This window comes from Aethalodelphis obliquidens, unplaced genomic scaffold, assembly GCF_003676395.1.
Source record: "Aethalodelphis obliquidens isolate GAN/ISIS:26980383/991018 unplaced genomic scaffold, ASM367639v1 scaffold56, whole genome shotgun sequence".
In the NCBI taxonomy this organism is placed as follows: domain Eukaryota; kingdom Metazoa; phylum Chordata; class Mammalia; order Artiodactyla; family Delphinidae; genus Aethalodelphis; species Aethalodelphis obliquidens.
Genome location: NW_020838000.1, coordinates 1,193,573 through 1,337,751, shown reverse-complemented (window position 1 = coordinate 1,337,751; position 144,179 = coordinate 1,193,573). Strand labels below are relative to the sequence as shown.

The window sequence follows — 144,179 nt, the reverse complement described above, 5'->3', positions numbered from 1 at the left end:
TTAGTTCCATTCTCCAAGGTCCATCTTTTTCTTTTTTTTTTTTAACATCTTTATTGGGGTATAATTGCTTTACAATGGTGTGTTAGTTTCTGCTTTACAACAAAGTGAATCAGCCATACATATACACATGTTCCCATATCTCCTCCCTCTTGCGTCTCCCTCCCTCCCACCCTCCCCATCCCACCCCTCCAGGCGGTCACAAAGCACCGAGCTGATATCCCTGTGCTATGCGGCTGGCTGCTTCCCACTAGCTATCTGTTTTACGTTTGGTAGTGTATATATGTCCATGCCTCTCTCTCGCTTTGTCACAGCTCACCCTTCCCCCTCCCCATATCCTCAAGTCCGTTCTCCAGTAGCTCTGTGTCTTTATTCCTGTCTTACCCCTAGGTTCTTCATGACATTTTTTTTCTTAAATTCCATATATATGTGTTAGCATACGGTATTTGTCTTTCTCTTTCTGACTTACTTTACTCTGTATGACAGACTCTAGGTCCATCCACCTCATTACAAATAGCTCAATTTCGTTTCTTTTTATGGCTGAGTAATATTCCATTGTATATATGTGCCACATCTTCTTTATCCATTCATCCGATGATGGGCACTTAGGTTGTTTCCATCTCCGGGCTATTGTAAATAGAGCTGCAATGAACATTTTGGTACATGACTCTTTTTGAATTATGGTTTTCTCAGTGTATATGCCCAGTAGTGGGATTGCTGGGTCATATGGTAGTTCTATTTGTAGTTTTTTAAGGAACCTCCATACTGTTCTCCATAGTGGCTGTACCAATTCACATTCCCACCAGCAGTGCAAGAGTGTTCCCTTTTCTCCACATCCTCTCCAGCATTTATTGTTTCTAGATCCAAGGTCCTTCTTTTTGTATATCTGTGCGCGCACACACGCACACACACACACAAGCACACACACTGGCAGGAGACTGTCAAGCCCCGTTCATATCCTTCACCCTCCTCTCTGCACAAACCAGAGGCTGCTTACGTTGAGTACCTGCAGTTCTCTGCCTGCAGGCATGTTTCCTGGCCAGAGAGCATTCTCAGGTCTCAGGCCGTGCAAGCTGGAAGTGTCAGAAAACTAAACACCCCTCAACAAGGGCCAGTGGGAAGTTGGTGGTGGTTTCCCTCCAGCCTTCTTGCTCTTTGGGGAGGATAACTAACTCTCAAGTGTGTTCTACACTCCCCCCCCAAGACCCCCAGCAAGACAGAACTTCAGCTGCCCACATCGGCTTCTCAGTGACACAGCCTTTAACTGTCTGTCCCTTCACCATCTCACTTCCCCACCTGAGGCCGCTGCTTCCTGAGATGCCCCATATACACTACATGCACTCAAAACCTTCTCTCAGTATGTTTTCGTGGGAACCCAACCTGAGACGCAAACATAACGCGTGTCATCTTTCATCAACTGCGCAGGTCACGCTCCCTCACTCACTTCGTGATTCCTCAGTAACACCTGAACTAATGGGTGTGAAGCAGTCGGTGCTCACTCCAGACACCTGTCAGGAAGTTATGACTCCTGCAGTGTCTCCAGTGCTACCAGAAGTTCTTTTCCATGAAAGAATGGTTAGGGGATGATTTGCCTGGCCCCAGGCAGCAAGCAAAGCAAATGCCACCACGGCGTATAAAACATAACAACAACGGCAACGACTATGCTGTTAAATGCTCGAGAATGCGAGCCCCGATGCAGCAGGTCCTTTGTGACTCTGTCTGACCCTCTGACCACCGTGGCCTAAGCCCACCGCCATGAGCTCTCTGTCCCTCGTTCCTCAACACCGGAAGAAAATGTATAGCTCATGAATTTCTTCTACTGACACACCAGAAGAATTCTTTCACCTTTATTTTCTGGTTGTTTTCCCAAGAGACTGTACAACTGACTTTGCTTTTGTCATTAAGCATCTGCTCGGAAGCTGCTTTCCCCCCGTCAGATCACGCACCATATGCCATCATCTGCTGGAATTGCACATTTTCTTGGTTGACAGTCACCATAAACTTTTGCGTGTCTGGAACACATTCATCATAAACTCGAGACTTTATTCAAAATTGTGTGAACTCTGCAGTGCCATGGAGTACAAGGGTCTTCTCTGAACAGCGTGACTATTCGGGATTCACAGGGAATGCGAAGTCCCAGAGTAACACTGGGCATTGGAATCTCCAGATGTGGGGCTGTGCTTGAAATTTCAAGATCTGAAAGCACTAAAGAAGGACGCAGAGGGAAAACTGTACAAAATGTAGCTTTCATCATTACAAAGGACTCTGGTGGTATCCCCTCTAATATCAATAATATGCAAAATTTAAAGTAGCCAGGAGAACCTGGGGTCCATCCAAGCCAGCTGAACAATCCCCTGACGTCTGCTCTCCAGAAATTTCACTGTTAATATCCCCATGGGTATAGCAGGTACTTTATTTAATGCCCTTTTTTTTTTTTTTACAATCGGGCGTTATTTTCAAATCCCAGGAATTCTTCAGTGTTCTTTATTGGGGAGTTGCAGAAACAATGAACATATGGCTAATTTTGGGACTTCCCTGGCAGTCCAGTGGTTAGGTCTTGGTGCTTTCACTGCGGAGGCCCAGGTTCAAGCCCTGGTCAGGGAAACAAGATCCCGCAAGCCGCGCAGCGTGGTCAGAAAAAAGAAGAAAAAAGAAGAAGGAAAATATGGCTAATTTTGGTCCTGGACAAATTCAAAATCAGACACACGTGTATTGACATCAGACAGTTTCCCACTGGATATTTATTTATTTATTTATGGCTGCGTTGGGTCTTCATTGCTGTGTGTGGGCTTTCTCTAGTTGCGACGAGCAGGAGCTACTCTTTGTTGCAGTGTGCGGGCTTCTCATTGCGGTGGCTTCTCTTGTTGCGGAGCATGGGCTCTAGGTGCGCGGGCTTCAGTAGTTGTGGCGTGTGAGCTTAGTTGCTCCGCGGCACATGGGATCTTCCCGGACCAGGGCTCGAACCCGTGTCCCCTGCATTGGCAGGCGGATTCTTAACTACTCTGCCACCAGGGAAGTCCCTCCCATTGGATCTTGATCCCTTTTTCATGTTTGAGCATCATTTACACCAATCCAGTTCTTAATTTCATCCTTTCTCTTAGTTGATAATTCATCCACCATTCATTCGTCTTGTACTCTGGCCAGACACACCGCGTGGATCCCCCAGTCCTGAAAATGGTAACAGAAGAGCTGAGCGTGAGTTACCCTATCACTCAAGCACTCACAAGAAGCTAACATTCCACCAAGTAGGGCGAGCCTCCTGTCCGTGGATTTCCACTGGCTGGCTGACCAAATGGTCCTTTCCCAGGTGCTGCCCTGAAACAGTTTTTCACGAGTCTGTCTCTAGAGTTTTCTCTAAAACCAGGGGCAGAATAAACACGAGAAACATATTGCAGCGTCCTCTAGTCCTCATGAACAAGGCAGTTCTTTTTATCCTGGAATTTTAACTAAGGTCAGCTGACTACATAGAGAACTCTTTCATTCATGCCTGTCCGCATTCCCTTTGAATCTGAGCCTTGTAGTATCTATGTTACTCGTACAAAGTTGTGACTTTTTTCATCTATTTAGTCTTCGCTTAATTTACTTTATGATCCCTGAACCCTGGTAGACAAAACCTAGAAAAAAATGGGGTGGTGTCTAAGCAGAAAATTGATGACCTGGGGTCTTCAGGTCCCCTTACTTGTGTAAGTTACAGGAGTTCATATTTGGTATCTCTACCCAACACTCAGTCCAGTGATGTCATGTTAGATGATTCTTGAACTTGGCCACGATCAGAGTATTCACATGGTGGAAATCAGCAAATACTGTGAATCAGGGCTTCTCCCCCCCCAGAGAGCACTTACCAGCACACCACTGGGCAAAGGTCAGCTTATGTTTGGCATAAGAAAACAAGATCTTACAAAAGCATTTGGAAAATTTTCAGAGGAATTGGAGCTGTTTCTGTAAATCAGTGGATCCCAGCCCTTTGAAACTCTGTATCTCCATTATATACTAAATATTTTAGAAAACATCCTATTCCATTCTGAAATGAATTTCATAGATGATATAATCTACCTGCACAAAACCTTTAAAAAAAAGTCAGCATAATATCCCAATGATAATATAAAGGAAAAATGAAATGAAAGTTACTTATAATAGATGAATATATATTTTAATATATAAATGTTTGGTCATGTCTCCACTAGAAGACAAGATAAGGTAGCCTAATGTTCATACCTTTATTTAGAACCACAGAGAAAGCAGCAGCTACAGTGCAGATGGATAGAGGTGAGGTTTCAGTGAATTAGTGTAATGTTCTGAAGTGATGAACAATTCTTAGTAAAGTTCTGCACAATGTAAAATACACTTTTCCCTCAACCCACAAGGTAATTGCATCTTGAAAGGTCCAGTGCATATTTAAAACCATGCAAAAAAATAGTTTGTGTGTTTGTATAAGAAGGAATTTGTTTCTAGGTTCAGGTTATGTACCTGCGTGGATTGCCTGCCTTCTAAAGTCACATGAGACATGGGCAGTGCTTCCTTGTACAGAACCACTGACATCTCTAGCACCATACACTAAATGCCAGGAGTGCCCTCAGTCAAAGAGGCAACCAAATATCTCCTAAAGACTCACAAAGCAACCTAGGAATAGTACTGCCCTAGATAAGAACCAGTACTCTACATCGAGGCCAAGGAATGTCCTTCAGAGCCTGGCCTGTCTTTGTCTTGATGAGCTACCCCTTTGTCTTGATGAGCTACTATCAAAAAGGAGAATTGATCGGCTGAAAGGACAGTGATACCTGGGCATCCAGAGAGGAGATGCCAAGCGACCCGAACTCTAAGCAAATCCAAAAGATGCAGGGACAGCTGGAGAGACAGCAGGGGACTCTGAGGAAGAGGGATAGTACAGGAAAGACTCCTTGCCAGCAGGGGCAGTGCAGCGGGAGGTTAGGAACTGGGTGAGGACAGTGTGGAAGCAGCTGACTTTGGGGAAATGGCCAACTGTGAATGGAATCACCATCCGGCTTCAACAGTTGTCTGTCATCCAGGAATTGTGGGAGGCATGAGGGACAGTCCTCACGGGACATCACAGAGCTGGGCCCTCCTGGAAATGAGTCTGTAAGTTATCTAATCACTCTTGGCTTCTACTATTACATTGTGGTCAAGGTGCTTCTTGGTGGGAAATTGATAGCAAACTATTATCTAGAGGAAAATGGATATTTTATTTTTCTTTTGTCCTCTGTCCCTCATTCCCTTCTTTCTCCTGTGTTTAATCTCTTAGGTGTTTATTTAAAAGATAAAAATTACATGCAGATAGGAAGGTATTTCTTTCCTTCAACGCTGTGATCCAACCTGTGACAAATCTGTACTATACACTATGTAAATGGCTAACAAGTCAATTGCAACCCAACTGAAGGTACAAACCTTAGTGTTGGTGCTGAAATCTCTTCAGAGTCATCATCATGATCTCAAAGTTTGTTTCAAAATTTGAAAGCATCAAGTGTCAGTCAAAACTGAAGATGAAACACTAATGAATATTGAATTCTCATGCTTTAGGTATACTTCCTTTTTAGACTTTTTGGTTCTCCACTATTCTTACCGTACTGTTTCATTCAAATTTCCTTCACGCTAACTTTGTGTGATTGAAATAAAATAGCAGTATATACATATAAAAAATTATATCCTGATATATTAAGGCTTCGGTGTTTCTTCATTAGATGTTGGTATGAAATAAGAGACCTGATTATGTAGATGCTGACATGAGGTTTCATCAAGATGCTCTTCATACTTAGAGGTAAATATTCAAGGCTGGTTCTGTAGTGACTCCCCGGCTCCCCGCCTCCCTTTCCCTCCAAGTGCTTGACATGATTGTGGTGAGAGCACCTCACCTTCTCAAGGTTGTTTACCGGAGTAGTTGTTCTCAAACTTTTTCAATCCAAGGACCAATTGAGAAGAGTTAAAAAAAAAATCTGTCAGTCATCTGTCCCATCCACACTTTATTTTTAAGTAAACGCTTTATTGAAATACACATAGAAGTAAAGTGGGAAAATCGTAAGGATACAGTTTGGAATTCTTTTCCAACTGACCAGCACGCAGATCAAGAAACAGAACACCAAATCGCCTTTCTACCTTCTTCTGGTCTCTGATCCTGACCCAAGGGTGACAGGCATCCTAAGTCGTAACAGCATAGATTAATTAGGTCTGTTTTTGAACTTTATAAAAATAGAATCATGGAATTGTACTTTTTTGCGTGTTTCTGGCTTCTTTCACTCAATACTGTGATTGTGGCATTCATCCACGCCATTGCCTGTAGTTAAAGTTCATTCTCTCACATTGCCTAATAGTATGTAATGGTTGAATATGGCATATTTTATTTATTCCTTCTACTACTGATGGATGTTTGGTTAGTTTTCCGTTTGGGGCTGTTATGATTAGTGCTGCTATGGCCATGTTTTACATGTCTTTTATATGAACATATGTATGCATCTCTGTTGGGTACATCCCCATCTCTATTGGGTATATCCCCATCTCTACTGGGTACATATGTAGGAATGCAATCCCCATGTACTAGAGGTTGAAGTATATCAGATTTCAGTCGATATTGGCAAATGGTTTTCCAAGATAGTTGTACAAATTTTGATTTCCATTGGCAATGTATGAAAAGTCAGATTTCTCCGCATCTTTGCACACCCTTTGTATCATTCCTTGTTTGATTGTTTTAATTTTAGCCATGTTGGTAGGTATGCAGTGCTATTAGTTACATTGTGGTCTTAAATTTCATTCCCGGAAACCAGTTGAGCACCTTTGCAACCCAGGCTGGTTGGTATTCAGCTGTCACATACTGACATGGCCAGCATTTCTCCTCAAGGGTCAGTGCCTGTACTATACTGAGTGCTAAATATTTTATTAAATACTGTTTTCTAGGACAGCTCTATTGAGGTGTGATTGACATGCATTAAATTGCACATATTTAAAGTGTAAAATTGGATACGTTTTGACATACGTATACACCTGTGAAATCATCACCACAATCAAAATAATATACATAGCAAAGGAAACCATTAACAAATTGAAAAGGCAACCTATGGAGTGGGAGAAGATATTTGCAAGTCACAAATCTGATAAGGGGTTAATATCCAAAATATGTACAGAAGACATATAACCCAACAGCAAAAAAAAAAAAAAAATCTGATTGATAAATGGGTGGAGGATCTGAATAAACATTTTTCCGAAGACGACATACAGACAGACGGCCAACAGGTACGCGAAAAGGTGCTCAACATCACTAATCGTCAGAGAAATACAAATCAAAACCACGATGAGATATCATCCCACACCTGTTAGAATAGCTGTCATCAAAAAGATAAGAAATAAGAAGTGTTGGTGAGTGTGAGGAGAAAAGGGAATCCTTATGTACTGTTGGTGGGAATGCAAACTGGTGCATCCGCTATGAAAAACAGTATAGAGGTTCCTCAGAACATTAAAAAGAGAACTACCACGTGATCCAGAAATCCCACTTCTTAGTAATTATTCAAAGAAAATGAAAACACTGACCTGAAAAGATATCTGCATCCCCGTGTTCAATGCAGAATTATTCACAATAGCTAAGAAATGAAAACAATCTAAGTGTCCATCAATGGATGAATTGGTTTTTTAAATGTGATATATATTTTTTATTTAGCCATAAACAAGAAGGAAATCCTGCCATTTGTGACAACATGGATGGACGTTGAGGGCATCATGCTAGGTGACACAAGTCAGACAGAAAAAAAACAAACACCATACGATCTCACTTATATGTGGAATCTAAAAAACAAAAATGAAAAAACTGAACTCATAGATACAGAGGACAGATTGGTGGTTTCCAGAGGCGGGGGTGGGGGGTGGCACTGAGGGGGTGAGGTGCCGGCAAAATGAGTGAAGGTCCTCAAAAGGTACAACCTTCCAGTTATAAAATAAATAAGTCCTGGGGATGTAATGTACAGCTTGGTGACAATAGCTGATAATACTGCATGGCACATCTGAGTTTCTAAGAGAGCAAAATTTAGAAGTTCTCACCACAAGAAAACACGAATCTGTAACTATGTATGATGATGAATATTAACTAGACTTACTATAGTGATCGTTTTGCAATATATACGAATATTGAAGCATCATTATGTTGTATCCCTGAAACTGATATGAAGTTGTATGTCAATTATATCTCAATAATAATAATAGTGAACATGCCTACCAGCACCCCCAGAAGTATTTCTCCATGTGCTTTTCTACTCTTGTCCTCTTGCCCCTCCCTATTCCTCCAGACCTTGTCTTAGGGCAACCAGGGATCTGCTTCCTCTACCGTATATCAGTTTGCGTTTCCTAGAATATCCTTACATAAATGGAACCATATATTAAATATCAGTTTGCGTCTGTCTTCTTTCACTCAGCATACTTATTGTGATGTTCATTTACGTCATGTCATGTATCGGTAGTTCATTCCTTTTTTTTTTTTTTTTTTTGCGGTACGCGGGCCTCTCACTGTTGTGGCCTCTCCCGTTGCGGAGCACAGGCTCCAGACGCGCAGGCTCAGTGGCCATGGCTCACGGGCCCAGCCGCTCCGCAGCATGTGGGATCCTCCCAGACCAGGGCACGAACCCGCGTCCCCTGCATCGGCAGGCGGACTCTCAACCACTGCGCCACCAGGGAATCCCAGTTCATTCCTTTTCATTGCCAAGAGCTTTCCACTGTATGGATACACCAGAGTTCATCAATTCACCTGTTGGTGAAGAGTTGGATTATTTTCAATTTTGGGCTATTACAAATAAAGCTGCTATGAACATTCATGTTATTGAGTAAAAATACACTTTAACGTATCTTAAATTAAATGAGTAAATACCTAGGAGTAGAGTGGCTAGATGATTTGAAAGGTACATGTTTAAGTTTTCAAGAAATTTCCAAACTCTTTTCAAAGTGGTTGTATGGTCTTGCACTTCTAGCAGTAGCGTATGAGAGTTCCAGTTTCTCCACGGCCACAGCAACATTTGGTTTGGCGGTTTGGTGTTTGTTTTTTTTTAATTTTAGAGGTTTTTGTAGGTGTGTCATGCTAGCTCATTGTGGTTTTAATTTGCACTTCTCTAATAACTAGTGATGTTGTGCATCTTTTCATGTGTTTGTTTGCCAAGATATTTTGCCTTTGGTGACATTTCTGTTCAAATAATTTACCCACTAGGGGTGAGGATGGGGTGCTTGCTTTGTTATTGTTGAATTTTGAAATTTCTTTATGTATTTTGGATACATATTCATTTTCTTTTAGCCGAGTCTTTCAAAGGAAAGAAGTTTTTAATTGTGATGAAATCTAAATTATAAGTTCATATTTTTATGTGTCATACTTTGGTGTCACATCTAAAAAAAAACCCATGCACAACCCAAGGTCGCAAGATCTCCTATTTTATTCGTCTAAAAGCTTACGGCATTACGTTTTACATTTAGGCCCATGGCCCATGTTGAGTTGAGTTTTATGTATGCTGAGAACTATGGATCATTGGTTTTTGTTGGTTTGCTTTTTTCAGTGGATATCTAATTGTTAGAGTGCTGTATTTCGGAGAGACTGTCCTTTCTCCTGGTCTGCATATAAGTTCAACATTTTATCAGTAAATTAAAAGCACAAGGCTAATGCCATAGATTTCACTTTTAAAATGATGTTTTTAGGGCTTCCCTGGTGACGTAGTGGTTGGGAGTCCGCCTGCCGATGCAGGGGACGCGGGTTCGTGCCCGGTCCGGGAGGATCCCACATGCCGCGGAGCGGCTGCGCCCGTGAGGCATGGCCGCTGAACCTGCGCGTCAGGAGCGTGTGCTCCGCGACGGGAGAGGCCACAACAGTGAGAGGCCCACGTACCGCAAAAACAAACAAACAAACAATAAAATGATGTTTTTATTTTATTATTTTTTTTATTTTACATTGGAGCACAGTTGAATAACAATGTTGTGTTAGTTTCATGTGTACAGCAAAGTGATTAAGTTGTACATACACATGTATCTATTCTTTTCAAATTATTTTCTCATTTAGGTTATTATAGAATACTGAGCAGAGTTCCCTGTACTATACAGTAGTTCCTTGTTGGTTATCTATTTTATTTTTAACATCTTTATTGGAGTATAATTGCTTTACAATGGTGCATTAGTTTCTGCTGTATAACAACGTGAATCAGCTGTACGTATACATATATCCCCATATACCCTCACTCTTGCGGCTTCCTCCCACCCGCCCTATCCCACCCCTCTAGGTGGTCACAAGGCACCGAACTGATCTCCCTGTGCTATGCAGCTGCTTCCCACTAGCTATCTGTTTTACATTTGGTAGTGTATATATGTCAGTGCCACTCTCTCACTTACCCTTCCCCCAGCTTACCCTTCCCCCACCCCGCGTCCTCAAGTCCGTTCTCTACGTCTGCGTCTTGTCCTGCCCCTAGGTTCTTCAGAACCTTTTTTTTTTATTATTATTCCATATACATGTGTTAGCATACGGTATTTGTTTTTCTCTTTCTGACTTACTTCACTCTGTATGACAGTCTCTAGATCCATCCATGTCACTACAAATAACTCAATTTCGTTTCTTTGTATGGCTGAGTAATATTCCATAGTATATATGTGCCACATCTTCTTTATCCATTCATCTGTCGATGGACACTTAGGTTGCTTCCATGTCCTGGCTATTGTAAATAGAGAGGCAATGAACACTGTGGTACATGACTCTTTTTGAATTATAGTTTTCTCAGGGTATATACCCAGTAGTGGGATTGCTGGATCATATGGTAGTTCTATTTTTAGTTTTTTAAGGAACCTCCATACTGTTCTCCATAGTGGCTGTATCAATTTACATTCCCACCAACAGTGCAGGAGGGTTCCCTTTTCTTCACACCCTCTCCAGCATTTATTGTTTACAGATTTTTTGATGATGGTCATTCTGACTAGTGTGAGGTGATACCTCAATGTAGTTTTGATTTGCATTTCTCTAGTGATTAGTGATGTTGAGCATTCTTTCATGTGTTTGTTGGCAATCGGTATATCTTCTTTGGAGAAATGTCTGTTTAGGTCTTTTGCCCATTTTTGGATTGGGTTGTTTGTTTTTTTGGTATTGAGCTGCATGAGCTGCTTGTATATTTTGAAGATTAATTCTTTGTCAGTTGCTTCGTTTGCAAACATTTTCTCCCATTCTGAGGGTTGTCTTTTGGTCTTTTTTATGGTTTCCTTTGCTGTGCAAAAGCTTTTATTTTTGTTTTTATTTCCATTTAACTAGGAGGTGGGTCAAAAAGTATCTTGCTGTGATTTATGTCATCGAGTGTTCTGCCTATGTTTTCCTCTAAGTGTTTTATAGTGTCTGGCCTTACATTTAGGTCTTTAATCCATTTTGAGTTTATTTTTGTGTATGGTGTTAGGGAGTGTTCTAATTTCATTCTTTTCCATGTAGCTGTCCAGTTTTCCCAGCACCACTTATTGAAGAGGCTGTCTTTTCTCCACTGTATATTCTTGCCTCCTTTATCAAAAATAAGGTGACCATATGTGCGTGGGTTTATCTCTGGGCTTTCTACCCTGTTCCATTGATCTATATTTTTGTTTTTGTGCCAGTACCATACTGTGTTGATTACTGTAGCTTTGTAGTATAGTCTGAAGTCCGGGAGCCTGATTCCTCCAGCTCTGTTTTTCTTTCTCAACATTGCTTTGGCTATTCGGGGTCTTTTGTGTTTCCATACAAATGGGTAGTATAGTCATTTTCCCAATGTTGATTCTTCCAATCCAAGAACATGGTATACCTCTCCCTCTGTTTGTATCACCTTTAATTTCTTTCATCAGTGTCTTATAGTTTTCTACGTACAGGTCTTTTGTTTCCTTAGGTAGGTTTATTTCTAGGTATTTTATTCTTTTTGTTGCAATGGTAAATGGGACTGTTTCCTTAATTTCTCTTTCAGAGTTTTCATCATTAGTGTATAGGAATGCAAGAGATTTCTGTGCATTAATTTTGTATCCTGCTACTCTACCAAATTCATTTATTAGCTCTAGTAGTTTTCTGGTAGCATCTTTAGGATTCTCTAAGTATGATATCATGTCATCTGCCAACAGTGACAGTTTTACTTATTCTTTTCTGATTTGGATTCCTTTTATTTCTTTTTCTTCTCTGATTGCTGTCGCTAAAACTTCTAAAACTATGTTGACTAGTAGTGGTGAGAGTGGGCACCCTTTCTTGTTCCTGATCTTAGAGGAAATGGTTTCAGTTTTCACCATTGAAAACAATGTTGGCTGTGGGTTTGTCATATATGCCCTTTATTGTGTTGAGGTACGTTCCCTCTATGCCTACTTTCTGGAGAGTTTTTATCATAAATGGGTGTTGAATTTTGTTGACAGTTTCTTCTGCATCTATTGATATTATCATATGCTTTTTATCGTTCATTTTGTTAATATGGTGTATCACATTGATTGATTTTCATTTATTGAAGAATCCTTGCATTCCTGGGATAACCTCCACTTGATCATGGTGTATGATCCTTTTAATGTGCTGTTGGATTCTGTTTGCTGGTATTTTGTTGAGGATTTTTGCATCTATGTTCATCAGTGATGTTGGCCTGTAGTTTTCTTTTTTTGTGACATCTTTGTCTGGTTTTGGTATCAGGATGATAGTGGCCTTGTAGAATGAGTTTGGGAGTGTTCCTCCCTCTGCGATATTTTGGAAGAGTTTGAGAAGGATAGGTGTTAGCTCTTTTCTAAATGTTTGATAGAATTCGCCTGTGAAGCATGTGGTCCTGGACTTTTGTTTGTTGGAAGATTTTTAATCACAGTTTCAATTTCAGTGCTTGTGATTGGTCTGTTTATATTTTCTGTTTCTTCCTGATTCAGTCTTTGAAGGTTGTGCTTTTCTAAGCATTTGTCCCTTTCTTCCAGGTTGTCCATTTTATTAGCATGTAGTTGCTTGTAGTAATCACTCATGATCCTTTGTATTTCTGCAGTGTCAGTTGTTACTTCTCTTTTTTCATTTATGATTTGTTGAATCTGAGTCTTCTCCCTTTTTGTCTTGATGAGTCTGGCTAATGGTTTATCAATTTTGTTTACCTTCTCAAAGAACCAGCTTTTAGTTTTATTGATCTTTGCAAATGTTTCCTTCATTTCTGTTTCATTTATTTCTGATCTCATCTTTATGGTTTCATTCCTTCTGCTAACTTTGGGGTTTTTTTGTTCCTCTTTCCCTTTAAGTGTAAGCTTAGGTTGTTTATTTGAGATTTTTCTGAGGTAGGCTTGTATTGCTATAAACTTCCCTCTTAGAACTGCTTTTGCTGCCTCCCACATGTTTTGGGTTGTCGTGTTTTCATTGTCATTTGTTTCTACGTATTTTTTTACTTCCTCTTTGATTTCTTCAGTGATCTCTTGGTTATTTAGTAGCATATTGTTTAGCGTTGTGGTCTGAAAAGATACTTGGTACAATTTCAATTTTCTTAAATTTACCAAGGCTTGATTGGTAACCCAAGATATGATCTATCCTGGGGTGGTGGAGAAGGCAAGAGTCCGGGGCGGTGGAGAAGGCAAGATGGCAGTGCCCATGGAGTTGGCCGTGTGTATGATGAACTCAGCGGCCCAGCTGTGGAGCTGCGTCATGTGAGCACTTGAGAAGAAAGTGTATTCTTCCATGTCTTGGCTATTGTAAACAGTGCTGCAGTGAACAGTGGGGTGCATGTATCCTTTCAAACCATATTTTTCTCCAGATATATTCCCAGGAGTGGGATTGCTGGTTCATATGGTAGTTCTATTTTTAGTTTTTTAAGGAACCTCCCTACTGTACTCCATATCATATTGTACCCTGTATCAATTTACATTCCCACCATCAGTGTAGGAGGGTTCCCTTTTCTCCACACCCTCTCCAGCCTTTATTGTTTGTAGATTTTTTGATGATGGCCATTCTGACTGGTGTGAAGTGATATCTCGTTGTAGTTTTGATTCTTTTAATAATTAATCCTAATTTTATTTTACTTACAGTGAGGCCATTCAGATTGCCTTGAGACAGTTGATCACAGTTTCTGCCTCTTTTAAATTTCTACCAAGTTGTACACGGCAGTATCTTCCAAGTACTTTTTTTCATTCAACAAATATTTATTGAAGCATTACTATGTGTCAGGTACCGTTCTTATTACTGGGGTCATTACAGTGAACTGGATAGAGTGGCTGCCCTCAAGGAGATTACTTTCTATTATAGTAGACATACAATAAAGAATAAATGTATGCCAGGTAGTAATAACGTCCGTAAATTTTAAAATGTAGTGTCACGGAACAGACAGTGATGGACATGACCTAGAGCCCTATTTTAAATAGGATCATTAGTGCCTCAATTAAGGCAATATATTCATCAACACCTGAAGAAAGGGATGGAATAAGTTTTGTTGATATCCAAGCAAAGAGTATCCAGGCAGAGCAAAAATAAACTCAAAGATGCTGAAGTAGTGTATTTGGCATGCTTAAAAAATAGCTGCGGAGGGTCCTGGGGGTATTTGAATTGAGAATTTTAGATCTTGAAGAAACCCTCGATATTACCCAGTTCCAGGATTGCTGGTAGATTTCATCTTCAAAGTCAATTCAAATGAATTGGTGGTGAACGCCTACAGCAGAAGTCAGTAAGTCTTTTCTATCAAGGTCCAGATCATAAATACTTTCAGCTTTGTGGGACATACTGTTTCTGTTGCAGTCACTCAGCTCCGTCATTGGCTGAAAGCAGCCACAGTAATACGTAAACGAATGTGAGTGTGCTGTGCTCCAGTACAACTGTATTTTACTGGTGGGCTGGATTTGGCCCTTGGAGTCTGCCAGCATCTGGGCTAGTATGGTGTTGGGCAGTCTTACCTGTATCTCTCAGAGGGACTCATTAGTCATTCTGTCGTGGGCTCACATGGGGCACCTCAGCCGTGTATTTGCCACTGTGAGTCAAACAGCCTCCTTGTGTTACCCATTAGACCAGACAAGTTCTCACAAGCTGTTAGTGGAAAGTTAGCTCTCTGGTCTCCTAATTCAGTTTTGTTACACTAGCCTGACCTCACCCCTCCAGATTTGCCATCAATTACTTTACCTACATGAAAGGTATAGGGCTTTGAGGGATGTGGGTGCAGCCCCCATGGCTAGAGCCCACCTAAGCCTGAATGGAAGACTTTCCTAGGAAGTGGCCGGTGGTTTTCAAAGTTAGAAGTAAGGGTTTCTGCAGAGCTTTGTCATATTGTGTCTTTGCCACACAGAAAAACAAGTGAAAGACTGAAGCTGCAACATGGTTGGGAGTGGACGTCCGCTGTGTCCCCTGCCACTGGCCTGTCCTTAGCAAGAAAGGAGAACAGACCCTGGTCCAAGTAGGAAAGAAAAGCAGATCTTTAACGTAAGGGAGACCTCACAGGAGGGATACCAAGATAATCATTTTTCTAATTTATAGTTTTAAACATGTCAAAGGAGATTTGAGTAATTAGAATATAGACCAAACTTGATTTCAAAAGAGACCCGAACTATGATGGCATAAATAAGATAGAAGTTAATCTCCGTCGTGTGATTGTCTAGAGATAAGTGGTCCAGGCTGGCTGGGTAGCTGTGCTCCATGTGGACATCCAAGGATTCAGGGTCCCTCCATCGCAAGGCTTTGCCATCCCTGGGTGGCTGCCCTCTTCCCTGCAGTCTGGGCTGGGTCCCACAGCATTTTAGCTGGCAGGAAAGGGAGAAGATAGACAGTGGAAGGTGGGAGAGTACTTTTTCAGGAAGTGACATGGAACTTGCACACAGCACATTTTGCTGATGAGAACATGATCACATAGCCACACCTGGCTGCACAGGAGTCTGGGAAACACCCTCTCTATCCGGGGAGCCATGTGCTCAGCTAAAAATCTATTAATGTGGATTTTTAAAGGGAACTGTGAATTAAGAGGGAGGCTGGAGTTAGCAGTTCGCCACAGAATTTATACAAGGAGGTGAAAAAATTTTCTATTTTTACCTAATATAGAAATAGTAATGCCTAACATTACATAATACTTTAGAGATTTAGAAAAATCTTTCTCATACATTATTTCATTTCTTTCTTCAGCATTATCTTCCCTTGAAGTAAACACTATAATTGGAAGTAGATATTATCTTCATTTATGTGAAGACTTACTTCATTTATGTGAAGTAAGTCTCAGAAGGAGTGTGATGGACATAGAGAATAGACTTGTGGTTGCCAAGGGGGAGGGGGCTGGGGGAGGGGATGGAGTGGGAGGTTGGGATTAGCAGATGCAAACTGTTATATATAGAATGGGTAAATAACAAGGTCCTACTGTATAGCACAGGGAACTATATTCAATATCCTGTAATAAACCATATGGAAAAGAATATTTAAAGAATGTATGTATATGTATAACTGAATAATTTTACTGTACAGCAGAAGTTAACACAACGTTGTAGGTACTTCGCTGGTGGTCCAGTGGTTAAGACTCCGAGCTCCCAATGCAGGGGGCTCAGGTTCGTTCCCTGATCAGGGAACTAGATCCCGCATGTCACAACTAAGAGCCTGCATGCCGCAACTAAAAGATTCCACGTGCTGCAGCGAAGATCTCGCACACGGCAACGAAGATCCCGCATGCTGCAACTAAGACTGCAGCTGTTATTTAGCGCGACGAAATAAATAAATAAATAAACACACACACACACACACACACACACACACACACACACACACACAAATACAACATTGTAAAGTAACTATACTTGAATTAAAATTTTTTCTAATTAAAAAATTTTAAAAGGGCTTCCCTGGTGGTGCAGTGGTTGAGAGTCCGCCTGCCGATGCAGGGGACACGGGTTCGTGCCCTGATCCAGGAGGATCCCATATGCTGCAGAGCGGCTGGGCCCGTGAGCCATGGCCGCTGAGCCTGCGCGTCCGGAGCCTGTGCTCTGCAACGGGATAGGCCACCACAGTGAGAGGCCCGCGTACCGCCAAAAAAAAAAAAAAAAATTAAAAAAAAGGAGTGTGAGATTACCAAAGCCATACAGCCAAAACATACAGAGCCCAAACCTCACTCCAGGCTCAGAGCTTTACCATTTGCACTCCTAGAAACTTAACACCTAATCCTCTAAAGGCCTGTGACTTGGTGTTTACCAAATAGAATGTCCCATCCGATCAGAGGATCTGACACTTTAGTGTGCAAAGTCCCTGATTACCCCAATCCTAGAAATTTTCATTATGTAGCCTCCAGCGTGAAGCCCTGGAATTGCCGCGCTTTGGGAATCACCACAGTGATCTTACATTTTATGATTGTATTTTGCTTAAACAGAGAGGGGAGATATTTCATATTATTTCTGTCTATTCTTTCCCTTTTTGCATTCCCATGCTTATCTGTTAAATTTTGGAACTCTTGCCTTCTGAAAAATCCAAGCTAATTTCTTTTGAAGCATTTCTAACTCAAAACAAAAATCACACAATGATAAAATGTCAAAAACTAATTCTGGACGCCACCATGTAGCCTCTCTCACAGAAGTTTTCAGAGCCCTTGGTTGAGCGGGTGCTTTATACCCTATAGTTTGAAAGGAGAGAAAAAATGGTATTTTCATCAAAAATATTTGTTTTTTCATATTGTGTGTGTGTGTAATGTACATATATCCTTACTGTTTCTCCAGCAGAAATCTCTCGGAGATTTCTAGGTGGCTGTATCTTACCCTCGATTCCCACCCAATCGCATTGAGCTTTTTATTTGCCTTTTTCTCCGTCAGACACCAGGATGAATTTAAACTCCAGTCCCTTGCCAATGGCCTCTCTGATGCATTTGCTCTGTTTTACATTCCCTTTCCCTGTAGAATCAGATGGAAATTCCTTTGGGGCCTTTGAGTCAGAAACTATTGTGTTGCTAATCGAACTTGGCTTCATTAGCATTTCAAATCCTGCGATGTTCTCAGAGATCAGTGTCAGGTCTGAGGGCTCCCCACCCATGACCTGATTTGCCAGACCTGTTTAACGGAAATGAGCAGTGGCCAGTGCCTTTGACCTTATTTCTCCCAGCACACGTCACCGAGAAATCCTTTTCAAGGATTCGAGAGAAAGACGCATGTGCAGTCTGAGAAGCTTTACTCGTATCCCTCTCCCTACTCTAGATATTGCTGCCCAAAAGCCACACTCCCTCCATCACCTCCGGTAGTTGGATCCTGGGTGGATGATGGGTAGACGGGTAAGCAGATGGGCAGATGGACCACGTGGTGGGTGTATAACTAGAAGGGTAGATGGCTTGGTAGATGGGTAATGGACAGGTGGGTGGATGGGTGAAGTAGAAGAGTGAGTAGGTGGATAGGATGGATAGACGGATGCATAGATGAATGGATGGGAAGAGAAGACAGATAAATAATGCCAACTTTCCATTTTGTGCGATATCCTTGCCGTTTAATTATCCATACTTGGCCTTATGTTCCTGAGGCTAAATACCACTTTGCAGAAATCAGCATGCCATGTGAGCTACCTTCTGCCTTCCACGAGGAGCGTCAGGGGTGGGACTTGTCAAATATTTCATTGCCATTCTTACTCAGTGTCTGCTTTGTAAAATAAAAGACACCATCCTTTTTAAAAATATAATATATGTAATAGTGCTTCAGCGCTGTGGAACTCAAACCAGGCACCTATAGCAAAACCTCCTGGGGAACTTGCCCTAATTGCATATGCCTGGACCTCACAGCCTGAACTGTGCCTCCTGGTTGAAAATTACTGCCCTGACAGAAGTGTCTCTGTACCTGGTACCAGAGGTAGTTGAGCAGTGTTGGAGCTCTGTGTTCCTGACGTCACTTCCTCCTTACAGACATTCCACTAACATTTTTTAAAGTACGTGTTATATCCCAGGTAATGCTCTAAGTGCTTTTTACTTGTATTACCTCGTTCGATCTTTACCACAATCCTTTAAGGTAGGAACCATTAATATCTGCATTTTACAGGTGAGGGAATTGAGGCGGGTAGAGGTTAAGTAACACAGGACCAGGGTCACACAGCTGGTAAGAGGTGAAGCTGGAGTTGAAACTCAGTCCATGTCCCGACTCCACGGCCCCACCCAGTAGGCTACACCACCTCTCCGATCACTCAGCTCACCTTTTAAGAACCCTGGTCCAATAGAACTTTCAGCAATGACGAACATGTTCTGTATCTGTGCTGTCCTGTTGACATGATAGCCACTAGCTGCATGAGGCTTTCGAGCACTTGAAATGTGGCCAGTATGACTGAGCAACTAAGTTTTTTAATTGTATGGAATTTTAACTAATTTAAACAGCACGGTTTAAGAGCCACCTAATAGCCTCTGGTCACACAGATGATCTAAAAAAATTAAGTGCTGAACTAGGCTTCAGGAAGACATCTCAGCTATAGACATTATCCTTTATTAATACTATTAACATGAAATAATTACAGAGCACTCTTAGAACCCTTTGTGCTTCTTTCCAGCCCTAAAAGAGTATCACGATTCTTCTAAGCGCTCTGCCAGCTGGGTGGCACATCTACCCTTAGCTCATTGGAAGATGTACTGAGATGAGACAGAGCAAATAATTCAGGCAGAATAATACAGACGGGTTGTAGCATGGTGGTGCCATTGGCGTTTATTCTCAGGAGTCATTGTGACATTTTCCATCTCCCAAATACTTGCCATCCTATGTTAGCGGAAGTGGGAGTTGATGGAAATGACTGACTTTAAAGCAGGGTTCGGGGACTTCCCTGGCGGTCCAGTGGTTACGACTCTGCGTTTCCACTGCAGGGGGCACGGGTCCCATCCCTGGTCAGGGAACCAGGATCCCGCATGCCACCCGGCGTTCAGTGGTGCAAAAAATGAAAAAAACAGAAGTACGGGGGCATCTGTGCTCATTTCAAGGAGACATGCCATCCCACACTCCTTACAGAAGGAAGTGAAGAAAATGAGTAGGAAAGTGGGAAATGATAAACCAAGAGAGAAATAAAGGTGGCTCTGGATGAAGTAATGTAAGAAAAGAGCCGTATTATTTTTTGTGTGGTTATACAAGTTGAAATTGGGTGAAGCTTTTAAACGGGAAGGAAAATTAAAGTGTTAAGAAAACCCCAATGTATATGGCTAGGTTTTATAGCATAGAGACAAGGCAATGTAGAATTTGGTGAAATCATTATATATTGGTTTAGAACAGTGCTGGACAAACTGCAGCCCATGGGTTAACCCAGTCCACTGCTGGTTTTTGTAAATAAAATTTTATTAAGTACACACCTGTCCATTCATTTACATGTGGTCTACGGCTCCTTTATATTACAGCAGCAGAGCTGAGCAGTATGCAACAGGAACTGTATAGCCTGCAAAACCTAGAACAGTTCCTATGGCCCCACACAGAAAAATGCTTATTGACATCCATTTTAGAACAAAAGGGGAATATATATTAGCATAACTATTTTGGAGTACTATTTTGTGTGGCCATCAAATTTTAAAATGCACATCATCTTTGACCTGGCTACACTGGTACACATACCCACAGCATTTCTTGAAACCCTGGAAAACTGAAAACAACCTAAATGTCCACTAGCTGAGCACTGTTAAATGAATTACACTGCATTCGTGTAAAGGAATACTGTTCAGTTGTTGATGTTGCTTAATTGAAGTGTAGTTGATTTACAATATTATATTAGTTTCAGGTTTACAGCATAGTGATTCAGCATTTTTATAGATTATACTCCATTAAAAGTTATTACAAAATAATGGCTATAATTCCCTGTGCTGTATGATATACCCTTGTTGCTCATCTATTTTATACATAGTAGTTTGTATCTCTTAATCTCCTACCCCTTGCTTGCCCCTTGCCCCTTCCCTCTCCCCTCTGGTAACCACTAGTTTGTTCTCTATATTTGTGAATCTGTTTCTGTTTTTCTGTTTTTGTTATATTGATTCATTTGTTTTATTTTTTTAGATAGCACATATAAGTGATAACATAGACTATTTGTCTTTCTGTCTGACTTATTTCACTAAGCATAATACTCTCTAGGGCCACCCAAGTTGTTGCAAATGGCAGAATTAAATTCTTTTTTTATGGCTGAGTAATATTCCATTGCATATATGTACCACATCTTCTTTATCCATTTATCTGGTGATAGACACTTGGGTTGCTTCCATGTCCTGGCTATTGCAAATAATGCTGCTATGAACATTGGGGTGCATGTATCTTTTCAAATCAGTGTTTTCGTTTTTTCTGGGTATACACTCTGGAGTGAAATTGCTGGATCATTCAGACTTCTCCTTTTTGTTTTTTGAGGAAACACCATACTGTTTTCCATAGTGGCTGTACCAGTTTACATTCCCACCAACAGTGTACGGAGGTCCCCTTCTCTCCACATCCTTGCCAACATTTGTTATTTGTTGTCTTTTTGATGATAGCCATTCTGAGAGGTGTGAGGTGATACTGTGATTTTGCTTTGCATGTCTGTAATAATTGAGGACCTTTACATGTGCCCGTTTGCCATCTGTATGCCTTCTTTGGAAAAATATGTCTATTGAGGTCTTCCGCCCATTGCTTAATGGGTTGTGGGGTTTTTGTTTTTTTTTTTAATTGAGCTATTTATTGTTGTTTTGTAATGAGATAGTTCTGTATGTACTATTTATTACTAAATAGAAAAATGTCGCAGAACAGTATGCATTATTTGATTACATTTGTATAAAAGCAACAAAGAATCCCCCCAGAAGATACAGGGATACATGCCTGGCACAGGGATACAGGGATATATATATGCCCAGCACCTGGCACAGGGCTCGGCATTTGAGGAGTGAACACATGGAGAGTTTACACATTACTTTTTCACTTTTAATCTCCTGGACTCTGAGTGTTTATGAACATCCACTACTTTTTTAAAAATCTAAATTAAAACGGGGAAAAATAAACAAGAGGAAATAGCCACAGGTAAGCCTCCCGGCTCCCGCATACGAGCCGGTGCCAGCAGAGGAGGCCGGGGGTCTGAGGACCCACTGGAGCCCATTGCTAGCACTGCGGGGATCGGGGGGCGGGGGGCGAGGGGGCAGGAGTTTGGTCTCCAGGTGGGACCGGCGGGAACCCGGGGGCAGGAGCCACGCACAGCAAACGCGGGGAAGTGCCCAGGAGGCCACTCGGGTCTGGAAAGGGAGTGGGGCAGTGGCCCTGTCCTGGGGACATTGTCCGCAAGTAACGGGTGGGAAGACTTCGTCCAGGAAACTGGGAAAAGCAGGAAGCTACAGAAGAAGGAGCCAAGGGAAGGAAGGACGCGGCGGCCAGCCCTGGAGGTGGAGAGACGTTTCTGAGGAAGAACACGTTTCCTGGGCTCTGAGAAGACCCGGTGTCTGCGGGGACGCGGGCTCACGTCTGGGGTGCAGCCTGCTGTCTGTGGGCCTGAGAATCACGGACACCACCAGTCCCGGCCTCGGAGCCGGTGTTCACACGGACGGCCCAGGGCACTTTCTGCTGTTGATCAGTGTTAGGACTTCCCCTGCGCCCAACGCGGGAGGCGGCTGAGCCAGGGGGTACAGAAGCCCCCGGAACAGCTCAGCATTTGCCCTGTGCCGGCTACACACCCCTGCCCGGGCTGCCCTACTGAAACCCACGCTCCCCTCAGTGCTGCCATTTACTTTTTCCACAGAAGTGTGGCAAGAGGGGTTTACATGAGACTAAGTGTAAAACAACGAAAAAAAAAAGTAAAAGTAAATAAATAAAAACAAAACCATGTAAGAGACAGGTGTGTCTTCTTAAAATACGATCCGTGTCCGCCGCTCGCCACCCCACCTCCATGTGGCCAGCACTTTGCATGACTTGTGCCTGGGGTGGATGTCAGCGCCTGTGAGAATCTTTTTATTTAGACATCACGAGGCATGTGACCAGTTTTGAACACAGCCGGCTGCAATGCTGGTGCACAGAGACGCCTGCTCTTTCTTCAGCAAACTCTCCAGTTCAAACATGTCTGCAGAGCATGATTCATGGTGTTTCTTTCTGGATTGTCCAGTGGGTAATTGCTGTACAGAAACCAGAGAAACAGATGTAGACCCTGAACCCTGGCTATAAATTTTTGTTTTATGATTATGGGTTTCAAATGTGCTGTGTCACACTGACAAATACACAGTTACTCTGAAACAAAATGAATTTGGGGCTCAAACTTTTGCTTGTTTGTTTGTTTGTTTGTGGTTGGAAATACTTTTATTAGAGTTCCTTTTATCATTGATCGAGCATAAAGAAAACAGGGGCAGTGACACATATCAGAATGTTATTTTATGCCTTACCAAGAGGATATTTGGGAAACGGTTCTTCCAGAATGTTTAATTAATGTTTAAAATAGGTGTCGATAGTTTCAACTTCATTATCCACAAATTAACTAGGCCATTTTTCACCTTCTACCTGTTCATTAATCTTTATGGTGCACGGATATGTATTAAGGAACTGGGGCTTATTTGTGTATTTTTCCCTTATCTTTTTTTAAGATGAAGAAGGTAGAAGAAGAATCAAGTTTTCAAGAAGTATAAGAATTAGATTTACTGACAAAGAAATAAGAAACGTGTGGCTAAATTTGGGGGCTGCTTTCTAAGTTAACGCTTGGATTAAATAATAACCGTAATAGTTGCTATCCACGTAATCGATCCATGATGAGAAATGATGAACTGACTAGTGAATACTGTCGCACCGTAAAACACCCATAATGTTCCACTCACAAGGATTTAAGCCCTGATCCTTCATTTCAAGGCTCAAGTTTATTTCTCTACAGTTAAGAGAACTGTGTTCCTAGGTGAATAGAAATGTAAAATTTTCTTGTGCAAAGAAAGAAAACACCGATCTCTGAACCCCTACCACACAAAGACACACACACACACACACACACACACACCTGTTATTGTTTTTGTGCCGTGACAGAGTATTGAGGAAGGAAATTTGGGAGCCGTTGTCTCCCTTAAGAACTGAGAGTAAACAGAATTTGTGGGACCCCATCCGCATGTTCACTTCCTTGTGACCAGTGCACCCTACCCTTTGGAAAGATGCTGAGTGAGCAGGTAAGTGCCACGGTAACCCGTACACACACACTTGGCCACGGTGCCATGTTTCTCATCTCTTAGTTCCTCCGGCTGTACTTTAAATATAGCTCCCTCCTCTCCCTCCTCAAAGAACTTTTCACCCACCTCCATGATCCTGTACAAAACGAGCCCAGTTTCCAAGGCACTCTGAGGACCTCAAATAAGCATTTGGAGCTGTAAGTCCCATGGACCATGCAGCAATTGGCAATGTGGTGCTTTATGTATCTTTACAACTATCTTAATGACAGAGTGTTAAATGTTTTGTAAATTCCTCCGCGCTCCTTGTTTAAAATGTGTGTTTTCTTTGTAGTTAAAGGATTTCTTATAATAAAGCTCTGTTGCAAAATGATGACCGTATAAAAGAGAGAGAAAGCGAGAATAACAAACACATAGTTTCAGCAAAAGCTTACCCCTTTATCACCCTGGACTTTGCAATCGCAAGAACTGAGCTTGCTGGGCTGAAAATTGTTTGCCTACACCTTCCTGAAAGAGTCTTTGACTTGGTAAGTGTGTGCCATGCATACTTTTCATGTTACACATGAGTGCCACTCAGCAGCTCTGCTAGCCCAGCAGCACGGGGCGAGTGCCCGACAGGCTTTTAGAAGGCTTGGATGCCAGGGCACATACCAGCCCATTCACAGAAAGGAGACTGCAGCGCGCCCTTCCCTGTGAGGGGCAAGGAAGCCGTCCACCCCTGCCCGCCCACTCGCCCTCCCTGCTTTGTGGGAGAATTATTAGTCAACGGTGGAGGGGCAGTGGAAGACTTAACGTGTTTTAATCCCTCCCCCGGAGCTTCCTTTCTTTGATGTACCTTGCATCCTTTAAGCAAGTGGTGCAAAATGGCTGCAGGGTGGATTGGCTCTCCCGTTCACAGCTTTCTGCCTGGGTTGATTTGTAAACTCTGCATCTGTCCTTCTCAGGGATGGCTGAAAAGCTTCAGTGTGAGAGGTACCAAAAAATTAGTCCCTTTTCCTTAAAATTACTGTCTTCTAATAAATAGCCAAGTTTGAGCAGGGGCTAGTACGGGTGAAAAGTGGCCCTTGGAAATACAGAACTTTCACACTTTAACCAGTTCTCAAATCTGTGTTTAGTTATGTGGGGGTGGGGTGGGGTGGCGATGTGATGACAGGGCTCAGCCGCGCTCGTCCGCAACAGAAAAGTTATTTCCACGTTGGGCTGGGATTCCAGGGAGCTGGGTTCTAGCCATGATTCTGAGCTGTGGGACCTCAAGCAGCTCTCAGCCTCCCTGGGCTTCTGTTTCCCCAGTTAAAAAGAAGAGGATGAGTCACAGCTAACTGGTCTAGGGTGTGTGCTGAGTGCCATGCAAGCACTGTTTCTTTTTGTCCTCACAGCAATCCGTTGAGGTGGCCAGTAGCATGCTCCCATTTTTCAGATGAGGAAACTGAGGCTTAGGGAGGTTAGGTACTTGTCCCAGATCCCATAGCTGCTCAGTGGGTTGGAATCTAGTTCAGTTTTGACTTCCACATCCACACTGTTGACCATTGTATTATATTATGAGGTCCTGCATATCTGTGTGATTGTGTGTGTGTGTCTGGGGCAGGAGGAACTAGCGATAATTCTCGACTCCTTCGTAGGCTGTGTGTAGACTTCGGAGAATTTTAAGAAGTAAATGAATCCAGAAAGCTGGATTTTTTTTTTTTTTCCTACTCCCGAGCCAACGCAAGTCCCTTCGGCCTGCAAGAGGGACAGACAGAAAAAGACTATCAAATGGGAAGTTTCTGGACCCCAGGCTTCCCCAGGGGCGGCTCTTCTCCGTGCTCCGGTTTAGGGCTTGCTGTGCTTTTGCAGGAGTGGAAAAACACACGTTACAAGGCATTTAACAGACAGACAGGCGCACGGAGGAATGTAAAGGCTGGGCCGGGGGCGGGCGACGGGGGCGCGCGGCCGAGCGAAGCCCCGCGAACTGGGGCGCAAAGGGCGGGAGCTGGCGAGCAGCGTCCCGGCCCCGCGCGCTCCTCCCGGCGGCTCCGGACCGCGCGCACTCCTCCTCCCTGTGGCTCCGGGCGCCCCGGGCCCCGCGCGCTCGGAGCGGAGACGCGGGGCGGGAGGTGCGCGCGCCCGGGCCGCGGGCCGCCCGCGCGGCGGGGCTGCTGGGAGTGCTCGGCTCTGTGAGAATCCTGGGAGCTGGTGATGTCAGACTCGCTGGGTCATTTGAAGGTTAGCAGCCCGGGAAGGGTTCACCGAAAGTTCACTCGCATATATTAGGCAATTCAATCTTTCATTCTGTGTGACAGAAGTAGTAGGAAGTGAGCTGTTCAGAGGCAGGAGGGTCTATTCTTTGCCAAAGGGGGGACCAGAGTCCCCGCGCGAGCCGCCTGAGGACGGGGATGCCGAGGACGCGCGCGAGCCGGGCAGGGCTGGTCTGGGCACCGTCCGGGTAGGATCCGCACCGCATTCCGAAGGCTTTTTGCAGGCGTCTGCCTAGAAGGAGAACTTGGGCTCTTTCTGGGAACCCCCCGCCCCGGCTGGATTGGCCGAGCAAGCCTGGAAAATGGTAAATGATCATTTGGATCAATTACAGGCTTTTAGCTGGCTTGTCTGTCATAATTCATGATTCGAGGCTGGGAAAAAGACCAACAGCCTACGTGCCAAAAAGGGGGCAGAGTTTGATGGAGTTGGGTGGACTTTTCTATGCCATTTGCCTCCACACCTAGAGGATAAGCACTTTTGCAGACATTCGGTGCAGGGGAGATCATGTTTGACTGTATGGATGTCCTGTCAGTGAGTCCTGGGCAAATCCTGGATTTCTACACTGCGAGCCCGTCTTCCTGCATGCTCCAGGAGAAAGCTCTCAAAGCATGCTTCAGTGGATTGACCCAAACCGAATGGCAGCATCGGCACACTGCGCAATGTAGGTTTATTTTTTCCCTTCTTCTACCAAGAAAAAAATATGAATTGTCTCGCTTGCATGCAATGAAGACATTGGAAACAAATTGCACTGGTAGCCAGACAAAGGATTTAATGATTTAATGCTGAAAGGGTGTGCTATGCTGGTGTGCATATTGATTCCCTCTGCTGAAAATTTCCTGTTAGATGTTTTCTTCCCAAACAACCCCTGCCGACCCCTGCTTCTCTCCCCTACGACCCTACAGTCCCTTGAAAACAGTTTTAGAAAATGTGCGTGGAGGGGGGAAAAAGTAGAGTGACCACAGGACTTTGAAACATTCTTCAAGTGAGGCAATTTGACAACGTTGGTACAGTTTTTACTAAGATATATGCAGAGGGGAATTTAACTTTGCTGTTCTTTGGATTAGCTACTAGTTACATGTATATCCCCCCTCCTTGTGTGTTTCAACAGTCCAAAGTAATTAAAATATGACATCTTCCTTGCAAGGAATTTAGCCTAATTAAGGTTGCTGCTGCTCCTGAAGTTCATAAATGACCAGTTAAAGCTGCTGCCGCCAATGTTTTCCTTGCCGAGGAAAGGCAATATTTCTTAGCATTGACCCTGCTGCCACCTTTCCGAGTCACTTTGTTGCTCTAAGAAGTTGCTGTTTTGCTAGAAAACTACTGGCAATGAACACCCCTTGGGCTGAGCCATCCATTATTTCCATATCTTGCAGTTCAGCCGGGAACCTGGACCTCGGTTAAAGGAAAGGAAACATAAGTGGGGTAGCTCAGTTTTTTAAAAAAATATTGACTATTTGGTTATCTGATTCTGAGAGGGTGCCGAGGCACGCACTGGTCAACAGTAGCCTGGCTGCAGGCTTGAGAAATGGCCAGCAGTCCCAGAAAATCCCACCTTCGGGTGGCTGTAGTGGGAGCCTGCTGGACGCATCGCTGCCCTGACAGTGATTTAGATAAATGGCTCAGCTATCTATCAAAATGTTTTTAGTACTTTATTTGACAATTCATTGGAGCATTAGCCTGAAAATGACATTTTAAATCTTTGTTTTCAAAGAGGTCAAAGTTTAACTGGAAGAAATTGAGTTTTCCTAATAACGTGATGGCTTATCTAAAGAGAGGGAAGAAAAAGGAGAGGGGACAATGACAAGATTTAAATCGTCCTCTTCTGAAACTTTTTCTTAAGAATAAAGACTTGCTTCAGGGGTCCAGGAAATCAACAGGCTTGTAGCTGAAAAGTCAATAACCATCTGATGCCAACAGTCTAGCTGTCTGACTTAGTATTTCGTAGAGCTATAACCAGGGTAAAAAGAATATCATTTTCAGACTAAGTATTTCGTAGAGCCATAACCACGGTAAAAAGAATATCATTTTCAGAAGGCGTCCTCATTTTCAGCTGCTCCTCAAATGCTTTCTTTCCTGCTGCCTATTTTCTTTCTGGAGAGCTCAAAGAAACTGTTAGAAAATAATTTTCCAACCCACTAACAGATCTTTTAGACCCTACCCTCCTCCTCTCTGTAGCAATTAAAACAGTATGAACAGTTTCATTTGGAATCTCAGGGAACTAGGGCTCCCTCAAACTTTTTCTTGTGAGAGAAAGTTTTAATGAAACGTTTTTTAACAAAGGAAAAAAGAATGCTCAGGACCCTGGCGTCAAGCTATTAGACCTAGTAGAGGTTTTACAAGTAGACATTCTTCCTTTTGTAATTAACTCTCCAAAAGTGCCTATTAAGTTGCAGGAGTTTGGGGGGGAACTTTGTTTGTTCTTGAACAAGTTAAACAAGGGATTTGCCTTATCTGGGGAGAGGCTAGTGGTGAATGTGTCATTCACCTAGGGCCAGCTGATAAGCAAGAAGTGTTGATAACAGCAAAGTTCAGCTAATCAAAGAAGCTTGCATTAGACAAAGTAAATAAAGGCAAATGACAAAGGGATTTCAGAAATTTCAGTGTCTTATTTTTGTAAGCAGGGCAATTAGTGCTCACTGTGGTCAATTTCACAAGGGTTTGGATTCCCACCCCCGGACTCCAGGTTAAATGAATAGAGTGTAAATATGGCTCAGGCGCCTGCAGAGTCGCGCAAACCGCTTTAGGACAGGTCAGTTTAGTTGTTCAAGTGGTTTAAGTTTTTAAGCATAAATAAAAGTTCTGACACAGCTCTGCCACGCGGTGTTTGGCTCAGGGTGGCACAGCCAGTTAGAGCTTTTGAAGTTAAAGCATATTAGGGCCCTGTTTGTATAAGTACAAACATAAAAACCACAACCTTTTCCATTTTACTCAATGACTGTTTTGACAAGAAGCAGATCTGTTTGTGCTCTTAACACAGAGGAAACAGTGGGCCAGAAGGGAAAAAATAGTACTAAATTCTAACCAAAACTATTTTCTGCTTCGAGATCCTACTTATTTTTTTGTGGTGTGTGTGTGTCTCTGTGTGTGTGTAGGAATCGGAGTAAACCCTTTGAATGTACAACACACCAGAAGCATTCTTTGAAGGGTGTTAGAATATTCTCTTTATTTTCCCTTTTAATTTTAAGACAGAAAAATGATATGCCAACCAGCTGTCGGTTGAAGTAGGGCCTGTGAATTGCCTCTAAAAATTCGAAGGCAGGAGTAGCGAGTTACTAAGGGAACATGGTGTAAATAATATGATTTAAGACGGCCCCTGGAGGTGTCAGAGTCACTAAGTCTCTGTTCAGGTGCCTCGTGGATTACCTTGGGTTTAGGCTGCTCCAGATGTTTTCAGCATTAATTGCTCAGTGAGCATAAGATAAAGCCTAATATTTGTGGTCTAAATATAGTAGTTGCTTTCGGTGAAATCATGAGTGTGACAACTTCTTGGCCCTTTTCCCTGTCTTCACCCTGCTCCTAACACATCAAAAGAAAAAAGGAAAAACAGATTTTCTTTTCTAACGAGAAATAATCTGTTTTTAAAAACAAACAGTATCGGTGTTATGATTTAGGAAGGAAAGACGTCTCCTTTCCAAAGCACTGGGACCTGAATTTTAAGTATTAAACAGTATCTAAATCCTCTCCTAGTGAGATATAAATTGGGGTCAAAGTGGCAAAATCAAAGATACCCTCTGAAAGAGAGACTAAATAAAGGCTGACAGCCACCGTATGAACTGAATGGGGTTTTGAATAAATATTTCAGTGAAAAGGCTCAATTGTTTTTCTAAAGTAGGCCATAATTTTCTGCTTCTCGGCCACATGACAGTGGTAACTAACACCATCAGAAAGAAGAAAAGAAAAGGGAATTCTACTTAAATCTCAGGGAGTGCAGGACAGGGCCGTTTGAAAACAAGTGGAAGATTCACAAAGTTTTCCTTCCCCATAGGAAAAAATAATGACTAAAATTTTTTCTGTATCCAGGTAACTCGGCCCTTTGGGTAGGGAAGCACTGATGTGCAACTTACAAGAAAAAATGCAGAAGTTTAAATTTTATCACCAGAAAAGGACAGACTGCCCCCAAAATAGATCAGAATGCTAGGAGTGGTAGTCATGTGTCCCTTAAGCTTAGGCTGTGGAATGGATGTGGAAACTCTTGGTAGCATTTGATTTCCCAGCCCAAATGCAAAGCCCTCGCATCGGAACTAGGCCTTTCTTCTCTTAGTAGATAAATGACCAGCAGCGCAATTTCTGATAGGTTCGCTGACCTGAACCAGAAGTTTTCTTCTCATTTTTGGAAGCCTGGCTCTGACCATATATAACCAGTCGGTATTGTCACGGACTTTGCTTTAAAGCACACAAGAAAGTTCTTCTGGATATCAGGTGCTTATAATTTCCCTTCAACATGTTAAGCCCCAGAGATGGCTAAAAAATGAAAGAAAACCTTACCGTTTTCTCCTTTCTACATTCTTGTGAAATGTAATGCATAGATAATCTCAGAAGGGAAATACGTGATAAATGATGAAGATTATAAATCCTGCTGTCAAGGAATTTAGAATCTTTAAAATCGAAAAAAAATTTTTTAAAGGCTGGGAATTTTTTAACTAGAAAGTTACTGTCTGCGAGGTAGATGAAGATGTAAAACCAAGTTGCAAAATAGAAAACTCTTCGAGTCGAACAGGACTTATGAAACAGTGAATGCACTGTTCCATTTTAGAACATCTTAAAAAGAATCTTCTATAGAGTTTGAGTTACATGTAAGTGCCAATAAATTTCTCCCTAAATGACATTTTTATACTTTAAATGTTCTAATATAAATTCAGTTAACTATCAATTAACTAGATTATTTCGGAAATGGGAGTTTTTTGATGAAGGTTAATCAGAAAAATCTGGGCTAAAAACCTTTCCAAAAGATACTAATGTAGAATCTTGCCTTTCAAATTACAGGGTAGTTATGGCAATCATACATCTCAGATTTTCTAGAATAACCCACTTTCAACTATACTGCCACAACTCCCACATAAGCCATTGAAATATGCCAGATATTTCAATATTATGACATCTCCTAGGGTTGCCCCTTGCACCCAGGAGTGGCACAGAAAGCCTTTGTTTGGACTTGCTGGTCAGTCTAACTGGAGCACTCACAGCTTAGTTTTTCTGTTATGACTGAAGATCACCTTGTGCTTCTTGGTCATTCTTCTGAACACGAATTCCTTTTGTGGCAAAATGTAGATCTGTAAATAGGAGGCGTCCCTTGCAATATGGATTTAAGTATTATGACCGCGGCTCTGATGCCAGCGTGTGTGTGTGTGTATGTGTGTGTGTGTGTGTGCGTGTGTGTGTGTGTATATTGGGAGTGGGGGAGGGGTGGAATTATACGTTGAATCACTGTGAACAAATCTGTATCAGTTCTTGGCCAGCTTCTTCATAAAAAGTTGGAGTTGGAGGTGATGGAGAGAGGAGAGTTAACTCCAGTTTCAGATTTATCAGTATCCGGTCTGTAAGTGGCTTGGCCCAAGCACCTCTTGTTAAATAGGAGATGAGATAACCTGCCCATCTGTACGATCTAATAACACAATCTAATCACTCAATATGTCGCCCTGAATGCTCCTCTTTTCCTTCCCGCCTCCTTGCTTCATCACTAAGAGGCATGATTCCCGTCCCATCCCAGCCCCTAAACCCCTTCCGATGAATAAAAAATAAAGTTGCAAAAGTTCTCTCCACCTAGGCAGCGTAGGGGGTGAGCCTGCAAGTGTTCTATTATTTATCTGGAGCTTTCAGAGCTTCTTAGTTGGGAATTCAGACAGGCAGTGGAACCGCTGACTTGCTTTTTCTCTGGCCTTGCAGGATGGGGAGCTGAAAGGGGGGCCATTCCGTAAGATAAGACTCCTGGTCCCCAGCACGATAAGGCAGGATAACAGGAACTGACGTCAGGAGGTGACCCAGCCTTGCTGAGCGTTTCCTCTCTCAGAGCACAGGCTCCCCGGCAGCTGATGAAGCGAGCTGCGACGGGGCGGGGGAGCTGATTTTAACAAGGCTGATCGTGGGTGACGATGTCCCTCATTCCCAAAAGGAAATTTCTCTAAACGGAACAAAGACTGACCTGGGTGTGGTTTTAATAAAAGCAGATTCTGAGATTATAATTGCAATTTTAGGTTGTCATGTACTAGATCCTTGTTTCGCAGCTGTCAACGGTTTCCCTCTGATGTCTCGGAAGACAGTCTATCCGGCAGTCAAATATCATCCCCCGTGAACCCTGCTGACTCTCCACACAGAACCAGATGGGCGGAATTCACATTGTCAGAGTTAATCCCTGGGACTCCTGTTTACTTTTCTAAACACCGCGTTCCCATCCCATTGGCATCATCTGACAGCAGGTGAAAGCCACTGCATTTGCCACCAGCCCTGAAACCGCCTGGCAGTTTTTCCTTTCCTCTTTCCTTCTTCCTTTTCTCTTAAACTCAGATTAAAAAAATTTTTTTTTTACTATTTTTTCTTGCCTTTACGAGTGTCACCAATTTGAGGTCTGGAGAAGGAGAAATCCTAATGAAAGGGTCCTATTTTATTTTTTCAAGTTCATGGCTTCACAGTGTACTCTTAAAGATTGCTCTTTGTTTTGTTTTTTTTTTAAGTTTGAGTATTGAATAAGGAGTTATTCTCCTGATTCTACTCAGATATAGTGAAATGTTTTTGTTGTTGATATTAATCAATTACTCTTCGCCACTGATTAAATGTTATCAAATCAGGGGGAAAAAAATAGCTAAATTTAAAATACTGTGGTAGAAATGATGCAGATAAGACCAGATAAGATGAGTGTATCAGCTAACCTGAAAACGAAGCTTTGGATCACATTTATCCTAATACTTCCCTAATTTTCAGAGCAAACGAAGGCCTCAGTAATAAATACCTCTTCTCAAAAATATGAAAGCTTTGGGGGCTACGGTACCTTTGTCTTATCATCAGAGTTCATGATTATAAAAAGGCTGATGATCTGAAGGCTGTTTCAGCTTCAAAAGATGTTTTAGGGTCTGGCCTATTGGAACCCTTGGGGGTGTAATTAACTAAAATGGAGATGGAGGCAAGCGAAATTTAGTTCCTGATGTTTTAATTTAGCTCAGTACTGCCATGTGTTGTTGAAGAGAATTCTTAAAGGCAAACATAATTATTTCATTATGGTCCTCAGAATGCTTTCATTGGCTTTAATGACAAGAAGCTGTGTAAAAAGGCATCCATTTTAATTAGTCCTTATATTTACATCAGATAAATAACAAATAATTGATCAAAAACAAGTCTTTGGGATGGATGATTTCACATAGTGCGATGGTTACAGTTTAATGATGAAACATTTCTCTGTTGCTTTGCATTTTAATTATCCAGACATTACAGTAGTGGTGCTGTGGAGCTAAAATACCGTTGTTGCCATTTTATTACAAAAAAATCACGATTATTGCCTGTGAATCGGAAGCGAGAAAAGGTAGCTAGAAGCGTATCTCAGAGGAAGTAAATTCCCAGTCCCATTAATTTTACTGTTTGTTAGCATTCATTTTGATCACTTTTATCTTTTACCCTTCATCTTTTTGGATTAAGACAGTCAGGGGTTTCACGTGCGTTTTTATGATCACATCTCCTAAATACCGTTCTTTCTGTCTTGCTGGCTGTGTTGAAGACTCGCCTGAAAGTACCTTGCCAAGTGTGTCCTGGAAACTCAGAGAGCCTTCTCCCACATGGTGGGCACACTTTACCTTTGATCTTATATGAAAACCCACTTCACATGATTCATCTGTTTTGGTGTACGGAACACTAATTGTTATTATTGATTTTAAATTCCGTGACCATTACAAGTAACCCGGATGACTGGCAGATAAAGGGTAATAATCCATGGAGTTCTGGAACTGTTTCATGTTTGTCTGGAGTACTTTATGTGATCAATATTAACTGCCCCATTGAAACTAACTGCTGTATCAAATAACAGTCAATCAAATGAATGTGCTTAGAGATTATTTATTGAAAGCTTTAATTGTTCACTGGGGCCCTGCTTATCAGAGGAAACAATAGGAACTAGAGACAGGATGAACGGGTTTGGATTCGCTGCGAAAGCCAGAGGATGCAGATGAAGGCCGTCCTTCTGCTTCCTGGGCCAGAGTTTCCAGAGACCCGTGTTGGGTTTCTAGCAGCACAAGTCCTAAATGGCCTTACAGAGGTTATCCTGCCACCTGTGCAAGGAGAGCGCTCTAGAGAGGTAGGGGTAGTAAGTTCCTTGCCCTCAGCCCAGAGGCTGTGGAGTTGTCACTCTGAGAGTTTTACGGCGGCCTCTCTGCCCGCTCACGCACATGCATTACCCTGCGAGCATCTCTCCATCTGTGGTCCTCGCGCTGCCCATGGGCTGAGAAATAGCCTGTCTTGACACGGGATCGATGTCTACAGCCATGGCATGGGACATTGCAGGATTTGTAATATAATAGCTAATGTAAATGAGGATTCTACTCTGCCCTGAAAACACACAGAGGTCCCCGAGTAGAGCTGCTCTGGTTTCAGCGTGACACTGCGGCTTGCATGCCTTCACTAACAGAGACCATGTTTGTCGAGTTGGCATCTCTTTCCTCTGTGAAATGGTTCCTCTGACTGTGGCTCATCACCCCGGGGACCATCCTTCCTATTTGTCACAGTGGGACAGCACTGTGGTCCTGATGCAGTGGCATCCATTTGGAACAAATAATTGGCTTTTACACCTGAGCGTTGTCACCTTCCAGGTGGTCACGGTACACTTTGCCCAGAGATGCTGTCAGGGGCCAGTACATTTCGATTACTCACTGATGGATTCCATCTTGCAGAGTGCTGTTCAACACATGGCCCTTGGAGGGTTTCCCTGGTGGCGCACTGGTTGAGAGTCCGCCTGCCGATGCAGGGAACACGGGTTCGTGCCCCGGTCCGGGAGGATCCCACATGCCGCGGAGTGGCTGGGCCCGTGAGCCATGGCCGCTGAGCCTGTGCGTCTGGAGCCTGTACTCCGCAACAGGAGAGGCCACAGCGGGGAGAGGCCCACGTACCGAAACAAACAAACAAACAACAAATGGCTCTTGGATGTCTGCTGTGTGCCAGGCTCCCTGATGTGTTCAGGGATTGGCAGGAGCAGGGGGATGGGACAGACACACCAAGATGAAGCCCATGTGGTCCCTGCTCTCTGGACTCACAGTGTACGGGAGACGCTTGTATACACATGTCACTGTGACACAGCCCCTTGTAACACAAACACAGTCTCCTTAGGACTTTGAACCTGAGTTTGATTCCAGAAAAAACTAAAACCCACTGAGAACCAGAGCTGGTGCATAAGTGGAGGATTACGTAGGTTCCGCATTTTTGTCATACGGAGCAGGAAAGAAGTTTTTCTGGGGGTAGCTGCAGAGGTCCATTCTAAGTGCGGTTTACGATGCGGTGTTTTAAACTGTGCAGTGGAATAAGTGCATACCTTCTGAACTTGCTTCTTGAAGACTCATATGGATGTTTCGAGTGTCTGTTAAATAATGTTCTTGGGGGTTAGGTCTATTAGATTATATTTTTTAAAAAATCAGTTTAAGATTTTATTGGCGTATAGTTGATTTACAGTGTTGTGTTAGTTTCAGGTGTACAGCAAAGTGGTTCAGTTATACATATACACATATCCATTCTTTTTCAAATTCTTTTCCCATATAGGTTGTTACAGACTATTGAATAGAGTTCCGTGTGCTATACAGTAGGTCCTTGCTGGTTACATATTTTATACAGTAGTGTGCCTATGTTAGTCCCAAGCTCCTAATTTATCCCTCCCCACCACGTTTTCCCTTTGGTAACCATAAGTTTGTTTTTGAAATCTGTGAGTCTGTTTCTGATTTGTAAATAAGTTCATTTATGTCATTTTTTAAAACTCAGATTCCACATACAAGTGATATCATATGGTATTTGTCTTTCTCTTTCTGACTTAACTTCACTTAGTATGATAATCTCTAGGTCCATCCATGTTGCTGCATTATTTCTTTTTTATGGCTGAGTAATATTCCATTGTGTATATATGTACCACATCTTCTTTATCCATTTGTTTGTTGATGGACATTTAGGTTGCTTCCATGTCTTGCCTGTTGTATCACTTCTTTCTTTATGATTGTTTTTGTGACATCTTGCTGTGTAACAAGCTGCCCCCAAACTTGGTGGCCTAACAATTTATTATCTCATTATTCTGTGGGTGGACTGGGCTCAGCTGGGCAGATCTTCTGTTCCACATGATGTCAGGTGAGGCTACAGCTCCCAGGGCTAAAATGGGCTGGAAGTCTGTCACTGCTGGCGCCCAGGGCTGGCAGTGGATGTTGGTTGGTAGCAGAGAGCGCAGCCGGGCTGTCACCTGAGGTAGCTGCGTGTGCTGGCGTGTGGTCACTGTCACCATCTGCTGTTGGGGGAGCGGCATGGGCCAGCTCGCCTTCAATACGGCTACCTGTCCATGGGGAGGGACCAAAAACACGCAGCAGTCATCACAACCGTTCCCTAGAACACGAAATAAATGATTGTCTTCTGTAGAGACCAACTTAAAGAGCTGTGGTGGGGTGTTTAGCTTGCTTTCTGGGCTGGTTAAATTTTTAACAAGATTCTACTCTAATGACTGTACCTACATCATTATCACAAGCAATCCTGTGAGGCAGGTACGATTTGCCTCTTTTTACGGAAAGGGACCTTGAGGCTCAGAGAAGGTGAGTTTGACAGCAGTTTGACCCTGTCCCCTGACAGCCGAGTGAAGACTTCCTGGAAGATATTTATGCCCCAGTAATACCAAGAAGGGACCATGGAGTGCTTTGGTTTTGGGAAAAGGTGGAAAAGAGAGAGAGGGGTGAAGAACTGTCCCACAGAATTTCCTCTGATGACATTATTTCTCTCATAGAAGCCACAGCCTTTTAAATTGTGGAAGAAACCAGGAGGCTATTTACTCTTGTTTTCCATCCTGTTTGTTGTTAGTGTCTGCGCTGGCCTGGTCCCTCTTGTGTTTGCCGAGGAATTGCAGGGAGGTGAGAGATGGGAAAGAAGGTTTTCTTGTTCTTCTGGTTCACTCAGAACTCTCGTCTGGAGATGGGCACAAGTGGTGGTACCTCCTAGTCAGCCAGCACTATTGCGTCTTCCATTAGTGGAAAAACAGGAAGAAGAAAAATAAAAAAAAGAAAAGTTTCCAGGAGACACTGAAACATTGATATTTTGGTACTTGCCACGTAGTTTGTTTAGAGGGTCCCAAACCTATGAAAACTGACTATTTCAGCCTCTCACATAATGCTCTTAGTCCAGTGGTTCCAAACACAGTTTGCTCTTCATATCCACAGGTTCCACATCTGCGGATTTGACCAATCTCAGATGGAAAATACACAGAAAAAAAATTCCAGAAAGTTCCAAAAAGCAAAACTTGAATTTGCTGCAGAGCTGGCAACTATTTACACAGTATTTACATTGTATCTGCAACTATTTACATAGCGCCTACATTGTATTAGGCATTGTAAGTCAGCTAGAGATGATTTAACCTATATGGTGGATGTGTAGGTTGCATGCAAATAGTACGCCATTTTATATAAGGGACTTGAGCATCCAGAGATTTTGTTGTCCGTGGGGGTCCTGAAACCAGTGCCCCAAAGATATGAAGGGGTGACTGCTATTTTAAGTGCAATATATTGTTCTGTACTTGGGATTTTTACATACCGTGTTCTACCTGTTTCTTTTGTTTGAAATCTAGTTGTTGAATTATAGATTTTGAGGAGACAGGTGGGTTAACTGAAGTGACTGTCTACGGGTCATGTAGTGGGCTCTAGGTGGGTGCTCCATGCATTCCTGTGTGTACAGCGTGGTACAGTGGAGCTGGCACTCTTCGTGCGCTGCCTTTGCTGTTACCTCAGTGGTTTTCATCTGTACCATTGGTCCATAATACTTACCTTGCAAGCTTACCATAGACTTAAATAAGAGAGTTTCTTTAACGTACCTGAGACTTAATACTCAGTAAATAATCTTCTCCCAGTACTTTACTATGAAAAAGTTGAAAGAACTTTACAGGGAACCCTTGATACTTACTACCATATTGACCATTAAAGTTACCAGGTTTGTTTTCTGTGTTTCTTCTCATTTCTCCTTTTTAGTGTGTGTTGTTTCATTTTGTTTTATTGGTTGGGTTCCCTTACTAACCTGGGAAGTCTTTTGAGGTCAGATACGGTGTCCTTTACCTCTGTCTTCCCAATATGGTCGTATGGTATTAGTACAGCTAGTAAATACCTGGTCAGGACTCAGTTAATCATGGTTGAGTCAATGGATATAGGTGTTCAAGCACACCACCCCTTAAGGCCCCAGATACCGGCACTCTACAGTAGAACTTCCTGCAAGGACGGGAACCATCTGTAATTCTGTGTTGTCCAGTACGGTGATGGCTGGTCATGTGGACCTATTGAGCACCTGAAATGTGGCCAGTATGTCTGAGGAACTGAATTTTTTATTCTATTTAATTCTAGCTCATTTAACTTTCACTAGACTACTGCATTGAACAACACAGCTCTGTATACTCAGCTATTAATATTTTTTCAATATTTGTGCATTCTCTTTATTTCCCTTTTCCTTTAGCCTCTATTATTCTCTCCTACTGCTGTTCAGGAGCTCTAATTATCTCTTTATGTAGACGGTAAATAGACTGCAGGAGAATGTAAACAGAATACTGGAGGGTAGTGATTTCAGTCATTGTTTAACTTGTTTTCCTTCTGGGTGGAACCCTTTTTCCTGGGGCTTGCCAAATACTTAGCACTTATTTTGCCAACACTTATTTTGCAGAGCTCAACCAGGATTTTCCCAGAATCCCAGTGGGCTGGACTTGAGGTCTGTTTCTTGCAGCAGTCCTATCGTGGGAGAATACAAATTCTAGTCCTGTGCGCCACACCTGCATGGTTTTCAAATCGATATAGAGTATCTTCCAACCTTTTCCAGCGACTTTCAACTCTACTTAAACATTTTAAACTGCAGGGAGGCAGAGAGGAACGGACCACACTCTGTGGAAGCCTCAGTGTGTGTTCTAGAAAATGCCACGCTTTCTCTCCCCCGAGCACCTTCTGCTCGTATATGTGTGCTCTGCTTAGTAACCCAGTGCCGGGCGCACAGTAGGGGCTCAGGAGATATCTGAGTATAGTCCAGTGAACATGAACTTGAAATTCAGAACATCTCAAGTGGTCTCTGCTTTTGCTTATTTGTATATTTGGGGGTCACTCAAAACACCTGAAGTAAACTGGAGGGAGTGGTTAGAACTTGGGAGGCCCACGTTGGCCGTGATGGCAAGCCCTTACAAACGTGTCAGCTGAAAAATTGGCCTGAAAGTATGAGAACGTGGTATTTCCTCGGGCTTCTGGCACTCGCTTTGATATCCTTGGAATAGAATCTCTGATGGTACTTCCCGTTCACATTGCCACTCCTCCCTTCCTTCTTTTTTTTGTCTATCCCTAGAAATGGGGTGAAGAAATTAAATAGAAATAGGACCAAATTAACAATCAAGAGAAACTTTTTAAAAAAATTTATTTTATTGGAATATAGTTGATTTACAATGTTGTGTTAGTTTCTGGTATACAGCAGAGTGACTCAGTTATACATATATATATTCTTTTTCATTTTCTTTTCCATTATGGTTTATCACAGGATACTGAATATAGTTCCCTGTGCTGTGCAGTAGGACCTTGTTGTTTATCCATTCTATATATAACAGTTGGCATCTGCTAACCCCAAACTCCCGATCCTTCCCTCCCCCACCCCTCCTGCCCCTTGGCAACCACAGTCAAAAGAAAGTTTTGAACCAAGGTTTTTTTCCCTCCTGAATAGTTTCAAGTTGTGACTGGTTTTTATTAAAACGAAACAACCGCCATCATCATAATTAATATTTATTAAGTGCATATTATCTGCATATTGTACCAAGTGCATTAAATGAGTTCTGTCACCTCATTGTCGCAGCAGCCTGAAGAGAAAGGCACTGTTATTGCTCCATTTTACAGATGAGAATCCCCAGACACAGAGCAGTTCAGGCGCCCAGATCCGTGGAGTAGGAGAGAGCGGGTCGAAGTCCCCCTCTCAGCTTTGTGTGACGTGGGTTTCCTTCCTTCTCCCAACTCTTCAAAGTAAACTCCCATGCTCTTTGCAGGGAGGGGGAATGAGGAAGGTTGGAAGCCCCAGAACCCGCAGTATAATAAAAGGGTTTCCAAGTGAAAGCTGGAAACAATACGTTTTTAACAAAATGGGCACTTACTCTAATTGCTGTGCCCCTACTGTTCAATTCCTTTTTATGTCCTAATTCATTAAATTATGTGCACACACAGGCTTATTATTTACAGATGTATGCACTTTAAACGGGCTCATGTGAAACAGATGTTTCCTGAAAGGTAACTGAGAGCTAGTGATCTAAACCCTCCTTTAGTGGGTATCAAGTGAGTACTCTGGCCCAGTACTTGCAGGGTTGTTGCTATTATTTTGAATTGCAGTGTCCAGTAAGGGGAGGAGAATTCAATCCATCCTCTGGAGGAACAAATAAAAACACAACGACCCAATAAGCAGACATCTGCATCTCAAAATAAAGAGGGCGTGTGCAGGTGACAGGCAGGTGGGCTCAGGGGGATGTGAATGAGTTTTATAAGCAATTTGAAGATAAAAGACCCATTGCGTTATAGGAGACTTTTTAATTTTTTAAGAGCCTTATTCTGTTATATCTTAATCATCACAGTCTTTGAATTCATAGCTGAGCAACTATCATGCTCCTTTTTATCCAGAATTTCTTAGTTAATTTTTTTTTTTTTTATGGCCATGCCGCAGGGCTTGCGGGATCTTAGTTCCCCGACCAGGGAACCCAGGGCCCCAGCAGTAGAGGGCCAAGTCCTAACCACTGGACTGCCAGGGAATTCCCTAGTTACTTATTTTTAGATGGAATTACTCCATTGCTCTTGTAACTGGCAGGAATGCATGCAGAGCTTGGACCGTGAGTGTGATGTCAAATTACTGTCTCCCAGGTTCTAAAAGAGTCAGGGTGGACTCTTTCCACAGGTTCTTCATGGCTCCAGATAAATCATCTTCACTTAATGATAGCTATAGAATTAATTTCAGTTATGTATTGCTATGGAACAGAGCAACCCAAAACTTAGTGGCTTAAAACACAATTTATTATCCACTTTCAAGTTTCTGTCTCGCTTGGGATCTTTCATGTGGCTGCAGTCAGATGGTTCCAGGGCTGAACTCCTCTTAGGGCCAGATGAGGCCGATGTTCACCATGGCTCCTGCATTCCATGTCCAGTTCCTCGGCTGAGGTTTCTGGAGCAGTTAGAGGCTGCGTGGACCTCTCTCTCTGCACGGCCTCCTCTTGTGACATGGGCTTCCTTACAGGATGGTGGTCCCTGAGCTCTTCACATGGCTTCCCCCAGAATGAGCATTCCAAGAAACCCAGATGGAAGCTGCAGGGCCTCTTAGGATCTAGTCCTGTGTGTAACAGTGTTATTTTTGCTACGTCCTTTTGATCAAAAAGCAATCCCAGTAGCAGCCCAGGTTGAAGGGGAAGGGCCTACACAATGGTGTGGCTCCCTGGAGGTGTGGGTCAGTGGGCAAGCCATCTTTGGAAACCAGCTACATGCTAACTAGAAATACATGCACACCTCTTTTTCGATACAAGGTTAACATGGCCTAATCAATTCACAGTGCCATAAACTGGGTGGCATGTGTCAGCAAACGCATTTCAAGACTTACTCAGAATGTCAGGGAGCAATAATCATCACCCCTCAGAGTCCACAGGGAGATTTCTTGTCTGTGAATTGTCAGGAGTTCTCTAAACAACAACAACAAAAAACTGGAGCCAAAAGATGGCTGAAATGATGTCATTTTCACGTTGAGAGCTGGAAACCGTCACAAGTGAAAAATAAAATGGGACGTGAAATATTAAGTGGCATATCAGGTTTATTGCACATATGACCATGAGAGTGCTTTTTATTTTGTCTTATGGAGCTCTAAAAAAAAACTCATGTAATGGCTTAAAGGCATTAAAACTCCCATATTCTCCCTGGCTCTAGGCCAGGGAACAGGGCATGATAAATAGTCCCAATAGATGGAATATGTAGGAAGGAATTTTAAAATGTATTTACTATAGACATATTGACCTCCCTAACTAATAAAAATGTGTACATGAGGTTAGTTTTGAGGGAAATGTGCAGACCTTACACGTTTATAGTGTATATAAATACTGTATACACTGTAGTGCTTAGCATCCTTAAACTATTTCCCTCATCTCTGTAACATATGGCGATCATATTCTGTCTTTACCCTAGAAGCAAAGAAAAGCATGGATTTTATAGTACATGTGCAGTTACTCTAAGACGGAATAGTTTTAATTTCCTTTATCTTAAAGCAGGGGTCAGGAAACTGAGCCGTATCTGGTCTGCAGCCTGTTTTTTGTAAATAAAGTTTTATTGGAACATGCCACGCCCATTCATTTATGTCTTGTCTGTAGCTGCTCCCCCTACCGCAGCAGAGTTGAGTGGCTGTGACAGAGACCATATGGCTCACGAAGCCTAAAATATTTACTGTCTAGTTCTTTACAGAAAGAGTTTACTGATCTTGTCTTAAAACGTTAAAAAATCAGTAGGACAGCTTCAAATAGAAATGAGTGCTTTGTTTTTCGGTTATAGTAATGTAGGTGGATTCAGGAGGCCAGTTCTGGATCAAGCTGTTTCTGAACTCTGTGACCTTGGCCAAGTCCTTTAACTTCTCTAAGCTTCAGTTTCCTCCTATAAATAACGGAGAGTAAAAATTGGATAATGATAATAATCCCTGCTCTCCTTCACACTTTTGCCCTGAGGGAGCAAGTGAGGGAATGTGACGAAAACACACCTGGAATCCTCCACCACCAGGTAATGTGTGCTGTTGGCAGATCTGCTGAATTGGCTGAAACGGTCATCATGTATTTGATGATGCCTAGGATAACTATGCAAGGATTTGTATGCAGATTTAATTCTTTCACTCATTTTTCAACCAACATTTATTAAGCACCTGTTGTGTACTTTTACGCACTGAGTATTTAAAGGCAAGTCAGCCGAAGCCTTTGTGTGCTCGTGACATGCTTGGTCGTGGCAGCCTTGGGCACCATCGGATCCCAGCCTCCAGCTGGGACCATCTTTACTGTCTGGTATTTTTAGTTGTCAGTTTGTGTGGGCGAAGAATGGTGTCTTCTAACTTCTTTTTAACCCAGCATTTAACACGGTGTCTGGCCTTGCCAGGTGCTCAATAAATACATGTCAGCAGTTGGACGTTGCTGGCTGATAATCCCGGCCCCGTCCACCCGGCCCCACGTTGGTCCATGCAAAGGTTTGCGACTTTGGGTTTCAGCAGCTGTGGAAGGCTCCCAAAGGGGAGATCGCCATGGGAAGGAGGAGTTTCAGGAAGCTGTTTCTGAGGGGTCTGTGCACATGGATTGGGGATGGGCCACGAGGAGAGGGCTGTGGTGGTCCTTTGGGTGATGCACAGAGGCTGGGAGGGACGCGACAGCTGAGTGGGAGCGTGCGGGAGCAGAGCTGACGCAAAGTGCTCTGCTCACGTTCGCTTGTGGGGGAATCTTATCAGGCGGGACAAGTGTTTTGAGAGGGAAAATGGAAGCAAAGGTCAGCAAATCAAGACTTGAGACTGCTGCTTAGGAGGTGAATGGGAGGTGAATCGTGTCGAGGTTCGTCAGCACAGGCATGACCCCTGATCCTGTGATGATGGTAACTCTGCTTGTGCCGCCTTTGCGACAGGCATTGGGCCCAGTGCTTTACAGTGATTCATCATTTAATGCTCACGATGATCCAATGCCAGATAGGCTGTCATTTCGTACAAGGAGAAATGGACACTCAGAGACACTAAGTAACTTGCCCAGAGCCACACAGCTAGTAGGCAGGAGAGTTAGGATTTGAACCCAGGCAGGCCCCAGAGTTCACACTTCCAACCACATGCTTCAGCTTGTCTTTAAAGATGGGAAGTTGCCTAAAGGAAGGAATATCCAGAAAGACCTGAGCCTTGGGGCTTGCTCACAAGTGGTAAAAATGCCTTTGAATTATTTTTTCAAGTTTTCCTTAGCAATTTCTTTTTTTAAATTTTTTATCTTTAAATAGCTTTATTGAGATTTAATTTATATATCATTTAGTTCACCCTTATGAAGTGTACAATTTAGTGGATTTTAGTATATTCGCAGAGTTGTGGGACCACTACCACTATCTAATTTCAGAACACTTTCATCCCCCCAAAAAGAAACTTGTAATGGTGAATTTTATGTATCAACTTGCCTGGGCCAAGGGGTGCCCAGACATTTGGTCAAACATTATCCTGACTGTTTCTGTGAGGGTGTTTTATTTTGTTTTGTTTGTTTGTTTTTTATTTTATTGGAGTGGAGTTGATTTACAATGTTGTGTTCGTTTCAGGTGTACAGCAAAGTGAATCAGTTATACATATACCCACTCTTTCTTAGCTTTTTTTCCCATTTAGGTTATTACAGAGTATTGAATAGAGTTCTCTGTGCTATACAATAGGCCCTTGTTGGTTATCTATTTTATATATAGTCATGTGGGTGTGTTCATCCCAAGCTCCTGATTTATCCCTCCCACCAGCATTTCACCCTTTGGTAAACCATCAGTTTGTTTAGCAATTTCCTTTTTAAGAACTAAAATGAAAGCACTTTGACACCGTCATCCTTCTCACATCAGGAAATAGTGAGAAATCACTGTTATGAAGGAAGAAAAAGATTAACTGTGTTAGAGCGTTTCTGTCTATAATCTGAACAATTCCATGTAGAAAATTCAGAATCTTTTAAACTCAAATATCCCCAGTGGGTCCTTTTGAGCTGGTGTGTGATGCTTATCTCCAGCACTAACACAGTCGTCATGTTAGTCCACTAGAAGGTTCGGTGGGGACGCTTCTGGTTGCCCCCATACCCTGGTCCTCTTGGGAGGGAGTGACCCGGGTCGTCCTGAGGCATCCCAACCCTGCAGACCCGGACAGAAGAGCAAGCGCACGACTTCGGGTTGCGTTCTTGTGCCAGATACGTTCTGGCTGAGGGAGTGTAAGTGGCCCACTGGTGAAAGCTGGAGAAGCAGCCCGGGGAGGGGGACCCGAGCCCTCCTCTCGCCGCCCAGCAAAGCCCCGAAGCTGGCAGGGGGGCGGGCCACATGTGGCCGCAGTTATTACCCGCGCCCGACAGCGTGGAGTTACACGCCCTTGGACCGCCGCCAGAGGCCCTTGGAACCTGGTCTGAGCTGCCGCCACCCGGCCCGCTGGGGCTGCTTTCTCGGCAGGGAAGGTGCGGGAGGGCTTCGTGGGCCGGGGATGTGTGCCTCCTCATTCCTGTGTTTGCCTCTGGGGACTTTCCTACTTTATTGCTTTGACTGGAAAGAAGAAAGGGCATTCTTTCTGTCCCTTTAGCTTCTTTCCTTTTTAGTTTTCCAGTTTTACTTTTGCTCCTTATGCCAGGATGACTGCATGGGTCTGCTTGAGGTGGTCTGTATTTTCTCAGACTTGCTGCCAGGGACTCTACCAGCGTCTTGCCAAAGAAGTTGTGCAGGATCACAAGACAGGATGTCATCCCCGGGGTCACACCCATTCTCTTGAGCCCAAGACCACTTGCGTGCCAATTCCTGCTTATCTGCTCCCCTCTGGATGGCCTCGAGCCAGTTCCCTCACCAGTCTGTGCCTCCAGTTTCTTGCCTGGAAGTATTTTTTAGCGATACTAAGATGAGGTCTCTCATAGGGCTGTCATGGGGGGCAAATGAATTAATATATGTCAAATGCTTAGAACAGAATAGGGGTGGCAGGTAGCCCGCGGTAGATGCCCCGTGATTGTCGCTGTTAATACTTGTTGTATTCTTCTTTTTTAAAAAATTTATTTATTTTTGGCTGTGTTGGGTCTTTGTTGCTGCACGTGGGCTTTCTCTAGTTGCGGCGGGCGGGGCCTGCTCTTTGTTGCGGTGCGCGGGCTTCTCATTGCGATGGCTTCTCTTGTTGCGGAGCACGGGCTCTAGGCACGCGGGCTTCAGTAGTTGTGGCGCGTGGGCTCTAGAGCACAGGCTCGGTAGTTGTGGCTCACGGGCTTAGTTGCTCCACGGCATGTGGGATCTTCCCTGACCAGAGCTCGAACCCATGTCCCCTGCATGGGCAGGCGGATTCTTAACCACTGTGCCGCCAGGGAAGTCCCTGTCGTATTGTTTTCGTTTGACTTGACTCTATAGAATTTCCCATCATCTTCTAAGGCATCAGTCACATCAGGATATGCCTCGCCCACCTGTTCCCAAATAACAAACAAGTCGTCGAATATAGAGTTGTGTCGTTTATAATGTATAAACCCTGCAGCGTGGTACACACACTTGTCATCTCCATTTCTCAGGTTAGGAAACTGAGGCTCAGGAAGGTGAAGTGACCGTAGTAAGAGGCAGCGTCAGGCACTGAGCTCCCGCCTCTGTCTCCTGTGCTCCAAGAAGTTGTATTTTTGTCCTAAAGTCTTCCCACAAGTAGTCTCCTTACCCTAGAGCAGGGTTTTTCAACCTCAGCACTGTTTCTAATTTGGGCCAGACAGTTCTTCGTTGTTGTCTGGGGAGGAGGAGGGAGCTGTCCTGTGCACTGTGGGATGTTTTTTGTTTGTTTTTGCTTAATTTTTATTGGCGTATAGGTGATTTACAGTGTCGTTAGTTTCAGGTGTACAGCAAAGTGAATCAGTTTTACATACACATATGTCTGTTCTTTACCATATTCTTTTCCATTATGGTTTATTACGGGATATTGAATATGGTTCCCTGTGCTATACAGGACAACCTTGTTGTTTATTTTATATTGTTTTATTTTTTGCTTTTTATTGGCGTATAGTTGATTTACAATGTTATGGTAGTTTCAGGTGTACAGCAAAATGAATCAGTTATACATATACATGTAACCATTCTTTTTTTTTTTCCATTTTTAAAGTCTTTATTGAATTTGTTACAATATTGCTTCTGTTTTATGTTTTGGTTTTTTGGCCACGAGGCATGTGGGATCTTAGCTCCCCAACCAGGGATCAAACCCACACCCCCCGCATGGGAAGGCGAAGTCTTAACCACTGGACCGCCAGGGAAGTCCCCATATATCCATTCTTTTTTAGATTCTTTTCCCATATAGGTCATTATAGAGTATTGAGTGGAGTTCCCTGTGCTATTCAGTAGGTCCTTATTAATTATCTGTTTTATATATAGTAGTGTGTATGTGTCAATCCCAATCTCCCAGTTTATCCCTCCGGCCCTTTCCCCCTCGGTAACCATAAGTTTGTTTTCTACATCTGCGAGTCTCTCTCTGTTTTGTAAATAGGTTCATTTGTACCAGTTTTTTAGATTTCACATGTACATCATACAAAATTTCTCTGTCTCTATCTTACTTCACTCTGTATGACAGTCTCTAGATGCATCCACGTCTCTACAAATGACCCAAGTTTGTTCCTTTTTATGGCTGAGTAGTATTCCATTGTATATATGTACCACATCTTCTTTATCCAATCATCTATTGATGGACATTTAGGTTGCTTCCATGTCCTGGATACTGTGAATAGTGCTTGCAATGAACATTGGGGTACACTGTGGGATGTTTAGTAGCATCGTTGGCCTCTACCCACTAAATGTCAGTAATTGCCCCCAGTTATGACAGCTAGAATCTCTCCAGACATTGCCAAATGTCTCTTGGGGGGCAAAATCAGTGTTGGTTAAGAGCCACTGTCCAAGAGTAAGGAAGGTGGAAGGGAAATGTGGGAGGATGGGGGTTCTGGGTTGACCATCACTTATGAAACATCGTGTGCCAGGCAAGTTGCAAACAATGTCTCTCGTTCACCAACAGGAATTCTAGGATCATCTGCATTGTCCTACGGGACACTAGGACTCAGAGAAGAAACAAGAACTCTATGGTCACTAACATAGCAAGTGTCAGAAGAGGGATTCAAATCCAGGTCCATCTGGAGCAAAGCCCATGCCATCCCATCACTTCCTCACACAGTTTTTTGCAGGTTCAGGGCATTTTAGTTCTTTTTAGGAACAAAGGAAACTCACACGATGAGGATTAAATTGGTTTCAGAGCTTTTTGAGGCCACTAGTGTGAGTGTCTACCTGTAAAGTATCAAGCAAATAAAACAAAAAACACTTCTTTGCAGCAAAGTATAACTGAGTAAGTAGAACGTTACTTTGTTGCGAAAGAGGTTACATTCTGGAGTCTTTACCCTTGAACTTTCTCAGATCTCAGAAGAATGGCAAAAATTCCCATGTGACAAAGAGTAATTTCATCATCATCTTTGAAAAATATTCCACCACAGTATCCCCGCTGTTTTCTGTAAGGACTGGTACCAATGTGATTTTCAAATATATTTGCAGTATATAAGCAAAGAATTGTGTATCTGAGATGATAAACATTTTAGTGGTCCTGTTTGAATCCACTATGGGTGCAGGAAATTTGAACAGATAATAGAATGTCATTTGTTAGTGCAATAATTTCTTTTTAAGAATTTTGGAAATCCTGATTGGAAGTGGAATATGGGACTGAATCATTTGGTGTGGAGATAAGCTCTTCAGGGACCTTGGTATTGTGATGTAATTAGCTTCATCTACACGCGACTCCTGAGGCAGGTTACAGCATTTGTTCACTTAACGCCTTCCATTTCGGATGCCTCTCAGTTCACATCATTAATAAGCAGTTAGATGTGTCGGCCCGTTAAGTGATTTTAAGGGAGAATTTATTTGAACCTGTCATAAGCTATCTTAGTATGTCCTAGAAAATCGTGATCTAAAGCATCGTCTGTTACAAACGTCACCTAAAACAACCTATGACATAATTTTCGACCATGTTCCTTGGAGCAAGAAAGCATATTATAAAAATGAAATGTAGGTGTTGAACGTGTCATAGTCCCTTAGGAAAATATGACAGCACTTCCTACGGTAAAAGTCGGTCTCCGGAATAACTTCTCCTGCTGGCCGAGAGCCCAGACAGGTGTAGCTGCAATACAGAGTGATTAGTGGGTTCTCAGCCTCCCGGTCTCTCTTTTTAAGGCCCAAACTATCTTGTCAAATTTAACCATGTCTTGAATCAAATCAGTGTTTGGAAAATTATAACCGTGAATTAAAAGAAAGGGAGGTAACAATCCTGCAGTTCTCAAATATGAGTAAATAGGCCCGACCGGACCACACCCAGTGATTTACTTCCTAAGGAGGTGGAAGGTGAGAAGTTAAAAAGCTGTGGGTTTGAGTGAAGTAAGAGTAATATCTATTCAGCCATTTAAATCTCTTTTGTAATAAAATAGACCACTAATCCGAACCTGCTGTATAGCACAGGGAACTCCACTTCGCTGGAACAGTGGAAACTAACACAACATTGTAAAACAACGCCACCCCAGTTAAAAAATAAATCTCTTTCGCAAAGGCTGCGAGTAGTGTGTTGTTTAAATTTACCAGTTCTAAGGTGCGGGGTTCCCCGGCCTTGCTGTCCCCTTCGGTTCTGGGGAAGAGTCAGTGAGTTCACGGTGTCAATACTAAGCCTTTGGCGCAGTCCTGGGCAGTTAGTAAGTGCTCAGTAAATGGTAGCCGCGGTTACTTCAGCTCTTCCGGTGCAACTCTGACCCCTTCTGCCAACTAAAATCCACTGCCGAAATTCCATGGGAGCGGACGCAGGCTTCTGGGGAGCATAAACACCGCGCCGCCTGGAGCTCTTAATGTATTAAGTGCTCGACAAGGAGCGCATTTAGTGAGGACCTGAGCAAAGGGCGAGGCCGACAGAGTCAACGGTGCCAAACTGACTCAGCAGATTGGGGTTCCGGGGAGGTTAGGAGAGCAACAAGACATTTTTATGTTTTATGTCAAGGTGTCTCGAATGTTGCTAGTATGCATGGGAATTATCTGGGGATTTTGTTAAGATGCCTGTTGAGATTCGGCGGGCATTTCTGGGGTGGGGGGGGGTGGAGGGGAGTGGGAGCCTGCGTTTGACCCGGTTCCCAGGTGGTGCTGATGGTGAGCCCGGGACCGCACTTAGGAAAGCAAGGCTTTCTTGAAGGACTTAAAAAGCAAAGCCTTCCCGGCCCTTCTTTTGTCCCCTGCCTGTCCTCAGCACCTGTTGCACGTGTGGTCAGAATAGCAGGGATTCTCATAACCCGGCCCCAGCCCTCGGCCAGGATCCCGGGTGACCCGGGCAAACACACACTCCTTCAGGGTCACGGGCAGGTTACTGAGTCAAGACTGCCAGAGCCCGCCGCGCCGTTTTCCTCCCCTCCCCTCCCCCAGACCCGGGACTAATCTTGGAGCTTCTCAGTAATAACAAAGCCAGCAGCAGAGTGAGTCAAGACCATTTCAAAGCAGAGTTTTTCTTGTTTGGCAATTACCTAATTTCAAAATGCGATTCACAGATTTGCAAAATCCCCTGTGTGTGGAAACAAACCGCTTCTCCTGAAAGATGATTAAAAGCAAGAATCCCCCCACCCCCACCCCAAACATACACACACACTGGAGGCGACTGGAAAATTAAATGAGCGGCAGTACGGAGGTCCCCAGTCCCACGCTCACGGTTGGAGGCATGTAAATGACATTTCAATAAAGGTCCACGTGCGCGCGCGCGCGCATGCGCAAACGCCCGCAGCGGAGAATCTGGTTCTAATTACTTGTACTTTGGTTGAACTTTGGCGTTTCCTTTGACTTTCTCCCTAATGTATGAGAGCTGTGGGCCTTGCGATCCTGCAGTGAATCCACAGAAAAAGGAGGGAAAAAAATCCAGACCGGCTCTCCTACGTGCCAACAAAAATGAAACCCAACTAATGTTGTGACCAAATGCAACACTTTGCTAGTCTCCGTTAATTAGCTGAAATTACTCCCTCCCACAGGGTCCCGGAGCTCAGGGCTCAAAATTCCCCCGGGGCCGTGCAGGAAATGCCTTTTGCTTTACAACTCCTTTTTCTTTTAAGGCTCTGCTACCCAGAGAGTGCATTAAAATGCTGTCTTAATCATCGAAAGTTCTAGCAAAAAGGCAGGGCTTTCATTATGCAGGATGCCTGCCTGATCGCCTCTAAAATCCTGAAGTCTGTCAGCATGGCTTAGCCCGCCATAAATTAGTTCTCACAAAGAAAAACATAGTATACTGGGCCTTCTCTTAAAAATGTTATCTGCTACTTAATCTAACCTTTAGAAAAATGCCAAGCATGTTAGGAATTGTGAAGGGCGCTATTGTTAGAGGCTTTACGTGTGTTTAAGTGACACTCAGGTGTGTTGTAACAACAAGGACATTTATACTGTGTTTTCTCAGGTGAGTTAATTTGCAAGTGCCAAGTCTTCTTAACAGGCAACAGCATTATTATTATTATTTTGCTTTTATTTTGGGAGTGAATTAAACCCCCAGAGTTGTGGCAGTGTTTAAGAAGGCCGTGTCACTTGGGAGTGCCGGTATTCTGCTTTTGTACGGTGTCTCGGTTGGTGGAGAGTTCCTTTGGTTTGCTTTTGTTTTGTCTGCAAACAGCCTCTGAGTTTATAGAGTCCTTCAGAGCAGTGCTTCTCAAAGTGCCAGCCCCGGCCCGGGCCAGTTGCTCTGCAGCCCACTGCCAGTACTCGGGGAGACGGGGCATCCGTGAGAGCAAATGCTTAGAAACTTGTACAGAAATTTGGCAGAGGAATTTTACGTCTAAAAGATCCTTTTTTTCCCTCCTTAAGTTGTAGCTTGTGTTTTGAGCATCTTTTTCTGAATTCCTTTTTTCTGGAGATTCATTTTGTGTGTCTTTTTTTCCCTTAGGGATTTGTTTTTAATTGATTTTATCAATCTGTGAGAAAAAAAGAAAAAGGGCCTTTACCATAGATAGTCTGAAAAGCACTAATTTAAAGCAAATGGCTTCCTCCCTACCCCCGGAATTCTGCTGCTGGTTGCTGGTGTGGACCACACTTTGAGGAGCATTAGTTTAAAGGCAAACAAGACCTGTAATGAATTTTTCGGCAAGGAAGGTGATTCTAGCTTTGGGTGCCCTAGTGACAGCCACCTTTGAGTTGCAGGGTTGGAGAGGTTTAAAATATGGGCTGGAAGCTTCTGTCAGTGCAGGTTTTGGATCGCTGTCTCCTTTGGCCAGTGGGCAGCCCAGAGAAGCCCCCTCAGCACTTCTGGTGCTGGCGCTCCTCTGGGCAGGGACCCATGGAGCCAAACATCCATCTCGCCCTAGCGACAGAAGCTCCTGTCTTGGCCATTCCCTAACAAACGGGGCAGCGCATCTGGTTAGCAGTTTGGATGCCACCTCGGAGGTTGCTGCTTGTTGGGGACGCGGTCACTAAACAAAACTCAGTAAGACAACAAGTAAGCAAGGAAATAAATAAAAGCAGGAGGCAAAGAGCAGATCGGAATTAGTCCTCAAAGACTGCTTTTCCCTGAACTGAAATCACGGCAGGATGGCTGGAGTGCGGTTGTTTTCTTAAATGACACAAGCCTCTTTTCCCCCCGGGAAGTCTAAAAACTGCTTTCTTGGCCTGCCTGAGATCGCTGAATGAGCTAATACAGGACATGTTGTCTGCTGGGCCTGCAGGGTTTTTGAGCAAAAAATTCATCATTCCATAGACTGATTGTGCTTGCCTGGAATAAGGCACAAAATGTTTGACGTCTCTCAGGGGCATTTGATGAATCTAACTCTCATTTAAAGGGACTAATAGATTATTGATTTAAGCAGGACGACAGCGAACAGATCAACGGCAGGCACTCTGTAGCTGCCTTTAATGCCAGAACTGAGTCGTGAAGGGGGCCCTGGGCTATCCCCCTGCCTTGTTTCCCACTGTCTTTGGGGCGGCAGTGATGGGGGCACCAAAGGGCAAGAGGAGCACTAATAAACTTGGCCAAAGTATGTTTTTGCTACATTACCAAAAAGGCCAGAGGTTGCATTGAAGTTCAAATCTGCTTTTCTCCTGATGCCATATCCTGGTTGTAATCCTAGAGCTTGCGTTGGCATGTTTGCTTAAAGCTAGCTTTGGCAATCTGACGGTACCACGGAGATTTTTCTTGTTTGCTTTGCATTGTTCTCAGCGTCACGGGCCACACGGAGGAAATGAAGGACCAACGTTGATCTATTTTGAGGGGATATTTGAATATATATAGTCAAATAGTTAATGCTTTACCACCAATGGGAAAATTTTTCCAAAGATGATTATTTCTTGTCATATATAAGTCTTTTCTATATATGTTTGTCTGGGATGCACATGTGGCATTTGTAGGATTCACGTTACAAACCACAATAGACGGAATCAATTCATCCTTCAAAACACAGCCTGGTCACCTCCTCTGGGAAGCCTCCCTTGATTTCTCTGAGCTGAATAAGGCTTATAGCCCTCTCTGTCATATCATATCATATCCGTGTTTCCCAAACTGCTGCAATTTGGATTCACCTGGGAATACTTTTTTAAAAACACTGATGCCTGGCTTCCACTCCCAGGCATTCTACCATAATAGGTCTAAGATACAATCTAAGCATTAGGATGTTTAAAAGCTCCCCAGGGGGCTACCCTGGTGGCGCAGTGGTTGAGAGTTTGCCTGCCAATGCGCGGGACACAGGTTCATGCCCCAGTCCAGGAAGATCCCACATGCCGCGGAGCGGCTGCACCTGTGAGCCATGGCCGCTGAGCCTGCGCGTCCGGAGCCTGTGCTCCGCAACGGGAAAGGCCGCGGCGGTGAGAGGCTCGCGCACTGCAAAAAAAAAAAAAAAAAAGCTCCCCAGGTAGTTCTAACACACAGCCAAGTTTGAGAACCAGTGTATTATATTCTAATTGTTGGTTTACTCTCTATTAGACCAAACTTGACAAGGCTGAGGGATCATACCATGTACTGTCCATAGCGTGTAACACACACTTGGTATGTTATAGTCAGGGAATTAAATGTTTGAACACACCGGGCTTCCCTGGGCGCAGTGGTTAAGAATCCGCCTGCCGATGCAGGGGACACGGGTTTGAGCCCTGGTCCGGGAAGATCCCACATGCCGTGGAGCAACTAAGCCCGTGCGCCACGACTACTGAGCCTGCGCTCTAGAGCCCCCACTCCACAACTACTGAGCCCGCGTGCCACAACTACTGAAGCCCATGCACCTAGAGCCAGTGCTCCACAACAAGAGAAGCCACCGCAATGAGAAGCCCGCGCACCGCAATGAAGAGTAGCCCCCGCTCGCCGCAACTAGAGAAAGCCCGCACGCAGCAATGAAGACCCAACGCAGCCTAAATAAATAAATAAGTTTATGGGAAAAAAAAAAAGATTGAACACACCAACATCCATTGTACAAATATGGGAAAACACTACTAGTGAAATAACCACAGCCTTAATAAAAGTCCAGAGCCCTCACTATTGATTGCTTCCAAATAGAACATTTTCATCCGTACACTTGTTGAGGGAAAGTTTTCTGAGTCACTCCTTGGTTATAAGTGACTCTCATCTATAGAAAAAGGCTTTCGATTCTGAGGTCTCCCCACTTGCATGTGCTTTGCCTGAGTTTCTCGGGGATTAGATTGCCTGCAGTTCAGTTTCCTCTCTTTGGGAGGGGGAGATGCTGGACCCCTTCAGTACATGGATTTGAAGCTGCATATTTATGGAAATTACCACCCACGTTTGAAATTCAGGGCATAACTCTGACAGCTGAATCCAGACCTAACAGAATTCTATTTACAACCTTCCTAGACAAGCCAGATTAGCTGTTCTACACGAGCCAGTAGAACATGAAAATACACTCTCCCCACATTGCACACAATGTGGGATTGCTCCTTGTGGTGACAACACAGCTCGGTCCCTAGGGCGGAAGTAGAGACACACAAATAAAACCAATCAGAAAGTTCTGGGAGGCGTTTAGGGGAGGACTCACTTGTGCTGATATTAGGAGCGTAAATTAACACAGCCTTTCTAGGACTCACAACGTATTCTTAAATAGCCATAACTTTTGAACTGATAATTCCACTTCTGAGAACTTAGCCTAAGGAAATAGAGATGTGCTGAGATTAGCTACAAAGATATTCATCATAACGGAACGTTTGCAGGAAAAATATTTATTGACAAGGAAACAAACTCATGACACAGTAAGTTAAACAAAGTCCCAAACAGAATCTACAGTATAATTCCACTTTTTAAAGTAAACAAACCAACCAAAAACATTTATACGCATAGTAAAATGTTTTGAAGGGTAGATGCCAAGATAACAGTAATTTTCTCTGAATGAAAGGATTGTGAGTAATTCTGCGTGTGTTTTCTTAGGTTTTTTTTTTTTTTTTCAGGGCTCCAGAAGCATTTAATTTTTTAACATCTCTGAAATCAGGCTGTGTCTCACAAGCATTGATGGGTCATAATTTAATTGGCAGTACTTTTTTGTCTTTCTTAATGATACATAGAATAACATGCAATTTTATAATCTGTGGTGACTCAGGATCAGTGACACCCAGTAATAACAATAGTAACAACAGCAGTAGCGGCATCTTAGATTCTTTTTATTGCAATATAGTTGATGTACAATATTATAGAAGTTACAGGCGACAATATAGTGCTTTACAATTTTTAAAGGTTATACTCCATTTATAGTTATTATAAAATATTGGCTCTATTCCCCGTGTTGTATCCTTGTAGCTTATTTCATATTGTTTTCTTAGATTTTTAACAAAGAGCGACGTATTATTTTGTACTGCTTTCTTGTTGATGCCATTATGACTCATTTACTTTCAGTGAAGCTGATTGGTTTAGGGGGAGGCATGCTGTTGCTTTTGTAGCTTGATAGCTGATCTGATGAGCTCTCGTGACATCTTCGATGCCCACCTTCCTGTACAGCCCTTGCCACAATTGTGCTGAGCTACCCAGTAAAGACAGCACTAGATTTATCTACTAGACCTGCCCAACTCTTAATGAATTCATTCCAAGATTCTTCTGAATTATGACAATACTATAATTATAGTTGATTCTATTCCAAAGGGATAATTAATTAATTTTAAAGGAAGCCAATGAGTATGTGAAAGCTACTTGGTTTCTAATTTTACCATTTAACAAGGCCTTAAAGGGCACTTAGAAGGGCACTTAGGGCTTGGAATGAAGACAAATAAGGAAAAGGGGAAAAGCTCGTGTATTAATTCAACAAATATTTATTGATTCTCCACCTACTATGTGCCAGTGTCTCTTCTAGGCCTGGAACAGAGTTGTAAACAATTCATCTGAGTTCCTTGGTTTCACAGGACCCATACTTGGGGAGGAGTAGCACAGGTAGAATATAAAAAGTCAGTACAGAAACCGACTTTCTACATTTAGACACTAGTTAAGGTATTATAGAAAACGAAATAAAATGAGATATAGTGACCAGAAGTGGGAAGGGGCCTTTTATTTAGAAAAGTCACCCGTGAGGAGGTGACATTTGCTCTAAGATCTAAGAGAGAAAAGGGACTAGACGTGTGAAGGTCTGAGAATTTCCAGGTAGGGAGAATGGTCAACGCAATACCCGTAAGTTGGTAGGAGAGCTTGGCCTGTTCAAGAGATGGAACAGAAACCAAGCATTTAGAAGTCAATAAATGAGAGTCACTGAATTCAATGATGTTACCGAAGGCCCATATCCTGAAGAGCCTTGCGGGGCCCAGCAAGGAGACTGACTTTGCTCTCATCGGTGGCTGCTGGAGCGTGTGAGGGCTCTCGGCAGGTAAGGGGGACAGAGTGATTTTAACGTTGGAGCAGTTATCTGGCTGTGCGTGTGCAGAGGGGACCCTAGGCTGGGAGGGTGGGCACCGGGAGACCAGTGCAGAAGCTTCTGCAGTAACTGGGGTGAGAGGTGCTGCTGGGTCACTGGGCTGGCCTGGCAGCAAGATCTCAGACAAGGATGGATTAACGGTACGTGTAGGGGCAGAGCTGACTTGCTGAAAATTTGGCTATCGGACAATCCAGTGGGTAGAGTAGCTAATCTGGGAGATGGTGAACAGTGGAACAACTGGAAATTTTATACTCTGGGAAATATGCTGTGTATTGTAAAGTGATTGGAGGTTGGAAGATTCTGGAACATTATTTGACCACTTTCAGCCCCTCCCTTCCCCACTTCCTCATCCTTTATGAGCAGTTTTGCCTGTTATAGGAATAGGGCCAGGTCTTGCTTTGACATTGAGCATAAATCTGGAGGGTAGGGATGGGAGAATACCTAGGTCTCAAGTTCTATAAATTCCTATTCCTCATGGATTTTGGGTGGTTAAATAATGAGATGGGGGATCGCGTATTTGTAAGTCTAGACTGAAAAGCAACGTCAGGCTATGCCATCATTGATGTAATGCAGTGCTTTTCAAACATTAAGTGTACATTCCGTCACCTGGAGGTTTGGTTAAGAGGCAGATCTGACTCCTCGGACTTGAGCTGGGGCCTGATAGCGCATTTTCTAATAAGCTCTGACGTGGTGCTGGCGCTCCTGGCCCAAGGAGGGCTCTGAGTAGCAAAGGTCTCGCCGCCACTGCTGTTAGTGAATCTCGGCTCTGGCCGCGTGCTGACGGCCCTTTCCGTGTCCTTGTTGAATGGCTGCTTTGGGCATTTTCTTCCTTTGTCCTAAGGAAGGTTCCTTTTGGTTAAGTGAGAGACAGGGTCAAGCGGGTCATTTCAGAGACTCTAATTGAACTGGAAGCTAGGGGGAACGAGAGTCGAAAGAGCCCTGGGTGTGCAGTGAACATCTGACTTTGTGTCTTGGCTTTACCACTGCCCAGTGGGTCTTGGACAAGTCACTGCACTCCTTGAGTTTCTGTTTCTCTTGGAGGTGAAATGGTGATAAAATCATCTCCCTCACGGTGCCACGGTGCTCTGCAAATGAGAGAGGCGTAGGGGATTGCTTTGTAAACTGTCAATACCACGTTAGAGTCAGGATCGCCCTGCAGTGCCTACACTGGCAGCTCTTTTTGTGGGCCTATCCTTGCTATGTTATTGCTGAATTGGGGGCAGAGGCCTATGAACTCACTGGTGAAAAAGCAATGAACTGAAATACGCTTTCTCTTTTTCCTCCCCCTTCCCATCTCCACCATAGCGATTGAAACACAGAGCACCAGCTCCGAGGAACTGGTCCCGAGCCCTCCGTCTCCACTTCCTCCCCCTCGGGTGTACAAGCCCTGCTTCGTCTGCCAGGACAAGTCATCGGGGTACCACTACGGGGTCAGCGCCTGCGAGGGGTGTAAGGTGAGTGCCCAGCTCCAGGACTGGGCTGCTTTGATATCTTGTCGCGTCATCTCCAATCGGTGTGGTGCTCTGGGTTGTGTGTGATGGTTTCATGTCTTCCTTAGAGCTCATTAGTTAATTCAGAAACTTCTGCAAATGTCTGATGGGAGCCAAATGTTCCAGGGCCCTTAAAATAACCCGTAACAGTTCTTTTCAGGTCGCAAGAGCCTTTTGAAGGCGTCCTGAAAAGCATCCCCTATTTCTCTTTAGAACATGCCGTCTGGTGTCTTTGTAGTTTTATTTCATTTTTAAATATGACTGACAATCCCCTGAATCAACTTGCAGAGAATCCAAGGTTGAAATGGGGATTTATCTTCTGGCTGTTTCCTCAGCCCTGTGGCCTTTGAATTACAGTTTGATTTTCAGCCTGTGGGGACTTGCTACTGTGTGTGCGTGCGTCATAAATTCAGGGGAGCTGGATTTAAAATTCCAGCCTACAGAGTCATGGAGGCTGAACATGTGTCAGAGAGTCTATGTGGCTGCTTTGAATCAAACTAGACAATCGTAATCGAGTCCAACAGGCTTAATTAAGTGAAAGAGCTTCTTATTTTTTTTAAAGAGAGAAGAGAAACAAAGAATGACTTCACAGGCAAATCCAACTCATCCACAGATAGTCTTTCAAAGGATCTGTGGCTGTCTTGAGCCAGCCCTTCCCTAGATAACACGGCTTCTCTCTGTTCCCGCCGATGGCAGTTCAGGTGTGCTGTTGGTTTTTTTTTTTTCCAGGTGTGCTGTTTATGCATCAAAACTGCGTGATGCATTGATCAGTGCAGACACGTTGGAGCATTACAGCCTCCTTCCCTGCCCCCAGCTGCTCCAAGGCATTTTGTATTTAGCTGAGCAGAGTTAGCACTTACTGCGTGCATGGGTCAGGAGCCAGTCCTCAAAAGGAATGGCTTGAGCCCACAGCCTTTTTATTTATTTATTTTTAATTTTTTATTTTATATCGGAGTACAGTTGATTCACAACGTCGTGTTCGTTTCAGGTGTACAGCAAAGTGGTTCAGTTATACGTATACACACATCTATTCTTTCTCAGATTCTTTTCCTATTTAGGTGGTTACGTCATATTGAGCAGAGTTCCCTGTGCTGTACAGGAGGTCCTTGTTGTTGAAACCACAACTGTTAATTTGGCTTACAACTCACGGGCCGGTGCTCTCGGCCAGGTTCCTCTGGGGGTTTCGTGTGGTCCTAGCCGTGCTCCACACGGACCAGGTCCACCGCAGGTTAGCTGGTGGGCTCTGCTTCTGAGGGTGCTGCCGGTTGGTGGGGGACCTTTCATCCCGTCGGGCTGGCCCCAGTTGTTTGCAGGCAGGGTTCCAAAAGAGAGAGTCGGGCTACACGAGTCCTCCAGAGGCTCGGAAGGGACACAGTCATGCTTCTGACACATTCCAAAGCAGGTCAGAAGGCCAGTCTGTACTCAACAGGTAAGAACATAAACTCAACTTCTTAGCAGGAGGAGCTTCCAAGTCACAAGATAAGAGGCGGGAATACAGGGGGAGGACAGCTGGGGCCGTTTTTGCATTCGGTCTCCCGCCCAGCACGTCTGATGGCCTGGGAACAGAGTGGACCGGGACCTGGGACCCGGGACCCCAGCTGCACCTCACACACAGCCTGACACATCCTGGGTGCTGAAAGATACAGCTCGAAGAACCGCCTGAGTGTCAGCCCCTCAAAGAAATTATGCGAGGTTTCCTTCCTTTTCGAATCATTTGAATAAACATGAATTTGTTTACAGGGTGAGGCCGGTTTGGAGAAGTTCATTACAGCCTTAGGAATATCTCTTCTTTTGGGGTTGTGTTGGTTTGAAAGGAATGCCCCCTCTTCCAGTAGCCTCAGATATGGTGGTCAAGGAATAGAACACCGCAACCAGTTGGCAGCTGGATAAAAAGCAAAGCATCTGTGCATCTAATTAGTGCTTTATTATTGGTAACCCCTCGCTGAACCTACTTAAATTTATCCTGAGATCTGGGAAGGTTTCAGCAGAATCCCAGTTCACTCCGTCCATTTGTTGTGCAGTCTATAAATAAATCATTGTCTAGTGCTCATTTGGAAGTTAAATGAAAAGACACTCCTTTATTTCAAAAAACTTTGTCATCTCATGACCAGAAGCCTTAATGAGGGACGTTACAACTCAGTTTACCTGCTCCTTTTATGTCCTGGGAAAAGAAATTATCCAGCGTGTCTTCTCGTGCCAGATCCCAAGCCCTACCTACATATTAAGCAGTTTCACACTCTGTAAAGTACAGACTGTTTTAATCACCGCTTAGTCAGCTAATTCCCTGACCTCTTGTTTTAATTTGGGATTCTGTCTCTTTTTAGGAAAAACCCCAACAAAAACAAAACCCGTAGCAGCACAAGCAAGTTTGATGAACTTGGTAAAGCTGTTCAGAGTCCTGTTGGGGTGTACCTTTTTAATAAAGAACTATAAGCCCAAAACAGTCAGATGAGCTTGCCAACCAGTTGTCCGACTAAAGGGTTTTTGAACTATGGGTGGGTCTCTGAAAATGTGGACTGCCTTTCCCCCTGGTTGTTGAGAAAGACTGGTCTGCATTTTGGCTTGCTGGGAAAACATGACAAAATTCATAGAACTGAAAAACATGAGAAAGCAAAAGTACAATGTGACAGCCAAAGGAAAAAATATATAACTTAAAAAAAATTAAATATAACTTTTGTTATCATTTTAAAAATTACCAACACAATGCAGAATTTATTGTATAAAAAAAATAGAACATTAAAATAACCATAGTTCTAGCCTGGGAGAAAAACCCCTGTTAAACCTGTTTTTCTGTTAGTATGTGCATCTTGTTATTTTTGGTGTTTTTTTTTACAAGGATAGAATTTTATGTTGTATACTGGTTTTAACTTTCTTTTAAAATTTAATAATGTTTCATGACCAAAATTTAAACAACTGCATAGTTTTTATGGCTATGCCATTAATGTGGTTTATGGTTATATCGTAATATATTTCATGAATCCCCTGTTGTACAATTGAGGTGTTCTCAGTGTTTCTCTACTAAAAATAATGCTTTAATAAATAGCCTTCATGTTTATCTCTGACAATTTACTTAGGATAAGTTAGTAGAAGTGGAATTTCTAAGTCAATCGCTCTGTACATTTTTAAGGCTTCAACGAATTGCCAGGATGCTCTCTAAAAGAGGTATATCAATGTGAGCTCCGTTAGTCTATAAAGAGTTAGTATTATTGAAGACTATCTGTTAGAACTCTCTCCCTGTGATTATGAGGTAACAAATCAAGAAACAACTTCTCTTCGGGAATTCTGCCTCTCTTTAGTTTGGTTGTTTATAATGGGCCCCGGGCATGATACCATTTTGGGCTACAGCACATACACCGTGGGCCCCCAGTTGACCTATAAGGGCTGGCCCATCCTTTGGCTGGAGATCAAAGATCACTTCTCTGGGCTGGGATCCCCTGCTGTAAAGTAGGATTCCCAAACAGAACCCAATTTACATCTTTAAAAAGGAGTATCCACAGTAGCTTCCGCCTGTCATGACCAGAATGACCGTATTGACTATTGTTTGGGGAAGAGCACGTTCTGTCTCCCTAGGGACCAAGCGGCAGTATTAGCCTCAGAATTTAATGAATGGGTTGTGGGCTACCTCTGGGAATGGCCAGTGGCTGCTGTGTTGACACAGCATCACCATGGCATCATAACCACTAGCTGTACCATAGTGATGTCCTGTTAGGGGATTTCCAGCTAAACAGGACAAATGGCAAATTTTTATAGGGGACAAAGGGTACATAAAATGAACATGTGGTATAGTTAGCCAAGAAGGTTTCATGATATAAAGTAATAAAGCTGATTTTCAGGTGTCTTTAAGAGACAATCTCATTGCTCATAGCTAGAATTTATGCACAGTTTTGGCCTTATCCTATTTACATTTCCATTTTTGTAGCTTTCAAAGAGTATGGAATCTAGAGTGAGACCACCAGGATTTGAATCCTAGCTAGGCTACTTGCTAGTTTTGTGACCTTGGGCAAGCATCTTTCATTTTCTGTGTTGCTCTCTTTTCTCAATTGGAAAAATGGAGATAATAATACCACCTACCATCTAATATTGTTGTGAGGATAGAATGCGTGACTATAGAGCATATACGTGGCACATAGTAAGTGGTATATCTGCTTAGTTATTGTTTGTACTGTCATGAAATTATTATAATTACTTTTGCACACAGTCATGTAACATTGGTTATAATCTCAGTATTCCTTCTTGTAATGTTCTTTCAGCAATTCCCTATTCCTTTGTGCCCAAATCACCACTGCCTCTTTCCTTCAAGACTCAGGTTAAGACCCAGCCATTGCGTGGAACCTCCCCTGATTACCTAGTACAGGAGTTGTTACAAATTGATTCTGTAAAGAGCCAGACAGTAAGTAGTTTAGGCTTCAAAGGCCATATGGTTTCTGTTACAGCTACTCAACTCTGCCATTGCTGCATGAAAGGAGCCATAGACAATATGTAAATGAATACGCATGGCTCTGTTCCAATAAAACTTTATTTATAAAAACAAGCAGTGGACCATGTTTGGCCCTTGGGCCTAGGTTCCTGACCTCTGCAAAAGTACATGGTGATATGTCCTGTTTTTAGTTTCTAAAACTCAGAAGCTGATGGCCCAAAGCATTCATGCCAAAGGCGGCAGCAGCTGTTTCTGGTGGACTGTGGGCCTAGGACGGCTACTCGCCATCCCTGCCTGCCCGGGCACCATGGCAACAGCTTCAGGACCACTCTCCCTCTCAGTTGTTCCTCCACCTCTCATTCCTGCTCAGCTCGCACCTCCTTGTCAATCCAAAGCCAGAAATTAGCAATTTCCTTATAAGTGAGCTACTTCCAGAAACACCTGGCACCTTACTTTGGAGCGGTTTGTGGGATGTATTTTATGATCTTCCGTATCAGTTAGCTTTTCCTGCCTAACAAAAAGCTCTAATGCTTGTTGGCTTAAAACAAATGGCACTTATTATCTGTCACAATTCTGCGCAGAGCTTCTTGTCTGGGCTGGCTTGGCTTGGGCCAGGTGGGCCTAGGATGGCCTCACACACATGACCAGGGCCTTGACAGGATGACTGGACCCTCTCCCCATGTTGGGGCTCTTCACCTGTGAACCTAGCCAGCGTTTGTTTATGTGGTGGTGGGCAGGTTCCCATCAGTAAGACAGGACAAGCACCAGTGTGCAAACCTCTGGTTGCATCACATTCGCTAGTGTCCCATTGGCCCAGCGTGGTTAAGCCTGGATTCAGTGGGTAGAGAAGTGAACACCACCTCTTATGGGGAAAAGTGGCACAGTCACCCTGCAAAAGGGTGAGGATGCCAGAGCCGACATTTGCTGACATACCTTCTTGTATTATGCCCTGGTTTTGTGCAGAATTCTCTTCCAAAAACTGTATTCCAGGGCCACAGTGCTGGGCGCCAGAGATGCAGCAGTGGATGTGACAGACAGGTTCCTTCTGGAACAAGGGCAGAAGACAGGCAAACAATTTAGAGTTGGAAGAAAATGAATAGGATGGTCTGGTAAAGAATAACGGAGGGGGACCTGATTTGATAGGGAGGCAGGAGAGAGCTCATGGCTGCGAAGGAGCCGGCTGTGTAATGGGGTATTTTAGGTCAGAAACTGAACTTGGATTCTAGGGCCGTTTCTTCCCTTCTTTGTTGTGTCCATTAACTTCTCTGGGCTTCAACAAATCTGTGAAACTAAAACAAATCCACAAGTTTGAACTCCGTCCTACGCCAAATGCAAACACTACAACAGTGAACCCAGTAAGTGCACTGATTTCTTGTTAGGAATAGCTTGTGTGGCGTGGGAGTCCCTGGTGTTTACAAGTCTGGGGTGAGTAGCGGGGGGCGGGGGAGGGGGGGGAACTGCTCTTGTTGGATACCTTCTCTGTACCAGGCGTGGGGACATTTTATACTCATATTTCATTTAATTCTCACAATAGCCCTCCAGGGGGTTAGGCTTTATGACCACCATTTTAAACATGAGAAAACTGAGGTTCAGAGAGGTTAAGGAACTTGGCCAAGGTCACACAGCTGGATTTCAATCCTAGTCTGGAAAATTCCTCACTGCTTCAGCCACACTGAAACAGTGGGTAGGAAGCAGCGGTGTGTTGTATTCCAGTTTGGGGGTTTCATGGGGCAACAGATGAAAAACAAAAACAGGTGGGAGCGTACTTCAAAAGGGAAACAACCCTATGGTCTTGATCATTTCATAAAAGAAATGACATTTTACATGAATAAGTAAAAGAAGGAAGAGCTTGCAAGGCAGTCTTTCCCAAGGAGGGACAGTTAACACACGGGCTCCACCCATGGGCACACTCCCAAATGGTGCTGAGTCCTTGTTTTCTCCGCTTTGCCCTTGGTGGGTGGAAACTTCCCATCTCTGAGCCAGCGCCCAGCCCACGTGGGGAGCCCATGAGGCACAGAGGGATGCTTGATCGTGGTCACGCTGGTAGCCTGCTATTTAAAGCAGCCTTGAAGAGTGTAAACTCCACCAGCCCCCTCAGTCCCTCAGGGCTCATTTCATCCATTTTCTTATCTGCCTTTGTTTTCCTTGCCTCTGAAGAAGGAGGCTCTCATCTCCAGGACAGCATTCGGCCACTGGGCTGGTTTGGGGTTTTTTTCCTGGCAGACGGCAAGTAGTATGCTCAGTACAAAGAGTTTTGCAATCAGGAAGATGGATGTCTGCACTTAATTTTAGAACTCTATTAAGTACTATAAACGTGCTTGGTGATTTTATTTGACCGAGGCCATTTAAGATGACATTGTTTTTTTGTTTTTAATCAGCATCCATAAACATGAACATTATGCTCTGTTTGGAGACCATTCCGGTCTCTGCCCGCCCTTCACAGTTGCTTCTGCTTAGGGCTTTGCTGCAAGATCCAGTCCCAAGAACAGTATAACACACTAAAGACAGTAACAAAAACAGGACAGTGTCTGCATGCTGTAGTAGCTAACGCTGAATTATGAAGCCTGCCATCAAGTTCATTATTTCAGTCCTTGAACCAAAAAGAGTAGGTCCCCTCATAGGCCCAAAGAGCTGTCCTCCTTTATAAAACTGGCCAACAAGGGAGAACTTATTTATTCTCTCATTGATCAGACATTTACTAAATACCTTCAATGAGACAGGCTCTAGGTACAGAAATTTAAAGTTTTTATGTATTTTGTTCCCAGTGTTGTGTCCCAATGTTTAGAAAGTACATAGAACAGTGCCTGTTAAATAATAGGTACATAGTAGATATTTACTGAGTGAGAGGATGAGTGTGTGTACGGGCAAGGAGAAAATTAGTGCCCGTGCCGTGTGCTGTGACACTTGAAGTTGCAGGGCTTGACGGGTGCAGAGAAGGAGACTCGCATCCCTCTGACACTTCCAGGGAAGGCTTTACAGAAGAGGTGGTTTTATGGACGTGTGAGCATTTTCCAGGTGAGGCAGGGGAGAGGAGCGTTCCAGGAAAAAATTAAAGACTAATCCGAAAACAAGGGAACTTGGGATAGTCCGTGAAGAACTGCATGGAAATGTGGAAACTTATCCCTTCTCTTAAGGTTGGTTTTGCACAGCCCTGTGTAGGCATCTGGGGATCAGCGGGCATGAAAGATACTCATAAGGGCTCACTGCTGTGTGTCCTCAGAGCAGCCTTCTTTGGCACCCTCATTAGGTCCTTCTCTTTCACGTGTTCTGTTGTTCGCCTTTGTAGCACTTAACCCAGCTGTAGTTAACTTATTTTTTAATTAATTTTTGTTGGAGTAGAGTTGATTTACAATGTTGTGTTAGTTTCTGCTGTGCAGCAAAGTGAATCAGTTATACATAGACACACATCTGCTCTTTTTTAGATTCTTTCCCCATAGAGGCCATTACAGAGCACTGAGTAGGGTTCCCTGTGCTCTACAGTAGGTCCTTGTTAGTTATCTATTTTATACGTAGTAGTGTGTATATGTCAGTCCCAGTCTCCCAATTTACCCCTCCCCTCCCTTGCTCCTTGGTGACCGTACGTTTGTTTTCTACATCTCTGACTCTGTTTGTTTTGTTGTTTTGGTTTTTTTAAAAATTTATTTATTTATTTTTGGCTGTGTTGGGTCTTCGTTTCTGTGCGAGGGCTTTCTCCAGTTGTGGCAAGCGGGGGCCACTCTTCATCGTGGTGCGCGGGCCTCTCACTGTTGCGGCCTCCCCGGTTGCGGAGCACAGGCTCCAGACGCGCAGGCTCAGTAGTTGTGGCTCGCGGGCTCTAGACCGCAGGCTCAGTAGTTGTGGCTCACGGGCCTAGTTGCTCCACAGCATGTGGGATCTTCCCGGACCAGGGCTCGAACCCGTGTCCCCTGCATTGGCAGGCGGATTCTCAACAACTGCGCCACCAGGGAAGCCCCTCTGTTTCTGTTTTGTAAATAAGTTCACTTGTATCATTTTTTTTAGGTTCCACATATAATCGATATCATAGGATATCTGTCTTTGTCTGGCTTACTTCACTCAGTATGACAATCTCTAGTTGCATCCACGTCGCTGCAAATGGCATGATTTCGTTCTTTTTTATGGCTGAGTCATGTGATTAACTTATTATTATGCAGCTGTTTGTTTGCTCCCAGCCTCTGTCACACTGTAAACTGCAGGAAGACTGGGGCTGGTCTCTTGTCCGAGCTTTATTACCAATGCCAACCGTAGTGCTCTGTGCATAGTAGGGCCTGAATAAGTGTTTTTAATCATAAATTAGATCTAATTCTATAGTAATTAATATAGTAATAAATGACATGTAATAAATAAGATTTAATTCTATGGTAATCACATAGTGGTATAATTTTATATCTTCTATCTAATTAATGAATTGCATCTAAATACATAGGGTTTGTGATTATATATTCATGAACATTTTTATGAAATTTGTGAACAGGACAAGGCCTTGGGTGGCCAAAATCCAGCTCATTTCCTTAGTAATTTCTGCTTTTCACCTCAAGGTTAGCCCTTCACTGCAAATGATATGTTCTTTTTGATACCGTCTTTAAGCGAACTCTTAAGGATTAGCAACTAGATCGATATACTCAAAAATACTGTGGGCTCTAGTGCTTTAAAAAAAATAACAATCTCAACATCTAGAATCTACCTTCATATCTAGAAACATCAAGACAGCTGAAATGACAGTCTGGCTATTTCTAGTTTTAGTTCCTACAGAAGGAGAAAACACTTCTGCTGCTGGACAAATGTTGTTCTAACTTGCGAAATCATTTTGGATTGAAAAAGCAGGAAAAATCTGTCTTTTTTTTCCTTCTGATATAGGAATAAACAGGAAGTGGAGGGTGAATTCTGAATTCTCCTGCAGCCCTATATTTGTTTTCCCATGTTGGCTGAGTGAGAATAGTTTATTTAATTTGGTGGCTTTACGTGGCTTTATAAATCTTTTAACAGTTACAAGTTCATGAATGCTTGTTTAAATTACTTTGCCTGCTTGTTGTTTAAAAATATCTAGAACACTCTCATTTGCTGTTTTTTTTAAACAAGCCTCAAGTCTGTAATTTTGGGGAAAGCTTTCTCCCTTTGTCATACAGTAGAGAAACAAGCTCCGATATTCATAATTAACCTGTTGACTTGAAAATGGCTTACTCCCAATGATGTCCCAAGTGTATGTTTCAAGGAGTTTTGGTCAATGAAAAAATTAGCAAAAAATCAACAATGTTTCTGACTTAAAGCAAGTGTGGAGCCACCAGGGTTTGGGGGGGTGCGAAATAAGTTACTTTTACAAAATTCCTGGAGACCATCATCTAAAAATGAATTGTGACAATGTATTATAATTTCACCAAACAAAAACAAGAATGTATTTTTGTCACAGAAATAAAAGTATATGGTTTGGGGTTTCCTGAGAGTGATAGAAATTATGACAGAAAATCATTTCTGTTTAAATAGATTTTACACCATCATAAGTTATGATTGAGTTACTTTGGGGAGATGAGTGTTTCCGCCGTCTCCCTAAACCTTTTACTGGAGCGGTTAAATAGGGAGCTTTAAATTCTATATTTTCTTCTCCTGGCTGAAGTCTTGGAAAGAAGTCATGAGGAGTGGAATCACCTGGCAAGGGCACTCTTGTTCGGTTTTTTAATTTAATTTTTATTTAATATTGGGGTATAGTTGATTTACAATGTTGTGTTAGTTTCAGGTGTACAGCAAAGTCATTCAGTTATACATATACAAGTATCTATTCTTTTTCAGATTCTTTTCCCATATAAATTATTACAGAATACTGAGCAGAGTTCCCTGTGCTCTATAGGTTATCTTGCTGGTTATCTGTATATCGTAGTGTGTGTATGTTAATCCCCAGCTCCTGTTTTATCCCCTCTCCACCTTTCCCCTTTGGTAACAAGGGCGCTCCTGTTTTGCCAGCCCCTGTATTGCTCTTCCCGAGGGCAAGGCTGTGCGTCCCTTGTCTGCCCTCTCTGTATGGTTGCCTCTCTCCTCACCTGCAGACCTGTATAAAATTACAGAAACAGGAAAAATACCTCACACTTATACTGCCTCTAAGTGTTTCTGAAGCACTTTCACTTTATGGAATTCAGTTCAGCTGAGCTTTGCTGCAGTTAGGAAAAAGCCCTCCAAAGTGTGCCACGTTTGGTACAGAATTTCTTCGTCAGGTAACCTTTCAAGGCCTGTGTCCCCGGCTGGTCCCTCCTCTCTTGCACACAGTGAGTAGGAAGGCAGGCTGCTCGCTGTGCTACAGCTCAGCATCCACTAGGCCCTTAGCTGCATCTGATTCCTGCTGGCAGACTGGGAAGGAGAGCACAGGGGAGGGGAAAGCCAGTCCTGGGGGCGCACAGAGCACTGTCAGGACCCGGGTCGCAGCACCAAGCCAGCTGCAGGAGATGGAGTCTAGCCATGAGCTTGGGGACAGGCCAACGGTTAGCGATGGGAACGCAATAGTGAATTTAGTGGAGAGCTGAGCGTTCCTGCCTTAGCTGTTTTATTTGATCCTCATAAAAATTAGAGAAGTAGGTGGAAGAGGGTTTTTTTACTTCCATTTCACAGGTGAGAAAAACGCACCAATCTACCATTCACGTCCTTGATTTGGAATCTGTTGCAGATCCTGACACGGTTACTGTGGAAACCAGCAAGGGTTCATTATACAATTGTTCCCGTAGTTTTCCCTGAATCTCATCAAACTATCTTTTCAAGTCTATGATCCTAAACATCTTCATTCCCTAGTATGTTCGGTTTTGACGTTTTGAGAGACCGGGAAGGCCTTCCCCAGTAGAGGGAGGCCTTTATCAGGGGTTCGACTGCAGTGTCAGCCCACAAGGCAGAAATCACGTGCAGCCAGAATGACCCCAGAAAACCCCTTCGGCAAGCAGACGGCTGGAGATGGACACACGGCTCCCACGAAGGCAGCAAAGCCACTTCTTCCTCCAGCTTTGGAGGATTGCTAGCCCTTCTGTGGAGCACCGTGTGAGATAGTTGTTTTCTGTTTTCGTGTTGTACCAAAAATGTGCGTCCTTAATTAAGCACAAGAGTTATACGAGCACAACACAACGCTCACAGCACGGAAATCACACATCTCTCTAGCCATTTCCTTCTTTCTGGGCTTCTTTCGTCATAATAGTTTCCTTGGGATTGGAATTTCTCTTGTGCCTTTTATGAGCTGTGTCTTTTTGGTTTTTTTTTTTTGGTTCAGTATTTTTCCGCTTCAGAAAGGTGGCTAGATATGTCCAATGGATAGGCAACGCCAGAATGGGGGAAAGTTGTGTTCCCTGGACCCTAGAACTCATCCCTGAAAAATATCTAGAAAGGTGGATAAAAATCTGCGTGCATCTCCTGCCCGCACAATGCTCGCATTGTCTGGGGTGCAGGGGAAAGGCTGGGTTCTGGCAGCCCTGCCCCATTAGAGCCTTGTTCCTTGTTCCATATTGAAAAGATGACATTCCTTTGCTAGCAACGTCCTGCCCGGATTTCTGGCACCAGTTCTGTGGCCGGCACTGTCGCCTGGGGCATTTTTGTTTGGGTTGGTTTTGTTTTATTTCCAAAGCAGCAAAGTGCAGGCTGCATAAGTGTACAAGGTGGAACTGTTTTTATAGAGCTTGTCGTCAGACTTCTCAGTACAGTCAAGGTGGCCTGTCTGCCAGGGTGTCTGCTTCCTATTCACTAGTGTCAAAATGTGAGAAGGCACATACAGTAAATTTAACTTATTAGCTTGTTCTCAGGTGTTGCTGAGACAGCCCTTGGGTTTTAATGTGGGCCCCCTCCTCCCTCTCAGGATTTCATGTAATGCTCCATTTATAACAGAGATCAGTGGATTTGTAGAGTAAATATTCCAATAAGGAAAAGCAAAATCTTCAGTGACCCTCTCAGTTCTGCTTCCATGGAGGCTTTTTCTGTGCCTGGAAAACAAAAGAAGAAAAATCCTTTATATTGGCTGCAGCTCTGAACTGGAGCATGTAAAATGACTTCTCAGGGTCTGTGAGCCTTAAAATAACGAGCGATGGAAAAATGTGAGGTAGGTCAGTGAGGGGGAGAAAGCTCTGGTTTTATAAAGGATTTTCATGGTTAAACAAATTTGGAGAAACTAGAATGATCAAACAACGCGAGTTCTCCTCTGTGCTTTTGAATCTGAAAATAGCAGCATTCTCAGTACACAACACCACCATTCATACGGGCTGGAAAGTCCCCAAATCATGAAAATTATCCTGATTAGTCAAAACCAGCAGGGATCATCTGACTGCTCCTTAGGGAAATGAGAATTTCAGCGTGGATCTCACTTCTGCATTTTGTACTCAAACTGTAGACAAGCTCTGCTGCATCTGGGGACTTTGGAGTGTGGGCACGCTTTCAGCCAAGAAACACTTCTGAAGGCCGCTGCCCTTGTTTACATTACTCCTCATTAACATAAAGAATTAGTCTCAGAATAATAACATTTTGAGGAGGGCATTTTTTTTTTTTGATATTTACTGGTTTCCACAGGCATGTCCTGCTGTGTTAGATGCTCCTTCAACTGGTTGGTCCCCTAAGTTAGAAACTGTATAGACCCAGTACTCCATGAGATGTCTTTTGATGGCTTCTATTCCACTTGAATGCACAATATATCATGTTTATGATCTCATCAAAAACACTATGCTAGGCCTTCCCTGGTGGTGCAGTGGTTGAGAGTCCGCCTGCCGATGCAGGGGACGCGGGTTCGTGCCCCGGTCCGGGAAGATCCCACGTGCCGCGGAGCGGCTGGGCCCGTGAGCCATGGCCGCTGAGCCTGCGCGTCCGGAGGCTGTGCTCTGCAACGGGAGAGGCCACAACAGTGAGAGCCCCACGTACTGCAAAAAAAAAAACCCAAACAAACCAACCAAAAAAACACTATGCTAAAATACTTGAATAGCTCTTAGTACGTTTGTTAAATTGAACTGTGATAGAAAAACTATGACAGTTATTAGTCCAATGCCAGAAATTATGGGAGAGGGTATTAGAAATCGATTCCACGAATTGTGGTTATTTGCCCCCAAATGGAATCAATGTAAAATTCCTCATCCATTTGTATTTTGGTCTTAAATTACTTCCTGCTTTAAGAGTTAGGTGGGAAATATGTTCTATTTAAATGAGTGTTTGGTGCTTATTCTTGCCTGTTGACCAAAATTTGAGCCTCATGTATATATTATACATACAGATATAGAACTTGTTTCTGTAAATATTTGTGGCAGGTAGGATTCTGCACAAAATTGTGAATTACATCAAAGCCTAAAAGAGTCTAATTGTCACCACTAGATATATTTGGTTTTAAACCCAAATAATGAAGTTGTTTCTTTCACTACACCCACGTGTGAGATGTTTGCACAGGGTTAATATCATGGACCCGGTGGTTTAAGAAACCTAAAAGAGTATTTTTTAATTAGTAAATCTAGATCAGCATTCCTTTACTCTTTGATTCTGTCCCATCCATCTTATTCTTTATGAGCCCGGGGCCGCAGAAATAGTATTCCTGGGACTTCCCTGGCGGTCCAGTGGTTAGGACTCTGCGCTTCCACTGCAGGGGGCCCGGGTTTGATCCCTGGTTGGGGAACTAAGATCCTGCAAGCCACGTGGCACAGCCAGAATAAAAGAAGAAAGAAATAGTATTCCTGTTCTCTACAATGCACAGTATTAGAAATAAGAGCATTGGAGGAGAGATGAGGATGGTGACCTCCGAGGAGCTCACCTGTGCCTCTGTTACGTCCAGGTGGGTGGGCCACTGTCAGTTACTTTAGCCACGCCCCTGTGACACAGGTGGAAACTAAAGGAGAGTGATGTTTACGTATTTTAGCAACTTATTTTATTTTACGTATTTATTTTTTAATATTTTTAATTAATTTTTTTTTTGGCTGCGTTGGGTCTTCATTGCTGCGCGCGGGCTTTCTCTAGTTGCAGCAAGCGGGGGCTACTCTTTGTTGTGGTGCACGGACTTCTCATTGTGGTGGCTTCTCTTGTTGCAGAGCATGGGCTCTAGACACACAGGATTCAGTAGCTGCAGCACGCAGGCTCGGTAGTTGTGGCTCGCGGGCTGTAGAGCGCAGGCTCAGTAGTTGTGGCGCATGGGCTTAGTTGCTCCACGGCATGTGGGATCTTCCTGGACCAGGGCTCGAACCCGTGTCCCCTGCATTGGCAGGTGGATTCTTAACCACTGCGCCACCAGGGAAGCCCCTAGCAACTTATTTTAAAATATTAAAGCTGAAATTCCTACAAGGACATATAAAAATAATGTAAATAAAATAGAAAAAATTGATTTAGGTACATTTGTGAAACTTCCTATGTTTGTAACACTTGTTTCTTTTTCTTCAAGCCGCCTCGGAGCAGCAAGTGTTGTGGGTAGATGTGGTTCTGAGGCCCTGCTGGGATGCAGGCCACCTGTCTTCTGCCATCACGAAGGTCCTCTGTCTTATGGCCCTACCGAATCCAGTGGAAGAAAATGCAGCCCTATTGTGTGTCCAGGAGAAGGAGGGTGGGCAGTGTTGGTAGCATCGCTAGTGTTCACCCCTCAGCTTTGAGAACCGCCACCACCATTTCTTTTCCATAGTCGTGTGGTTCTCAGTGTGGTTGCCTCATACATACGGTTGGTATGTCTGGCTGTGTTCCCACGCGGTGGAGGATGCGTTCCCTGCGCATCCGTATCACACGCTACTGGGCCCTTGAGAGGGGGTTTGTGTAAAACGCCTTGGGTAAAAACACTCCATCTTATCTGTGCCTTCTATTTTTTTAATGCCATTCTTCTTTGCCATAAATGTTTCCAAGTCCCTTAAGCATACTTCCCAGGATAGATTTAGGAACAAATTTATGTCACACCCAAAGTTGCCTCTGTCTGGACTGAATTTGCTTATACCATATCTGTCATTTTAGTTTTCAGTAATCTCCCCTACCTCTCTGGGAAACTCCCCACATTGAAGGGCAGATGCTCCCCCTGTCTTTATATGAGAGACCCAGTCCTGGGCCTACAGCTGTCCCTTTTCTCTGGAATCGTCATGTCTTCACTGTGGCCTGTTGAGTCTTGGTTGAGTTGAAGCAATGGCAGCCATCCTGACATGCCAGGGTTGCTGCAGTGGAGCAGAGCTCCCTCTGTAGCACTTACTACTATTTGAGATTATTTCATTAATTGTCCACTTATTCACTGGTCTTCTCTTCCATTACTGTATAAATACCCTGAGACAGGGACTTTGTAAGTCTTGTCCTCTTCTGTATTTCCAGTGCCTACGACAGAGCTTGGCACGATGAAGGCATTCTGTAGATGTTTGTTGAATGATTCTATAATAAACAAAATTGGAAGCGAGAAAGAAAAACCAACCAGGATTAGAGCACAGTTGTGCCCCGTGGTTGTGTTAGCCCCTGCCCTGTAATAACTTGCACCGAAGGGGCACAGGGAGGAACAGAGGTTTTGGGTAATGCTGACTGAGTGTGTCGTAGCAGACAGGAAAGGAAGAGTGACAGTTTCAGGAGGCATCCTCACCCGTTGCGTTGTCATTTTCGGGCGGAGCGTTCTCCCCTGAGCACTCAGGGCCATGCAGGGGTGTCCACCCCACTGTCCTGCTGTCTCTGCCTTGCCACCCTCTACCACACTGCTCCTGGTCTGGAACAGATGATGTAAGAGCAACGCTTGGGCTCAGATTCCCACCTCATGAGATAGATGGTGTGTTGGTGTCTGCCAAGGGTGACTGTTTTCTTATCAATTATTAAGGTCGCTTCTTAGCCTCGCGTTGAACTGGTTTTGAATTTCAAATATTGGTCATTTCCCATTCGTCATATACACCAGTGAGATAACAGATGCCTTCCTTTCATTATGAAAAATCCTGTAATTACTAACAAGTACAGTGAGGATTTATGAATACAGTATCTCCTTCCTTTATATAACACATTTATTGCATAGGTCAGACAGAGAGGGGAGAATCCCTTCTTCCTTAGGGTTTAATTTCGAAAATAAGTGCATGCAGTAAAAATTGCATAGGGTTAAAGTGACCCTTAATCATCCAAACAGGGTGTTCCAGTTACCGGTGCTGCATAGCAAGCCATCGCAAAGGTGAGAGGCACGAAACGACGTTTCTTGTTTTGCTCACAGACTTTGTGAGTCAGGAATGTAGTAGCCGGGACATGGTGGGGATGGCTTGTCTGGGCCTCCACTGAGCAGACAGCGTCTTCAGTGCCTGAGGTCTGGGAGCTGGAACCCTTTGAAGGCAGCTTCAGTTTTGTGTCTGGTGGTTGGTGCCGCTTGTTGCCCAGGACCTCGGCCGGGGCTCTGGCCCAGAGCCCTGACACGGAACTCAGTGTGGCTTGAGCTTCCTCACAAGAAGGTGATCTCGGAGTAATCAGACGTGCTACATGGCGGCTCAGAGGTCCCGAAGACAAGCGGGAAGCCCAGCGGCCTTTTATTCCTACTCTTGGAAGTCCCAAGTGTCCCTTCTGTCAAATTCTGCTGGTTATAGCAGTCACAAACCCACCCAGATTCAGGGGAGGGACATAAGACCCTCCTCTCTTGGCGGTAGAGCCCAGGTCAGTTGAGAAGAGCATCTGGGATGGAGGTATCCCTGTGGCCGTCCTGGGGAAATCCAGCCTGCTGCAACCTGGGGTCTGGTCTGAACCACACTTAGATGGCTCTGTCTCCAGTTGAAGAAGCCAGGTGAAGTAGGTGGCTTGTTCTCAGGAGCCTGTTGTAGGAAAAGGATGCATCTTTACACACTAGGAAGACTCATGGCTGACTTTGAAAAGGGGGACCCCCGAGGGACTGGGGCCCCGTGGGTTCCATCACCAATCTTGCACCCCCTGAGCTCAACGGCAGGTTGGTGTTTGGCTACCACCCACCTTGAAGCTGCTGTGAGCGGGTTCTTACTTCACAGGTAACTAAGAAAAATGCTGTACACTTAGGGTGTACGTAATATCTGTGTCCACAGAGAGGGGAAAAAAGTAATCCAGAATGTCCAAGTGAGACCCAGCTCCGCCAGCGTCCTAGAAACAGGCTGCCTGCTCACCGCCCTGCCCTCCCGGGCTGTGTCAAGTCGTACGATTATTATCTTATTGATTCTAGGCGACTGAACGAATTTTGCTTTTATAAATGTGGGCTCTAATGTGAGATGTTCTCGTCCCTGTGCTTCCCGAGCTCCCTGCCAAGAGAGTTATTTATTCCTCGCTGGGCGTGCTATGCCTCTGCACGGTCAGGGTGCTGAACTCCCATTGACTTCGGCTGAAATTCTCTTGGCCTCAGTTTGGAAGTTGTCTATGGGCCTTTAATTACACCCTCTGGCAAAGGAGAAGGAGCGCTTGAAACATGCATAAATTCTGTACATATTTCCAAGGCTGGGCTGTTTAAAAAATGCTGTCTGTCTTTCTTCTTCTTCTTCTTTTTTTTTTTTTTCTCTTTGAACTTGGACATGAATTTTTGTAAAGTACAGCATGTCAAGGGAAGGGCAGTGAGAAAATATGCAGGGGTATTTACTTAAAAATTACTCAGCGTGTCCATCATGGTGTGTTCACTGGTTTTAGGGTGGTATACTGTATAATGAGATGAGAGATATTCTACTTTATTTTAAATGGCTGCTTTTAAAAATCTCAGCTTTACTGTGCATAGTCTTATGCAATCCATGCCCCTCTCTGACCATAGTTTTTATTTTTCTTTTTTACATTTCCCGATAGATTAAATTTGTGCCTATTTCAAATTTAAACACAAAACTGTGAAATATGCTGAATTTTGTTTGAATCCTTATAAGTAACTGAGTACTCACAGTGACTTTTTAAGGTATCAGATGTCATTTTTTTTTTTTTTTTGGTACGCGGGCCTCTCACTGTTGTGGCCTCTCCCGTTGCGGAGCACAGGCTCTGGACGCGCAGGCTCAGCGGCCATGGCTCACGGGCCCAGCCGATCCGCGGCACGTGGGATCTTCCCGGACCAGGGCACGAACCCGTGTCCCCTGCATCGGCAGGCGACTCTCAACCACTGCGCCACCAGGGAAGCCCCAGATGTCATGAGTTTTAAGGAGATCTGGAGAATGCTGAACTGTTTCTGATGGCTTTTAACTGTGAAGCAGAATTGTGAGATCTTGGAAATCTGCAGGTCCCTTACTTGGCTTCATGGGGTTACCGCCTACCAAGCCTGAGCTATCTCTGTAAAGGAGGCTGGACTGTCCCTGACTGCAGAATTCACAGGCTGTGTTAATTGCACTGTATGTTTCCATCCCTCCACTGCTGGACATTTTAAAGAAGCCGCATGGAAGTGACATAGACCGATCTGACCTCCTCTCCCCACCCCCTTCATGCATTACCAGCAGTGCAGCGACCAGGGAGCTGGTAAAGAACTTTAATGGCCCACATACTGACCATATTCCTGAATCGCAAATGGTTGGTTGTATTCTTTGGAAAAGAGAGATTTGTATAGTTCACAGCAAGCTCAGTCTTGGTGAGATGGAATATTGCAGTCCTGTGGTTCCTGCATCCCCTCAGCCTGAGCTAGTGATTTCCTCTGGCCTGGGAGTCATATCACCCAATTTGCAGGTTCATCTTTTGTAGAAAAAGGAAAATAACATCTGAGTGTCAGGATTATTTGAGAAACATACACTGTCGTGTGTACCCAGTGTTTCTTTAGTGAGAAAAGCACTTATCTAGCGCTTACCCTGTGCTGGACACATATTTCAACTCAGCTAACCCTCACCACGGCTCTATGAAGAAGCTATAACTGCTCACCTTTGCAGGTGAGGCCCCAGTTTGCTTCACTTTCTCTTTACCTCTGATTCTCCACCAGTGACACGAGCCAGGTTAGATCCAAATGGGAGTTGAGGTCACTGACTTTCATCTTGAATATTTTCTGATTCATATTCCTTGAGAGGCAAGGATGCCTTTTGGTCATGTTTCATATAGTTCTAGAGGTAAAAGTCACTACATATTCCACTCTGTTTCATTGAGTTTAGGGTAGAAGGATGCCAGATCATTTTCTGCAAAAATTAACCCCATTAAGAAATTGTGTGTACTTATTCTTACTGGAGTTCGTTTCACTATTGGAGTTGAGAATTTGGATGCCTTATGGGGAGAGCCAGGCAAGGAAGTAATGATGCAGGCTAATTTGGGACAATAGAGAGTGTGGGGAGACAGCAGCTGTCTTCTCATTGATTGCTCCCCTGTATCATTGGTGTTAGAGCTGTAGCATGGACCGGACGGCTTGTTAATCCATAGATCGCTGGGTCCTGCCCCCAGAGTCTCAGATTCAGGAGGTCTGGGTGGCCCTGAGAGTCTGCATTTCTAACACGCTCCTGGGTCATGTAGGGTGCTGGTCCAGGGACCACATTTTGAGAGTCACTGCCCTATGGGAGTGGGGGGCTAGCATTGCCTGGTTTTCTAGTAGTTCAAGTGACTCTCTCTATTCCTTGAGGATTGTGGCTTTTTCAAGGTCTTTTCTGGTTCTCCAGACATGTTGCTACTGAAAAAAACACTCAGACCAGACGAGGATTAGGCAAGAAAATATTAGGCAGAAACATCAAATCAATCTCTTTTGTAATTGAAATCTCCCACTTTTTAAATGTTGGCAATGAATTTAAAAGTTTTTAAACGACCGCGCTGGCCACCACTGAGCCAAAATAAACATATCTGTTGGCTCAATTCAGCGTACAGATGAGTAGTTTGCAACTTCTGCTTAGATGCTAAGAAGATACAATGGATGAGAAAGAAAGAATTCAGGTTTTTGAATGTCTTCTCTGCAGTTGAAAATATCATGAAAAACTTTAGCAGAGGAAAAGAAAAGCTAGTCCAGAAACCTGCTTTTGTAACTGTCCTTTCCTTTTATAACTGGAAGGGGAAATCCATAAGCTGTTAAAATTATCAGATAGTTCCCTTGGTTAGGTGGATGCAGCCTGTGAGCCACGGTCCCTGTTGAAGCCTATAGGCCAGGGACGGGCCTAGTTCCTGTGAAAGATCCTAGCGGGCAATGTTGCTCTCATCCTCACCTCATCGTACCTGTGGTACCTCACAGGCTTTTTTCTGCATCTCTCCACCCACATCCAACTTTCTTTCCTGGCCTCGCCTCACTTTTTGTTTTGGCTTCACTTGCACCTTTTGCCACTTCCAATTGCATTGTGAAATAATAATAATAGCAGCTATGGGTTCCCCTGGTGGTGCAGTGGTTAAGAATCCGCCTGCCAATGCAGGGGACACGGGTTCGATCCCTGTCCAGGGAGGATCCCACATGCCGCGGAGCAACTAAACCCGTGCGCCACAACTACTGAGCCTACGCTCTAGAGCCCGCAAGCCACAAGTACTGAAGCCTGTACCCCTGGAGCCCGTGGTCCGCAAAAAGATAAGCCGCCGCAATGAGAAGCCCGCGCACTGCAACGAAGAGTAGCCCCCGCTCACCGCAACATAAGAAAACATGGCACAGAGAGGTTGTGACTTGTCCAAGATGAACCACACAGTTACTATCAGGCAGAGATGGGACTTGAACCCAGCCTGCTCAGCAACAAGACCCAAGCCCACAACCACTAGACTGACTCTACGCTAAGGCTCCCAAGCCCTCGTGCTCCCTGTAGGACTTGGTCCAATGGGGAGGCTGAGCCCTACGACTCACAGAATCATTTCCACTCGCCCTCTATCTCCACATGAACGTGTGGCTCATCAAACCTTTATCTCAATACAAATACGATTATGCACGGCACGAGGCCAGGTTCACTGCTCTTTGAAATGTCTGGAATTGCCTGATGGGCCTCCTGCAGGATTGATTAGATCAAAAGCTTTACTTGATACGGTCTTTTAATAATAATCATTTTGGTCAATCACAGAGCATGGACTCAACCAAAACTCCCAGGCATCATTGCATTCAGGACTTATTGGGTGGGCCAAAAAGTGCCTTCGGTTTTTTTGAGTAAGAATAAAAGACACATTTTTCATTTTCACCAAGAACTTTATTGAACAATGTATTCACCCTTTTGTTCCATTACCTTCTGCCACTTTTCAGGCAACTTCATAATTCCATCTTCCCAAAACTTTTTATCTTTTTGAGCAAAGAACTGTTCCAGGTGCCTTTTACAGTCTTCCGGGAAACTGAAATTTTTTCCATTAAGAGAATTTTGTAAAGCCTGAAATCAATGGAAATCCGAAGGTGCAATGTCTGGTGAATACGGCAGATGAATCAGAAATTCCCAGCCAAGCTGTAACAGTGTTTGCCTGGTCATCAAAGAAACATGCAGTCTTGCATTATCCTGATGAATATTATGCGTTTTCTGTTGACTAATTTGGGACGGTTTTCATCGAGTGGTGGTTTCAGTTGGTCTAATTGGGAGCAGTACTTGTTGGAATTAATCAGTTGGTTTTCCGAAAGGAGCTCATCATAGAGGACTCCCTTCCAATCCCACCATATACTCAACATCACCTTCTTTGGATGAAGACTGGTCTTTGGTGTGGTTGGTGGTGGTTAATTTCGCTTGCCCCACGATCCCTTCCTTTCCACATTATTGTACAGTATCCACTTCTCATCGCCCATCACAATTTGTTTTATTATTATTTTTTTAATTAATTAATTTTATTTTTGACTGCATTGGATCTTCGTCGCTGCGTGGGGGCTTTCTCTAGTTGCAGCAAGCGGGGGCTACTTGTTGTTGTGATGCACAGGCTTCTCACTGTGGTGGCTTCTCTTGCTGTGGAGCACGGGCTCTAGGCGCATGGGCTTCGGTAGTTGTGGCACGCGGGCTCAGTAGTTGTGGCACATGGGCTTAGTTGTTCCACAGCATGTGGGATCTTCCCGGACCAGGGATCAAACCCATGTCCCTTGCATTGGCAGGTGGATTCTTAACCACTGTGCCACCAGGGAAATCCCCGCAATTTGTTTTAAATATGGAATGTTTTCATTATGTTTCAGTAGAGAACCGCATGTGGAAATATAGTCAAGAACGTTTTTTTCGCTTAACTTATGTGGAACCCAAACATCAAAGCGATTAACATAACCAAGCAGGTGCAAATGATTTTCACCTCTTGATTTGGATATTTTGAGTATGTCGGCTCTCTCCCGCGTGGTATGACATTGATTCTTCTCAATTAATGTCTCGATTTGATCGCTATTGATTTCAACTGGTCTGCCGGACCATGGAGCATCGTCCAGCAAGAAATCTCCAGCAAGAAACTTTGCAAACCACTTTTGACACGTTTGATCAGTCACAGCACCTTTTCCATACACTGCATAAATCTTTCTGTGCATTTCAGTTGCGTTTTTACTTTCTTGAAATAATAAAGCATAATATGCCAAAAAACTCGTTTTATATTAAACTCGTTTAATATCTTCAATATTAAAATGGCTAGACGAAAAACCACCAATTTTGATAAGTCGTTTTTAAAATGCACGCCGATATGACAGCTGTCACATACAATCTAACAAAATTGTTTTGAATGAAGTTAAAGACAACTAGTGGTACTAGAGCTATCTTAGGGAAAAAACTGAACGAACCTTTTGGCCAACCCAGTACTAGACAGGCGCCATCCGATAATACGATGCTAGCCACAATTCGAGCTAGATGTGTCACGTAAAGTGTCCTGGTAGCCACGTTTTCAAAAAGTAAAAAGAAGCAAGTGAAGTTAATTTCAAGAATATATGCTCTCTAACTCCGTATCCAAAATATTATCATTTCAAAAGAACCATTGAGAGACTTCACATTATTTTTCATACTTAAGTCTTCCAAACTTGAAGTTATTTTAACACTTAGAACAATCTCCGTTTGGACCAGCCGCATTTCAAGTGCTTGGTAGCCACGTGCAGCCAGTGGCTTCGGTGGTAGATAGGACAGCACTGGACCAAAGAGGTGTGGGAGCTACACACAAAGCCAGAAACCGTATGAGAAAACCCTGAAATGCCAAGTGCAGATGGGGGAGGGGCACAAGGCAGAAAAGAGTCAAGAAAGCATCTGGATACAGTTATTTTAAAGAAGTGATTTTGAAGGAAGGTAATGGGAAACTTTGGGGAAATTTTACTAATTGGTAGAAAGTCTAGTTGAGAAAAAAATATGCATATATATCCACTCTTTACTGATTTATTTAATGAAGTTCATTTTTATTTGAAGCTAGAAAAAAAAGTGCACATACCACAGCTGAGGATGTCAGATCATAATGAGAAAGAACTTCAGAAAGAGTTATTTGAGGACCAGAGTTATTCCCTTTGAGTGACTTAAAGCTTCTTGACCTCTAGACCCCTTTCGGTTTTCTAGATCAGAGGAGCATAATAAATTTTTAAATCCTGTTTCTTTCTTTTCTCCTAGCAAAAGAGCGTGGCTTCAGCTCTCATAGAGGTTCGGATGGTGCAAAGGAAGCATTGCCTTTCTAGGCTTGTTTTGGCAGCATGGGAAAAAGAAGCCCAAAGCCAGAGATAAGGGCCAGGGAGACTGGAGGATGTGATTCCAAGTAAAACTTCTCTGGGTGCATCATGTCAGCAACACAAACTGTTTTCATTCTCCATGTTAGTTAATGGCTAATCTAGAGATTGTACTGCCATTTGCTGATAGAGCACAGTTTAAAATATTTTATCATTAATGTGACAGGGAGTTGGATAAAGAAAATGAAGCGTGATTATAAAATGCTAATTATCATTCTCAAGTGCATATTGGGCACTTACGAATATTTGCAGCATAATTTGCTTTATTTATGATTTCAGTTTGGTTATAAATGTTAATTCAGTTGCAGATGGTATGTTGGCAATTTACAGAGCCATGAAGTTATTTGGAAATCCTAATATTTTCAACCAAAATGTTCTGTTAGTGATTGATGGGCTAAATTAAAAAGCCTCTGCTCTTTAAATACATTAATTGTCAAGTAGGCTGTAGGGATTTCCAGATTCATGCTAGCTCCATTAACTCCTTCAAGGAGTAGAGGGCATGATTTGTAATTTAGAGTGGGAGTTTTCTTTATGAGAAAGGACAGGAGGAAGGAGGTCTCTTTTGCCTACCACCCCCGTAATGTTTCTTCAAGGCTGAGATATTTTTCACGTCTAGTTCATAGCACTAAAGACACATGCTTGAAGCCATATTTTCCCTGTACCACATCAGTGGTTTCAGAGACCCTGGTGTTGATAATTAGGTGGATTTGTCTGTGACTTTCTATTCGTGTGCATCTGTGTAAGAGAGGGACAGAGATTGCATTTTCTCAGACCTCACTGATTACTTAAAAATAGACGTTACTTTTAGACCAGAGGTTGTCAAACTACAGGCCACAGGCTAAATCTGGTCCACTGCCTGTTTTGGTACAGCTGAGAGCTAAGAATAGCTTTTGCATTTGAAAAGCTTGAAAAAAATTGTAAAAGAATATTTTATGAAAATGATATGAAATTCAGATTCAGTGTTCATGAATAAAGTTTTCTCGGAACACAGCCGTGCTGGCTCATTTATGAATTGTTTGTGCTGCTTCCAGTCAGCCATGGCTGGCGTGAGTTTCTGTAGCAGACACCGTACGGTTCACAGGCTAAAAAGTTTACATCTGGCCCTTTACGGAAGGACTCTGCCAACCCCTAGATTAGACTATCTAAAGGGTAGTTTCCAAAATAAAGCCTTAACCTTTTTTAAAAAAAAAAAAACAAAAAAACTCGGTTACAGAATTTATGGAACCGTAAGAACTTTAGGAAGCAAATAGTTTCAAAACACAACTCTTCATTTTCGAACGCTGGAGATTCTAAATACGAGCCCCAGTTTCCTTCTTTTGTCTTGATGTTGGTAATTAAAAGAAGTGACATTATATTACTAATGTAAATAATTTTGTGCTTTACATATACGCAATATGCTCAAAACATTCTCTTTGCCCCCCAAATAAGGATAAAAGTAGAGATTGTTTTCTTTTATTACCAAATTAAAAACATAAATTAAGCCGTGTTCCCGGACCATTCTATTTTTGTTAACAATTCAGGATGGTACATGGAAGCACAGTTGCATCAGGAAATATGGTTCCCTTGTATTACTCGTTTGGGGAAATGTCATTCTTTACTAAGAAATCCTGTGCTTAATTAATTGTTGCTCCTAGGAGGTCAACTTGGGGCACTCATTATGCCCTTAATTGGTGGTATAAATCCTGAGAGCCCAGAGGAAAACACATTGCGTCGTGAGCGGTCTCTGGCCCTTCGGCGAGCATGCATCAGTGCCGGCCCACCTCAGAGAGCGACAGTTTCTGGTTTGATGGCTTCGGGTCTGGCTGGACTGATACTAGGTTGAAAGGTGAATGTGCAATAAGAGAAGAAATGCAATGACTTGTCCCGGTGTTTTGCATTACACGGGAGACAACCCACTTTCTGACTTGGAAAAATGTGTTTCTTTGAACTCGGGTTTTCCGTATTAAATTATAGTCATTATACGGCCCATCTGGAATCTCCTGCCAGGCCAAAAAATCATCTTACAGACATTAGCAAAAGGAAGGTAAATGTGATTTTTTTTTGATTGTCTACTTTTCATTTCCATTTATTTTTTCCCTTTTATTGGAGAAACCAGATGGAAAGGAAGGCAGGAGCCTCTCCCTCTCCTGGTCCCTTTGGGGGCAGAGGTAGAACATTCCTGGCCTCTCTGCTCCCCTGGCACGCTGACTCGAGGTGATGACGGGCTGTCGAGATTCCAGGGATAACTGCTGGGAATGGGAAAGGCAAGAGCACGTTCTGAAGCTCCCACCGGATTGGAGCGGTGGGTTTGGAGGGTATGAACCATGTGGGGCCGACTTCGGGCTTTCACCAAAGTGGTTCTGTTTGACAGTGCGGACACGAAACTCACCAGCATCACACATGCTGCAGCTCATTTTTGCATCCTGCTGTGGACTTGGTTAGCTTTCTGGGAGTTGTCTTTTTTTGCTGGATGTTGACTTAGTGCGAAAAGGACCCATGTCTGGGAGATGCTGGATCTCTTCATGTCTTTGCATCTTACCAAACCAGACCTGTCCCACAAAAGGCATGGACCTGAGCTCATAGGGGCGGACTCTCGGACGTGTGTTTCCTCGTTCAGACTCCTGGAAATCTCAGACATCGGTGCTGGAAGATGCGTAGAGATGATTTCAAATGTGTGAAGAGGAACCGCAAGAGTCGCTCAACAGTTTGCTCGGGTCCCAAAGTCAGTGAGAGGCAGAGTGGAAACTCCCATAGCCTTCCTCCTGGTGCTTTTTCTCTCAGCCATCCCTATGCTCCGGCAGAGGTCGTTTTGTTACCTCCCAGGGTTCTTGGCCTCCGTAATCAGTAGAACTTGACTAGAGGCCAGACAAGAAATTCAGGCAAGGCTTTATTGGGGCCCCTGCTGCAGCAGAGGGGAGAGAGAACAAACAACAGGTTCCCTTGCTCACTGCCTAAGTGGGTCGAGCTGGTTCCTTATATGGAGTGAGGGTAGGGGTGTGGCCAGGGGTGGGGCCGGAGGTGTGGCTTAGGTGGTCTGCCCACCCCTTTGGTGGTGTCATGTGCTGGGGGCATGCGCAGTGCCCTGCTTTTGCTCCTGGCTCTTCAGAAGTGGCAGCTGGGTTTTTGGTCTTTTTGTATCTTGTTGTCCATAATTTGCCCCCACTGTGCATGCACACAGTTATTTTTAGTCCCCTTATGGTTTCTTTGTATTTTGTTTCTTAAGGAGACGTTTGTCCAGGTGCAAGCACTGCAGCAAAGGGTCCTAGGTCCCGGCTGGTCTCAGTTTGCAAACTGAGTCATTGCCCCCATGCAACCCTGCATCCATCCAGATGAGCAAATGTTTCCCGGAAGCCAGGTCAGGCACTGGATGGGATGCTGAGGATACACAAGAGTTGTAACAAGTCTTTGACTTAATAAACAACATCGGAATGATTCTATAGTCATTATCTGTGGATTCGCCCAAACAAATTCCTGAGTTGCTGTGTTTGGAAGAGATATGTTAAATTCAGATAACGGTGAGACACTTTCTGACCACATACAGATGTATCCAGTACCCGTGGGCATTTCCTGATGATGGTCTTGGGGGTTCAAAGGGAGGAGAGGGATTAGGGCTCATTTTGAATGTCTAGTAATAAATCCTTGTGTCCTGTGTGCAGTCTTATTTCGATCAGTTTCCAGTCACAGATTTGTAAGTTTATTATCTAAATATATTTTCGTTGCTCTAACTATTTTCTTCAGGTTAGGACCAGGTCTTCAAGCATACCTAGCGATGATCCCATCTGATGCTTCTCATCTTAGGTCACACCTGAGATTTGGTGGAGGAGGTGGGGGAATGGGCAGGCCCCTTCTTACTCACATGCGATGGCTGCCTGTGTGTGGTTGGTGACATGTCACTGGTTCCCTCAGCTGAGAGCTTCTACAAGGAACCGGGCTCTGTCCTGCTCTCATTCATGTCCGACACAGTAATAGACACACATTACAGATGAAAAGAGCTACTCCAGGTTGCCCATCCTTAGCAGAATGTTAAACGTGCGTCCACTAAGTGGGTTATCTTGGCTTTTTTTTTTTTTTTACATCTTTATTGGAGTATAATTTCTTTACAATGGTGTGTTAGTTTCTGCTGTATAACAAAGTGAATCAGCTATACATATACATATATCCCCATATCTCCATCGTCTTGAGTCTCCCTCCCACCCTCCCTATCCCACCCCTCTAGGTGGTCACAAAGCACCGAGCTGATCTCCCTGTGCTATGCGGCTGCTTCCCACTAGCTATCTACCTTACGTTTGGTAGTGTATATACGTCCATGCCTCTCTCTCGCTTTGTCACAGCTTACCCTTCCCCCTCCCCATATCCTCAAGTCCGTTCTCTAGTAGATCTGTGTCTTTATTCCTGTTTTACCCCTGGGTTCTTCATGACATTTTTTTCCCTTAAATTCCATATATATGTGTTAGCATACGGTATTTGTCTTTCTCTTTCTCACTTACTTCACTCTGTATGACAGACTCGATAGACCTCATTGCCTCTCTGGTCCTTGGCGTGCGAGACGGTGTCACCTACCACTCTCCACTTTCAACCGAGCAGATGAGGTATCAGCACAATTAAAAGTGAAAAATAATCGGTCTGCTTTGCCGGTAGTGAATGCTTACAGAACACACTGATACAATAGATTTTAAATAATTCACGTTCGGCACTTTTTCCCTCAATGTGTAAATGAGGACACCTAATGAGGAAGGGCGGCAGGACACTCTATCCTCCCCCCATTAAGATAACAAGATGATGGGCCATGATTCAGGTCGGGATGTTTGTGAAACATCGTGCGGATAAAAATTAAAAGAGATGGCGCTCTGAAATGCTTCGGGTAAGCAAACTTGTAAAAGCCACTTGGAAACCTGAAATTACAGATTAATTCAGAATCTCCTTCTGAGGGGCTCCTAAGAGTCCCCTCCGTTTTTCTGGCAGGACGAAAGCGCCACTTTTTTGCCGTTGCTTGGTGTTTTCACAGGGTCTGTTCTAATGCCCACCGAGGTGTAATGCTCAGTCCTAATGTGCCTCTCGAAGCTTTGGGTGAACCAAGCAAACTTCAGGTGACATTAAAACAAATAGGTGGCCTTCCCTGGTGGTCCAGTGGTTAAGAATCTGCCTTCCAGTGCAAGGGATGTGGGTTTGATCCCTGGTCGGGGAACTAAGATCGCACATGCCGCGGGGCACTAAGCCGTGCGCCGCAACGAATGAGCCCACGTGGGAGCCTGCGTGCCACAACTAGAGAAGACTGCATGCCTCAGCAAAAAGATCCCATGTGCCACAACTAAGACCCGATGCAGCCAAATAAATAAAAATAAAGTAAAAAATTAAAAAATAAAACAAAAAGAAAGAGGAATTATAATGTCTTATCGTCTTGTCCCCATAGACATGTTAAATGTCAAAACCAGGATCACGTGATTCACAGCAGCTTTCCCAGCCCTGTGGGGTGGCTGGTCCAATCCTGAAGGACTTCTCCCATAGCTCTAACTCCCACTGCCCCACAAATCCCTGAAGCCTAGCGACAGTGCAGTCCCGCAGAAACAGAACTGCTAAACTGTTAACAAAAAGTCATTCAGTCCTTCGTGGTTACAGGTCAGTTGGTCATGATTTATGGGGGCCCAGCTCTTTTTCCTACTCCTGCCTGTGTACATCTCCTAATTATTCATTTGAGAAAACTCTGGATAAAAATAGCAATCCTGAGAACGTGTGTGTTCCAGGGAAGAAGGCCAGCCGTGGCCAAGGGAATGCTCAGTCCTGTTAGATCTAAGGAAAATAATTCCCAAATTCCGTATAGAGGCAGCTGCTTAAGAGAGACTGGAGTTCTTTCAGAAGAGTTCCAAATAAACACACCCATCCAAGTTATCTTCTTTGTCCTCCTGGAAAAAATTGGAAGGGTAAATGAAATTCCACCGAATGATCATCCAAAGAGAGCGGAGTTGGGCGAAGCACCCCAGAGCTCCCAGGGATGCCTCGCTGGCGGGGAGCGTGGGACCCAACACCCACCCCCTGGGGCAGAGACCGCGCCACAAGCCCGCCCCAGACAGCAGAGCGTTGGGAGGCCAAGCGGGAAGTAGCCACTGAGGAGAAAAATGTCATTTTGTTACAGGATATAGGAGAACATACAGCTTTCCACTCAAGCTGTGTGCTTCTTAAGTCTAAAGCCAGCAATTTTGGAAAATGAAGCTAAGAGTTTAAAAATAAGGGCTCTGTCAGGAAAAACTAAAATGTGTCCCCCTACATCCATTAGCTGCCTTTAGTTGAAAACTGGAGAACAGATGAACTCACTGGCAGCTACCTCTTTTCTGACCGGGACTGATTTCCCCCTTCTCCCCCGTATAGTCAGAAGGCTGCTCCTCCGTCTGTCAACTCAGGTCAGGGATGAGACGGAAGAGCAGAGAAGTAACACTTAAAAAGTGACTCGTGTGTGTTTTCCCAAATTCCCCTCATCAGATAGGCACAGAACGCACACAGGTTAGGGCTCCGAGAGCAGCCGCTTCGGAAGCGTGCTTTTATAACGTGGGGTGCTTGGGTGGGAGACGAAATGTGCTATGCTGACTGCAGGCAAGTTCATGCCGTGTAAGAGACCTTTACCTGCTGCACTGGGGACCTGCTCAATTTCAGATCTTGGCACCGTGCTGACAAAATATCGCAACTTTAATTTTAAAGATCAAGAAAGAGGAGCTGGGGGTGCAATTTGAGCTGCTTTCTTACTAATTTGGAATGAGAAGGAAAGGAGGTTGGGATAAATCGTGAAGTTGGTATTGCTGTCTGAATTTATGATCCTGGAGTTTCACTGTTGAAAATATAACATCCTTTTTCCTTTTCCTTATGCTTAAAAATTTTTGATGGTTGTTATATTTATTGAATTTAAGTTTCCATGCCGATCTTTCTTCTCCTCCCTTTCCTTCTACGTGGAATCGCCATATGATACATAAAAAGCAAAATAACTTGCACCATGTTATTTTTTTATTGAAGTAGAGTTGATTTACAATGTCGTGCTAATTTCTGCTGTACACCATAGTGACTCAGTTATACATATATATACATTCTTTTTTATATTCTTTTCCATTGTGGTTTATCCCAGGATATTGGATATAGTTCCCTGTGCTATACAGTAGGACATCGTTGTTTATCCATCCTTTACAAAACAGTTTGCATCTACTAACGCCAAACTCCCACTCCATCCCTCCCCCACCTCCCCTTCTCCTTGGCAGCCACAAAGCTGTTCTCTATGTCTGTGGGTCTGTTTCTTTTTCACAGATAAGTTCATTTGTGTGTCATATTTTAGATTCCACATATAAGTGATATCATATGGTCTTTGCTTTTCTCTGTCTGACTTACTTTACCTAGTATGATAATCTCTAGTTGCATCCGTGTTGCTGCAAATGGCATTATTTCATTCTTTTTTATGGCTGAGTAATGTTCCATTGTATACATGTGCCACATCTTCTTTATCCATCCATCTGTCGATGGACACTTAGGTTGTTTCCATGTCCTGGCTATTGTAAATAGATCTGCTGTGAACATTGGGTGCACCACATTATTTTTTACTTAGAAAAGTTGCTTATGCTATATCACAAAGATAATTAAGATACTGCCTGCAAAGGAATCCTGTTTTGAGGAAGAAAGACATGAAGACCCATCACTGCAGCACTGTGGAGTGAGTGTTGCCATGGGGTGTGCTGCTGTGTAGTAGGGGATTCATAGGTGGCTGACCCTCTCAGGGGCTGTATCATGAACTAAAAGGCAAGGCAGGGAAAGGACTTTTGAGTCATAGGGAACAGCATGAGTGAAAGCTTGGTGGAGAAAGAGGATGGTCTAGGTGTGGAGGCCTGGACAAAGGACACAGGCAACTGTGGGGGGCAGGCGGGCTCCAGACCGTTCCATCGATGAGCTCAGAGTTGAGAGGGTGGATTTGGGACACGGTGTGTATCAGGCCTCAGCCTAGAGTCACCATGGCTTTTCTGTATAAGGACAGAATCCATTTTGAGAGCCGGAGCTTAAGCAGTATTTTCTCCCCACCCTGTTAGTGAGATCATTGCTCTGTCAGAGCAGCGTCTGTGGTGAAGAGAAACAGAAGGCTACAGCCAATCAATGCCGGTTATTTTAACAGTTATCAGCCTCTTGATGACTTACACGTGGAAGCCTGACCGACTTCCTTCTCCTGCTTCCACGTCCTCTATGATTTCTTCCTGTTCACGTCAGGTTCAGGACATAACCACATACAAAGTAAGTGAGAAAAATTCCAGTAGAAGATCCCTGAATGGCCCTGAAAATTAAATGAACTTGGAAGAAGTACAAGAAATTTTGGTCCAGCATCTGTTTTCTTTTCTAATTTAGGTCCCTCTTCGCATCACAGTACATCCTAATTATTGGCATCTGTGAAAGGCCTTTGAATTAGGTGATACACAGAGTTACTGTGAGATGTACATTGTCATCAGCCAGCATGTCATGGAGGAGCGAGTCCTGGCTTTGTCGATGGTGACATGTTGCATACCAGACTTCTAAAAGCGATTTTAAAAATTCATACTCCTCTGCAAAGAGTTTAAATATATTTGAGCATGTTTTGTCTGTGTCCTTCTGCTTGCCTTTCGTCCCGCTTCAGTACAGATGAAGATCTTGAATTTGAGTCCAGATGAGACTTAGAAATTAATGTGCAAAGCAGCTGGGGTCTGCTAACTCCCAGGCTGTAGCTGAGGAGCTATTCTGGTACATTTTTCTCAGTGAAAGAATTGAGAATTAAAAAACTTAAAATGCATTGGCTTCTTGCCCTGTTACATTTAGAGTAATCCTGATGATAAATCGGTAACTATGGGTTTCATGGTGGAAGGGCACAAAATAACTGACCCAAGTAATCTAGAAAACAGATGTCTTTGGTTGGTTGAATGTAAATTCTCAAAACCAGATTTAAAGAGAGCTTTGTGGAGCCCAGTGAGATCGTCCATTTTAGAGGGGTTTTTTCTCTCTTTCAGACTTTCTTTCTACCCTGTCTCAACTCAGATTCTTGAGAAGCGGGGAGGTGGTCCCCAAGACACTGTATTTGTGATATTCATCCTGCGATACAGAAATTCTTTGGGTAACAGATTCGCTGTCTGACCTCACCTTCTTTCTACTTTACTCTTTATTTTGCTGGCTCCCAGGAGGGAGTGAGAGACATCTAGGACGCATATGGCTGAGCTTCTGGAGTCCCTCCTGAGACTGCGCCTAAATATATGTGCTGTTTGGAAGGAAATTTTATCCAGTTATGGAAAAGTTCTTGGTATTCTTCCTACTCCTCCCAGCGCCCTCCAAAGTCCCATATCCAAGTGGGAAATAAAGCCCATTGTAGAACATCAAATACGTCCCGAATGGCTTTCCCTTCTGGCTCTTTCTGGAACCATCGAATTGCTCAAAACATCCCGAGAAGATTCTGGGGAGACTAAGTGTGATGGTGGTGGACTTGCTTAACTCCGTCTGACCAGCAGTCTTACAACTAGCCTTCAGGTCAGCCAGAGGAAAAGAGAGGCTACCTAAGACGTCCAGGTCCTCACGGAGGAAGAAGGTTGGAAGCCTTTGCTGGAGATGGTATTCTGGAAGCAGAGCCAGCTGCTCCATTTGCAGGACCCGGTACAAAACGGAAACGCTCACCTCTTGTTCAACAGTGATTCAGAATTTCAAGACAACGACAGCAGGGCAGTAAACCTAGTACCCTTTTAGAACCGGGCTCTATGTGACTATGTGACTACCCAGGCCACACGCTTGGGAAGCCAGCCCAGAGCAGATCCCTTCACTTTTTGAAAAACAGCCAGTTTAACCGGTAGTGTTTACTTGCCTTGTGAAACTCTCTCCTCCCAAATTTTGTTTGTGATTATTGGCCCCCAGACCTGATGGATCGGCTGCCTACCAGTCAGAATGGGGTTATAATAATCAGTCAGAGCTATGTGATAGCTGGGCACTTTCAAAAACTCTTTACTTTATCCAAGGTCATGTTTCGGAAATATAAAAAGCCAGTTTTTCACCTAAATTAAAAGACATTTGTACCAATTAATCTCTTCTTACTTGTTGGTTCCCAGTTTATACTACCTGGTGGCATTTCTTCCCCAGATCATGTTCCTCTAAGATAAAGAACACTGTGGACTGAATGCAGTGGCCCCGTGCCCTTCCTGGGACATGGAAGACTTTGGAGATTTAAACCTTGATCTCTGGTGTTGTGAGTTCAGGTTCACAGTTAAGAACACAGGCTGCCTTTGCCTTGGTATTCCCGGGGAGTTTTAATTAACTGGGGATTAGAAGGATTGAGAGCATTGGCCTCTGGGTCTAACAGGGGTTGAGCCCTCAGGGGTTCACCTGACAAAGTCCAGGAAAAGACCTTAATCACCCTCTTCTGGAAAGACTCGTTCCCACAGAGATGATATTTTTGCTAAATCTGTGGTCTTCGCCTTCTTTAGAGATGAACCATCTTTCTAGGCATCTCCCAAAATAAAGGCTCGCCTTTCTAACCTGGGCAAGAGTAAATGTGCTCAGGAAACTTCCAGTCCCAGGGAGTTGAAAGGAGAGAGTTAGGGCTGAAATGCATGGTCAGGTGGAAGGACAGAAGGGACCCTTTCCCAGGGAGCAGGTGAGAGGCGCCGGGGAATAAGGGACCTTACAGAAGCCGAGGCTATCAGACCTTGGCGCCGTCCACCTTCACCACTGTCACCCATTCATCTTTACTAAATTTCCAAAAGTGGGACCTTCCCCTGGTGGGGATTTTTTTTTTTTTTTAACAAAAAATAACTCTAAGCCTCTACCCCTTGGGACAACTTGACTTTCTTGTTTGGAGCAGGAATCTTACGTTGTTTTCCTTTCATGGCTCAGAGCGGCCCCCCCAGCTCTACTGTCCAGTGTTCCCCATGTCACATGTGTGCCCACCCTCCTTGCTGGGGAGGAAGCTCTCTGTTTGTCATCAAAATAGTGGGCTGTTTTTTTACTTTCTCCCTCCCTCTCACCATTGTCTTTCAGTAGGGTGAAAAGGTCTTCACTTTTCTTTTTCTCCCCCCAAATCTGGCTATTAATAACTTTTCAGACGTTGTCACGCATAGACTTCCACTCACTCTGGAGGGTGTTTTTTGTTTGTTTAAGGCAACGTGTTTCCTGGTCTGAAAGCCGTGTTTCCCAAAGTTGCTGTGATGGGATTATTCCACACTCACCTCCTCCTACTGGCAGCATCTCTGCTTCTGGCTGGAAATGGGAATTGCAGCTCTGCGCCGGCCTGGCCAGGACCTCGCCGTGCCGGCCTGGCTGGCCGGGGGCATGCCTCCCTGGGGTGGCCACCTGCATATTACTCTTTGATTGAGATGGGGTTGAGATATAGTCTTCTTAATGATCGAGGAAAAACGACTAAGCAACACTCCTCACTTTTCTCTCTCTTCTTTCACTCAGGAAGGAGAAATTACCCTTTCGAACTTTGCGTGGGATAGAAATTAGCTCTGCAAAAGCCCAGTACAAACAGATGTGCTTCCCACACTAGTTTTGGGGTGAATTTCTCCTGACCCCATGCTTTTTATGACAAATAAAAGGCCAAGTTGCCTTTTTTTAAAAGGAAAAAAGTTTTTATTTAGTGCCTTTCTTCAAAGGACCTCGATGGTTTCTGAACTTGTTCAGCCCGATGTCAATGGCTCTAAGGCAGCAAAGCAACTTCCATCCAAAGCACCATGGTGTGAATTCTCAGAAGCAGCTCTAGCATTGCACGCGAGTCAGCCAAGTGCACCGTCATTCCAGAAATCAGGCTTCTAGGGCTCTATTTCTGCTCAGGCCTGAGGGCAGGCTCTGGGTGTTAGGGACCTGTGTTGATACGCAGAGTTCACTGTCTGCTTCAGCGTGCATGCAGTTAATGCACGAGGAGATCAGTGATGCACAGCTTCCTGAGCCATCTGAGCAGAGGATACCTCCGACCCTAGCCCTCTCCTGCACAGAAGAGCGAGTACTTGCCCTGCCAGCGCCTGGCGTGGCCTCCTTGATCTCCCCCCGTCTGCACGTCAGCCGCTGTCCCAGCTGTGTCTCACACACACATCCATCGCTCACGACTCTACCGGCCCGGACCACTGGCCATTCCCTGTCCTTTCTAACCCCAGCCTCTGCTCACCCATAATGCTCCTTGGGGGGAAATATTTTTTTTTTAATTTTATTGGAGTATAATTGATTTACAGTGTTGTGTTTCAGATGTACAGCAAAGTGATTCAGTTATACATCTACATCTATCCATTCTTTTTCAGATTCTTTTCTCATACGGGTTATTACAGAGTATTGAGTAGAGTTCCCTGTGCTATACAGTAGGTCCTTGTTGGTTGTCTTGCTGTTCAAATCCTACCCCTTCGTTAGAGCTGGGATCAAGTGTTGGCTCCTTTCTGACTCCTTTGAATACCTACGGCCTTTACTCAGTAAATAACTGCCGTGTGCCTGCTATGTGCCAGGCACCGTACTGGGCCCTTTTTCACTTGCTGCTTCCACACTGCTGGGTTCCCTTGACTTAATGCTCCTGGTAGATTGAGGAGGGGCAGGACCAGGCCTTATCCATCTTTGTACGCCCCGGGAGAGCCCACCCCAGTTGGGATGGGAATTGGCATTGGGTGAATGGATCGATATATGAATGAGTCTTTGGAATCATGAGGCTGTCTGCCCACAATAGCCCATGTTGTTCAGAGATTCAGAACAGTGTTCTGTCCTAGTTGGGAATCTTTATTTTAAACACAAAATGTATATTCGAAATTGTCCAGAAGAAAGCTTTGGAAAAAGAGGTTTTGCCAGTAACTAAAGCTGCCATTCATGGGGCCCTTGCTATGCGCTGGTCATTGTGCTGACACTTTATATGTGTTCCCTGATTGGGTGCACTGAGCGATCCTATGAAGTAGGTACTTTATTATCCCCATTTTACGGATGAGGAAACTGAGGCCTTAGTGTAACTTGCTCAATATCGCATAGGTAAGTGGCCGAGTCAGTGTTTAAATCCACGTGTACCCGAGCTACAGCCTAATTCTTTTTTTTATTATTATTTTTATAAGCAACAGACATTTATTTCTCACAGTTCAGGAGGCTGCAAAGTCCAAGATCAAGGCACTTGGCAGGTTCAGAGTTTTGTGAAGGCCTGCTTCCTGGACATCTGTCTTTTCCCTTTACCTTCACATGGGGGAGGAAGGGCCAAGCTAGCTCTCTGGGGTCTCTTTTATAAGGGCTCCACCCTCATAGCCCAAGTGCTTCCCAAAGGCCCCACCTCCTCATACCATCACACTGGGCAATAGACTTCAATGTAGGAATTTCGGGGATACATTCAGTCTACAGCAGGGGAATTGCTCTGCATTGTAGGATATCTAACACCATCTCCAGCCTCTGTTCAGTAGGCGCCAGCAGCATACAGTATGATGTAAATATCACCTAGGGGGCAAAATCAGAGCCCGAAAGTGTGTTCCTACCTTACCAATTAGGGAACCCTCCTACACTGTGGGTGGGGTGTAAGTTGGTGTAGCCACTAAGGAGAACAGTATGAAGGTTCCTTAAAAAACTAAAAATAGAGCTACCATATGATCCAGCAATCCCACTCCTGGGCATATATCCAGAGAAAACCATAATTCAAAAAGATACATGCACACCAATGTTCATAGCAGCACTATTTACAATAGCCAAGACATGGAAGCAACCAAAATGTCCGTTGACAGGTGAATGGATAAAGAAAATGTGGTACATATATACAGTGGAATAGTACTCAGCCATAAAAAAGAATGAAATAATGCCATTTGTAGCCACTTGGATGGACCTAGAGATTATCATACTAAGTGAAGTAAGTCAGACAGAGAAAGACAAATATCATACGATATTTATATGTGGAATCTAAAAAAAGGATACAAATGAACTTATTTACAAAACAGAAATAGAGTCACAGATACAGAAAACAAACTTATGGTTACCAGTGGGGAAAGGGGTGGGAGAGATAAATTGGGAGATTGGGATTGACATATACATACTACTATATATAAAATAGATAACCAACAAGGACCTACTGTATAGCACAGGGAACCCTACTCAATACTCTGTAATAACCTATACGGGAAAAGAATCTAAAAAAGAGTGGATATGTGTACATGTATAACTGAGTCACTTTGCTGTACACCTGAAACTAACACAACATTGTAAATCAACTATATTCCAATAAAAATTAACTAAAAAAATCTCAGCCCCACTCCATCTCTGTAAGGCAAGATATTATATATAATTATACATAATACACAAACTACAGGCATTTTTTTTTTTTTTTTTGCCCTGCGGCTTGAAGGATCTTGGTTCCCTGACCAGGGATCAGACCTGTGGCCCCTGCAGTGGAAGCACAGAGTCTTAACCACTGGACCACCAGGGAAGTCCCCAGGCAATTATTTTTCACAAAAATATTTTAAAGCCTAATTCTTAACCACTAGCCCACTATCTGAACCAACCAAAAAATCACCCCCTTTGGGAGAGGGTGAAAGATATTATATGTGATGATATCTGAAAACTAGAAGGTGAAACAGGGCCCATGAATGGGAGAAAAAATGATGAGAATCGGAGCAATGATTTGAGAGTATGAGAGGAGAGAAGGAGGCCCAACTTAATGTCATATCAAAATATGAAGAAGGAGTGAGATGAGTCACTTTTCTCCATGTCCTGTTTAGATTTGGGACATCTGACGAGTCCATCAAGGGAATTACGAATTGTAAGCAGTTAGGTGTAGGAGGATATTTCGGTTTACAAGAGGCATACCGTCCCTTCTGATCTAGAATTGTTTCTGTCCCGCAGACAGTACGTTAGTTAGAGCAATGGCACCTCATATCCCCAAGGGGAGACAGAAGAAATCTGAGCAGGAGTGGGCATTCCATGGGTATTGCTATGGTGCGAAGCAAATGGCTCGCAAATGGCTCTAAGGCCTATGTGGCCTTCTCCACCAAGTGACTATTTTTTTTTCTTTTTGATTGGACCCCAGGTCTTTGATAGCAAGAGTAGAAGAGCCTATGAGGTAAGAAAGGTTGAAAAACCTGCGGTTAGAAAACACTTGACCCAGTTTGTGATGCAGGTCTAGCTTCTTGATCTAGGTAGTTAGAGCGTTCATTGTGTCACTTGCTTTGGCGATCTCAGACAATAGAAGTCACGCTTAAGCCGCAGAAGCCACGATTAGACAGCAGAAGGCAGGTTTCACCAAGTTAACAGATTAACCAACACAGATCATGGCTAACCAGCAGAAGTCCTGATTGACTAACCTGATTACAACTCAAATCAGTGGGTCTTCTACTAACCTCAGGGAGATCTGGATGCTTCCCTCCCTAAGTACAGATACTATCATCCTCAAGGAATACATTATCATTGCAGAATATTCTGTGGAATTAAGGTATAGCTCATCCAGGACTATCACTGTGTCTCTGTTTATAGCTGAGGATGTCCGCTGTCCATTCGTTCAGTCGACAGCTGTTTGTTGGATATCTGCCATGTGTCAGGTTCTGTCCCGGTGCTGGGGATATGCAGTTGATTTGTACCAGTCCATTTGTACTAGGTGTTGAAATATTGAACTGTGTTCCTACCAGTTGTTGCCTTCAGTCTTTGTCTCCTTCCACCCAAGTCCGCTGTGGTGAGTCCAGGGAAGACACATGAAGTCACCGTGGAGTCCCCATCTTGTCCACCCTAGTTCTGTGGAGCCGGCCCCCATGCCCCTCCTTGTCCCCTGTCAGGGAGGCTGGAATCCCAGCAAGAAAGATGTCACACTTGGTGGTGCTTCTGGGACACCCACTGGTGGAAATCTCTGAAGCCCATGGGACTCCTGAGGCTGTGACTGCTGGCCACAGACTGGACTTCCCCCACGATGGCCACGTAACCTCCGAAGTAGATGGTACTATTGATTAATATTTTAAATATCATACTCAGATAGGTGTGATGTAGAAGGAGAAGCAAAAGCCCAGGGTTATCTAGAAGAGGAAGCATTCATGTTTGCTTGGATCAGTCAGAGAAGGTTTCCTGGGTGAGGTGACATAACATCTTCAAGACCTGATAGAAGTTTTCTGTGTTTACTGGGAAAAAGGATGTTTCTGGAAAGTGAAAGAGGAAACTCATGGCACCAGCAACTCTAGACTTGGTGTCAGAAAACCAGGCCCTCAGACTTCCTGATGACCAGCAACCATGAGCCAGGATTGACACTCCAGCCTCCATCTGGTCACAGACACCTGCCCCAGGTCCCCACAGAGGTGTGGTGAGGTCTCCGCTCCAAGATAAAGGTGACACCGTCTGAAAGCCCTCTTGTTGGTGTCTTTTAAGCCCCAGGCCAGTCCAAACAAATCGCAGTTGTTTTTGTTTTTTTTTTTAATTTTTTTTATTGAAGTAGAGTTGATTTACAATGTTGTGTGTTAATTTCTGCTGTACAGCAAAGTGACTCAGTTACACACATATATACATTCTTTCTCATATTCCTTTCCATGATGGTTTATCCCAGGATATTGAATACAGCTCCCGGTGCTATACAGTAGGACCTTGTTTTTTATCCAATCCATACATGATAGCTTCCATCTGCTAATCCCCAGCCTCCCACTCCATCCCTCCCCCAACCCCCTCCCCCTTGGCAACCCCCAGCCTGATCTCTGTGTCTGTGAGTCTGAAGAAATCACAGTTGTCACCCCTACAGGGGGACGGTCTCTCCTTCCTTCATCTTCAAACCTCCTCCTTGGCCATTTTCTTTGCCCACAGAAGCCCCCTCATCCTCACTCTCAAGCCATCCCAACTTGTCACTCCCTGGCGCGAGGACACACTTGGAGTCCCGGAAAGGTACAGCTGGGAAGGGTCTTGGAAGTGAGCCTCCAGCCCCTCCCTCAGGAGATAGTGCGTGAGTGCGCCTAGCCCTGAGGCTGTGACTCTCCAAGCCTGCCCCGCTCCTTCCCTGCGGGGACTCTCCCACTGCACCCTCCTGCCCCCTCTCTCCCGTGGGGCTGCTTCTCCAAAGAGGACCAAATCCTTCATCCGTACCTACCCATCTCCTGGCTGCAAGAACTACCACACTTGAACTTGGTACTTTGCTTTGATGGAAAACTTTTTATTTTTTTCCACTTAAAAATTTTTTAACTTAATTTTTATTTTATATTGGAGTTAGTTTCAGGTGTACAGCATAGTGATTCAGTTATACATATACATATATCCATTCTTTTTCAGATTCTGTTCCCATGTAGGTTATTATGGAATATTGAGGAGAGTTCCCTGTGCTATACAGTAGGTCCTTGTTGGTTATCTATTTTATATATAGTAGTGTGTGTATGTCAATCCCAAACTCCCAGTTTATCCCTCCCTCCCCTCTTTCCCCTTTGGTAACCAGAAGTTTATTTTCAAAGTCTGTTGAGTCTGTTTCTGTTTGAACTCAGTACGACTAAAGCTCATTTTACATGTGACAACTTTGGGATACAGTTTTGATTCCCAAATTATGAGGCTCCCAATTTTAGGTGGGACAGATTCATGGCGTTAAACCTCATTGAATCACATAGTGAGAAACATGTTTATTTTCTCTGAATTCCTCAAGAGAAGCCTCAAGTAAGTGCTGATCTGTAGCTAAGTCTTGCTCCATTCCCTTTCAGCCAGGAGTGAGGTTTAGCAGAAGCAGAATCCAGCGAGAGTGAAATCGCATCTGATTATTGTTTTTTCGACTTCATTTTATTTATTTTATGAATGCCTTCTCATACTGACAGTTGGTGCTGGTATTCAAATTGAGTCAGAGGTTAAAGGTTTCCATTTTAAATAATGTTAAAAATAAAGGAAGAGGGGGCTTCCCTGGTGGCGCAGTGGTTGAGAGTCCACCTGCCGATGCAGGGGACACGGGTTCGTGCCCCGGTCCGGGAGAATCTCACATGCTGCGGAGCGGCTGCGCCCGTGAGCCATGGCTGCTGGGCCTGCGCGATCGGAGCCTGTGCTCCGCAACGGGAGAGGCCACAGCAGTGAGAGGCCCGCGTACCGCAATAAATAAATAAATAAATAAATATATATATATATAAATAAAATAAAGGAAGAGGGACTTCCCTGGCGGTCCAGTGGTTGGGAGTTCGCCTTCCATTGTAGGGGGTGCGAGTTCGATCCCTGGTCGGGGAGCTAGGATCCCGCATGCCTTGGGGCCAAAAAACCAAAACATAAAACTGAAGCAGTGTTGTAACAGATCCAATAAAGACTTTTAAAAAATGGTCCACATCAAAACAAATCTTAAAAAAAAAAATAAAGAAGAATCAACCTAAATAAAACATTAAGTAGATAAAATTTTGGTGACACGGGCTATGGTGCCACACGCACGCACGCACACAAAAGGCCCTCCAAGCAGTAGAAACGAGGTTTACAGAACGGTTCACAGTATCTACTGTGGAGGAGGGGGGTTTGGACAATGCAAACCTCTCTTTGGCCTCAGAGGGCATTTCTGTTTACCCAGGCCATGAATAAAAATACCTCACAGCATACATTTTAGTCAGCAAGTATTCTAGCCTAGTGGAAATGATTTACTGAAATTTAGACCTCCTCATGAAATCCAGCCCAAACTCTGATTTGGAAAACCAAGAAGTCCTATTTAGTTTCTGCTGTCATTGTTCCTGAACCACGCTGACTGCATAATTAGTGACATATAAAGTTCTTAATTCTCTCTTCTTCTTTCATCCGGGTGTCAGGAGATTGGTTTGCGCTCCTTTGTGCTCACTCACTAAGAATTTGCTGAACTGATTATTCAGTTTGTAATAAGTGGAGGAGGTCACCTTGGTCCATACCTCACTTGCTTCACGCCTGCAAAAAGACCGGATCTTCCATGTGTGAGTGTTACTTGACGGGAGAGCAGTGAAGTTTCTGTCAATTGAGGTTGTACGTCTGGCAGCCAAGAGTGTCCTGTAGGTATTCTTTGCAGGAAAAAATATGTTTGAGGTGACCATAGTGCACAGATTCTCTTAGAGCTTCAAAGTATTTATAACCTGTTATTTTAGATTCTGAGCATATTTGTAGCTCCAGAGGTACAAAAATAAACTACATTTTCTTGGAAAATGTGTGTGTCTGGGATGTAAGAGGAGTTGCAACCTTAAACAAGATTTCCAGGCGTTTACAGTCGAACCATGCCAGTAAAAATATGTTTTTTTAGATGTTAAAATCCTAGGGTGCCCACGTAAATATCCTAAGCAGTGTGTGTTACGTGAGCTTCCTTTGCTAATGTGCTTTAGCTTTGAAGGTCTTCAGTTCTGGCTCCTTGGGTGTTAATGTACTGCAGGGAAAGTTGAACTCAGATGGCAAGTCTTGTTTGCTGTTCAACACAGTGGATGGTGTGCTTCCCACATTCAAGAGAATTGTTACTAACGGAGGTAAAAGTCACATCACAGTTGATGAGGTAAAACTCCTTGCTTGTAATACTCCTAGCAGCGTAGAGGTTTTTGTTGGGCAATGAGAAAAGACAGCAGGTTTACCCATCACTCACTCTTCAATCATCTCTGTCTTAACAAGCACCACTTAATTTTCCGTTCTCTGCAAAGCTGTGTGGGGAGATGGGTACGCAGAGAGGAGAAGCTCGGGGGAGACCCTGTGCTCATGGAGCCTGAAGTGTGATTTGTTTCATCAGTGTTTCCCAAAAAATCAGGATAAATTGCTTCTTTGGTCAAAATATAACTTTCCAAAAGTTAAAAAACAATACTTATTCAAATATGCAGTAAGCACATGTTGAAGACTTATTTCACTCATTAACGAGGGAAACAGTCAGATGACAAAGCCGGTTCAAAGAAGGATATGAAAAAAATAGGTAGGGAGGGAGGTAGGCAGACAGACAGATAGGGTGATTGGAAAAAAGAATGCTGGAATAAGGTGGCAAAGTTAGACCCAACTGCTTAATGTCCTACAAGGCAATAAAACAATAATCTTTGGTTATATTTCAACCAGGCAGGAATCTTCGCACCTATACTAGGCACATAAGATTTATAAGTTACCAGTCTTCTACAATCTTTACAGAGTCAAGGTCCAGTCAATAATAAACAGTAAGTCAAAGGAAGTTACATTTCCCGAGACCGTTAGATGACTCGTGTAAGTTTGTCAGTCAGTGCAGCGTATACATTGCCCGAGGAACTTCCTGCAATGATGGAAATATTCTGTACATGTGCTGCCCAGTGCGGTAGCCCCTGCACATGTGTAGCTGTTGAGCACTTGAAGGGATTAATCTCCAGAATTTACAAGCAGCCCATGAAGGTCAATATCAAAAAAAAAAAAAAACCCAAAAAACCACAAACAACCCAATCAAAAAGTGGGCACCATTGTAAAGCAATTATACTCCAATAAAGATGTTAAAAAAAAAAAAGAAAGAAAAAGTGGGCAGAAGACCTACGTAGACATTTCTCCAAATAAGACATACAGATGACCAAAGAGGCACATGAAAAGATGCTCAACATCACTAGTTATTAGAGAAATGCAAATCAAACTACAATGAGGTATCACCTCACATAGGTCAGAATGGCCATCATCAAAAAGTCTACCAATAGTAAATGCTGCAGAGGGTGCGGAGAAAAGGGAACCCTCCTGCACTGTTGGTGGGAATGTAAATTGGTTCAGCCACTATGGAGGTGCCTTAAAAAAAAATACCTAGAAATAGAGCTGCCTTATGACCCAGCAATCCCACTCCTGGGCGTATATCTGGGAAAAACATGGTTTGAAAGGATACGTGCACCCCAGTGTTCATTGCAGCACTGTTTACAGTAGCCAAGACATGGAAGCAACCTAAATGTCCATCCACAGGTGAATGGATAAAGACGATATGGTACATACATACAGTGCAATATTAGCCATTAAAAAGAATGAAATAATGCCATTTGCAGCAACATGGATGGACCTGGAGATTATCATACTAATTTTATTTAATTTTCATTATTTAAATAGCCACACGTGATTCGTAGCTATCATATTGGACATCACAGCTCCCACATGCCATTAAATGAGCAGACAATCATTTTTCTGCCTTGTTTCCAATCTTGGATAATATTTTTCTAAACACTTTGCAAATTAAATCATGTTTTAAATATTATCACGAGAGCTAAATATGTAAAAGCATTTGGAGAAGACTCCTTTGGAAAGACCTAATTCTTTCACGAAGCATATAATTTCTTCTGCAAATGGAATGCTTCTTCTATTGGCTTTCTTGACAGTGGACTCACCTGATATTGTTCTGGCCAGCAAGGGAGCCACTTAGGAAGTTAAGCCTGTTTGGAGTGAACCCAACTCTGCATTATGTTTTCCAAGTGAATTCGCTTGGTATTCATTTTCTTTTAGCAAGATAATAACGGGCAAGTCCAGTTTTGATTAAAAGGGGCTTTCTGGTTTGCAGCAAAGGGAGAGAACTGACTATTCATATTTCACAAGGATTTTAAGGCTTAAATAAGTTAACTTTTCTGCCGCCATCACTTCATTACTCAGAACGAGCAGGCAATGCATTGATAAGGTTGGCTTTGATTTCTCATGAAGCTCAGTAGTTTTGCTTAATTTTCTCATCTTCTTGGTTGCTTGCAGGGGTTTTTCCGCAGAAGTATTCAGAAGAACATGATTTACACTTGTCACCGAGATAAGAACTGTGTTATTAATAAAGTCACCAGGAATCGATGCCAGTACTGTCGACTCCAGAAGTGCTTTGAAGTGGGAATGTCCAAAGAATGTAAGTGGAGTCTCCAAAAAATTCTTTTCTCTTTGCCTTATCTATAAATATGATTGCTCAGCCTCCAAAATCAAGTCGTGGAGGACGTCAGCGTGTGGAATTCAGACGTGACACGAGTGATAGTTTGCCAGGGGTAGGTGTCAACAGAGATGACACGGAAATAGAACAACCGTGGGGATTTTCAGATACAATTTGAGTGGCAGTTGGTGAAAAGGCAGGCGCTGGGTGTCGTGGACAGCAGGCTTGTATTCCAGAGCGGTTACTAACCAGCTCTGTGTCTCTGAGCCACTGGTAACTGGTCCTAGAGCCACTTGGAGACTCTGTTTCCCCATCTCGACAGTAGGAATAGCGAGCTTTGCCTGTGTTGATGAGAATAAAACGAGGCGAGAGGCATGTGGTACTAATGGACCCTTTTTTCAGAGGGTCCATCAACCGTGGTAATAATGGACCCTTTTTTCAGAGGGGAGGGAGCGTAAAACTTTTGCTGTCGAAGAAGCATTTAGAAACTTGGCATGTTGGCAATTTTCCAAACTCGATTCAGCCCCACTCCTCCAAACAGTTATTCACTTGATTAATTCAGAAGAGAATATTTGAATAGATTAAAAATGAGTGGTCCATAATCATCTGCTTGTGGGGCTTTGAATTATACATGCAGAGGACATATACAGGCAGAGGACATATACAGGCAGAGTACATACAGCACCAAAAAATCACGAAGGGAACAAGAACGTGCCAGGCGCGTGGCCGGGCTCAGGCAGGTGTAAGGAAGATGCAGGGATATGTGCCTGGTTGGGCGCTCAGTGGAATCGCTGCCCACCTGCCCCCCCTGCGTCCTGACACTTGAGCATCTGAGTGGGGCACTGGACGGGGCGCTCTGAGGGGCCCTGGAGATGCTAAGCCACGCCCACTGACCCCTACGAGAGGGAGACAAAAAGCCACAGTCCGACAGCGGGGTTTGAAGGCTTTATGTTGGTTAGACGCTCTTGGATTTTGGAACTGGGATGTGTGGCCATGGGAGCGAGGCCCCTGGAGCCGGGCAGGGCTTCCCTGAGAGTGCGCAGCTGGCCGACGGGAGCTCTGCTGGGAGCTCTGACTTGGGATGTTTCTTGGCGGCCTGCCCAGTGTCTTTCCTGCCCCTTGCCTTTCCTAATTCTGCCCAGGGTTTACATAGGCTTTTCTACGTCTTGGGTTTCTACTCCTCAGGGAAGACATCAGGGTTGGATCCATTCGTTTGACTCAAGCCAATCAGTATAACCTGTCGCAGCCACAGTCATTGGTTCATGGCGAACGTGTAACCTAGGCTGTTCCAGTGAGAATGAGTTCAAGACTCATGCTCGTGACCCATAAAAGGAAAAAAATGGTAAATCAGACTTCATCAAAATCAGAAAATGTCTGTCCAAATGACACTGTGAAATTAATGACAAGCCAAGCCACAGACGAGGAGAAAATATTCACAAATCACATATCTGCTAAGGACTTATATGTAGAATATGGAAAACCTCTGACAATTCAATGATAAGGAAGGAAATAACCCAATTAAAAAACCAAAACTAAACTAAAATTCAAAATTGCCAAGATTATGAAAGACAGACAGACTGAGACATAACAGCTAAGTGCAAGGCATGATCCTGGTGACCCTGCAGTGGAGGAAAGCTACCTATAAAGGGCATTATTGGGACAGTTACTGAAATTCGAATATAGGTTGTCAATTAGAATATCACATTGAATCAACTTTGCATGTCCTGTCTTTGATCACTGTGCTATTGTTACATAAGAGAATGTTCTTATTCTTGATATGTGCCGCCTACTCTCCATGGTCCAAAAGGGCTGTGTGTGTGTGTGTGTGTGTGTGTGTGTGTGTGTGTGTGTGTGGAGAGAGAGAGAGAGAATGAAAGAGAGGAAGAAAATGTGGCAGGATATTAAGACTTGTGAATCTGAGTGAAGGGATACACAGTGAAGGAGTTCCTTGAACTATTCTTGCAACTTTTGAGCAAATTTGAAATTGTATCAAAACAAAATGACTAAAACAAAAGACTCATGCTTAGAATATTGGGGCAGAAGTGTCCTGCCTTCTGATGCATGTGAACAAGGAGACGCGAGTGTTCTCCAGCCCCAAGGGAGGTCAGCTATAGGACAGAGCAGGCTCTGTGGATGGAAGAATGGAAAGACAGACAGAACTCGGGCCCTGACTGGCATCCCTGAGTTGCCGAACCCACCACCCCTGGAACCTCTGCCTCCGATGGTTTGCTTCTCTCTGCCAAGGACTCACGAAGGCAGTTGAGGCTGGGGTCTTATTCACAATTAAGGTCCCGATGAGCAAGCCTGGAGTCACCAGACAGGGATGCATGCTGGGTATGCCGTCCCTTCTGGGAGGGTCACCTCCTCCAGGCGGTTCTGTTGCCCGCATCTCAGCCAGATCCTTTGATCCCCTCCAAACTTTAGAGCTATTGAATGACTCTTTCCTTCCAGATTGAGTTGGTGTAGTACATTCTTGGTTATCAAAGTACTCATAGCTTTGGGACTTTGAAATGGTAAATATTCATGGTGTGTGAAAAAGCATGATACCTAACTGTATGGTCTTAATTACATAAACATGGATGCTGAGTTGTGTAAATACAGAAACGAGACCTAGAGGGACACACCAAATGGTAAACTGCTCGGGATTACGGATGACTTTGTTTTCTGCTTCTTGTGTTTTTTGGTTTCCTATTATGCACATGTTAACTTTTAAGAAATAAATGTTATTTTAAAAACCTTCTTAAAAAAATCCATGAATGTGAAGCTTTCAAGCTAATCTTTACTTAGCTCAGTCCCCAAACCCTGGCACTAATGAGAAAAGCATGATATTGCCCTGAAGTAGGCAAATTGTTTATATGTATAAGCGAGACTCACAGGATTATCCCCCCGACTCCCCATTTTTGGTCTGACATTCTGTAGATGTGGATGTTGCACTGCAGTTCTGTGGGAGAATTTCAGTTCAGGCTAAAATTATAAATGAGTAAGCCAGATGTGGGCTCGGGGTAAATCAGTACTTTTGCATTTATTTTGCGTGGGCTGGAGACCCATTTCCTGCTTACATTGCTTAAAACCCATATCCTGCTTCTCTGTAAAAACTGGAAGGTTGGTTGCCAATTAAAAAAAATAATGTTTACACCCACAGGAGAACTCTAGTTTCAACCCTCCAGGAACTTGTCACCTTAATTAGATTTAAAAATATAGAAATGGGAAGAAAATGGGATCATTATGCCCAAGTAAACAAAAATAAATATATTTTCTTCAGAAGGAAATTGAAGGGGAAGAAATATCCACTTGGAGTACAGTGACCGAGAGTCTAATAGAACATTTTAAAAGTTGAAACAGAAGGAAGCAGGAAGATAGGAGAATCACTAATCAATTATACCACAGTACCCACCACTGAAACAAACCCAGGAGTAACAGAGACTCATAGGACGGTGGAGCATATGAGAATCACTCATCAATTATACCACAGTACCCACCACTGAAACAAACCCAGGAGTAACAGAGACTCAGGACGGTGCAGCTGAAAACGGATCTTAGAGACTGATTTTCACTCACCTCTCTCCTTTGACATACGAGTACACCAGGACCCAGAAAGGTGAAACGCTCTTCCCAGCAAATCCCCAACTGGCTAAAGACAGAACCAAGCTTACAGTTCACATCTGCCACCTCTGCTCGCCATGCTTCCTTTGCAGCACCAAGATTAGCAAGGTTTGCATTCCACTGGGGCCAGAGGTCATGTCACTTCACGAGTATGTATCAGAACCCTTTGGACGCAAGGGACAGAGAACCCAGCTCCAACCTGACATAAGCTAAAAAATCAACACATGTCGCTGGATGACACGACTGGATGCAAAGGCTCACGTTTGTTTTGGGGGCATTCTCATCGTTCCTCTTCATTTCTCAGAGCTGGTTTGTTGTTGTTTTTTTTTTTTGCTGTGCTGGTTTTGTTTCTGGGAAGATTTTCCAAATGGCCAACCAATGGCCTACCCGGCAGAAAGAGAGAGCCTCAGATCCTCTGTGAATGCAGGACTTTGGGGTGTTGGGGGCTGAATATGGTGATTGGCTAGTTTGGGATCGTGTGCCCAGCTCCAGACCCACCCAAACCACAAGAGCCAAGGGTGTGGAAGAAGTGTTTCTCGGTGGGAAACCAGAAAGTCAGGAGGCAGAAACAACTTCATGTTCCCCACGAAATATCGTCTCACAGCGCTGTTCCCAGTACGTTCTTATTCTTTATGCTGCAGGGGAAAAGAAAGAAAGAAACCTGAGAATCATCCCATGGTAGCCGCTAACATAGACGCGGTGTTTTCTATGGGCCAGGCACTGCATTAACCTCTTGTAATACTTCATACCATTTGATCCTCATAGCAACCCTGTAAGGTAGGTTAGTTATAATTCCTCTCTCCCTCCTTTCCAGCAAGATGTGGAAGCTGAGGCACAGAGAGGTTAACTTACTCAAGGTAACACGGTTGGTAAGGTGCAGCCCTGGGATCTGGGCCCAGGGAGCAACATATACTGCATGCCGTAAAAAGCAGCCTTGAAAACTCTGGGTTTTATTGCCAGTGGTTAATAAAACAATAATTACACTCCTTGCTACGTATTAGAGATGTACGCCCTGGAAAATCATGTGCAAATTTAATTTTCATAGATCACATTTGGTTTTAAAAGTATAAGGGGATGTACTGGTAAAAGAAATCCTTTATTGTGTGTCCCGTCAGCAAAGCATGATTATTTCTTCATTTTTCTGTTCTGTAAATGCTGGTGGGTATGCCTTATATTTTCCAAGGGCTTTGTACAGTAGGGGAACCTTTTTTGTGGAGGAGTAGCTCTTTGTCAGACCATGGGATTTGAAAGCAGTAACAGTAAGGGGAAAAAAATCGATTTTCAGCTGCATTCTAAAAGCAGTACAAAAATTTATGAAGAACTTGGGGAGGAAGCAAAGGAAGTAACACGACTCCCAAGTTGAGTGATGAGCTTCTGCTGGCGGGTGGGAGGCTTGTAACCGTGTCAGGCAAGGAAAGTGTGTAGCAAAGCCCTGAAGTAGGAACAAGGAAAAAAGGATCAACAGTAAATGAAGACACAAAATTTGGGATTGTCAGTGAGCTATGCAGACAAGCTTATGTCCGTGATGGGGAGGGAGCCAGTTGAGACCATGCTGCTTGGAGACCACAGGAGCTGACCACACGCATTTGAGTCAGTTACGGAAATCCCAGCGATCGTTCAAGTCTTTCAGCCAGCGATCCTCAGACTTTTAAAAAAGGGTCCAGTAGGAAATGTTTCGGCTTCGTGGGCCGTATGACGTCTGTCTCGGTTCCTTAACTCCGCCGTGGTAGCACAAACGCGGCAGTAGAAAATACGTGGACAAAGGGGATCTGCCTGTGTGCCGGTACATCTTTACTTACAAAAACAGGTGTAGGGCTGGGTTTGGCCCGAGGCTTGCAGGGGCTCCCCCAGTGGTGACCTCACCCCCAGCTCGCCCCCGCCCACCGTCCCCTGCTTTCCTCCGACGGACCGTCACCCAGCTTCCAGCTGCCCTGGAGCCTGAGGACCCGTGAGCCTCACAGCTGCACTCTCCGGCAAAGGCTGTTCCCTGGGGTTGGGTTTCCACTCGTTTGTCCGAGGAACTGCAGGAGTTTGCTGAGATGCCATTTGCTCTTGGAAGCCGCCCCCGGACCCCACCCCACACTCCCGGCAGAGTTATGCACTCTTCCCCCTGCGCTCCCGCGGGGCTCTGGACATACGTCCAGGAACCACAAGCTTATAGCGCGAGGCTCCCTGGCTTGATTATAAACTCCTGAACGGCAAGCGTCCTGTCTTCCTCACCTTGTAGGCCGAGAAGCTAGCACGATGCTTTCCTCAGCGAAGTCAGAGTGGCCAAGTGGTTTCTTTACTTATTTATTTATTCTTTATTGGAGAATGATTGATTTACCATGTTGTGTGAGTTTCAGGTGTACAGCAAAGTGACTCAGTTATACATATACACATGTCCACTCTTTTTAAGACTCTTTTCCCATATGGGCCATTACAGAGTGGAGTGTTGGTTCCCTGTGCTCTGCAGCAGATCCTTATTAGTTATCTATTTTATATATAGTAGTGTGTATATGTCAGTCCCAGTCTCTCAATTTATCCCTCCCCCGACGCTTACCCCGCCCCCCCGTAACCATAAGTTTATTTTCTACATCTGTCACTCTATTTCTGTTATGTAAATAAGTTCATTTGTACCGTTGTTTAGATTCCACATATAAGGGGTGGGTGGTATTTGTCTTTCTCTGTCTGACTGACTTCACTCAGTGTGATAATCTCTAGGTCCTTCCATGTCACTGCACATGGCATTATTTCATTCTTTTTTATGGCTGAGTAATATTTCAGTGTATATGTGTACCACATCTTCTTTATCCATTCCTCTGTGGATGGACATTTAGGTTGCTTCCACGTCTTGGCTATTGTAAACAGTGCTGCAGTGAACATTGGGGTGCATGTATATTTTCGAATTATAGTTTTGTCTGAGTATATGCCCAGCAGGGGGATTGCTGGATCATATGGTAGCTCTATTTTCAGTTTTTTAAGGAACATCCGTACTATTCTCCATAGTGGCTGCACCAATTTACATTCGTACCAACAGTTTACTAGGGTTCCCTTTTCTCCACACCCTCTCCAGCATTTACTGTTTGTAGACTTTTTGATGGTGGCCATTCTGACCAGTGAGAGGTGAGATACCTCACTGTAGTTTTGATTTGTATTTCTCTAATACTTAGCGATGTGGCTGTATTAAGAGATGACCAAACCCAGCATCTCCCTAGCTTTACATCGTGAAAAGTTGTCAGTCACAGAGCCTTTCTGGGTATAGCTATTCAGCTGTCACTCACTCACTTCTCTGCTCCGGGCCCAGAACAAGTTATGCACCTTCTCTGGGGCTGTGTTTTCTACCTGGATGCGAGGAGCATTACTGTTGACTGACAGCCTGGGTGTGATTTGAGAACTGATGCTTTTCATCCTGTTTAGACAACAGTGTTTCGTCAGTCAGCTGCCTCTTGCCAGTTGCCTGTCCTGGAAGACGTCAGATCTTCTAGTGTGTTTGCTGGGCAGACTGTTCAGCTGAGCAGGCATCCTGTGTGACTGTGCACGAAAGGCCCAGTGAAGGTGGAGAGGCTGAGATGGACAAGGGGTGGCCGTGGGATTGCGGCTCCCTTTTGCCAAACCTTGGTGATAACGACCAAGGTTCTTGGCCTCCTCAATCAGTAGAAATTTATTAGAGGCCAGACAAGAAATCCAGGCAAGGCTTTATTGGGGCCCTTGCTGCAGCAGAGGGGAGCGAGAACAAGTAACAGGTTCCCTCGCTCACTTGCCCCCTGAGTGGGGGGCGAGCTGGTTCCTTATATGGGATGAGGGTAGGGGTGGGGCCAGAGGTGTGGCTTAGGTGGTCTGCCCGCCCCTTTGGTGGTGCTGAGTGCACGGGACATGCGCAGTGCCCTGCTTTCGCTCCGGGCTCTTCAGAAGTGGCAGCTGGGTTTTGGGTCTTTTTGTATCTTGTACATAATTTTTTCCCAGCTGTGCATGCACACAGCTATTTTCAGTCCCTTATAGTTTCTTTGTATTTTGTTGCTGGAGCAGAGTTTGTCCAGGTGCAAGCACTGCAGCAAAGGGTCCCAGGTCCCAGGTCCCAGCCTGTCTCATTGTCAGTGAAGTTGCTCACAGACAAAAGGCAGAGGTGCAGGAACAGGCTGGACTTGGGGGAGGAGAGTGGGACATGAGAACTAGCCTGAACGAAGGCTCGTGAGCTGTGGTGAAGGGGGAATTGTGGTCCCTGGTGCCTTTAACATATGCTGGGTTCCCTGAGCCTCTGGCCTTCAGGTTGGGCACCCTCCACCAGTGTCTGTAACAAAAGATGTTAGGGAAGGTACTGAGGCTGTCACCCCCTTCTATTTCTTCTTTCCTTTCTCAAAATCGCTGGCTTTTAATTTACAAAGGACCCTCTTTACATTCTCTTTGAGCTTATATTTATGTAATCCATGCCTTTGAGTGGTAGGCAAAACACGTCTTTTGATTTTGTGTGAGAATGCTGTTCGGTGTTTATTTCACAGCATTTTTTTTTTTACTATGACAGTTTCATAAGTGTTTTTGTAGAATAGAGCAATTGAATAATCTCTGAATTTAAGAGTCCCTAAGCACTCATTGACAACTTCTCATTTGGGGCATATTGAGCTTAAAGATGGCTTTTTATAAAGTCTCTAAATTCCGATTTATACTTTAGATGTGAACGTCCCCATGGGTGGGTTGGATGCCATAAATGTGCTTTGTACGGACACTTAGATACTTCCACGAGAGGCTTTTGTTGTTCTCTGTTTCTCTCATTTCCCCTTTAGTGTTAAACTTACATTAAAACAAACCTTTTGGATTAAAGGCACTTAACCTCAGTTAAAATCACTTTTCTTGGTGCACAGATTATATTGATGTGCTCGTTGGTTCTATGGCTGGATTTTACTGGCTTAATAACGAGGAGATTCATATTGTCGGTTGCCTGTGTACTTGGAAAATTACATAAACATCATCATCAGGTCACGTAATGTCTTTCTAATTTCAGTTTATTTCTTCATTTGTTCCCATGTCGTAGCCCATTACTGTGTTTCTGATGCTCACTGTGATCATTTTGCTCTGTTCAGCAGAGATGCAGCATTAACCCTGCCTTCTCCCCGCCACACACAAATCCCCAAAAGCCCCTCCCCCTCAGCCCCGAATTAAATGAAAGACTAGAAACTTTATATTTTTATACTTAAAAATGTCATGGAAGCTGGAAAATAAAAATCTGCTGCCCCATTCCACTGACCACATGTTCCTGTTTTCCCACATGTGTCCAAGAGATTAAAAAAAAAAAACCCACCAGCAACAGACTGCCCTTGGGCACCTGCAGGCGGTGATGCCCGCGCCGCCGCGGGGCTTGCAGCCCCTTAGCACTCAGGCTGCAAAAGAAGTATTCAGATTCCTGCAGCTTTATGAACACATCATCTCCCCACAGCCTGGAAGGGGCACGCTGGGCACGTTCTCACCTTAGAAAAAGGAGACGTTTCCATTACGCAGCAGGACAGAGCAGAGGAAGGAACAAAGGGCTTTGAAGGGAGCCTGAGCTGGGTTCGAATCCGGCCCTGCTCTCGAGCTGTCTCGTCTTGGGCAGGACGCATGCTTTTGCTGCAGGGCCCAAGCTGAGCCCCAGCGTGGGCAGCCTTGCTGGCGGGTTTCGTGCCTCGGACCCTTCCTGGCACATGGTTGGTTCTACATAAAGGACACCTGTTCTCTTGGGTTCTTCCTCTGCTGCTGACACAGGCTCTGTTCTCTGCTGTCGCTGTCACAGCTGGTTGTTATTTTAATAACCACCGCCTTGATCCTCCTTCAGGAGGCAAGTGAAGGGCGGAGGCTCTGTTCGTGTTGAATTGTTTATGATGCTGCGGTTTAGATGTATGGCCCCGAATATTATGTCACAGCATTCAGAAGAAAGCTTGCAGACATAGTTTCCAAAATAAATATCCCCCTTCCTTGGCTACTGTAAACTTCGAGGCAGGCGGCTCATCTGCCCGGAGATGCTGGGACATGTAATCAGAGAACGGGACAGGATCCTGGCGTCATGGAACCCTACTCCATGGGGAAAGCTGAACTAGGGTGTTGGAAAGGATGCTTTCCTGCATCATCAGCTCAAGGTGAGGCCTTGCGGTCTCTCGGGAGATGCCGAACCCAAGCCAAATTTCCCCCGACGCAAAGCCCCCTCCCTCCCAGCATCCTCCTCGTTTTGCCCACGTGGCACCTTCCATCTCTCTGCGTGATTTTTTTTAAGATCTTTTTGATGTGGACCATTTTTAAAGTCTTCATTGAATTTGTGACAATATTGCTTCTGTTTTATGTTTGGGGATTTTGGCCGCCGCGAGGCGCGAGGGTTCTTAGCTCCCCGATCAGGGATCAAACCCGCACCCCCTGCATTGGAAGGCGAAGTCTTAACCACTGGACCGCCAGGGAAGTCCCTCTCCAAATCCTCTGTTTGCGACTTTGTGGCCTGCCTTTCCCCTGGATCCACCATCTCCTTTCTTCCAACCAAATCTTATCACCTTTCGGCCTCTACCGCAGCACTGCCTTCGCCGTCAGCCATGTGGGTGATACGAGCACAAAGCGCTTTACCCACAGCAGTCTCCCAAGACTTAGGGTCATCCCGTGTGCTGGGTGGGGCAGGAATAGTATTCTGATCCTCCGTGTTCCTGAGATTCAGAGAGGCTGATCCCTGCCTAAGTCACGGTGCTGGCTTCAGCCCACGGGCCCAGTTCCAGCCCCTGGATCTTTTCAAGCTTCACTTCGCTTCTCTAACAGTAGAGTTCTTATGTACATTTAACGTTACAAAGTTTTCTGTATCTTCACCCATCTCTGTTCCCAAGGCACATATTCTATCGTTTACATATATGATTTGATTTGATGTATGTACTAGTTTAATACAGTATTTCCCCTAGTGTAAACTCTGCCCACAGTGATGTGAAACATAATTTAGGGAGTGCTGAATAATATCAGATCATCCGGTGGTAAAGTTATTCCCTTTTCAGTCAATATTCATTCAGTCTTTTTATTGCCAGGGAGAAAGTCCGAGTTTGTGGCTGGTACCCCCTTAATGAACACCTCATGAACCTTTGCTCCCCGCTGTTTTTAATAGAGAGGACAGGCAACTGTCCCTAGTGAGAAGTTGTATTTATTTCAGAGGTGTGCAAACTTTCTTAAGTGTCCAGATAGGACACATTTTAGGCTCTGCAGACCACTGGGTATTAGTTGCCTCAATTGCAGCGTGGAAGTTTTATGAAGGAGCATGGCTTTGTTCCAGTAAAACTTTATTTAGTGAAACTTTATTTACAAACAGAGACAGTTGACCTGAAAATGCTGTCTGTGTTTTACTCTTACCTCCTGTTTATGGCCAATGCTACTAGTTTCCCCCGTGTAGTGGTAAAATCAAGTTCTCTAAAATGTATCTATAACCAGAAAAGTAGTTTAGGCAGAAATCATCAGAGGGTACTGGCCTGTGAGCATGTGAAAAACCGTGAAGGTAGGTGTGGACTGAAGTTGGAGAAACGGTGGCTTTCTGTGTCAGCTGGTCAAGTGTTCTTGCACCTCGACAGGAACAGAACAGCATCTGGGCAGCTTTGGCCCCTCCAGGGCCCTGGGCCTTGCTGGTTGGTCTGGATCCCCCTGACCTGCCTCTGTCCAGCCCTCTCCCCACCCCGAGCTGCCCCCCCGCCCCGAGTGGAGGGTATGGGCCCTGCTTTGCTTGCATCCTTGGGTTCGTCCTATCCTGGTGCAAGGAGGGGGTCGGTAATGGGTGGATCCGCGGCGGTGGGATTTCAAGCATCCAGACACCTGGAGCGGCAGCGGGAGACGCCAGGGAGGCCGCCAGGGCGGTTTACTCGCGTCCCTGCCTCTGAAGAGCAGCATCGTGGCGGGAGGACTGACCCGAGGGGCAGCTGCGGTTCAAGCCTCAGCCCAGCCCTTGCTTAGCTCTGTGCCATCTCGGGCAGGTTATCTCACATCTCCGTGCCTGCGCTTCCCGGTCTGTAACACAGAGACAATCGTAGTACCTCCCTCAGATGGCTACTGTGAGGACAAACGGATTAATCTGTGGCCAGGACTAAAGACATTCCTCAGCTGAGTGTTGGCCCTTGGTACTCGCACCCAGCCCGGTCCCCGGAGAGCAGCCCGTGTGATCATCAGTGCGGCCCTCAGTGTCTGTACAGCTGACACACCTCCCAGCCCAGCGGTTCATTTACTCAGAGCAAGGGGCACCCTTCAATGCGACATCTGTCCTTGCCGCTCAGAGCCAGCCCCCTTAAAGCAGAGCGCTGGCACTGAGCCCGGTGATCCTGTGCCAGGAGCCACGGCCCTTCGCCACCTGCAGAATCAGCTCCCTGTGAATCGGCGTGGGCGACTCCGTACACACAGCCACTCAGCCTGCCCGCCCGCCCCGTGCTGGCCTCTTGTCCTGCTCCCCAAAGACCCCCACGTGAGCTGCCTCGGGCGGTACTGTCCCCGCCTTCCTCCCGCTCTGTGCTAGCCCACCTCCCTCCTAAGTGTGCCCGTACGCTCCTCCAACAGCAGGGGCAGGTGGGGGGCATTCTCACCTCCCCACACTGTGACATGCTGGCGGCACCTCTGTTGGGTGACTTTCAATGTCAAACTTGTTTTGAGTTCAGGAGGTAGGTATGTGTGTGTGTGTGTGTTTGTGTGAGAGAGAGAGAGAGAGGGAAGGAAAGAGAGAACAACAGGTGTTCCCTACACGGGCTGGGAGCATCCTGAGGACAGGCACAGAGTCTTACTTGGGTCCTCAACTTAATGCCTTGTATTTAATAGCTAGTTCTGGAATGGATTAGAAGCAAAGGGTACTTGAGAAGTGGAGATTCTGAATCAGGAACTTTGATCTTCCCAAGAGCTAGAGATTTGAATCAATATACAGATATATTGAGCCTGGTTTCCCTTTTTCTTTTGCCCCCTCCCCTAATTCGCACCCCATAAATACTAGCCTACTGGCCCTTTCATGACACGAAGTCTTGATATTTTATGTTCCGCGGTGGATGCGACCAGATAGAGCTTGTAAATAGGTCCTAACAGAGAAGATTTGCTTTCTCTCAAAACTGTACACACCTAGACACCATATTTCATCCAATCTATAATTTGTTAAGGTGCACTATAATTTTATGTACCGCTAAAAGGAAAATAGCGCTAATTAAACTAAGACACAGCAAAGATTGTAAGACAGGTGGCAGTTTCAGAGAGAGAGAGAAAGAGAGGGAGAAACCAGATCTCAGCCCTGTAAGAAAAGGAAGCGTCTCACATTCTAGGCTGGAAATACCCTATGTTTTCATCTGGAGCTATTTTTCATTCTGCTTTAAATAGATATTGATGGTGAAACCTCAGTGCCCAAAGACAATCCCCAGCACGGAGAGCTGGCTGAGTGAGTACGCAAGTCCTTCTAAAATAGCCAGCAGAGAGCCCTTTGTTTGGAAACAAATGTCTCTGTGAAAATAGCAACCCGAGATTCGCCTGCAGCCCCTGCGTTCTGGGTGATGAGCGTGGCCCTTTAAGTGTCCTCTCCCCGTGACAGCAATTCTCTGGAGGGTGGCCGTCTAAATTGCTCCATAAATCCACGCACACAGTTCAGTCTGGAATTTGCTCTTCCTGGAGTGGGATTGAGCACTTCAACCAGTCTGCCATCGCAGAGTATTAACTATCACAATTAGGTTACTTCTCCCTTTAATACTGGAAAACAAAGAGTTGCTGTGATCTGATTGACCGGATTGATAGAGACAGGTGTCTTTTTAGTGCCGGCACGGAGGAGAGAGCGCTCTGTTTCCTCAGAGAAGGGATGTCTTTGCCCCAGATTCACGCTTGACTGTTCTAACACTTCACTTCACCAATATAATGTACCTCCGTGATTAAAAAAAAAATTCTGATTGTTTTATTTTCAAAATGATTTTAGGACAGAAATGTCCTGTTTTGATGTTGGAGGATGCAAGTCCCGCCTTTTTCTTGGCTTGTTTCTTTTGGAGGTGTTCAACAACATAGTGGGGTCAGACTTATAAACAGTATTTTGATTCAGCAACATAGTTTAAATCTTAAAATAGAACAGAGGAATTTCACTGGTGTTTCAAAATAGACACACTCAGGAGGCAGTCATGATACAGTGCTTCCAAAGGAAAAGATAAAAGTTGCTTCTAGGACTTCCCTGGTGGCACAGTGATTAAGAGTCCGCCTGCCAATGCAGGGGACATGGGTTCAAGCCCTGGCCCGGGAAGATCCCACATGCCGCGGATCAACTAAGCCTGTGCGCCACAACTACTGAGCCTGTGATCTAGAACCCGTGAGCCACAACTACTGAGCCTGCGAGCCACAACTACTGAGCCCGTGAGCCACAACTACTGAAGCCCGCACACCTAGAAACTGTGCTCCGCAACAAGAGAAGCCACCGCAGTGAGAAGCCCACGTGGTGCAACGAAGAGTAGCCCCCGCTCACCGCAACTAGAGAAAGCCCGCCCGTGGCAATGAAGACGCAACACAGCCAAAAATAAATAACTAAATAAATCTTTTAAAAAGAGTTGCTTCTAGTAAACGCTGTCAGCTCCGGGATTCAATGAGGACAGGCAGAGAATCAAGTGCAAACTGTCGTGCTTGAAGGATTCCCACTTTGTGTCCTGGAAGTGGGGGGACAAAGCACCGGAGCAACTTTGAATGGAAACTTGGCTGTGGCACCCTTGGACTTTGAGCGTTCAGAGATGTGAAGATACGCAGCTCCGAGTGTACTCCTGCCCCCGGGAAGGGGGCATCAGGACCTCCTCCTGTCTCCTGGGCCTGAGGCAGCACTTGGAGAGGGCCTTACCCATGTCCCCAGGTTGATGACGGGATCCGGGGCTACAGAACGCAAACCCCAGTGTGTTTTTGCAAACAGTGCCTTTTTTGTGGCTCTGTGTTCCCGAATAATAGAATTTTATGTCCATCAAATTGAAGAGCGGTGCTTTACTCCACCAGGAAGGCTTGCACTCCACCGTTCATTGCGGCACTTGCAGCACCGTTCCCTGCAGCATAGCCAAGACATGGAAGCAACTTAAATATCCATTGACAGATGAATGGATAAAGAAGATGTGGTACGTATATACAGTGGAATCAGCCATTCAAAAGAATGAAATAATGCCATTTGCAGCAACATGAACGGACCTAGAGATTGTCATACTGAGTGAAGTAAGCTGGACAGAGAAAGACAGATATCATATATCGGATATATGTGGAATGTAAAAAGTGGTACACAGGAACTTATTTACATAACAGAAGGAGAGTGACAGATGTAGAAAATAAACTTATGGCTACCAGGGGGTAAGAGTGGGGGAGGGATAAATTGGGAGATTGGGACTGACATATATATATCACTATATATAAAATAGATAACTAATAAGGACTTACTGGATAGCACAGGGAACTCTACTCAATACTCTGTAATGACCTATATGGGAAAAGAATCTAAAAAAAAAGAGTGGATATATGTATATGTGTAACTGAGTCACTTTGCTGTACACCTGAAATGAACACAACATTGTAAATCCACTATACTCCAATAGTAATAATAAAAATAAATAAATAAAGAGGATTAACAATACCAAGTATTGGCGAGTTGTGAAGCAGCTGAACTCTCATACGGGGCTGGTGGAAGTCCAAGTCAAGCCAAAGTTTGGAAAACTGTCAGTATCCGCTAATGGTAAACATACCGGTGTGACCCAGGGATCCCACTCCTGGGAAGAGCCTCAGGAGAGGTGAGTGCATGGCCTCCCAAAACACACATACGAATGTTCACAGCGGCTTCATGCATGAGAGCCCCAAGCTGGAAGCAGCCCCTGTGTTCATCAGCAGTTGAATGTGTAAACAAATTGGGACCTATTCAAATAATGGAAGACGCATAGCAATAAAAAAAGGAACTAATGACTCGTAAGTGAGACAGCATGGGTGAATCTCACAGACACCATGTTGAATAAAAGGACTCAGAATAAAAGAGAATATTCTGGATAGTTCCATTTGGATAAAGATCTTAAATGAACGAAATTAATCCAGGTGCTAGAGAGGACAGTGGTGGTTACCCCAGGACTCTTGTGGATGCTCGATGTCCTAAACATTGATTGGGTGTGTACGTAGCCGTACGTGTATTGTTTTACCTCCATCGCAAAGAAAAAAAGGCTGAAATGCAGAAGTAGGGTTGGAGAGGGCCCTGGATGGCCAATCCTTCCTGTGCATAGAGACATTATCGCAGATGAGAAGTGTAACGTCCTCTTCTTAGAAGCAACCTACGTGTCCATCGACAGAGGAGTGGATAAAGAAGATGTGGTATCAATACACATACACAATGGACTATTACCCAGCCATAAAAAGAATGAAATCATGCCATTTACAGCAACACGGATGAGCCTAGAGACTATCATACTGAGTGAAGTAAGTCAGAGAAAGACAAATACCATATGATATCACTCACATGGAATCTAATTTTGTAAAAATGACGTAAATGAACTTATTTACAAAACAGAAACAGACTCACAGATTTCAAAAACAAACTTATGGTTACCAAAGGGAAAACGTGATAGGGGGAGGGCTAAATGAGGAATTTGGGATTAACACATACACAGTAATAAATATAAAATAGATAACCGACAAGGACCTACTGTATAGCACAGGGAACTCTGCTCGATATTCTGTATTAACCTATATGGGGAAAGAATCTGAAAAAGAATGGATATATGTATATGTATAACTGAATCACTTATCTGTACACCTGAAACTAACACAACATTATAAATCAACTCCAAGATGAAATAAAAAACAAGAAGGAGAAGAAGAATCCTACGCCCTATAAGACCCTAACGTTTCTTCAGGAGTTGTTTAGGCCTCTCTGCCTTTGCCTTTTCCTCCAATTTGGGACCTTTTTCACTTGCAGCTCTGAACACTTCTGGAGCACCAGAGGTGGGATGTTATCCCTGATTTACTCTCAGTCCTCTGAGGGTGGTTATGTAACACCTCTAATCTCATCAGCCCAGCTAACCAGCTTTTCCCTTTGGTGCCATGCACTGCAAATTAATAGCCCACGGATCCATTTACAGCTTGTTGTGTTTTGGAAAACTATTTCAGCCATCAGATAATAAACAGCTTAAGAAGAATTGCTATTTTTTTAATGTTACATTATCAGTAGTGTCCAGTAAATTCCTCTCAGGAACGTAATGTAATCCAAATATGATTTATGAACCAGTGTTGATTCTAGTTTAATAATTAGTTGCTATCCCTTTTTTCCATGTACCGGATTTTTTTTTCCATAAAAAAAAATCAAAAGATGTCTTTTCATTTTGATTCATCCACTAAAGGCAGATGGGACTTTAAATGCATAGCTGGTCAGATTGACGTTGGTTTACAGGAGTTAACAAGAAGGTGTGGCTGGTAGAATAGACAACCTACAGGTTTTTTTACGGCCACCAGAGTCGTTTCTCTGTGAGGCTGTTCACATTTAAAGAGAAAGTTCTGGATTTACAGAAAGCCCATCTTAATTTCCTTGTCCTTTTTATTATTTTTTTGAATGTTTACTATATATTAATGACAGAAGAGAAAATAGTAAAAATGGCAAATCCTGTCCTAATACCAGTTGGCAGAATATGAAGAATTAATTCAGCTTCTGAAATTTAAACATAAAGAGATAGACTTTGTGGTCTAGTATGTTGGCGTATTAAAAATTCGATTTAGGATATGGAATATGACATATCAAAACTAATGGAAGTTTTATGTCGCCCCAACCCTTTTTATAGAGATATACTTCTCTCTCAATGCCGTCTTCAAAGAATGCAAGGGAGTTTACAAAAGTATTGTTAAAAAAAAAGATTACAACTCAACAGTAAAAAGGCAACGTAATTGAAAAGAGGACAATGGATTTGCATAGACGTTTCACCAAAGAAGATGCCCAAATGGCCAATCAGCACACAGAATGACACTCAGTATGTTTATTAGTCGTCTGGGAAATGCAAATCAAAGTCAGTGAGTTAACCGCTTCACACCCACATCAAAACGATAAACAGTAACAAGTGCCGGCAAAGACATGCAGAAATTTGAACCTTTACACACGGCTGGCGGGACTGTAACATGACGCAGCCACTTCGGAAAATAGTTTGACAGTTCCCAAAATGTTAAACGTAGAGTTACTGTGTCACCCATCATTTCTATTCCAGATAGGTACTTGGGTAAAATGAAAACATGTGTCCCGCAAAGACTTGACAGAAATGTTCATTGCAGCATTATTCATAGCAGCCCCAAAGTGAAAACAACCCAAATGTCTGCCACTTGATGAAGAGACCAAAAAAATGTGGTCTCTCCATACAATGGAATGTTAATCAGGCATAAAATGCAATGAAATGCTGGCGCATGGTACAACATGGATGGCCCTTGGAAATACTATGCTAAGTGAAAGAAGCCAGACACAAAGGCTACATAATGTATGAATTCACCTAGGTAAAAAGTCCAGAACAGGAAATCCATAGAGACAGGAGGAAAGAATAGATATCTGTATAACTGATCACTTGCTGTACATCTGAAACTATTATAACGTAACACTGTAAATCAACTATACTTGAATTTTTAAACATTTTTTAAATTAAAAATTGAAACATAAAGACAGAAGGTATATGAGGAGTGGCTAGAGGCTGGAGCAATGGGGCAATGGGAAGTGGGTGCTAATGGGTTTCTTTTTAGGGTTGGTAGTATTACAACTTTGTGGATATATCAAAAACCACTGAATCAGACACTTTAAAAGGTCAGTTTTATAGTATGTGAATTATATATCAATTTTTTTAAATGACAGGATTTTTTTTTTTTCTTTTTTTGCGGTACGCGGGCCTCTCACTGTTGTGGCCTCTCCCGTTGCGGAGCACAGGCTCCGGACGCGCAGGCTCAGCGGCCATGGCTCACGGGCCCAGCCGCTCCGCGGCACTTAGGATCCTCCCGGACCGGGGCACAAACCCGCGTCCCCTGCATCGGCAGGCGGACTCCCAACCACTGCACCACCAGGGAAGCCCTAAATGACAGGATTTTTTCAATGTTATGCAGACTGACTTAAGGGAAAATAGGAGAAACCTTGGAGTCAGGTTAGTGCAGTGAGGTGCGTGCAGCCTAGACAAGGGTTCTGGTGACCCTAGTTCTGGTGAGACTAGTGGAGCAATAAAGGGATGCAGTCAGTGGCAGGGTCCTTGGCATCCACGAGATGAAAACAGCCTCATTGTTCAGCAGAATCTCAGGTTTTCCAGATAGTGATGTTGGAGATGAATGTCTCCAAGGGGTACTTCTCAAGAGGGTCCTGGGAGGTGTCATTTAGGATGTCCTTGACATTTTTCGTTGTTCTTCCTTGGGACATCCCTCCATGTAGTTAAAGCTCATCTGTTTTCCAAATTGGAATCAAAAGGGCATAGAAGGGCAAGGCAATCTTTATGACCCTAGACCCCAAAAGAAATAACTGGACACGACATTGAAGGCAGCAAGATAAAGACTGTCTGTCACACAAAACACAAAGCAGGAGTCAGCTCCTCCCCTCGTTCCCTGTCAGATTTTATCATTTAAAACTCTCTCCTCCAAATCCTGCCTTTCTGGATGTCTCCTCAGTTTTGTTTGACTTCCCTTTCTGAGGCGAAAATCAACTATATTTTCGAATGTTTTTCTCTTTATTAAGGTATAATATGCGTATCTTAACGGTACAGATCTTATGTACTATGTAATAAGTTTTGATAAAGGTAAACGTCCTTCTAGCCACCTTCCGAGTCGAGATATTAGAAAGGGACTGTGTGGACCTTCTGGGGTTGGAACATTCCACATCTTGATTTGGGTTCTGGTTACACTTAACGTAACTGTTCTGACGTCTGTCACCAGAGGGGAGTTTTGCCTGTTGAACTTCCTATGCGTGGAATCATACAGTCTGCACTCTTCGTGTCTGGTGCCCTTCATCCGTCATTATGTTTGCAGGATTTTTCCATGTTGGTGCATGTGTTGGTTATTTGCTCCTTATTTTGCCGAGTGGGATTCCATTTGCTAGATGGGCAGTTCTCACCTTAATGGGTATTTGGGTTGCTTCCAGTTTGGGGCTACTATGAATAAAACTGCCATGAGCATCCTTGTACATGCTTTGTGGGGGACATAGACACTTACTTCTGTTAGGTAAATACTCAAGAGTAGAGTTAGTGGGTCATAAGAATACATGTGTTTAATTTTGTAAAAAGTGGCCAGTTTTCCAAGGTGGTTTTACCTACAATTTCACACTCCATCAGCGATGTATTCTTACCAAACCTTGATATTTCAGTCTTTTTAATTGTAGACATCTACTAGGTATGAAGTGATATCTCACTGTGGTTTTAGTTTGCATTTTCATGATCACTAATGATATTACATTGCTTTTTAATTTAACAAAAGCTCAATCTGTTGTTTTTTTAATTTTTAAATTTTATTTATTTATTATTCTTGGCTGCATTAGGTCTTCGTTGTGGTGCACGGGCTTCTCATTGTGGTGGCTTCTCTTGTGGAGCACGGGCTCTAGGCACGCGGGCTTCAGTAGCTGTGGCGTACGGGCTCAGTACTTGTGGCTCGCAGGCTCTAGAGCGCGGGCTCAGTACTTGTGGCGCACGGGCTTAGCTGCTCTGCGGCATGTGGGATCTTCCCAGACCAGGGCTTGAACACGTGTCCCCTGCATTGGCAGGCGGATTCTTAACCACTTTGCCACCAGGGAAGTCCCAATCTGTTGTTAAGTTATAAAATATAAAACAAAATTATGCACATTTTGATCTCATAGTCGTTAAGACAAAGTTTGGAAGACATTGCTCAAAAAGTTAAAAGCTATTGTTACATTCTTGTTTGAACTTATCTGTATTTTTATTTTATTGTGTAACATCAGTGTACATTTGTTAGTCATGTGATAGGAAAAGAAGAAAAACCTGTTTTTTAAATTCTTATTTTATATCAGAGCATAATTGATTAACAGTGTTGCGTTAGTTTCAGGTGTACAGCTAAGTGATTCAGTTATACATATACATGTATCTATTCTTTTTCAAATTCTTTTCCCATTTTGATTATTAACAAAGTACTGTGCTATACCGTAGGTCCTTGTTAGTTATCTATTTTAGAAGAAAGGCTTTTCATTGAAAAAAAAGAAGAGGTTAATTCTTTGACCAAGGTAGAACTTCCGTTTTCCTAATTGTCTAATACTTCAGGCAAAGTAACACTGGATATTGGCAATGCTTTAGGTGGAAATGGTTGAGAAGATAGATGCTAATACAGTTTTGCATTTGTCTGTTTCCCCAGGGAGAAATAAACCCATTCCTGGACATTTAGACATCTTGATATCTAAGGATTACATCCATATTTCCCTCAGTTTAATAGACCACAAACCTAGGGGTCAGCAAACTTAAGCCTGTGAGTCAAATCTGGCCTGCTGCCTGTTTTTATCAATAAAGTTTTATTGGAACACAGCTACATATATTCATTTACATATCATCTACGGCTTCTTCCTTGCTGTAACAGCAGAGTTGAGTAGTTGCGACGGAGACCGTGTAGCCCATGAAGCCTAAAGTATATACTGTCTGGCCCTTTACGGAAGGAGTTTGCCAGCCCCTGCCATAATCCATTCACTCTTCCCATGTTTTCTAAATTCAAACACTAGTCATGAGAGTTTAGTTCCATGCCAAACATATGTGCAATTTGTAACTGCACCTTCATTTCTATCCAATTCGTGTAAGCTCCTCAGCGGTTATGTGCCTTACAATCATGTCTTGATAATTCAATAAGGACCATATCTAATTTCAACTTCAGACTGAAAATTCATAAACAAATCTTCTCCCAGCAACACCCCGAAAATCCTTTCATGTTAGGCGCAGGAAAAATACAAGGGTTTTGTCCTGGATAGAAATGCAGCTGACTATAACGTTGTGTCATTTTTTTAAGCACACACACATGAGAATGTTAACATCCAACTGATAACTCTTCTTTATCTAAAAGAGAATTATCCAAAAGAAGTAGTGACTGAATAATGAATGAGCTTGATTTTCTTGCCTAGGAATTGGCTGTGAAAGCAGTTCTAGAAGAAGAGAGAGAAAATGGTTTGTAAGTAGTGGCTCCAAAGCTGGAACAGGTAGCATCCTGGGATTACTGCTCTTTGTCTGAATGGTCACATGTTGTATTAAACCTCATACACTATAAAGAGTGAAATGCTTCAACATTTACATCAACTCAAGACAGACTTATTACCCTTCACCGTTTATAAACCACCGAAGAGGAACTTAAAACAAATACAGGTCAATAAACTAGCGTGGTGTCCTGGACCATTTTAAAGATGCACCCAAGGCAGAAGAACACCACTGCATCTATTTTTGTATCTCTTAATATGAAGATATTCACTCCTGTCCTTTCCACGTCTAAGAGAGTTTGTGAGACCAAAATATCAGGAGTACGAAAAAACTGTGAAAGTGCCTTGACAAATCAAAATGCTTGAGAAGCAGAAGGTGTAAGTGTGGCTCATTTTACTGGTCCAAGACTGCAGAAGAACCTTTGTCTGGGACTCTCCGCATCAAGGGACAGGGCGTTACTTTCCTCCTGGAATCCACATCTCCCACGACACCCCATCTGCACAACGCACAGCCCGCCTGCTGCAGAGAAATGACCTCTGTGTGTATTCCTGTCCCAGAAGAACTTCCCCGACCTAGTTCGCTTTCAGACTTTGCTCCTCTGAAAGATACAACCATCTTCCTCAGAGTTTCCTCCTGGAATCGAATTATACAAACGCAGGGGTGCACCAAACCTCCCCTCACCTGCAAACTCATCACCGAGCTCCGTGCGTCAGGGGTGGATCTGCACGTGCACTTTGCTGCTGCAGGGAGCTGCTGCTGCTCCTCCATTATTCCTGGTGCCTCTGACAGTTTCTAGGATGTCTGCGGGGGAAAAAAACAAGAAATGAGAGCGACGGGGGCTTTGGTTCTGCCGGACTGTAATTCATGAATGAATAGAGAAGAGAGCCACGCAGCAGGCCTGCCTCTGGGCTCCCTGGTCGAGTGTAATAGCCGTCTGCTAACACACCCAGAATCCCATAGGTAAGACCTAGGGGCCGGCCGCGCTCCTCACTAGGTGGGAGACCTGCGCAACTCCCCTGCCCTCTCTGGGTGTCACGCATCCGCCAAACACAGGCGTGGAAGCAGCGATTAGTAGCATCCCTTCCAGGCATCCCACGAGCTGAGACAATAGGCTTGTAACATGCCTTTCATTAGAGTCGGCAAGACCTTGTCGTGGAAAATCATATTTACTTCCAGGACACAATTACGGTGAAGCCTCCTTTGGACTGTGTTTTGCTCCTAAGGAAGTAGACAGACAGTTGTTAAAGTGGTTTAATGACGTGCCGGGATTGACTTTTCTCTCTGCGATTTCTTCGTATGTCACCTTTCTGGGGGGATCTCTGAACGTTCCTATCATGGCGTGTTCTGAAAGCGTCTCATCATTGGAGAGATGGACTCCCTAGATACAAAGAGGTTAATTACCTTGTCTAAGAAAATACGCCATACAAAATACTTCAAGCAGAAGTGGTCCAGAGAAGGAGCTATCCGCTTGGCGTGGGAAATGAGAGAAGTGAAGCTGTAATTGTGCCCTCCTTAATCTCTAGGGATCTAGCATGAACGTGTAGATTTAAAAATCCATGAGAAGATGTGTACTTGCTCCATCCCTACCTGTCCCTAGACTGTAGGTGGGAGGGGAGAAACAGAGAGAACGGGGACAAACAAGCCCCCGGTGGGGACAGGGCTCCCGGCACATCTGTGAGTGGGCACACTGCACACCCGTCCCTACACCCCAAGTCCCAAGCGACTTCCCATCCTTACATGTAAAGGGTTCTTCACTTCACTGTAAGGTTTTCTTTATAGTCCCATGAATATAGAAGTTCCCGGGGAAAGGTGGCATTTTAAATCACTTTTTGATACTTTTGAGGAAATAAGTGTTGGCTCCCGTCAAACTTGGCAGGGGGAGGAGAGAAGAAGGTGTGTGTGTGCTTTGGGGCAGGAGCGAAGGTGGAGAACGCTGGGAGGGTCTGGCCCAGCATCAGCCGTGGCACAGAATTCTCATCTGGAAAGGCAGCCCTGGGGAAGTGAGAGGTCTGCAGTCCTCCCAGAGACCCCACCCCAGCGTTTGCGTTCCTGAGGCGCCCCTGTCCTGCCCCTGTCACCCACGCCTGTAGGGGACTCTGAGATGCATCGGGTATTATGGGTTATGGCCCTAGATTCTGGGCTCCACCTCTGTCCATGGAGCAGGGCACCCAAGCTGGTAGGTCTCCAAGTTCCCATCCAGGGCACGGCCCCAGTAAGCCCTGGGTTAGGAACCCATGAACACGTGGTCAGAATCCGATTCACATGTTCTACGTTTTTATGGTGGTGTCTAGAAAGTTCTCATGTTCACCAGAGCTCATATTTAAGACAAGGAAATGTTTCATTTGCTGACAGCTTTGCTCAAAAATCCAGTACGTGACACAGGGCTATCACAATAAACATGTACCTGAATGTATTGAGAATAGTTTCTAGTAGGTTCTGCAGACGTATCAGAAGCATTATCTCTTTACATATGAGAAGTTGAGGGAATGTCTGCATAAGGGCATTGTTCTCTGTCCTTGTTTCTACTTGATTTCTTGATTTCTGGCCTCTTGCAAGATAAGTCCTTGTACACAGGAAGACTTTTTTCCCCCAGATGTAGAGTGGGGTAATCACTGTTTAAATGAAGTGTGGGGTAAGTTTTTTTGTAAAGTGAATGATCCTTTTATAACACAAGCAATCACCTTCAGGTAGTTGGATCTTGGCAAGTTTCATGTGAAACAGTAAGGGAGAGACCAAAAGCTCCTGTTTAATGACTCAGGAATATAAGATTTGTAGAACTGAAATGACTTGTCCAGTGTCAATGGCTAATCATGGTTGTGCAGAAGTAGAACCCGGGCGTCCTGATTCTGAGGGGAGGGCACTTATTACCATAGCATCCTTCCCCTGGGAGAGCATTTTCACCAGTTGAGCGGAACAAACTACAGATTAGGAGCTTCTAGAAGTCAGGGGCCATGTGTACCCCATGCATAGTATGTAGTGCCCTCAAAAAATGCTTAACAAGCGCTTTGTGAAAATGATGAGAAAACAGCTTACCTATCGCTTCCCTATTTGAATAGAGCATCAGCCCTCACTCACTTTCAGAATTAAAAGGGAGAAAGAATAACACTAAAACTTCTGCAGTGATTTTTACAAACTCTTTTTCTTTTGTACAGGACCTGTTAGTAACATTGCATAATTTTTAAAATGAGCCGTTTTTAGCAGTAGCAGTTAGGGGGGAGGAAAATGTCTTATTCCCATTCCCATAAAATGTACAATTTGAAAACTGCCTCTTAAAGAGTTCTAGCATTCCATCCTACCGGCAGTGCCTAAGGCTGGCGCACATTTAATACTCTGTGGGGTTTTGCTGCTGTGCCCTCAATACAGAAGACGTCGTTCATTGCAGCTAGGAGGGAATGTGTTTAAAAAGTCAAGGGAAGTCTTTTGAGGCATCTGAGAAGCATCTTGCAGTCAGAGCTAAACTGCCGCCTTTCCCTTCTCACTGCGCGGCTGATGCGAACACTGCTTTCGGGCGAGTGTGAGGTGGGATGCTCGCCTGCCTTTTCTGCTGGAGTCAGATGCACAACCAAAGCAGGGTGACCTACTTCTGTTACCACGGTACCCAGCATAAATGCTCACTTTAAACGAGCTCCTTGAAAAAGCAGGTTGCACAAAAGGTAGAGTGCACGCGTAGTTTTAAGGTCTCTTTAGTCAAGGTGTTGGCCCGAAAAAGAAGATCAAAGGATAATTTAATCCGAACTTTTTTCCTGTAGGAATTAGGGTTAGGTTTGAAACGTACCAGCAGTCACGCTCTTTCCACCATCTTTTCCATCTGGGTCGGAATAAAGATGAGTCTCCTGAGGAATGTAGTACAAGCCTTTTTCATCTCATAAAAGTAAAGATTAAACCCACAGACTAACAAATACCTTCAAAAGAAGGCTTTTCTCTCTCTGTCTCTCTCTCCATTTTGAAAAGGTTTGCTTTTATGGCTCTGGGAATACAATCGGAAATTATGCTTGATGTGGAAGGTTTTTAAATTTTCAGAACACAACTTGATAAATTGTTCTGACAAAGCACTACAAAATTTTACACACATACTTGCAGTGTTAAATGGATGGGGGAACAAAGGAGGGAAGAAAACCACCCAAAGATCTTTCTATCGTGAGAATAAAATTCCCAGGATGCTGGGTTATCCTGTTTGCCTTGGAGCAAAATGCCCAATATTCGCTTGAAGGCAAAAACAAGATAAACACAATTAAAGCCTCGTTTCATTTTGAGGTGTGAGGCAGAGGAGAGAAAGGGTAGAGAGCTGGCGTGGAGGTGGAGAGAGGATGCAGATTGCATGCTAAGTGTCACCAGGCTGCCTGTCCCGTGTCCTCAGTAGCAAGCTCCTTGAGGTCGGGAATTTTACCTTCACTGGCTTCATAGACCCCTCAGTAAGTACAGTTTCTGGTTCGTGCCTTCATGAGCTCTCTCAATTATTCACGTATTTCCTGAATATTTACCATTTGGTCTTTCAACAACAAATATTTATTGCATGCCTCCCATCTGCCAGATGCGGTTTCAGGCACCGAATGTCCACACTGAGGACAGTCCCTGACGTCATGGAGCGTTCTTTGGTGGAGGCGGGGAGAGGGTAGACAGAAGTAAGTGATTAGCAGCTTGACGGAATGTGCCGGGTGGTCCCCACTGCTTAGAACTGTGTTGTGTGATACATACGGCTGCCGAGCACTTGAAATGTAAAGAGAGACGTTAAGCAGAGGGTTATGGGGCTGGCGGGGGTTATTTGCTAAAGGACAGTCAGGGAACGTCTGTGTGGCAAGAGAACGTTTGGGCAGGGATGTAAAGGAAGTAAGCAAGTGAGGCAGGTGGATGTCAGGGCAGGACTGTTCCAGGCAGAGGAGCGGCAGGCGCCAGGCTGTGTGCTACCTGCTGAGAGCTGAGTGGTAAACGAAACGCAGTCACGGTCCATGCTCTTAGAGCTTTCAGTCTACGGGTCAGGTAGACATGAAACCAGGTGGCCGAAAATGCGTACATATAGTTGAAAATCCAGCTATGACAGAAAATAAGTAGGAGAAGGGCCTCAGAATTGGCTGATGAGAGAAGACCTCAGTGAGGAGGTGTGAAGTCTGAGAAGGATCTGACCGTGCATATGGCGGGCAGGATGGGGGGTGGTACAGACTGTGGGAACAGCGTGGGAGAAGGTCTCGAGGCTGGAATAAGTCTGTCTTCTGGGAACCCAGATGACCGCTGGGGCTGGGCATAGCGAGTAAGGGGAGGAGTGGTCCAACATGCCATCTGAGAGGAAGCCAGGGGCCAGATTGGCGGGCTCTTGTAGCCCACCTGAAGGAGTTTGATTTCGTTCTCAGTGTCCTGAGGCCCCCCGGTAAGTGATCAACATGGAATGACATGGTCACATTTCTGGTTTTAAGATATCGACTGCTTGGTCTCCTGTGTGGGAACTGGGTGAGGAGGGGCTGGCAAGGAAAGTGAGGAGACTAGCTAAGCATAGGTGAGAGAGGATGATTTGGAATGAGATGGTGACAGTGGAGATAAAAGTGAAGAATAAAATTTGAAAATAAAGAGAAGTGTGTGGATTTTGATAAATAAATTGGGTATAGAACCAACATGACAGCCCATAAAAGGCACATGGAGAATGTTAGATGAACTGGATGGGTGGAAGGATGGGTGGGTGGATGGCTGGATGGATGGATGAGTAGGTGGGTGGAAGGATGGGGGGAGTGGATGGACGGATGGCTGGATGGATGGATGAGTAGGTGGGTGGAAGGATGGGGGAGTGGGTGGACGGATGGATATATGGATGGATAGGTGACTGGGTGGGTGGAGGATCGTTGGGGGTGGATGGATGGATGGATGGATGGATAGGTGAGGGGGTGGGTGGAAGCATGGAGGGGGGGATAGATGGATGGAATGCTAATTCTCTGGCCTTCAGTACAGTTCTGGCAGACGAATTTCAATCTTTAACAGGGTGATATCTAAGCTGGTTCCTAGAAATGTTCTCCTTCCTCAGGTGGGTCCCTAGTTTCCTATGATTCCTCACTCATGCTTTTAGTGATGGAGTTCTGCTCGTGAAGGAATTGCATCATTTATCAATGATCTTATCAGAAAACCCTGTTTGTGGTTAAGCAGGCAACTGGTGGTGGTCCTGTGTGTGTAATAACCTGGGAGCAAGGTGCGGAGGCTTGCACTGGGCCAGGCAGTGTGCTGATGTTCTCATACGATACTTCAGTTAGTCCTCAGGACTGCCCTGTGAGGTGACGCCACCCAGCCCCCTGTACAGACGGATTTGCAACCTGAAGCTTAGAGAAGGCAGGTCACTTGCTTGAGGTCACAGTGGGTCAGTGGCAGGAATGATTTCTTCCCAGATGCAGATGTGCAGTTGAGAACGTCCAGGTCTGTTCCAACCAGCCAGCCCTCCAAATTATGGGTCTCTGTGGTAAGGTAGTGGCCGCAGTTTTGCACCTCAGCTCTAAACACTCACTATTCGAGCATCATTCCTCACTGAGGCAAAGGCTCTGGAGATTCCCTGGGAGGCACCTGCCTGTGTAACCCCAGTGGTGGACCCTTGGCTGTGACTTGATTTGCTCCCAGGAAGACTAGCTGGGAAGACTTTGATTGAGAAGCACTGAAAACAGCAGTGAAAAATCAGTGTGTTTCAAATAAACCAGTTCCCTTTAGGATGGACGTCAGCCGTGGGCTCCATTCCAACTCCAGCTGTCTGTGGACTGGAGTTTCCTTAAGTACAACGTGAAGCTAAGGCGACCTCAGGGGTGTGTAGTGAGAGGGTTGGCTTGTACAGGAAGCGTTTAGTCCAGAACCTTGCAAGCGCAGGGTAAGGGGAACAAAGGACAACCCTGTTGCCAACCAGGGTTCTTGGCCTCCTTAATCAATAGAAACTGATCAGAGGCCAGACAAGAAATCCAGGCAAGGCTTTATTGGGGCCCCTGCTGCCGCAGAGGAGAGTGAGAACGAGTAACAGGTTCCCTCGCTCGCTCCCCAAGTTGCCGGGGAAGGCGAGCTGGTTCCTTATATGGGGTGAGGGGAGGGGTGTGTCCAGGGCTCAGGCCAGAGGTGTGGCTTAGGTGGTCTGCCCGCCCCCTTTGGTGGTGCTGAGTGCAGGGGGCATGCGCAGTGCCCTGCTTTTGCTCCCAGCTCTTCAGAAGTGGCAGTTGGGCTCTTTGGTCTTTTTGTATATTGTTGTCCATAATTTTGCCCCAACTGTGCATGCGCGCAGTTATTTTTAGTCCCTTATAGTTTCTTTGTATTCTGTAGCTGGAGGAGATGTTTGTCCAGGTGCAAGCCCTGCAGCAAAGGGGCCCAGGTCCCAGGTCCCAGCCTGTCTCATTACCCTTATGTCTCAAGGCAAGGGGAGCTTTTTTGAAGGTAGCTAGATGTTCTTGGCATTCCTTGAACAAACCAAAATGTGATGATTGCTCCTTGAGGGAATGAAAATTAACTGCAGGTCATTAGCTTGGCCTCCACAGAACTTCAGAGGGAAAACAACCAGTTCACTCCATAAACCTCAGGAGGAAAGCCTTTCCCCCCAGATTTCTCACTTTTGTTTCCTTCCCTCCGTCTTCCCCATTCAAAGGCTCGTGCGCGCTGCCACAGCTGCAGCTCCAAGTCCCCTCACAAGCCAGGCGGGAGGCCTGCAGAGGAGACGCCCACGGGCTGAGCCAGAAGCCTCAGGAAAATGCTTGCCAAACGCTGAAGTTTGGGGGCTTCCCTGGTGGCTCAGTGGTTAAGAATCCGCCTGCCAATGCAGGGGACACGGGTTCGAGCCCTGGTCCAGGAAGATCCCACATGCCATGGAGCAACTAAGCCCGTGTGCCACAACTACTGAGCCCGCGCTCCACAGCTACTGAAGCCCGCGCGCGTAGAGCCCGTGCCCCGCAACAATAGAAGCCACCGCAATGAGAAGTGCACGCAGCAACGAAGACCCAACGCAGCCACAAATAAATAAATTTTTTTAAAAAAAAAGAATGAGCTGCTTAGCTTATTGCAAATTCTAAAAATTAAAGAAAAAAACACTGATGTTTGACTAATCGGTCACGTCCGGGGCGTTGGCACCAGGAGAGAAAAAAGTAAAGAGGCTGGTGGATGTGGAGAAAGGAGGGGATGGGCCTGAGCGAGGCATGGAGGTCCTGGAGGAAGGGCCTGGCCGACATGGGGCTCAGGGTGTCGGTCAGATTGCTTTGAACTGGTCCACTGACACCCCAAGGTCTAGAGGGCCGTGCCCGGGTCCCGGAGTCAGCTTGGGGTGGGGTGGGGACTGGACTGCAAGGCAGGCTCCTTCCAGCTTAGTTCTGTCTGGAGAAGGACTGGGGGAGGGGCGGGCTGGCTCCCTGCCCCACGGTTCCGCCCTGGCCACCCCAGTCCATCAGACAGACCTGTCTCTCCCTGCCCTCCTCCTGTGAGCGCCCCTCACCTCTGGGCCTTCATCTCCCCCTGCTGGGGAGGCGGGGGTCCTGCCATGTAGAATAACCTAGCCCAACCCCTCCCAAAGGGAGCCAGCAGCTCTTAGAAGGTAGGCTTTCTTCTTAAAATGGACACATGAAGACGCCCCTCATTAGCAATGATCTAATCTCTTCACCGTAGAGTTTTCTGTCCTTCACGTTTGTCAGCCGCGTCGTCCTCTCGTATTGTCTCTTGATCACCGTGGTTTTTCTGAAGCCAAAAAAGAAGTCACTCGTGATTCTCCTGCTGAAAATGGTGCCACAGGATGGTGAGATGAGAAGTAATTGGAATATGATTCACAGGAGGGGGACTGGCTGCAACACATTTCAAAATGAATTTAGCATTATTTGGTTAAGTGGCATCTGCTTAATCACAGATTAAGGATATTGGGGTATCTGAGACCCAGTAACAATTCTCTCTCTCTCTCTCTTTATGTATGTAAATACCTAGTGTGTGTATATATATGTTTCCTACTACAAAAATGTGTACAAGAATGTTCTTAGCAATGCTATTCAAAATAGTAAAATGGGCGAGGAGGGATAAATTTAGAGTTTGGGGTTAACATACACACACTACCATATATAAAATACATAAACAACAAGGTCCTACTGTGTAGCACAGGGAATTATTTTCAATATCTTGTAATAACCTATAAGGGAAGAGAATCTGAAGAAGATATGTATGTACGTGTGAGTGTATATATATAGATAGATAGATAGATAGAGATATAAAACTGAATCACTTTGCTGTACACCTGAAACTAACATATTGTCAATCAGCTGTACGTCAATAGAAAATAATAGCAAAATGCTGGAAACAATTCAGATTTCAACAACAGTAGAACACATAAATAACAACAGTGAGATTGTCTAGCTGAGAATACGGATGCATCTCAGGTTTCATCCTCACATAGGATTAAGTCACCAAAAACATGAACGTTTTCATTTATATACATTTCAAAACATGCAAGACAAAACAGCCTTTTCTTTATGGATGGAAGTGTGGTAAAATTTAAAAAGAAACCAAGGAAATGATAAACACACAGTGTAGAGTAGGGTTATTTCTGAAGGATTAGGAGACGGGAATGCAATGGGGAGGGGCACCCGCGAGGCTCCCAGGGCGTCCTTGAGCTTAGGAGTACGTGATGGACATTTGCGGGGAGGATGGTGGAACTATTCTATATCTTGATCTTAGATGGTATTTACATGACTACGCGTTTGTGTAAAAACGTGTAGTCATTTGTGTAAAAAAAAACGGTGAATTTTGGAGTATATAAATCATAGCTCAATTGAAAACCATTTGTTAAAAAAAGTGTACAGTAGGCACACAGGTGTGTTTATTATATTGTGATTTCTTCATACTTTATACGTGATTCGTTTCCTTTCTTAGCTACTCAGTCTACTGAAAAGAGCAGTTTTGAAAACCCCTCAGTGGTGTGCCATTCTCCTTGGGTGAGCGTCAGACCGTTCACGGGACTACGGTGCTTCCTGCCCTGCCCCCTGCCCGCCCCACCCCGTCCTGGGCTCATGGCCCCTGCCGCCTGTCCTCCTCTTCCACACGCTGGCCTTGCTGAACTGTGCTCCTCTGTGGACTGCTCTGTATCACCCTGGGCTGGAAGCGGCTGACGTTCCAACACGTGGTCTGATACTTCATAGAAGTTCAGCAAAGATTTGTGCAGTTTTGTTGAGGTACAGGCATTCTCTTTCAGTCTGTAGGAGGAAGAGTAACGGGGAGAAATGCACTGGGGATGAAGTTCCCTCAGAACATGCCCTGGGGGCTCGATGTCTGAACTGGGTCTCGCTGGGCTCCAGTCGGGGTGCTTGGTAGGACTTTCTCCTTCTGCAGTCTCTGCGAGAGAATACACTTCCCAGTTGTTTCCAGCTCCGAGAGGCTGCCTGCATCCTTGACTCCTGGCGCTTTTCTGTCTTCAAAGCCAGCAGTGATTGGTCGTGTCTTTCTCATATCGTCCCTGTGATTCTAGCTCTTCTGCCCCCTCTTCCTCATTTAAAGGACCCTGGTGATCACATTGGTCCACCCGGATAATCCAGGCTAGTCTCAGTGTCTGAAGGTCAGTTGATTAGCAGCCTGAATTCCCCCATGTAATTTAACATATTCACACATTCTGGGGATCAGCATGTAGACATTTTGGGGACGTGGGTCGGGGGCATGATTCTTCCTACCACACAGAGCAAAGAATGAATAAAATTCCCCACTGCAGTTTAACAGAATGACAGCAAATGCTTCCTCCTGTTTTCAGGATCTCATCAGGTGGACTGTTGTCTTCGTTTGTGCACAGACCCTGACACGAGTCGCATGAGAAGCAGACCCTGATTTGAGTGCATACAGTGTTTCTGTTTTTTTGGTTAATCTCTGGAAACACCGGCGGGAAGTGGAGGGAGATAGGGAAGAGAAATGCAGCAATAAGAGCGTGTCATCAAGGTAGCTGCCCTGTGTGCCAGTGGAATCCATGCTGGGCACTAGAAAACATGAACCTCAGAGTCCTCCCCCGACAAGTGTTAGTCTTCGGGTGAGGGTTGCCCTTGGGGGAACTTAATTCCCAGGACCTGTGTACACGCGCACTCCGGGGCCAAGGAAAGCCGTCATTCAGAGAGATGCAAGTGTTGGCAGTTGGAGGTTGGGTCAGAATACACTGAAAAAGTCAAGGCCAAGGAGGTACATATATGCACATGGGGCACCAACAGTTGTCGGTTATAACTTGCGTTGGTTTCTGGAAATCTGAATGTAGTGAAGTTATGGTACTGAGTAACTAAGGACCATGGTACTGGTCCTTTAGTGATAGTTCAGGAACTTTCCAACGTGTCTTCTGATGGATTCTACAGAGAAACCCCAAGGCTCCTTGCAGGAAAGTCCCCATCCATCCCTATTTCAACCAGACTCACTCAACTTTCTGTTTTCGATTTTGGTAGATTTTTATAATAAGAAGAAAAAGGTACAGACACAAAGAAAAATAGAAAACCACTTTCTTGACCTACAAATTATAAAAATTGTATGTCAGGAATCTTCTGCCAGGTAGGAATTCGAGAGAGCAGAGGAGAGCTCAGTGTCCTTTCCCTCAGGGTCTTGCCGGAGGGACTGGAGCAAAATCTGGATTTAGTGTTGGTAAAAATAACCTTCCCACCCAGAAACATGTAGAAAGCTACACTGTTTGGGATCTTTGGACTTAAATTCGTTTCCACACAGGCTGGAAGGCAGGAATGGGGAGGGGAGATTTTGAGCTGTTTTATTTTAATGAAGTGTTTAAGGCTGAAATAATGGTTCTCTACAGCTTTCGACATAATTTATTCTATTTTGTGTCCATTTGCCTGAAGAGTATAATGCTGTTTGGGGGGAGAGCGGCAAAGGGCTCTCACCGAGGCCTGGATTGTAATTTACATCTAGAAAGTCTACATATTCCATAATTTTGGTGTGCTGTGAATTAATGGAGTAATATTGAATATCTCCAAACCCCTTATTATGGCTTCTCACTTGAAATATGTTTTCAATGTACATTTATTCAGCAGTGCTTAAACATGGCAAGTCATAAACACATGCATTTTAAATCATGTGGCTTCATTTTTTTCCTGCTTAAATGTCAGATCAGATGGTTATTAACAGCAGAGGCAGGGGTGCGGTGGATAACAAGGAGAGAGGAGCTGTTCAAAAACAAGTAGTATTTTTTATTTTAAAAGAAATGTCCTCTATTTATGATACTGTTTCCCTAAAGTGAAAGGGGAGAGAGCACTTAGAGGCTTGTGGTAGTTTCTCTGGTGACAATTTATTTTATGTGTCTAGCACATTGCTTCCCAAGAGCAATGTGTGTTTGAAATCTGCCATATACTATGTGAATACACTTGACCAACTGATTTGGTTAGTAGATGCTCTTGGGCTAAGATCCAGCTCTCAGATAATTAAGGACATGGTCCAAATGGCTGGAGCCCTAAGAGGCTTCCTATAACTGTCTCCAAAGTGAGAATTTACCTTCATTCTTGGTGGCAAGTGGCCCAGGCACTGAGCCACAAGATGAGGGAATTCCTCCCAGGGAATGTGATGAAGTGTTTTGCAAAGAGAAGCTTTGCTCTCCAGGACACTTAAAGTTCACTCTCAAGGCCAGCCTCTCCATGTCTAGTGCTGAACCTGCCTGAGTCCTGTGCTTGCAATTTCAGCATGCTGACACCAGGTGGCAGGCAGTACTGAGGTCCTGCCAGATTTCCTGTCATACACAGACAGGGTTCCCTTCAGTGCAGCTAATGAGTTGACAGGTATTGGGGAATCAAAAGAGATTCTTTATGAAAGAATAATACTTGCTAAAAATGCTACAGAGGCTACCTCCACTTTTAAATCTAATGCATTCATTGCAAAGGCCATGTCAGTGTACACTAACAAAAAGCTCTATCTATTTTTATAAATATTGACGTATTGAACATAATTATAATGTGGTTTTATAGGGGGGAACATTATAGTGTTTACATAAGCATAATATGCTCTAGACCACAACTCAATAAGATGTAGCAAGTTCTGGATACATAGTTGTTTTACTACCCTTGAATAAGAAATCCCCACAGTTAAAGTAAATAATATATTGGTATCAGGAAATAATGGAAAGATTATAATAGTAAAGTAAATCTAAAAGATTAAGATAATGGGCCAAACTTAATGCCTAATGCGTTGCCTGGCTTGTGGCTTGTTATTTCATGAGAGGATAGAATAGTTTCTTATTTTACATCTTGTGCTTTTGGTTTTCCATGAGAAGTAGAAGGACATGGAGGGCTTCCCTGGTGGGGCAGTGGTTAAGAATCCGCCTGCCAATGCAGGGGACACGGGTTCAAGCCCTGGTCCGGGAAGATCCCACATGCCGCGGAGCAGCTAAGCCCGTGTGCCACAACTACTGAGCTGTGCTCTAGAGCCCGTGAGCCACAACTGCTGAGCCTGTATGCAACAACTACTGAAGCCTGCATGCCTAGAGCCTGTGCTCTGCAACAAGAGAAGCCACCGCAATGAGAAGCCCGCGCACCACAATGAAGAGTAGATAGACCCCGCTCACCGCAACTAGAGAAAGCCGGCGCGTAGCAACGAAGACCCAACATGGCTGAAAATAAATAAATAAATAAAAATAAATTTTTATTAAAAAAAAGGACATGGAATGCAGGGTAATGTTTGGATATGTTTTATTGGTGAACAGGGGGAGGGGAGATTGCATTTTATATGCCAGCAAATAAAGCAAGTACTTCCTTTGCAAATGATGTATCTAGGTTTCTCCTTTGTTGGTTTGATTCTGCTCACTCATTAACAGAAATCCTAAAATGATCTGATAGAAGGAGCAAAAAGTAACGCGTAGGACTCTAGTAGACAGTGCTAAATGAAAAAGAACACCAGTTACAAAGTTTGAGTTAAAAGCAGGAACTGTCTAATTTGCAAGTTATTAAGTTATATAATTGAGAGCACGATTTAAAGAAATATGAACTCCTGGGCAAAATTAAATGCCTTACTTTCTAACACTTTACCTCTTCTGAATTGATCTCAAATTAAACCCTGGCTTCCTCTCTCATGGTGGTGACACTGACTCTGCACTCTGCACTGCACTCTGCACTCTCCTCCGTGCTCTTCTGGGGCTTCTCAGAATTCCTCCATGGAATCAAACTTAAGTCCTTCCTCGTGTCTCCCGTGTATCCAAATTTAATAAATGCTTTCACTGTGTGCCACCTGAAGAAACCCCCAGATTATGTTTCATTAACTCAGCTCTAAGTTCTTACAGTATTAAGGGTTCAGTTTATCCTTTCATAACCAATCATCAAAAAGAAAGATTCAGTCCATGTGAGGTGGAAACCCAGCTTCACTATTTGCTGGCCGTGAAAACTTGAGCATTTGTAAAATTAGAGTACAATAATACCTACCTTGAAGGTCAAGAAGGATGGATGGGAATCTATGTGCAGCGCTTATGTTCTGTGTACCTGGTTCATTGTAAGTAGTCAACTCAATAAATGTTAGTTATTATCAATAGCACTATTATTATTAATAATGGGTCTTCAGTTACCCTTTCTGAATCTGAGGAGTACTCAGGTTCTTAATTTGGGTGTTTTTCTCTCTTTTTTTAACTGAAGTGTAGTTGATTTACAGTGTTTCAGGTGTACAACAAAGTGATTCATTTATATATATATATTCATTTCACTATAGGTTATTATAAGATATGGAATATAGTTCCCTGTGCTATACAGTAGGTCCTTGTTGCTTATCTATTTTATATATAGTAGTGTGTATCTGTTAATCCCAAACTCCTAGTTTATCCTCCCCCTTTCCCTTTTGATAACCATAAGTTTGTTTTCAATATCTGTAAGTGTATTTCTGTTTTGAAAATAAGTTCATTTGTATTATTTTTTGAGATTCCACATACAAGTGATATATGGTATTTGTCTTTCTCTGAGTTACTTCATTTAGCATGATAATCTCTAGGTCCATCAATGTTGCTGCAAATGGCATTATTTCATTCTTTTTTATGGCTGAGTAATATTCCATTGTATATATTTACCACATCTTCATCCATTCCTCTGTGGATAGACATTTAGGTTGCTTCCATGTCTCGGTTATTGTAAATAGTGCTGCAGTGAACGTAGGGGTGCATGTATGTTTTTGAATTAGAGTTTTCTCTGGATATATATATGCCCAGGAGTGGGATTGCAGGATCATATGGTAACTCTATTTTTAGTTCTTTAAGGATCTTATACTTGTTTTTATACTGTAAGTAAAAGCAGAGAAAGGTCCCTGCTTTATAGATCCTATGGGAACACCACACTTTCCCCTTCCACTCAGTGTCTGGGTGTCAGCACACAGCCAGGGGCCCTTAGCAGTGGCTTTCCTGGGCCCCCTTGGCACGGTGTTTGCCGAGCACACCTGCTTGGATGCAGACTTTTTCTTGTCAGAGACCATATTTCTTTTCAAAGAAAATGTTATAAACGAACACGTTAACCATGGTTCAGGTTTGTGTTTTGTTTTCTGTCAAGAGTCCTTACGTGAAGAGGTTCCCGCTTCTGTCTCTAGGCGGGGTCTGGGGTGCCCAGTTAGTCCTGCAAAGACTCCTCCTTCAGAATGCAGCACCGTTCCTCGGAAGCCTAAGGCATCTTCTGAACGCTTGCCAAAAACATGGAAGAAACGGCCCAGCATCCAAGTGGCTCTGGAAGCTTGGGACGATGGCAGAGAGGTCGCCATTGTCTGCTGTGAGGACAGCCTCTGGCTGTGACCTTGGGCAAATGAGCTCTCCATGCCTCTGCGTGCTTGTCTGTAAAGTGGGAGAATAGGAATGCCGACCTCACTAGGTTGCTGTGCAAAAGAAATGAGTTACGTATAGAAGTCCTTAAAGAGTTCAGGGCACCGGAGCAGCTGGCCAGCAGTGTCAGCCAAGGGAGAAGGCTCCTGAAAATGCTGACAGGGACCCCAGGGCCCCGGGGCACCCACGCTCCCCACTCACAACACAAAACTATCTTTTTCTCCTACCTGCTGTTTCACCCAAGCGTTAGAGTTGATGGGAGCACAAAAAAGCATCTAATCTCATTTTAGAGTGGTTGTGTCTTTGCTGCAGTCGCACAACTGGTCAGGACAAAAGCAGGCCGGCAGCTATGGCTGCAGAATCCAGGTCTAGAGCTCCTGACACCTGCCCTGCGACGTCCCCGGGAAACGGGGAATTCTAAGGTGTAAATGCCCGGGACGGCTTGGCGGGTCCAGTCTCTTCCACCCGGGAGCTTCAGTGGGTGTTAGATGATGCCAGTTCATTCCAACCACACGGCCGGTTTATAGCAAAGCCCACGACGGGGTAAACGACAAAATGGAATTGAGACATTTGGAGGATGGAAAAATGTTCCAAGTCAAACCCTTCCTCACAAAGGCGACTGCAAAACTAGTTAATAACATTTGTGATTTCAAAACAAAAATCATCAAAGGTTTTTTTAATCTCTGGGCTCTGGCCCAGCGTATGGGGAATTTAGTTTGGTATAGCTAAACTGCAGAGAAAAATAAAATGCAGAAGTGTTGCTGTTCTGAACAAATGTGGCTGGGTATTTCGGGAAGAAATAGTATCTCCGAAACTGATTGGTGGATGAGGTGTAAGGGGTGAGGTTTGTGAGGTAATGATGGGGAGTTACCATCCAAGTTTTATGAGCCGCTGGGGGAGAGGGGAAGAGCATGACCATGAAACAAGAACTTTAGAAGCCCCAGAAAAAGAAAGTTGGGGAGTTTTCCAGTGAAACGTTGGATTGAGAAAGAAAATAAACCCATGTTGTACTGAACAAGGTGGCAGATCCAGTTCAGAAAATTGAGTAAGAGACTGCATTCCCAGAATCAAGAGAAAAACTCCTCAGGGGCTTCCCCAGGGAGCCCCCGGAGGGAAGCGCTGACTCAGGACCCTCTGCAGCCTGCTGGGGAGGGGCTGCTGCCATTGGAGGTTGGAGGGGTGGCCTGGAACCAAGTCAGGAAGAGAACCCAAACCCTCAGGGGCAGAGGGAGTGGAGTGTGCGGCTTGGCCCTGGTGGAAAGGAGAGAGACCTGTTAACAGAAGAGCGGCTGAAAGCAAGAAGCATCTGGAAAGGCCATTGAGTGCTTTAAACTCATGCCAAGCTAATTGAGTAATGTGACTGTATGTTCTTGTAAATTATTTCAACCGTGTGTAGTTCTTCCCCTGAGATTGGCTTCCCCTGCAGGTCAAGTTCGGTCGTGTGCTTGCAGAGGCTCTGAGCGGGCTGGACCTCGTGTGTGTGTGTGTGGGTGTGGGTGTGTGTGAGCACACACGTGGTTATTGATCACAGTCTGCATTCCCAGTGCTGAGCATGGACTGATCCGATGTTCACAGTTTATTCCTTTACGGGGCAGATGTTATCATCCTGTATTGCACATGTAGACACGAGGCCCTTTTGGGCTGTTTGGCTGTAGCGCTGTTCATTCCTAACCTCATGCTACCATGTCATGCAGATGCTTGTGAATGAGAGGACTGTGGGCCAGTGTGTGTCTCTGAGCTCTCTTTTTTTTTTTTTTTTTTTTTTTGAGCTATAACTCCCCATCCTCTGCATTTATTTATTTATTTATTTGGCCACAGGCCACGCGGGATCTTAGTTCCCCGACCAGGGATCAAACCCATGCCCCCTTTCTGTTGAAGCTCAGAGTCTTAACTCCTGGGCTGCCAGGGAAGTCCCTGTTTCTGAGCTCTTTTATCAAGAGGGCCTCTTCTGTTGGCCCAGGCTTGAACGGTGATGTCATCTGACTTACGAAGCCCTTCTTGAAACCCTAGAACAGACCCTTTCAGCTCACGAAGTGGGGATGAAAGTCATAACCATGATCAGAAGGAACCTCTTGCAGTTCTTCAAGCGGGACTTGCCCCCAACCCTGGTCTCCCACCCCTTCGCTCTCACGGACGGCTCCCGAGATTGCAACTCTCCAATTCTGTTTCTGCATGAAAGTCAGAGAATCTAGGTCAGTTTATCCAAGTAGAAAGTGTTGTTTTATTGAGTTAACTCTGTGCAAACTGCTGCCTCAGTGCTTTATAGAAACAAAGTCCCTTGTGTCTGGGGCATGTTCTCAGACAGTTTTCAGGGACCTCCAGGTAATCGCTTAGATTGAAAATCAACAACGAAAACCCTTCTTTTTTTTTTCTTTTTTTTTTAGAAATGTTGGTTCCCGGTAGAAAGTGTCTGTTCTTTTAACTGTTTTGCCAGACACTAAATGAATCCAGCCCCTTTGATCGTGAAAGGACTTGAAGTGAGATTGCAATGCCGCTGCATCAACGTCCAGGAAAGCTGGAGTGTGCATGACAGAGAGGGGGGCCCCAGACCCCCTTCCTGATTGCAGAATTTCCTTATTATTCCTATCATCTGACCCAGTAAAGATCATCAAACCCAAACTGATTATCAAAAGTGAAAGGGATCCATTTGGTTGCTAAACACCATTATCTTCTCATCAGGGTTTTAGACGTGTTATCATTGTGATGTTTTAATGTTTTCACATTACAGTAATGTTGCTTTAGAATAATACTTTTTAACATTTTAGAGTTACTCAAAGTCTGGTCTGTGGACCAGGGCTGACCAGTGAACTGTTACCAGATGGGAAAGGTAGGTATGGACAGAAGTGAGGAACA

At 44.2% G+C, this 144,179-nt stretch overlaps 1 protein-coding gene across 1 annotated transcript; it reads left to right on the top strand.

The window, feature by feature from the left end:
• Nucleotides 1-26,244: 26,244 nt before the first annotated feature.
• On the top strand, nt 26,245-106,915 carry LOC113609332 (retinoic acid receptor beta-like). Its single transcript, XM_027086474.1, has 4 exons — nt 26,245-26,868; nt 58,267-58,415; nt 103,772-103,913; nt 106,851-106,915. The coding sequence occupies exons 1-4, from the start codon at nt 26,712-26,714 to the stop codon at nt 106,913-106,915; spliced, it is 513 nt and encodes a 170-aa protein (XP_026942275.1). The 5' UTR covers nt 26,245-26,711.
• Nucleotides 106,916-144,179: the final 37,264 nt, after the last annotated feature.

Coding starts and splice junctions, on each gene's coding strand:
- LOC113609332 (XM_027086474.1), top strand. CDS start 26,712: ATGTTTGACTGTATGGATGTCCTGTCAGTGAGTCCTGGGCAAATCCTG. Junction 58,416..103,771: donor GCGCCTGCGAGGGGTGTAAG/GTGAGTGCCCAG, acceptor GGTTGCTTGCAG/GGGTTTTTCCGCAGAAGTAT. Junction 103,914..106,850: donor AGTGGGAATGTCCAAAGAAT/GTAAGTGGAGTC, acceptor GACATTCTGTAG/ATGTGGATGTTGCACTGCAG.